At 52.8% G+C, this 138,426-nt stretch overlaps 5 protein-coding genes and 1 long non-coding RNA gene across 10 annotated transcripts; 4 read left to right on the forward strand and 2 right to left on the reverse strand.

The window, feature by feature from the left end:
• Positions 1 to 541: 541 nt before the first annotated feature.
• On the forward strand, positions 542 to 22,931 carry PSAP (prosaposin). Of its 2 annotated transcripts, XM_063164242.1 has the most exons (14): positions 544 to 644; positions 9,208 to 9,341; positions 10,797 to 10,871; positions 11,580 to 11,705; positions 11,954 to 12,151; positions 12,876 to 13,019; positions 13,531 to 13,587; positions 16,160 to 16,273; positions 17,058 to 17,159; positions 17,353 to 17,539; positions 17,690 to 17,841; positions 19,407 to 19,487; positions 20,006 to 20,113; positions 20,635 to 22,931. In XM_063164242.1, the coding sequence occupies exons 1-14, from the start codon at positions 590 to 592 to the stop codon at positions 20,668 to 20,670; spliced, it is 1,569 nt and encodes a 522-aa protein (XP_063020312.1). In that variant the 5' UTR covers positions 544 to 589; the 3' UTR covers positions 20,671 to 22,931. The 2 variants fall into 2 exon arrangements, with proteins under 2 accessions (XP_063020311.1, XP_063020312.1); XM_063164241.1 differs by lacking the exons at positions 19,407 to 19,487; positions 20,006 to 20,113; positions 20,635 to 22,931 and adding exons at positions 15,633 to 15,701; positions 17,956 to 18,261 and having other exon boundaries at positions 542 to 644.
• Positions 22,932 to 23,518: 587 nt separating this feature from the next.
• Positions 23,519 to 36,570, forward strand: LOC134422254 (prosaposin-like). Its single transcript, XM_063164243.1, has 14 exons — positions 23,519 to 23,668; positions 27,348 to 27,472; positions 28,350 to 28,424; positions 28,511 to 28,636; positions 29,396 to 29,593; positions 30,574 to 30,717; positions 33,700 to 33,756; positions 34,069 to 34,176; positions 34,781 to 34,867; positions 34,947 to 35,130; positions 35,201 to 35,370; positions 35,448 to 35,528; positions 35,644 to 35,751; positions 35,873 to 36,570. The coding sequence occupies exons 1-14, from the start codon at positions 23,608 to 23,610 to the stop codon at positions 35,906 to 35,908; spliced, it is 1,560 nt and encodes a 519-aa protein (XP_063020313.1). The 5' UTR covers positions 23,519 to 23,607; the 3' UTR covers positions 35,909 to 36,570.
• A 226-nt stretch (positions 36,571 to 36,796) lies between these two features.
• Positions 36,797 to 55,699, reverse strand: CDH23 (cadherin related 23). The gene is made up of 29 exons (XM_063164240.1): positions 55,414 to 55,699; positions 54,437 to 54,570; positions 54,017 to 54,226; positions 52,766 to 52,873; positions 52,298 to 52,400; positions 51,336 to 51,461; positions 51,045 to 51,248; positions 50,371 to 50,829; positions 49,471 to 49,587; positions 48,639 to 48,863; positions 48,386 to 48,555; positions 47,067 to 47,204; positions 46,792 to 46,911; positions 46,199 to 46,376; positions 45,359 to 45,570; positions 44,214 to 44,408; positions 43,814 to 43,924; positions 43,460 to 43,589; positions 43,043 to 43,306; positions 42,759 to 42,920; positions 41,996 to 42,252; positions 41,642 to 41,739; positions 41,436 to 41,556; positions 41,202 to 41,281; positions 40,868 to 40,908; positions 40,542 to 40,602; positions 39,588 to 39,717; positions 39,391 to 39,513; positions 36,797 to 37,882 (listed from the first exon to the last, which is right to left on the reverse strand). Exons 3-29 carry the CDS (start codon positions 54,224 to 54,226, stop codon positions 37,556 to 37,558), a joined length of 4,470 nt encoding a protein of 1,489 aa, XP_063020310.1. The 5' UTR covers positions 54,437 to 54,570; positions 55,414 to 55,699; the 3' UTR covers positions 36,797 to 37,555.
• A 3,927-nt stretch (positions 55,700 to 59,626) lies between these two features.
• Positions 59,627 to 72,104, forward strand: VSIR (V-set immunoregulatory receptor). 3 transcript variants are annotated; one of them, XM_063164246.1, is made up of 7 exons: positions 59,627 to 59,732; positions 64,841 to 65,290; positions 66,192 to 66,239; positions 67,385 to 67,492; positions 68,758 to 68,785; positions 69,816 to 70,003; positions 71,420 to 72,104. In XM_063164246.1, exons 1-7 carry the CDS (start codon positions 59,669 to 59,671, stop codon positions 71,455 to 71,457), a joined length of 924 nt encoding a protein of 307 aa, XP_063020316.1. In that variant the 5' UTR covers positions 59,627 to 59,668; the 3' UTR covers positions 71,458 to 72,104. The 3 variants fall into 3 exon arrangements, with proteins under 3 accessions (XP_063020316.1, XP_063020314.1, XP_063020315.1); XM_063164244.1 differs by lacking the exon at positions 59,627 to 59,732 and adding an exon at positions 60,458 to 62,849; XM_063164245.1 differs by lacking the exon at positions 59,627 to 59,732 and adding an exon at positions 60,458 to 62,849 and having other exon boundaries at positions 69,819 to 70,003.
• Positions 72,105 to 83,309: 11,205 nt separating this feature from the next.
• LOC134422257 (uncharacterized) lies at positions 83,310 to 86,542 on the reverse strand. The gene is made up of 3 exons (XR_010028759.1): positions 86,488 to 86,542; positions 85,511 to 85,659; positions 83,310 to 83,431 (listed from the first exon to the last, which is right to left on the reverse strand). It is a non-coding gene; the product is annotated as an uncharacterized LOC134422257 (long non-coding RNA).
• A 2,654-nt stretch (positions 86,543 to 89,196) lies between these two features.
• Positions 89,197 to 94,681, forward strand: C9H10orf105 (chromosome 9 C10orf105 homolog). 2 transcript variants are annotated; one of them, XM_063164247.1, is made up of 2 exons: positions 89,197 to 89,402; positions 93,254 to 94,681. In XM_063164247.1, the coding sequence occupies exon 2, from the start codon at positions 93,259 to 93,261 to the stop codon at positions 93,652 to 93,654; it is 396 nt and encodes a 131-aa protein (XP_063020317.1). In that variant the 5' UTR covers positions 89,197 to 89,402; positions 93,254 to 93,258; the 3' UTR covers positions 93,655 to 94,681. The 2 variants fall into 2 exon arrangements, with proteins under 2 accessions (XP_063020317.1, XP_063020318.1); XM_063164248.1 differs by having other exon boundaries at positions 89,370 to 89,402; positions 93,061 to 94,681.
• The last annotated feature ends 43,745 nt before the right edge of the window (positions 94,682 to 138,426 follow it).

A 138,426-nucleotide genomic window follows, 5' to 3' on the forward strand; every position in this document is an offset into this window, starting at 1 on the left:
ATTTAGGTTGGATATCAGGAGGAAACGTTTATTACTGGGAGGGGGTTGAGGCACTGGCACACGCTGGCACAGGGAGGTTTGTGGATGCACGATCATGGAGCTGTTCAAAGCCAGGTGGGAGACAGTGGGAAGTGCATGGTATTGGATCGGAAAAGGCGCATTCCAACCCCTTAACTCTGTGTCTCCATGCTGGTGCGTGCCTCAATCAGGCGCTGCCAGCCTGGCTGGTCTGTGGGGGGAACTCCCGCCTTTGGGAATCCCACTGCCTCAGGGCAGCAGCGGCAAAAATCGCCTTGAAGGCCTTACTTCTTCCCGGCTAGACACCGCTGTTAGCACCGGCGGGGGCCGCAGGCGGCTTGGGGAGCAGCAAGGGGCTTGGGGAGCCGCAGCTCCGGCCTCCCAGCGCAAACGCCCGGCCGCCATTTTCCGTTCCCTCAGCGGCCCCGGCCCCTCACGCCCCCCGGTCCCGCCACTGCGCGTGCGCGGGGGGCGGGGCAGCGCGCGCGCGTGCGCGCCCCGCCCCTATATAAGGGCGGGCGCGGGCGGTGCCGGCGGCGCCGCATTGCAGACGGGCACGGAGGGGGCAGCGATGGCGCGGCCGCTGATCCTCGGGCTGCTCAGCCTCCTCGGGCTCCTGGCCGCGGGTAAGCGCTGCCCTCCGCCTGCCGAGCCCCTTCCCCATCCAGCTGAGCCTCGGTGGGCTCGGGGAGGGCGCCCAGCGTGCTCGGGACGAGGGGCGAAGGCCGGTCCTGAGGCTGTTTATAAGGGAGCAGCGATGAGGGAGCGTGAGGGCAGTGCGGGTTTCTAGGGCGCCTTCGGGGTGGCTGTGATGGAAAAACTGTGTTTGGAGGGGGCAGAGTCGCCCAAAATTAGCCCCAGGGCAGGGAGAGGGGGGAGTCCCCGTGAGGATCCGGCCGTTCCCGCTGCTGGTGGGGAAATAAATGCTTTCCCCATGGAAGCGCTCTGGTTGTGCCCCCTCGTCCCACAGAGCCCAGGCTGCTGGGGACATCGGGAGGGATTTTGTTGTTTCCCTGCCAGCAGCGCTGTTTATCTCCGCCGCTTCGGGGATAGATGGCTGCTAATCCTCTTGCGGATGGCGGGAGGCTGCCTTGGCTGTGCTGTTTCTGCGTTGGGATCTCCTGCTCCCCATGGAAAATTCCGCTGGTTTTGCTGCTCGCCGTCTCGTTACCTGTTGTTGCTGAGGGTGAAAGTGATGGGGGATGGATTATGGTCTCCCTTTAGCTGTAGGATTCGAGGTTACAACATTGCAGAAGCTTGACAGAAATGATTCATAGTCTGGGGAGCAATAATACGCCTTTAGGCTGTGGGATGCGATAGCTAGAAAGCCCAAAATGTAAGGATTTTTGCAGCGATGTCCACATTTACTTGCAGAATTTTCTTCTAAATTAGAACATTTAATATTAAAGCTTATTTGCTCACGAGCTTAACCTGCACCATTTCAAAAGTAAAAAAAAAAAGAAGCCCAACTGGCTGTTTAAAGGCCGTAGGAGTAACCAGCTGGCACAGTACAGTAAATAATCCTGTGAAATTTTTCATGATTGTACGTGAGTTTTGCCCTTTATTGTAGTTGTAATGTTATAAAATCGTAGGATGGCCTGCTTTGCAAGGGACCTTAAAGGTCATTTAGTTCCAACCCTCTGCCTAGGACAAGGGACACTTTCCCCTAGATATACTGATAATATTTAATATGCTGATATGTGGACAGTTTAATGGGTTACCTCAGAATTTTCAGGCAGGAAGCAAGAGAGCAGCTCTCAGCTTTCCCTCTGCGTGTTTATGTGCTTTCACAGTGTCCTCCGAGTCTGCCCCGCGCTGAATTAGCTGCCATCACCTGCCACTCCTTCTGGGACTGCTTCCAGGTGGCTGAAACCATTGCAGTTTCTTGGACTCTGAAAGTGAAAAGGCTTCACCTTGAAGTACCCACCAGCTTTCCCATTAGTGTGCGCAGGGAAATTGTAATGAGAAACCAGTTCAGCAGTGAGGGTTGGCTTGGCCTACCTGCCAAAGGCATGTCGTGCAGCTGAGGGCAGCAGCAGCAGACCAGTCAGGCCTGTTTGTCCTCAGAAGCCACTGTTTTTACACAAATAAACAGCTGTCTTTTCTCACCAGGGCTCTGGGCGCCCATTGCCTCACCTGCCGTGCAGATTTCCCCGAAGATTTTGCTGCAAACACCGTTCTGTCTGCCCAGCTGGCTGATCAGCTGTGCAAACATCCAGCCACCCTTGTCAGATCCTAATGGAGTCGCTTGGCTGCCTGACGGGCCGTGAGGGTTTTTGGTTGACCTACTTACAGGGCCTCTGTGCATCTTCCCTTGAAGGGAGGCATTAAAGCAGGGTGTACAGGTCCTGGCATCTCCGGACTACTGATGTGCACTCTGATTGTTTCTTGTCTTTGAGGCCAGGCAGGGTGTGCTCTTAAAGCAGGACTCAGTTTCTCTTTGAGCATTTCCTCCCCTACCCTTTTTGCTAAATTAAAAGTTAAGCTGGGAGTGGAAAGTAAAAACTTGGAGGATATGATTTTTTTTCCTGTCCCTCCTCCCCTAAAATAGTAGACTTAAAACCTTGTAAGGAAGGCAGATCCAAGTTAATGTGTAATTCCTCTAGGAAACGCTGGTCAGATTATATGGGGGGGCAGGAAATTTGTGAGCTGAATTAGCCTGGCTTGAAATTTTCTTGAGGATATGGATGAAGCAGGTAACTGGGCTGCTCTGTAGTTTGCAGGCTTGTTCTGCTGTGAATGTGGTTTCTAACAAAAAAAAAAAAAAGCAGCCCCCCCCCCCCCCCAAAGGTGCAGATTAAATTAGGAGAAGAGGGGAAGGTGTCTTGTGCCCACTGCGGGAAGGACACTGAGGTGCTGGGGCACATCCAGAGAAGGGAATGGAGCTGAGGAAGGGTCTGGAGGGTAAGTCCAGGTTGGGAATCAGGAGAAATTCCTTCTCAGAAAGGGCTGCCCCGGGAGAGGCAGTGGAGTCACCACCCCGGGGGTGTTCAGGAAATGTCAGCTCTGGTCTGGATGGCAGCGTGGCGATTGGTCACAGCTTGGGCTCGGTGATCTTGGAGGCGTTTTCCTGACCCAAATGCTGCTGTGATAATACACAAATAAAGTCAGTGTTTTCCTGGAGGAGTAGCTGGCTCCGAGGCACGGTCAGGCTGTCGCCCTGATAGCGCAGCGGTCATGTGCCCTGTGCAAACCTGCCCTTGCACAATCCATGCCCCGCCTGCTTGCCGGGCAGGTATAAATAGAAAGGGCTGTTGGCTGTGTCTCGGGAGCCGAGCCAGCCCCGGGCAGCCTTTCTGCAGCCCCCAGCACCGAGAGGATGGAGGGAGGAGCTGGGGAGATGGGGCTTGTCAGCAGCACTGGATGTGTCACCTGATGGCTGCTGAGCTATTTCAGGGAAGGCTTTTCTGCTGTAAAATGCAGGCACATCTTGGTTCTGTATCTGTTCCTGGGGTTTGTTCCAGTATCTCCTGTTCATCTCATTCTTCAAAGCAGCTTGGGGCCTTAGAACTCTGACATGAAAAGAGACTTTGTTTTTTCTTTCTTTGTTTTTCCTGATTGCTTTTTTTTTAATGGAGCAGCTTTTAAATGCGATTTGTTTGCTGCTGCTAAAGTGTCAGAGTTCCTGTTGCAGTTAAAAAGGCCACATTGAAGTGCGTGTGTGTATTTTAGGGCAGTGCTTCTCTGTGTTTGGTCATGAGGCAATGTTTAGTTTCAGATGCCTGACAGCAGATTTTCCCAGTCTTTGTGCCGTGGATATATTTGTCTAGTGGAAAAGGAATGATAAATACAGGATTGCTGCAGAGACTCCCATGAAATCTGTGCCCTGCATCCCCCCCCAAAAAAAACCCTCAGAACAAACCCAGAAAGAATGAAGATGGACCACAAGTATGCCCCAAACATTTTAGAGTATTTTTACAGGCATCTGCTGCAGGGAAAAATGCTGCTCATAACTTTTTGGGAATTATCTTAGCATAGTGTATGGGGCCACTTACTCCTGATGACTACCAGGTGCCCTGGAACATCCACTTATGTCCAGAATCTTCTGGTTCTGCCGCAGGAAAATCTCAAGCAGCACCTGGCCAACTTGGACATTATTCTTTTGCAACCTTTGCAGTTACCTGGGACAATTTTCTGGGCCAGTAGAGGTGTTTTTACTGTCCCAGCTCATCCAGTTCTCTGCTCTCTTTAATTTTATTGAGATTGCTTGTACCCACACACACTGCTTCTCTTCTAGGGAAGAGTACACCTAGGAACACCTGAGGCAGAGGCGGTGTGCCGAAGTTAGAATGAGTTCCCAGCTTTGAGGAAGAGCCTGCTTGTGGTGTTAGCTCCAAGCTCATTTCTTGCCCTTCGTGCTAGTTAGAAATGTTTCAGTTTAGTTTTCCCTCAGTAGATATTGGACAGGATATTTTTAACTGGAAGGCTGGTAACAGCATTCTTCCACTTTTTCTTCAAATTGCCTGTAATCCCTCAAATGTTATGGTCACTTTACTGCCTCATTGATCCAGAGGCCCTTCAAGAGTCACTGGTGTGTGATGTGGTTACAACTTTTGAAGTTTTTCTCATTAACTGACCACAGAAGCTGTGGAATATTGAGCCTTTCAGATAACTTCAGGTTGGGGTCACTCCTCCTTCACTTCTTGGCACTTTGTAAACTTTGGTGAAGAGAAGTTGATCCCTCTTGACTTCTTTAGCTTGAACACACTTTGTTTCTGCAAGTGTCAAAGGACATGAGGAAAAGTCAGTAACTGGCAGAGCAAGATGGCACAGGCTGATGCCTTTGCTTGCTCTGTGGTGTCTCTGGGAGATAATGAATTTTTAATGTTTTTTAGCATTGCAAGTAGGACAGCCTGGGAATGACAGCCTTCCTGATGAATAGGTTAGTACCTATTGGACACACAAAAAGCAAGAGAGTTGACAAGCAAACTAAATGATCTTCACATTTGACTTCAATCCATTGAGTTGAACAGCAGCTCAGCACTTTCCTTGGGTTTCTTTTTTTTTTTTTTTTTTTTTCAAATTACAGGTTAATTTGTCTGTAACCAAGGGTTTTTCTAGCAGTTGGGTTTGGAGGAGGCTGGAGTGTTCAGGTTGAATTTCTTTGTGTTCTGGGTGGTTCATCCTTTGGCTCTTTAGGGAGTCTGGTCTGGCCCCTCAGAATCCCTTTTCCTTATATAAGGTGTTAAATTTTAAGTGTCATTTGTAGCTTCAGTGCAGCCTTGGAGGGGATTTCTTAAGGTGTTTTTCTGAGAATCTGGGGGACAAAATCCAGACTGGCTGTCTGTGGAAGGAGAGTGAGACACAAATGCCTGAGGGAAGGGGAGGTGTTTTCCAAGACAGGTAATTGCCTGGCAGTTTTCCTGTCGCTGTCCTTGCAGAATGGTAATCCAGCCATTACGAGCTTCCTTCCTTTGAGCTTCCTGTTTCCTGGGTGAAGAACTGGGCTGTGCTTGCACACACAGGGCTCTGTAAGCCAAGTGGAAAAGGTGATATTTTCTGAGGGAGCCATCCCCTCTGCTTCCCCAGTTTGTGTCTGCGTGTTACAGCAAACTTGGTAAAGCAAAGACTCTTTTTCTCTTCTGTTGAAGGAGCCACATCTGAAGTGCTTCAGGCAGGGAGAAACCAGTGAAGAGGACGAGTAAAGGAACACATTGGCCTTCACAGATAAACTTGTTTGGTGCTCTAAAAACAGTGAACTTGTTCCTCAAGAACTTGAGGAAATAGGGTGAGCATGATATGTGACTTGAGAGCTGATCTGCAGAGAAAGGAGAAATCCATTAAAAATGGATGACCTTAGGTAAAGAACAATATATGAAATAGAGAGATGCCAAAGATAACAATCCAGGTAATTCCCTTGGGTTTATCTTTATTTGTTTACTCTGGGGATGTGAAATACCATGTTAAGGTGTTGCTCTTTTTGTAGCAAAGGCTGTTTGGAGAGGAGAGTTAAAACTATTTATTCTGAGACAGCACAAGGTCTTAACACACTTCACTGGCATGTTTATTTTTGTTGCAATATAAGTTAATATACAAGGGAAAATTCTTTTTATAGTGTAATAGGAGAGCAAGCTAAAAGAGTAGAGATTTTCCAGTTAATCTTTTCTGAACCTGCAGGATCTGAATAAATCCAGAGTTTTTTAGCTTTGTTTCTATTTTTCCCAGGATGTTCAGAAAGGGAAGGTGGATACTGTTGCAATGGAGGTGTATCCTTTCATATTAGATACGATACTTCAAACAAATTTCCCAGAGTACAGAACAAACTCGTAAGAATTTAACTATGTTTGAAGTCACTGTGGGAGGTGTCAGAAAGGAAGCCACGATGAGTGTGTGTGTTATCTTTGTTCTGTAGCTGCTCTAAAATGTGCCAGCCATGTGCGGCCTTAACAAACAAAACTGCTTACTCACTGCCTGACTGGAAAGATCTGTACTGAAAACATTAAAATTTAGAGTTGTCTTGACACACAGCCAGCGAAGCTGATAGCTGAAAATAATTCTGAAACATGGTATTTTTGTCAATCACTTAATAGTGATCTATTGTTAAGGCTGTGAGGAAGAAGGAGCAGGACGTTGTGCTGAAGCTGGTTCAGATCTGAAAAGTCATACAGTGACAGGATCTCAAAATAATCAAACAAACCCTGAAAGCTCACTAAGAGCCTGATCAAGCAATGCAAGTTACAGCATGAATGCCTCCATTTGCCTTTAAAACACTCTCCTAAATCAGGAGTTGGAGAGACTGCTTGGAATGACTGTTCTGGGAGTTGTATAGCTCAGTTTTGTAGTTTACAGTGTGCTTCAATGGAGGAGGAGTAATTGTCTTTTGATAAAGGCATAGGTTAAAAGTTGGGAATCCTTGATTCCACTGTTTATTTAAACTCCAGCTCTTGACTAACTTCATTCAGAGCCTGACTCTGCCTTCCAGAGCCTTCCCACCACTGTTCAGTGCCAGAATCTGAAAGGGAAGAATAACTTTCCCTCAACCAAGTGTATTCTTGTTTATTGTCACCCTGCCAGAGCTGACAGCTCTTTGGCTGGCCACTCTGGCTTTGAAAATTAACTATTCTTAGGGCTTGCAGATCAATAATGCTGGAGTTTGGAATAGGCTGTAAATATTTTGCTAACCATACATTATTGGAGGCTTTGAAGCCTTACTGCTGCACTCTCCCTGCTCAAGGATAATATGCAATGAAGCTTTTTACTGGGAGAGACGGCGACAAGCTTCAAGCTCTTGTGTGACAAAAATCAGGCGTGCAAAGCACGTTTTTCTTAAAATAAATGGGTCATTCCTCTGAAGCCCAGTGCAAACAGGCTTTACAAATCAACAGCTGAGCAGGCTGCAGAGTGCCACCTATAAAGCAGTGTTTATCTGGCTGTTTGGTGAGTGGTGCCCGTGTACCTTGTAGATGCACTGGTGATTCAGCTTGAAATCGATCCTCTAATGGCCCACAGCAAGGCATGAGAAATGGGAAAGTGATTGTTCATCTGCTGTAACATTGCCACAAGCTTCATAGGAATGGAACGCCTGAACTCCTGCCTCGTGACTGACAGAGCAATTTTACAGGGTTTTGTGAAGTGCAAACAGCATTGATGTAGAGGCAACACCTGTCCAGCTAATAGGTTTGAGCAGGTTGGGTTTATGTTTTGTTTTATTTTGTGTTTTTTTCGTTTCTGTGAAGTTTGGCAGCAGTGCCTTGTAGGCTTGGACTACTGTGGTGGATTTCAGGAGTCATCTCTTGATTGGTTACTGCAATGTGGGGCATCGTCTCCTGAGGAAACTTACTGACACATAGGATGGATTTAGAGACTGGGAGAAGTTGTAAAGTGCAAACAGGTCCAGACAGCACAATTAAAAAAATTGAAAGCTTGGAAAGTCAGTGAAAACATGCATTTGATTCACTCGTCCTACTGATTGCTCACAGTGCAGATACTTTACATTTCTTCACCAACACTGTCCTGAGAAGATATTCTGGATCTTACTTGAAAGCTCTGTAGTTTGCATGGCAGTCCCACATGGGATGGGAGGTAACGTCCAAAAAAGGACTGGTAGATTTTTCACCCCCACAGATTTTTCTGTATGCAGTTGAAGACCTAACCAAGAGAGAAAAAAGGAAGTCTAAATAGATTTAGTGGGTTTCAAAAGTACGCTAGAACATTCCTTAAGAACATTCTTCAAGCTTTCTGTTTATGGTCAGTGTTTTGGTCTGTACCTGCTCTTCAGTCTTGCATGCAATGTGTGCATTGTTGTGGCTCCTAATCTCGAATCTGTCCTCCCTCTCTCAGTGGCTGTGTGAGAACAGGATGCTTCATGTGGGAGGAGGAATGCAGGCAGCAATCACAGGCTGGCTCAGAGCTGAAGTGCCAGTAGGGCAGGAGAACAGGGAGCTTGCAGCTTTGGGAATCAGCTGTCTGTAGGGTAATTTCCGTAATGAGCAGCTTTTCTGATTTAATTAATCTGGTGGTTCTTGTGTGCTAAGCAAAGTGAGGTTTTGTGTGGCCGTGTTCACAGGGGTCTGAGGATGAGGGAAGAGATGTGGATCTGACTCCATGTTTCAGAAGGCTGATTTATTATTTTATGATATATATTATATTGAAACTATACTAAAAGAATAGAAGAAAGAATTTCATCAGAAGGCTAGCTAAGAATAGAATCAGAAAGAATGATAACAGAGGTTTGTGTCTCGGACAGAGAGCCCAAGCCAGCTGACTGTGATTGGCCATTAATTAGAAACAACCACATGAGACCAATCCCAGATGCACCTGTTGCATTCCACAGCAGCAGATAATCATTGTGTACATTTTGTTCCTGAGGCCTGTCAGCTTCTCAGGAGGAAAAATCCTAAGGAAAGGATTTTTCATAAAAGATGTCTGTGACATAGCTGTATGTAGGGTAAATTTCTGTAATGAGCAGCTTTGGTGTTTCAAATCATCTGGTAGTTCTTGTGTGCTAAGCAAAGTGAGGTTTGGTATTTTGGGATTTTAATATTTTTTTACAAAGGTGGATGATGGGGGAGCAGACTCCTGAGGTGCTGAGGCTCGGGAAGTTCAACCTTTACACCTTTTCCAGTTTGTTTTTTTCTTTGATTCTGTAACCTGGTTTTGGGCCAGGCCAGAAGTTTCTGGATTGCAGTGAATAAAGAGGTGGTTACTGAGGCCCCTGGGAAGGCTGACTGAGTTTGCTCTCTCCGGCAGCCGTGGCCAGCCCTGTGCTGTGGCAGAAGGAGTGTGCCAAGGGGCCCGAGGTGTGGTGCCAGAGCATTCGCACGGCGTCGCAGTGCGGGGCGCTCAAACACTGCCAGCAGAACGTCTGGAGCAAGCCTGCCGTGGTAAGTGCCGGCCTCCGAGAGCCCCCAGCCCCACCTGGGCTCAGGTGGCTGCTGCCCACACGCTCAGGGAGGCTTCCCCAGTCTCTGATGGGAGCTAAGTGCTGCATCAGGCTCTGCTGAGCTTGCTGCGCCTTAATTTGGGTGCTGGATGGAGGTTGCTTTTCACTGCTCTGCCTTGCACAACTTGTCTGCTGACTTCTCCCGTGACCTGTTGCACAACCACCCAGCAATGTATGGAATGGAGCTAGTGGATTTCACTTGTTCCTCTGCGTTATTACTGACTCCTCATTCAGAGGAGTCTTTTCTGAACTTGAGCAATTATTATGAAAAGGCTGTGTGCTTGTTTTGGTCTTTCTCAAAGGTTAAAATTCCCAGAAAGATGCACCATTTGCTAAATTATGGAAGGCATGACAGAAAATAATAGTGCAAATGTTACATTTAGTAACACCCCTTGATGCCCCATACATATTCTTTAACTTTTGCAAGTTTAAAGAAAGGCTTGGAAATACCAACCAGGCACAGTGGAAAGCAGTTGCCTGAGCTTGCAGATGACTGAAATGCAGCTTTGGAATATGCAGCAGGCTTCCCAGGCAAGGCACTCAGTGCAGTGGTGCGGGGGAGTACAAGGTTCTCAGGAGCAGTTCAAGCCTGTATCTTGTAATGCATGGCCCTGCTGTCTCCAAGGTGTCCCTAAAATGACATTTCATTTACTGCAGCGCACTCTACTAGATTGTTACTGAGGCAGCAGCTACATGACCTGTATGGAGATGGGAGAATTACTTGAACTTGAGTACATTTTTCCAATAGATAATGGATTTGATTAATGTGGCCCCTTCATCTTCCCGTTGAGTGGAATGTCCATCTGCAGATCACTGTCTGCTAAGTTCTTACATTGCCACCTATCATGCAGTGCATACACACATCATTTTCTCATTACCTTACTAGATGCAGCTGTAGTTTGGGTATTGTTTCACAGTTTCCTAGGGGAGAAAAAGGTGTTTTACTTACAGATGCATTCAGTCCACATTGGCTATATCTGTGCAGAGATACTTCAGTTTCAGGAAAAGCAGGGGAAGGGAGGAATGTCAGAGTACAGCTACAATGGTTGAAGCAGCCTGAAATGTTCTGAGATTTCTAGCAAGTGTGAACTCTGAAGGAAAAGGTAAAAGGAGAAGGTGTCTTGGGGCAATCAACTTTGTATTTCAAGGGACTGGGAGGAGGTGAAATGAACAAGTGCTAGCATGCCAGCTTTCATCCAGCGTTGGTTTACTGACGAAACTGTAGCTGGACATGCCTGAAATAGCCTCACTCTGTTTAAAAATACCTCTCCCCACCCTGGCCTCACCTTTCTTCCTTAATTCCAGATGCAATGTTTGCCGTTTGTGCTGTTGTTCACACTCTGCTCTTAGAGGCACTCAATTCTTTCTCCAAGTAACTCTCTGCTTCTCTCTCCAGAGCAGTATTCCCTGTGACTTGTGTAAGGAGCTTGTGACAGTTGCTGGCAAAATCATAAAGGATAATGGCACTGAGGTAAGCAAAGCTCCTTTTCTCCTCATCCCAAAACACTGTTTGGTTTCAAGGTCTCGTGGTGAGGGGGTGGAAGAATAATCTGTGGTGTTTTCCTAGCATAAGCAGCAGATGTTGAAAGGGACTAGAGTGCATGTGGAAGGGCTTTTAAACAGCCTCTGCTGGTTTAGAAATTAGTAAATTCTAGAGCCTCCCATGCCTTAACACTTAACACTTAACACATCCCTGATTGACCGTAGATACTTAATAAAGCTGTTCTTGTACCAGCGGGGCACCAATATTAAAAGGTGGGGTACTGCAGTCTCCAGCAGTGGGTGGTTACAACAGCTGCCCATTGTTTTGGTTTGTGGGCACTGCTTCCCTTTTTCTTTTGTCAGCCTGTGGGTACTTTGTATAAGCAAGTCACTGTCCCATGAGCCCAGAAGTTCACTTTCTCCTCTTAATGGTAAATGTTCTGTTCTGGCAGGGCTGGGCTGTGCAGGCCACACGAGCAGTGTGACATGTTTGTGCTGTGGCAGGGTCCCATCGAAGCTCCAGAGCTGGGGAAAATGTGTCTCTGTAGTGTGGAACTCATTCTAGTTCTGCTTGTTGCCACCTGGACCTACCTGGGTCTGAGGAGCTTGTTTCAGGCTTTGTATTGTGCATTCTGGGAATGGAAGGAGCATTTGAGAGAGAGATATAATCCATCTCTGCTCACCTCATCTTTGATAGGATGAGATCCGCTCCTACCTGGAAAAGACCTGCGAGTTTCTTCCTGACCCAGGCCTCGTCTCTGAGTGCAAAGAAATTGTGGATTCCTACCTACCAGTTATCATGGATATGCTCAAGGAGGAGCTTGTAAGTAGATAACAATTTTCAGCTGTTGATCTTAAAAGTTGTGCTCCCCTCGATGCCAGAATTTCTCTTCTGCCTCGGATTGTGCATATGAATCCTTTGTGGATCACTGGCACTGTTAGTTTGAAGACTCCTTCCTTGCTATGAAACATTTTTCCTGTCTTACCGTGTTTCAGCTGAATGGCTCTCTACTCTGAACTTTAAAAGTGACATCAGTTTGGAGCTTTGTGTGTGTATCTTGTCTCCCCCAGGACAAACCCGAGGTCGTGTGCAGTGCCCTTGCTCTGTGCCACTCCCTGCAGAAGCACCTTGCATCCATGAAGCTCCAGAAGCAGCTGCAGACCAACAGGATCCCAGAGCTGGATTTCTCTGAGCTGGCATCCCCGTTCATGGCTAACGTGCCTCTTCTCCTCTACCCTCAGGAGGAGAAGCCCAAGCAGAAGCCTAAGGTAAGCCTAGGACTAAGGGCTGTTCTAGTGTGGACCATTTGTATAATCTTGGATTAAGTTCTGCAGTCTGCAGAGGCAAGTCTTGTGCTGTGCTGTTGCCATCCAGGACTGTGATAATCAAGCAGATTTTGCTGGAAACAATTTCTTCTGAGAGAAAGCTTGGGTTCAAAGGTTCACAGGAAGAACAGCTCTTCCCATATGGTGAGCAACCTGCTAGCTGTGCCCCTCAGGGGATGCATTTGTCTCTGAATGTAAGGGTGACAGACTGGATTGGAAAAGAACAAATAGATGACAAAGGGGAATAGATGTGGCAATGAACTTGGTGCACAGGCTGTGTGTTGACAGCAAGCCAGGCTGTGGGAGTTGAGCAGTGAGTGGGCTGAGAGCAAGCTGCTGTGGGTGGAGCAGGTAAGGTCAATGCCAGATTTAGAAACTTCCCCTCTGTGGTCTGTAACAAAACCAAAAGATTTGAAGATTGGGTATCTTAACTATTATCTTGGCTTTGGAGCCAAGTAGGTACCTAATCTCCATCTAGTGGCTGCTGCACACACAGCAGTGGCTTGTCTGTCTCCCTACTAGCTGAGGCTTCAAAGTGTTCTCCAGAGTATTTATTAAGGTTTGTACATAGCTCAGAATGGTTTGTGAAACTTGGTAGTAACAGGAGCTTCTGAAACATGTCATGTGAAGTTGTGTCAGCTTGAGTTTCCTTTCTCTCTTTGTCCAGGCCAGTGGGGATGTGTGCCAGGATTGCATTCAGCTGGTCACTGATGTTCAGGAGGCTGTGAAGACAAACTCTTCTTTTGTGAAATCCTTGGTTGCTCATGCCAAGGAGGAGTGTGACCGTTTGGGACCTGGCATGTCTGATATGGTAAACTGTCCCTTTTGATTGGAAAATTCTGGTCCTGCAAGCAAACATAAAACAGTTTGTTCAGTGCCTTAATCCGTGATCATATTCTCTATTTAGTATCACAAAGGAGATTCTGCAGCACGTGTTAACGCAGTGTAACAATACCGCCACTGAAATTGTAAACTTTGTGGTCAGGAAAGTTAGGTGGGGTATGTGGGACTGGGGAGCAGGAGAAGGACTCCAGATTGCTTCTAGCCTTTTCCACAAACATGGTCTGGGTGGGTAATGGGGTTGTATCAATAGGGGCTGGGCCTTTTTGTCCTGAGAGGAAGAGAAAAGGTTAAGCAGCTACCTGTGCAGCAGTTTTGTAACCTGAAATACCATCTTGTATTTGGGCCAAGCTCTAAAAGACCTGTTGTTATGCAGTAGAGCAGGTAAATTAATACCTTGAGATGTATTAGAAAATTCTAGATGGACTCTACAGCACAAGGGGTTTTGTAGTCATGAGGCTTTCTCTTCCCACTTTCTGCAGTGCAAGAGCTACATCTCTGAGTATTCTGACCTGGCCATCCAGATGATGATGCACATGGTAAGATCAGCAGAGTGCAGTATTTGCTCTCAGTTCATTTTTCTGGCTTGTGTAGCTAACTTCCTTGGAAACAGGAAACGTGCACTGCAGTAAAACTTTGGGGAGGGCCCTTGCTCTCTAAGTCTTGGTGTTAATGCTTTGAACTTTGTGTTTTTTCGATAGCAGTTTCAGGATGCTTTCTTTAGCACATTTCCTTCCATTTTATAATCACTTTTGCAGTGCAAAAGGCACTCTAATCCTTTGAAATATGAAGATACATTACACATGTTCCTTTATGTTCTTTAATCTCAGTCCTGTGCTTACACCATTTTCCCCCTTCCCCAAATACTGTGTTAAGGACATAAGAGTTGGCTTTGTCACAGTATTGCAAAATTAGTTTCATTAATTAATAACCTCTTTGTCCAGAGAGCTGAGGGACTTCAAAAAACATGGCTAAGCCTTTCCTGAGTGCAGCCTGTGGATGCCACAGGTGACAGAACAAGCTACAGGTGAATACCTGGCTGACTTGAATCTGAATTGGGCAACATAGTGGCCTTTCCTTGTTTCCAGCTGCCACAGGCTCTTAGAAGCTCATCCTATTCTTAAACATTTGAGGGGGAAGTCAATGTTTGCTCCAATAGCACTTAGTTTCTCATTCTCAGCATTGCAATGCAGTGTGTTGGTAATGGCTGAAATTGGAATATGACCACACCTTGTGTGCATCTGAGTGTTGGCCAGACTCTCTGGAGGTAGTCTTGCCCAGGATGCCTTCATAACTGCAGATGAATAATGCTGGTTAGCACTGTGCAATTAAATGCGAGTTGCTGGAGCTGAGGATCTTTGGGGTGGGGACTGTGTCATATTCCATTGTCTTTGTGCAAAGAATATATGCAGTTCCAAGTGCTTGATGTGTTTTTTTCTCTTAACTGTTATCTTCAATTTCTCCTTTCTTCCTCTGTCTCCAATCTCCCCTGCCAACAGAAGGATCAGGTAGGTGAGCAACTTGCCTGTGGTGATAGCCTGCTTGTAGTTCACCCTTTGCTCTTAAAGGCCTTGTAGTTCACTTCTGGCTCTCTTAGCTGTACACTTGGTGTGACTGTGCTCAGTGCTGACAGATACAAGGGATATTTATGTGATTAAAACAGAGACTAAAGGCTTCCTCCAGTGCATCACTCCTACTTCAGCTCCAGATACCACTTTGTGCTACCAAGATCTCAACTTGACTATGCTTTGGTCAGTAGAGCAGAAAATATCCTCCCTCCTACAGAAGAAGGATAGATGTGCAACAAGCATGCCAGTGGCTCCTGGCAGCTGCTGGTTTAAACTCTGGGCTCCAAAGGGCTTGAGCAAAGCTGTCCCCAGCTCTTTCCTTGGTTAACCTTTAAATCTAGGACAATGGTATAGATGTTTGAAGTATATAAACTGAAAAGGTGAAAGCTTCCTAGGGCAATTTGGGCTCTTAACTGAAGCTGTCCTGTAGGACCTTGTGTCTGTCACCCCTCTGTGAGGGAACCTGTGTGTATGTGGGTATTGCTGTAACATTAATACCTGGAACTGCTTCTTACAGTGCATGAACCAAAGGGCTTGACTTAAAGGTGCTGCCTGGAGTGGTCTGAAGCAGCACAGTGTCTCTGAGGTGCTGCTTCTGCCTGTGCATGAGATTGTGGCATGATGTGTTAATATTAACTCTGGGATAAGCCTCTGCTGTAGGAAGCTTGGAGCAGGGTGAGATGTGATCTTCTAACTACCTGGAGGACCAAGGGTGTCTTTTTCTAGCTTTAGGTGAGAAGATGCAAGATCTGTGTCTCACTCTGTACAGCCTATCTCATTTTGGGTGTCCTCCTCAGAACAGTTTGCCTCATGTCTGGCATTTCTTTGTGCATTTAGTAATGTATGTTCCAAAAAAGAAATGCATGAAGAGAGTATTTCTTTGAGAAAGGAAACCTTTTTACAGACTTGGTTCCTGTTTGCTGTTTTCTCTTACTGTGAGAACACTGCAAGTTCAATTGTTGCAGTACAAATGGTTGGCCTTGGGTTTTAACAAGCTCAACTTTTGTTTCTTGTAGGCTGTGTTCAGTAATGAGAGAAATTGTTTCTGTTTGCAGAACATGATGTTTCTGGCAGCTTTAAAGAAGGTAGCTTGTGGATGAGGAAAGAGGTTCTTCTAGGCATTTCTCTCAGCTTCTGGGTGAACTCTGAAGTCAGGATAATTGGCCTTTCCTGTGATTACTTGAAGCTGGGGAGCAGCTTTGTGGATGCAGCTCTGATGTGATGCTGCTGGTGGCTTGTTCTGGTGTTGGTAGCTCTTAAGTCAACTCCTTTTGAAGGGCTTGCAAAGTGTGGGCTCATGGGTTTTTTTTTTTTTTTAATGGGGTTTTTAACCTCTTCCTCTTTAACAGGAACTGCTAAATTCCATCCAGTAGCTGTCCTGCCTATAACCTTACCAAATGCTTTGGCAATACTTGAAGTAGAAGTAGTCATGAAACTTTGTGTTGGAGCCTATCAAAATTTTGCTCTCTGTGCCTGCTCACAGGCTCTGTAGAAAGGGCAGAGACTTCTAGTCTTTAAAAATTGCTTCCACATCTCTTTCCAGCAACCCAAGGACATTTGTGCCATGGTTGGGTTCTGTCCTTCTGTGAAGTCTGTTCCCCTTCAGCCTCTGGTGCCAGCTCAGGTGGTTCATGAGGTGAAAATGGAAACTGTGGAGGTAAGATGGGCTTTTTGTACTGTGCTTTCCTTTCCTTTTTGCTTTAGTGTAACAAACCAGGTGAAAAAGATGAGCTTTCATGCACAGAATAGTCTAAGTTTCCCTGCATATAAATTCCTGGCCTTTTCTTGTTTCTGATGCTGATTTGTGAAGTAGGAAAGCTGATTGATTTGTTTGAACAGCAGAGCCTGCACTGAACCAGAGCAACAAGGTAATGCTTTAGGACTGAAAGGAGAGCTCTTGTTCCAGCAGTTCTGAATGACACCTTAAATGTAAATTTTCAGTTTGAGTTTTGCTCTTTGTTTGGAGTAATGCTGTGATCCCTTTTAAAAATGGGGCAGCACTCTGCATGTGCAGGTGAGGGATCAGAGTCAGAATGCTGAAGCTCTGAGTTTGAAGAAGCACCTTGGCTTCTCCAAAGGGTATTTTTGCAAACAGGAGGGTGCTCTCAATTCTAGGAAGTGTTGTCCTCCATTAATGTATTTTAAAAACCACTATATATTTCCCTTGACTTCTGTCTCTGTGGGATTGTTTATTGCTTTGTGTCTGCTGAGTTCAACTCTTTGTACAGCCTGGGGTTGTAGTCTTAAAATTAGTCATAAAAAATGCCTGTTCATTCAGACAGGCTTTTTACTGAGTCCTTTGAGGCTGGTTTTGGGTTCTGTGTGACCTTTTGAATACAGCCCAAAGCGAGCAGCTAGGTAAATGCTGTTAGGAGTTGTCCCTGTCAAATGTGGTACAGTGATGATTTATTGTGTGTGTTTTTCTTCTTCTGTGTACTCAGAAGGCCACAGTTCAAGAGAAGGAGAAGACTTTTTCCTTGTGTGAAATCTGTGAGACGATGGTGAAGGAAGTGACTGGCCTCTTGGAGAGCAACAAGACAGAGGTGTGTGAGGGGTGGGCACTGTACCCTTCCAGCTTTGGCTGGGACAGGGCTGCACTGAAGGGGGAAGGAAAATCAGTTCTATTGCCTGTTTTCACTACAGCAACATTTCTGTGCTGGGTGGGACACAAGAGGTGTGCTTATAAACTGAGTCAGACCTCTGTCCCTCGTTTTGTCCCCCTGGCCTGTGCTTCAGGAGGAGATTGTGCATGAGATGGAGGTGGTGTGCCGCCTGTTCCCGGGCAGTGTCAAGGACCAGTGCAAGGACTTCATCGAGGTCTATGGCCAGGCTGTGATTGACATGCTCTTGGAGGCAACAAATCCTGAAGCTGTGTGTGCCATGCTGAAATGCTGTGCAGCCAGCAAGCTCCCCCAGCAGCCAGGTGGGTGAGGAGGGGTCTGTGGTGTTTAAAATGAGCTGCTTCACCTGTGATGAGATCTCTTTTGAGGACACTGCTGATGCTGCCTCCTTCCTTCGCTTTCTCTTTACCCAAGCACTGATGTTTGCTTTGGTTTTTTATTTCCCTTCTCAGTTGTGGTGAAACCTGCAGGTGGCTTCTGTGATATCTGCAAGATGGTGGTGGCTTATGCAGACAAAGAGCTAGAGAAGAATGCCACGACAGCTGAAATTGAAGCTTTGCTGGAAAAAGTCTGTCACTTCCTGCCAGAGTCTGTCAGTGAGCAGGTAAGGTGTTTGTGCCACGGTCTTGGTGTTTACATTGGTCCTAACACTGACAGTTAAGCTCAACCTCATTTTCTGAGTGTTTCATCTGACATTTTGTCTATATGCTAATTTTAGGTCCGTCTCTCAAGTGTCTCTGCTTCTGCTATAAATGTCCAGGTACTCCTCACAGAGGTCTCTGTGTTTGGCCAAATGCCTTGTCTCTGGCTGGAGACAAACTGTCCACAGGTGCAGCTGGGACTGGCTTGTGTCCAGCAACCTGATCCTTCTCAGGTTTTTCCCTGTACTAATTAGCATCAAAGCACAGCAGCTTCTCCTGTCCAGTAGAGCAAACAAAAAAAGGGAGGAAAGGCTTGATCTGGGGCAGTTGAATGACCTTGCTGTGTGGCAGCCTGCCTTCCAGTCAGGGCAGGGCAGATGGAGATGAACAGAAGGATGAAACACAGAATCCTGGGATGCTTTGGGTTGGAAAGGACCTTAAATCTGTCTAATTCCACCCCCTTGCCATAGGCAGGGACATCTTGCAGAGTGTTTGGGAAAACTAGAGAGCACTTCTCTTGCTGGTTTTTGTAACAGCATTCTCTGCTGAAGGCTGGGAGGAGTTTGGGGTGCAGGGGATTAGCTTTGCTCAGTTCCCATCCTTGGAGCTGGCAGGCCCTTGAATAGATGTCTGCTTTAAGGCTCTGAATTGACTGCCTGGATTGTTGCACTAATTTGCAGTCAGGAAAGGTTTGCCTGGAAATCCTCTGAGAACAGTGGCTGGGAACACTTGAAGGTTTTATTTTTTTTTCTCAACACTGATCCTGCTCAGGGGATTAATGAAGTAATTGAAGGTAGGCTGGTGTAATTCCAGTGGGACACCTGTTACACCACTGATATCAAGATTTACCTGAAAATCTTATTAGGTGGCTGCTGAGTGTCAGCAAGTGGCAACTGCTTGTGAGTTTACTGGGGATAGAGTAGAGGCTTAAAGCAGCTGTGGAACAGCTCTTCCTGCTGTGAGGCTGTTTAATAGCTGTGGTTGGTTTATTAATTGGTGCTGTTTGTCTCTGCTGAGAGCAGCAGCATCTTCCCCAGCTCTGGAGCCAGCTCTCCACTAGAGGGAGAGAGGCTGTTGTGGCAGCCCGTGCTCCTGCTGCAGCCTTGTCTGAGGGAATAACTCGAGTCCCAGTGCCTGGGAGTCCTTGCTGCTGTCCTGCTCAGGGAGTTTGTCTCCAGCTGGTTCTGTGTGCTTCCCTCTTGAGACAGGCGTGATCTCCACGATCAGAGATGAAGCTTTGCAGTCAAAGCTTCCTCTGCTTGGTTCTTTTCCCAGAGCCTGTCCTGTTTGGTTCTTTTCCTTGTGACCCTTTATCTCCTCATAGTGTGTCTGCAGGCAGGTGTGAGCTGGCAGAAACAATGCTGTAGTTGTGTGATTAGTGCCTGACTCCTGTGCAGAGCTCGGGCCTCTGCTTTACCCTTGTGGAGTGTGGTGTTGGGGTGGCACACAGGCCTGCTGCTGCAGCCCACACATTCCTCTGCTTTCAGGGGCTCCACAGGAGAATCTCTCACCCTGTGTTTTGTTACAGTGTGTGCAGTTTGTGGAGCAGTATGAACCCGTGGTTGTGCAACTCTTGGCAGAGGTGATGGATCCCACTTTTGTTTGCACTGTGAGTATTGAGTTTGGTTTTATTGAGGGCAGGCTCTGATACAGTCCTGGGTGCCTTTCAGTGCCCAGCAAGCTGAAACTCTGCTGGAATCAAAATCAGCACGCTGAATGCTTGGAGCAGGCCCCTTGTGCAAGGGCTGGGGCTGCCTGAATGGCCAGCTGTGTGACTGCCAGCCCAGCAGCAGAAAGGCAGCAGGACAGACTGCCAGGAGTTATCCACTGCTGGGGTTCAGTGACCGGCTGGGATGTGCCCTCCAAGTGACATTTCCTGAGAAAGGTCCCCCTCCAGAAGATCTGTTTTTCCAAACTTGATACGAAGGAGTTCCATAACTGAGCCCTGCCCTGGCTCCGGTTGCCTGGCTGCTGGTTCAGCTGCAGGTGTGAGCTCAGTGGGAGCTGCTGCAGCTGCCTCAGGGCAGCTTCCACACTCCCTCAGGGGCAAGCTCAGCCATGAGGCTAGACTGGAGATCTCTCGGTGCACTTGGGAAGGTGCTGACTGTGCTGCTGCTCTTTTCCCAGAAACTTGGAGTGTGTGAGTCAGCTAAAGAGCCTCTCCTGGGGAATGATGCCTGTGTCTGGGGTCCAGGCTACTGGTGTAAGAACATGGACACTGCTGCTCAGTGCAATGTAAGTAAAGCTGCCTTGTGCCTCCAGTTTCCTTCTGAGCCAGTTTTGGCTTCTACTCTACTTCAAAGTGGATGAACTCCAGTTCAAAAGGGTACTAGTTTGATTAGAGGGTGTTTCATAGCTCTTAGCTTTCTCAAAGCTGACTTTCCTCTCCTTTTTGTGTCCCACACCTGTCTGCCAGTATTTCAGAATCTATAGTAAGGTACAGTGTCAGCTTTATATTTAGTCAGTGTTCCTGCAGCCAGCAGACCATGTCACAATCTCTCAGCAGGCTCTAAAAATTGGCTTCCAGTGTTGCTTTTTGTGCCAGGCCTTAATGGCTAAGGGTCATCAGCCTTCTTTCCTAAAGCTCCTTCCTGGCTGCTGAGGCTCAGGATGTTATTTATTCTAGTCCTCTTTGAAATCACTTACTTTAAGAAAAACAGATTTGCTCCCAAGATCTTGGCTCAGGATGAGGTGTTGAACTGCTTGTTTGCAGACTGGCTTTTTTCCACTAATATCAGCTATTTCTCCCCCTTTAGGCTGTTGATCACTGCAAACGTCATGTGTGGAACTAAAAGAAGAATTTCCAGTTCTGAAAGTTTGCCATGGCTCTTAGGAAATGTGGGCCGAGGTTGGCAGAGAGCTGTATCTCACCTGTCCCTCCTCTCTGCCTCATTAACAATTTGACCTTCAAGTTCCTTTGTTGTAACTCTTCTGTAGCAGTGCTGCTGTTGAAGGATCAGATTTTCATTGTTGACTTAACAAAGATACTTCTGATTGTACAGTTTAACCCATTATGCTCCTAAAAATAGTCAGTGTGTTGTAGATTTTTTTTTTTTTAATTGGTAGGCTGAAGTGTTTATGTGCTGGGAAGAATGACAGAGATTGTGAAATGAGACAAGGCTCTTATCTTTTAATTTTTAAAAAAAGAGCAAGATAGCAGCTAAACTTTCAAATGTCTTTCTGTAGGCAGCATTGGGAAGGTTTTACGTGCTTTGCATTTTTAACATCTGGCTGGAATGTTTATTTTCTGTGTATGGGAACTCTAAGGGATAATGTTGAATCTGGGAATCCTTTTGGCTGGAATTTTCAAAGCTCCGCAGATGCAGAGGAGTGGGCTTTGTGTGCCCTGCTACCTTTCCAAGTCACTGATAATTAAAAAGATGCATTTGAATGATCAGCCTTTTGCATTTGAGTGACCACGCTTGTGGCTGGTGGCGTTGTTCTAGCTAAGGAAAGCCCTCCCCCAGCCTTTGATCACATCCTTCTGATTTCCTTGGGCTGCTCAGCCCCAGCACGGGTGTTCTGCTGCCAAGCCCAGTCCCGTGGGATGTCAGTTTCCTGAAGCATGCTGGTGCACCTGAGGCATGACTCCCTTTTTCCTTATCCTGGTTGCTCAATCCTGCTTGGTCTTGGAGCTTCCCACAGGCAGCCAGCTGGGTGCTGAGGACGTAGCATGAGCTGGCACTGGCAGATGGAGGAGGATCAAGCCAGCAGGAGCTGGGAGTATGTCAGAGGGAGCTCAGCACCGAGGGTGGAATTTGTGGAAAAACGGGTTTCATTGTAACCTGTTTGTCCCCTGCTCTGCTTTTCCTCTCACAGCATATTTCAGTCATCTAAAGCTTGAGAGGTGCTGTGAGGCCTGGGGGCACCTCCCACTGCTGCCCACCCACTGTCCCTGACGCCCTGCTGAGTAACTGCAGGTATGGATTGTTACCCAGAGCTCCCATTCCTGCTGGGAAATGCAGCAAGCACAGACGGCAGGTGCTAGGAGCACTAGAGGAGACATTTAAAGCTCTGCTGGCACACTTGACAGCCTGCCTTTCACACCTCTCTGAAATTCCACTGAAATGGCCTAAAATCCCCAAAAAAAGCCTTCAAGGCAGGCTTGCTACCCTGGGAGCATGGCGGGCTTTGGGGTGAGGATCCTGCCTGTGCTGCTTGGGCCAGACGTTGCATTGGGTGTGCATTTCTGATCAGGTAAATCCCCAGAGCAGGGGCACTGAGGTAGCTCTGAGCAGACCTTTGGGAAGGAGCAGCTGGGCAGATGTGGAGCTTTGAAAATTCCAGCCCTGTTCAGAAAGATTCTGGTAGCTCCTGCTGTTCCTGTGGTGTGTGGGGCGTGCAGGAGCTCCAGTAACAATGCTGTAGCAGCAAGTAGAGTATTTGTCATTGGAAAACCACTGGACTGCAGGTCTTTAGTTGATCTGTGTGCATAGTAGAAGCCTGGGCAGTGCTGGCAGATGGCAACAGAGGTTGTTCTCCCTGTCTCCTGAACGCTGAAGCACTCATGGCTTTATAGAAGAGGAAAAAAAGGAAAATTTCCCCTAAAGACATAAAATACCTACAGCTTTCTGTCCTGGCAGGCTTGTGCAGTGGTTTGGTGGTGTATCCCAGATGGAGCAGATGGCAGATGGGCTCTGTCCCTCGGGCAGTGCTGCCCTGGAGGGACAGGCTGTGTGACACCAGGGCACGGAGTGTGGCATTTGGTGTTTTAAACTGGATGGTGTGGGTCTTTCCTGGGGGAGGTGGGCCTGCACTGACAGCCTGGCAGGGTCGTGGGAAGGTTTTATTTTCCTGGGTTTTTAGTAGGATTCATGCTGGGCGAGGTGAGCCAGGGGAAGTCCTGTGCTGCTGCTGCTGGGAGTCCCTTTAGTTTTCTCCCTTCCTGTGGACTGTGGCACCCGACCTGCTTGAGTCATGCTGGGGGGACACTGTGCAGTTGCTTTCTAAAGAACATGGTCTTGATTTTTTTGGTCTTTTTTTTGGTCTTTTTTTTGGTTTTTTTGCACAAAAGCTTCCTTAATGAACAATAAAAACTTCTGTAAACCGATAAGTTGCCGTGTTTCATTTTTCTCCGCGGCAGAGTTTCTTGTCGAGGTTCCCCTTGGCTGCAGGGCCAGGAGAAGGCCCATCCCAAGGAATCTGGGGCTGAGTGGATTCAGTTCCCATTATGCTGCGTGTCCCATCAAGCCTTTGTTCTGCAGGTGGAAGAGGCTTGCCTGGGATTGCTGCCTCCTTTCCCTGGACAAACACAACGCCTGGTGTGAGGCAAGAGCCCCGTGTTGCAATCCTGCCTCGCAGAGGGACTCTTGATACCGGCCTTGCCTGCTGACTCGCGCTCAATGTGGCTTCCCCTGTGTCCTCATTCCCTGCTCAGCTCCAAATAAAATGTAAAAATGTCAGTCAAAGGCAGAGAAATAAAGCATAAAAGTGTCATTCAAAGGTGCTGTCACGTGGCCCCGGGGCAGTTCTCCCCGTGTGTGCCCACCCTCTGCAGCCAGGTTAGCGCTGAGCAGCTGCTTCTGACCTGCTGGGAGTACCTGCCTGCCTCTGGTCCCTCCCTCCCTGCCTCCCTGGTGATGATTTTATAATCAAGGCATAAAGTGAGGGGTGTGGTAATTGCCCTGCGTAGGTGTGGATTCTCACTGCTTCTCCCAGCCCATCCAAGATTCCTCAGTCTGGGAGCAGCACAGGAGAGGAACCAGCCACTGAGGACTCTTAGGAACGGCATGGAGAGCAAATGGAGTGGCTTGGTGCTGATCCTTTCTCTGTGCCTGGGCTCCTACCAAGGTAAGGCCAGGCCTGGAGGTAGGTAGGATGTGGACAGCCCAGAAAACCCTGCTGAATCCCAAAACTGCTGCCAGCTTTGGTGTCTAAGCTCCATAATGCGCTTCCTCTGGTGCTGGAGTTGGGCAGAGGAGCGCTGGGGAAGGTGGCACCAGGTGGCTGCCTGTGCTGCCCACCTGGAGGTGAGAGCTGGAACTTCTGCCTTTGAGGGTGATCTCAGGGCAAAAGGGGATTGTTCCCTCCCTTCCTTGGGATTCAGGCACCGCTGGTGGTGTGCTGGGATGTGGAAGGAGGGAAGCTGTGACAGAGTGGGGAGAGAGAGGGGCTGCTCTCCCTATGCCCTTGGTTTGGGGCCTGGCTGCCGCTGTGTGAGCTGGGGAAGCCACTTGGCTGTCACAGCAGTGTGACCGTGGAGCTGCCCTCGTCCTGAGGGTCCTCACAGGAGCTGCAGGAGGCAGGAAGCCGGCTCTGCTGGCAGATTGCTGAGCTTTGGGAAGGGCGATGGGGTGATATTCTCTGCTCACCTCAGGAGCCCTCCCAGCGTCGGCACTCGGGTGTCCGTGAGCGAACCCTCCTGCAGGCAAACCTCTGCTGCCGTCCTTAGTCATCCATCCCCTGCCCAGGCTGGGGAAGGCCTGCTCCCAACCCCTGCTCCTTGCTTGAGGGCAGATCGCTGCTTCCCGCGGGAATCTCCCCCGGGATTGGTGAGCCTTGCTGTGGCAAGCAAACCCCCTCGCACCCCGGTTACCCCAGGCTTGGCTCACTGGGCTCCCCCAGCGTGACGTGCCCGGGTTTGTGGGTGCACACACATGACCCGGCCGGGGGGGACGTGTCTGGCTGTTCCAGCCGGCAACAGGCGGAGCAGGAAAGTTCACCTGCGCTCGGCACGTCCGACCCTGCGGTGCCGCCCGCCCGGGAGCCGCCGGGGCTCGGCGCAGAGGGCACCGGGGCCCCTGCGAGCCTCGGGGAGACAGAGGGGTTTGCCAGCTGGGAAAAGCGAATTTATGGCTCTTGGTGCAACAGGGGCGTGCGCCAGGCCGGGAATTGGGGCGCCGGGGCCCACGCTGCCACCCACCCCCGGCGTTTACATCACAACCGGCTCGCCAGGCTCTGCCGGCTCGGCCGGGGCGCTCCGGGGCTCCCAGGAATGCCGGCACAGCCCTGCCACGACTGGGGCTCGGAGCTGGATCCCCCCTGAGCAAAGCCCACCCCATCCCCCGGGCCGGGCACTTGTGCCTGACCTGGAACTGGAGCATCCCTGCCTTGCTCTTTTGCCCAAAACGGCATCATTTAATAACGCTGTGCCTGTGTGCCTGGCAGCATGAGGAGGCTCCAGCAGGGCTTTGGGACGTGCAGGAGAGCTCACGGGACATCTGCTGCCCCGGTTGCTTGCCCCGTGGCAGTGCTTTCCACCCGGGGAAGCTCCCCCTGCTCTCAGCTGCTGGGTGTTTTGATTAGCCCTAATTACTTTGTGGCCCAGAACTTGCTGCTTGACCTTCAGCTCGAGCAGGGTGAGCAGTGAGTGCTGAGCTGAGGATCTCTGCGAGCCAGGAAAGTGCAGGACCAAACCACCCGTGTCTGTTAGACCCTCCCGACCTCACTGCGGGCTGCGGGCTCCAACACAGCTCTGTGAGAGATGCTGAGGGAGGACCAGCTCAGAAAAAAGCTGTGGGCTTGCTGTGTCTCCCGCCTCCTTGGTTTTGGTGCTGCCCCTTAATGCCTCCGCTGACTTGCCATTCCTGTTTGCCCTGATGCTGGGCTGAAAAACATAAATATATCCCTCTGAGCTGATGGGGCGAGCGCGGCACGGGTGTGTGGGAAGCCTGGGAACCCGGGGGGACTCGCCCTGCCCCGGGGCCCGCCTGCCCCGATGGGGAAATCGGGGCTGAAACAGCTTCTGGGGCAGTGGGAATGGTGTGTGGGGCTTGGACTCCTCTCCCCACAACCCCCAGCCCCAGGACTTTGCAGGGTGGGCACCTCACGCTGCTGTTTCATGGATGAGCTGGAGGCATTGCCAAAATCTAGCATGCAGGGAAAGTGGCTGCTGGGGAGAAACCAGGGTTGGGTGGAAGGAGCAGCTTCTGCCTTTGGCTTTATTCCTGCTGTGCAAAATCGCAGACAGGGCTGGGGGATTAAAGCTGGATGCAAATGCTTGGAGCAGGGAGGGTTGTGCTTTGCTTAAAGCTCTGCAAGCAGGGTCTGTCTGTCTGTCCCTCTGCCCCCAAATTCCCGGAGCAGCTCCTGGCCAAGGCAAGGCTGTGAAGGGCTTGGCTTGTGCCTTCTCCCCAGCCGCATCCTGGGTGGGCACAGTTCCCGGTGCAAACAAACCCTCGCCCCGTGCAGGATGAGCCCTGACACACCAAGGTGACAATTAGAGCGCTGCTCTTGCGCCACGCCGAGCATTTACAGCCAGCAGAAAATGCTGTCGTGGGGAGGAAATCAAACCAAAGGAACCCCACCAAAAGTGGGGTTGCTCAATCGTTGCCGGGAGCCGTGGCGTGACTATCCGGCTGCCGTGCGGGGCTGAGCGCCGGCGCCCCGGGTTTGCCCGTTTTGCAAGATTTATTGCTGCTTTTATCAGCAGCCGCCTCCTCAGCGTGTCAGAGGGTGCTGAGAGGCTGAGGATGAGCCCCAAATTCCCTTTGCTTCTGACCCTGTGACAGACATCCCATTGGAAAAGGTGGCAGCCTGGCTGTCTTGGTTTGGAAAGACGGGAGCGTGCTAAGGAAGGCAGGAGCCTCCCCTGAAATGGAGAATGTAAACCCTCCCCAGCCCTCCCAATTGCTATGAATTTTAAATTAAGGGGCTCTCAGGCAAAAATATGGGAGCGGGAAATAACAGTTCTTTAATAGGGAAGGAAAATAAAAGGATAAAATAAACAATGCAGTAAGCTAGAACAACACTGCCAGAGTCAGAAGCCAACCTGACACCCTGTGGGTCAGGGTGTTGGTGGCAGTGCCATTGGAAATGTGGCTGCAGCCCTCCTGCAGTGTCAGGGGTGGTTCTGTTGGAGCAGGGATCCTGTAGAGAAGGATGTATTCTTCCTCTGAAGATCCAGGGGAAGGAGAGACAGCTGCTGTTCCTCTGGGGAATCCCATGGAGAAAGCCGTGCTGGTGTCTCAAAACCTCTGGATTATATCTGGGTAGCAATGCTTGGCTGCTCCCCCTGGATTATATCTGGGTAGCAATGCTTGGCTCCTCCCCCTGGATTATATCTGGGTAGCAATGCTTGGCTCCTCCCTCTGGATTATATCTGGGTAGCAATGCTTGGCTCCTCCCTCTAGATTATATCTGGGTAGCAATGCTTGGCTCCTCCCCCTGGATTATATCTGGGTAGCAATGCTTGGCTCCTCCCCCTGGATTATATCTGGGTAGCAATGCTTGGCTCCTCCCCCTGGGCGGAGCATCTCCCAATGGGATGTTATAGTTCTTATCAGCCACGCAGTGACATTCAATAGTCTGTTATCAGCAATGTCCCCTCCCGAGGGAGGTGTGATTGTGGTCACTCAAAGAGAGAGATAAGGCAAACTGCCCACTTGACAAAGGTAATCTGCCATACAGATGGTAATGGAAAACATCCTGCATTGCAATCTTTAACACTGGAACAACCGACCTTAAAAAATCATTTATAAATTAAATGATGGTGCCCTGAGGGCTGACAGTGCTCTCTCCCCCTCCACAGCCGGGGCCAGCCCCCTCCACGAGTGCAGCGAGCGGCCGGAGGATTGGTGCCGGGACGCGGCCACCGCGGCCAAGTGCGGGGCGCTGGAGCTGTGCCGGCTCACGGCGTGGGACCGGGCTCTGGGGGTAACCGGGATGGGAGCAGGGGATGTGGAGGGCTGTGGGAGAGGTGCCCATCTGCCCCAAACACGGAGATGGAAAGAGAATCCCAGCCTGCCCACCCCAGCATGCGTGTCTACAGCAGTGCTGTGATGGCCCCGACCAGGGGAGAGAATGATGCATCTGACTCCATGGAGAGCAGAAGGCTGATTTATTATACTGCATTATTCCATACATCTACATTTTATTATACTATATTATTCTATACGACACTACTCTATACATTAATTATTTTATTATACTATATTATTCTATACATCTACATTTTATTACACTATATTATTCTATACGACTCTACTCTATACATTAATTACTTTATTATACTGTATTATTCTATACATCTACATTTTATTATACTGTATTATTCTATACAACACTACTCTATACATAAATTATTCTATTATACTATATTGTTCTATACATCTAAAACTGAACCTGCCAAGCACTCAACCCTGCACACACTGCACTGAATCTTGTGACTGTCATCCAACAGTCCCAACACACACACTTGGCTCTGACGTGCCAAGGAACGAAAACACCATCACTTTGACAAAAAAAAAATCTCCATATTGCATTCTCCTTTTACACAAATACAGTCACAGCAATTGGTTAGAATTGTGCTTTCCCTTTCTCTGATGTTCAGAAGAATGTGAAACCCAGAGATATTCTTGGGAAGAATTGTGCCTTGCTTTTCCCTGTGAAGAGAAATGTGGCTACATGTGTCTGCAGAGCAAATGGCAGAAGCCAGTGGGTGCCCCGGGGTGGTTTTGGGGTGGAGGACTGGGATCTGGAGAGGGTTTGGGTGCTGTGGCAGCATCCTGACGTGTCCCCTCTCTCTCGGCAGAAGGGGATCCCCTGTCACCTATGCCAGGTGGCAGTGTCTGTGGTGGGCAAGATCCTGCAGGACAACCGCACAGAGGTGAGTCTCAGTGGGAAGGGACAGTGGGGCTGGTGCTCCTCCCCTCCAACCCCACTGAGGCCCTGACCTCTCTCTTTGTGTCCCAGGAGAAGCTGAGGCTGTTCTTGGATAAGAGATGCCAGTACCTGCCCTTCCAGGACTGGTCTGTCAAGTGCAAGAGGATGGTGGACACGGGCATCCTCGTCCTTGTCCAGCTGGGCAAGCAAGTGCTGGTAGGGCAGGGGGAGCCCCAGGTTTGGGTTTTTCCACAGTTTGGGATGTCCTGGGGGCTTGCAGAGCAAAGGATGCTCCTGGGGGCTGGGACAAACCATCTGAAGCACGAGATGGAGAGGGAAATTATCGTCGGTCGGGGCTGTGTACAACTCACAAATGGGATGGGGCTGCTGTGGAACATGCCTTGAGCTGTTTGATTTTCCAGCATCACCCTCATTCCGTGGTTATGACAATGGGAAGATGCCACCAGCTCACATCCCAGGCAGCAGACACAGAACTCAACGTTACAACTCACTTTAAAAGTTTTTAGACCAATCACACAAAGCAAAAGCACATTGACAGTAGTTCTATCCAACCACCATAAGCACACGTACCTTTGGTTAAACAATGCTTGCTTATTTCAAATACAATACCTGCTTATGAGCCTTAAAACACAACGCACAGAGCTCCATTATTAACCTTAGGACTTCCTAATATCTTGCTAGATAAACTTTTCTGTAGCTTAGGGAGTTATTCTAGACAAGCGTTAATACACAGACCATTGTTCCGTTTGTGCTTTTCTACCGTTTAAATAATTTTTCTGCTGACCAATCTCGTGGCCGCTGCTTAGCTCCAATCACAGTTCTGCGGCTTTCCCAAAACCCTCTGATTTTGTGGATTCCCACAGGAAATGACCCTGGATGGGGGCGGGGGGGGGGCTGGGTGTGATGGAGAAGGGGCAGCCCAAGCCCCATCCCATCCCACCCTCTGCTCCGCAGTCGGAGCCCAAGGTGGTGTGTGGGACCATCCGGCTGTGCCAGCGCCGGGACGGAGCCACCACGGGCACGCCGAGGTTCCAGCAGCCCCCAGCAGCTGCCACGGGCCCCAGCCAGGACTTTGCTGACCTCATTGCCCCCTTCATGGCCAACGTGCCCCTGCTGCTCCATCCCCAGGATGTGCCGCACGGCGAGGCCCAGGTACTGCGCACAGGCAGGGCTGGTGCTGCTCGTGGGACCCTGGAATGGTTTGGGTGGGAAGAGACCTTGCAGATCATCTCGTCCCAAACCCCTGCCATGGGCAGGGAATGTGTCCAGGCTGCTCCAAGCTGGCCTTGGACACTCCCAGGAATGGTGTAGCCACAGCCTCTCTGGACACTTGGTGCCAGCATTCTAACGCTGCTCAGGGATGAGAATCCCCTTTCAAGTATCACCTACTTAACAACAATTAGAGAAAGCCCCTAAAAAAAAACAATTAGAGAAAAGCCCCTAAAACAACAATTAGAGAAATTTCTGCAGAGCTGAAATTATTCTGGCCGGCACTGTTGCCAGTTTGGGGGGATATTTCAGGATGCAGGAGGGAAGTGAGAGGTGCAGGTCAGAGTGCTGCCCCAAACTGCAGCCAGTGTTTAAATGCCAGCCCTGCAAATGCAGGTTGGGCGCGGGGGGATTGGTTTTATTTCGTGGGCTACAGTGATAGTTGCCTCCTCAAGCCAGGTCTCACAAGCTCTTGGAGATCTGTTTCACACCCAAGGTAACTCAGCTGCCTTTGGAGGCTTAAAATCAGCAGGGTGGCTGAATTTTCTCGGTAAGGAGTTTGTTATTTCGCCTTTTATTAAAACCTGTCTGGAAACAAAAACGTTTTAATAAAAGGCAAAATAACAAACTCCTTACCGAGAAAAACTGAGCCAGGTATGAGAGGTTCTTGCTCCTGGTAAAACACCTCACAAAAGCCATTAGTTTCTTTGCTCTCTTCTATTTCTAGCAAATTGCCCAGGTGGGATTTTTTGGCTCCTGTCCAATTGGCTCTCCTTAAGTTTGAGGTGAAGCCCCCCAGGTCCTATGAGGTGGCTTTTTACCTGATTGAGGAGAGAAACTTCTGGGCTTCTTTCCTTCTTGAGGGGACAGAGGAGAGATTTGTCACTCCTCGACAAGGTGTCCCTGTGCCTGTCACCCCGCAGGAGATGGAGGCGGTGTGCGGGGACTGCCTGCAGCTGGCCAGGGCCGTGCGGGAGGCGCTGGGCACCGACTCTGCCTTCAGCTGGGCGCTGGTGGCACACGCCAAGCGGCTGTGCCAGGCCCTGCCACCCATCCTGGCACTGCAGGTGAGCCCAGCAGGGAATGACACTGGGATTGGGATGGGAGGGCACCGTGGGCACTGCAGGTGAGCCCAGCAGGGAATGACACCAGGATTGGACCGGGAGGGCACCGTGGGCATGGCAGGTGAGCCCAGCTGGGAATTACACTGGGGGATTGGGCCGGGAGGGCACTGTGGGCACTGCAGGTGAGCCCAGCAGGGAATGACACCGGGATGGGGCACCGTGGGCACGGCAGGTGAGCCCAGCAGGGAATGACACCGGGATGGGGCACCGTGGGCATGGCAGGTGAGCCCAGCAGGGAATGACACTGGGATTGGGCACTGTGGGCACGGCAAGTGAGCCCAGCTGGGAATTACACCGGGATGGGGCACCGTGGGCACGGCAGGTGAGCCCAGCAGGGAATGACACCGGGATGGGGCACCGTGGGCATGGCAGGTGAGCCCAGCAGGGAATTACACCAGGATGGGGCACCGTGGGCATGGCAGGTGAGCCCAGCAGGGAATGACACCAGGATGGGGCACCGTGGGCACGGCAGGTGAGCCCAGCAGGGAATGACACCGGGATTGGGCACTGTGGGCACGGCAGGTGAGCCCAGCAGGGAATGACACCGGGATGGGGCACCGTGGGCACGGCAGGTGAGCCCAGCAGGGAATTACACCAGGATGGGGCACCGTGGGCACGGCAGGTGAGCCCAGCAGGGAATTACACCAGGATGGGGCACCGTGGGCATGGCAGGTGAGCCCAGCAGGGAATTACACCAGGATGGGGCACCGTGGGCACGGCAGGTGAGCCCAGCAGGGAATGACACCGGGATGGGGCACCGTGGGCATGGCAGGTGAGCCCAGCAGGGAATTACACCAGGATTGGGCCGGGAGGGCACCGTGGGCACTGCAGGTGAGCCCAGCAGGGAATGACACCGGGATTGGGCACCGTGGGCACGGACACATCCCGCTCTGCCAGGCTGCTCCATGCCCTGTCCTAAGGAGGGGCTGACAGCTGGGCTGCAAGCAAAGTTGAGCGAGTAGAAAAAATAACAATGGCGATTTTCAAGCATCCATAGCAAGGAAGAAGACAAGGCCGTCAGCACAGAAACAGATTAGATAAAATGCATGAAAATTTTTATAACCTAGACTACGTGCATAACTAGATGTGTATATGTGGCCTTATTAAATTTCTGTAAAACTATTACCAACTATATTGGCTTTGCACCAATGAATATAATAAGTTATTGTGATGTAGTTACTGACTCAAGATCATGCTTTGTTAAGAATATATAAGCTGGAAAACACGCAGAATAAAATACTTTGCTCTTGTTGGAAAAAACAAGTTTTTTATTCTGCATGTTATATATATATAGTTTTATATGTAGTTATTACAGGCAATAAGTTAAAATCACATTTTATTAAGAATATATGAAAATATAAAAATATATATATTCCTTATATATAATCTTTATAATATATATTTATATATATAAATATATACATTTATATATCAATATATGAATATATATGTGTTCTTTATTAAGAATATATAAATAATATATATTCTTATATATATAATAATATTCTTATATAGATAACAACATATATATATATAAAGTTTATATATTAAGAATATATAAACTTTATCAAGAATAAATAAAGGACATGCAGAATAAAAAACTTGAAAAAAAAGTTTTTTGTTCAACAGGTTTACATATATAGTTATATATGTAGTTAATACAGTTGATAACTTAAAATAACGCTTTATTAAGAATATATAAAAATATATATTCTTTATTAAGAATATATAAAGAATATATATTCATATATATAAAATTCTTATATATATGAGAATATTACTATATATAAGACATAAATATATAAAAATTTATATATAAACATATAAATATATAAATATATAAATATATTTATATATATATAAAATATATATATATATTAAGAATATATAAAGATATATATTCTTATATATATAAGAATATTTTTACACCAACATATAAGAATATATATAAGAATATATATAATATATAAAATATATATAAGAATATATATTATATATATAATATATATATAAGAATATTCTTATATGTATAAAAATATATATAAAAAGATACAAATATATTTATATATATGTCAAATATATAAAGTTTATATATAAAGACTATATAAACTTTATTAACAATATATAAAGAACATGCAGAATAAAACCTTTTTTCTTCTGGGAAAAAAGTGTTTCTTATTCTGCATGCTATACATGCGGCTAATACAGTTAATAACTTAAAATCATGCTTTATTATAGAATATATAAAAATATATATTCTTTTAAGAATATGTAGGAATATGTATTCTTATATGTATAATATTATTTTATATACATAAGAATATTCATATATATATATGAATATATATAAATAAATAGAAAAAATATATAACGTTTATATATTAAGCATATATAAACTTTATTAAGAATATGTAAAGAATACGCAGAACAAAAAACTTTTTTCTTCTCGGAGAAAATTCTTTTTTATTCTACATATTATATATATATATATATAGCTATATATATAGTTAATACAGTTGATACCTTAAAATCACGCTTTATTAAGAATCTATAAAAATATATATTCTTTATTAAGAATCTATAAAAATATATATTCTTTATTAAGAATCTATAAAGAATATATATAATATTCTTATATATATGAGTATTCTTATATATATAAGAATATATATAAATATATATATATTCTTATATATATAAGAATATATATAAATATATATAATACATATATTATATATACATATTATATTTATAAATATATTTTTATATAAAAATATAAATATAGTCTATGTAATAATATGTAAGTATATATTATTGCTATATAAATTTATATATTTTTAATATGAAGTATATGCAGTTTATATATTAAGAATATATATATTAAAATATGAAGAATATATAAGGAACATGTGCCTCCTCCTGCAGTGCCAGCGCTCCCTGGCCGAGTACACGGACACGGCTGCCCAGCTCCTGCACTACCTGGTAAGAGGCTGAGGGCTCCCCGGAGTGCCAGGGGTCTCTGGGTGCCAGCTGGTACCCGGCGACCATCATCAGCAAATTGTCTCTTTTTTTTGTTAAACTCACCGCTTAATATTCCTACGAAATATTAATTTTTTTCTCCCTCCTCTCTGCCTTGCAATTGCTGCAATTGCATTTTGTTTTCGTTTATTTCTTGCCGTTTTCTGGCCGCTGCACCGGCAGCAGGCTGAGGTAAGTGAGATCCGTGCCCCGATGTGCTGAAATTCCCTTCCCAGGGGCCAAAGCCCCCCTGATTTGGGACGTCTCTCTCCCCAGGACCCGTCGGAGCTGTGTGGCCAGCTGGGACTCTGCGCCTCCAGCTCGGCCCTGCCCCTGCACACGCTGCTCGCCGAGAGGCTGATGCAGCTCCTGAGCCTGCTGGGGGTGAGTGGGGACCCCCCCATGCCGCTGGGCTCCTTGGAATCCAAACGCCCCAAAGGAGGAACCTGATTTTGGGTTTTATTCCCTCAAGCACCTCTGTTTATCCGAGGTGGGGGATGCCTTACGTGGGGAATGCCCTGTGTGGGGGGTGATGGTGGGACAGGATGAGGGCGGCTCTGGGGTGTGACGATGTTCACAGGGGTCTGAGGATGAGGGAAGAGATGAGGATCTGACTCCATATTTCTGAAGGCTCGATTTATTATTTTATGATTTATATTCTATTAAAACTATACTAAAAGATTAGAAGAAAGGATTTCATCAGAAGGCTGGCTAAGAATAGAAAAAGAAAGAATGATAACAAAGGTTTGTGTGTCGGACAGAGAGTCTGAGCCAGCTGACTGTGATTGGCCATTAATTAGAAACAACCACATGAGCCAATCCCAGATGCACCTGTTGCATTCCACAGCAGCAGATAATCATTGTGTACATTTTGTTCCTGAGGCCTGTCAGCTTCTCAGGAGGAAAAATCCTAAGGAAAGGATTTTTCAGCCACATGTCTGTGGCACTGGGGGGGTTCAGCATGCATCCCACCCCTTTGTCCCCCCAGGACAGGGTGGGGAGCACTCCGCTGTGCGACGTGTGCCAGTTCACCGTGAAGACAGTGGAGAGCCTGCTGGAGAACAACGTGACAGAGGTGAGTCCCAGCACTGGGGGCTGGCACAGGGGGCCAAGGGGCAGCGAGGATCTCCCCCTCTTCTGCCTTGTGCCGGCAGGAGCAGCTGGTGGACGACATGGAGAAGGTGTGCTACATGCTGCCCCACGGCGTCATCGGGCAGTGCAAGGACTTCGTCAACTCCTACGGCAAGGCTGTGGTGACCATGCTGCTGCAGGCCACCGACCCCGCGGCCGTGTGCGCGCTGATGCGCTGCTGCCCCCGCCTCGGGGACACCCGGCACGGTGAGCTGGCTCCCCGAGCCCGGGCAGGGGGCCGTGCCCTCCTCTGGGTGCTCACGGCCGTGTCCTGCAGGGGCCGAATCCCTGGAGCAGCTGGCGGTGAGCGCCGGTGCCTTCTGCAACGTCTGCCAGATCGTCATCACCTACTTGGACAACGAGCTGCTCAAGAACGAGACGCTGGAGGAGCTGGGCGAGGTGCTGGAGAAGGGCTGTGCCATGCTGCCCATGCCGCTGACCAGCAAGGTGAGCTGAGGGGGCACAACCAAGCCAGCCAAACCTCCCTGAGCCCCCTGCCAGGCTCACCCCTCTCTCCCCCCCAGTGCCAGGCGATGGTGTTGCAGTACGAGCCGGCGGCCGTGCGGCTCTTCGTGCAGATGATGGACCCCACCTTTGTCTGCACTGTAAGTGCCCTCACCCCTGGGGCAACCAAGATGGGCCTCCTTTGTCCCAGAGGGTCAGAGGCTGCTCATGGGGGTTTCCTTCCTCTCCCTCCCACCCTTTTCCTTCGCAATGCAGAAAATCAGAGCCTGTGACTCAGGCAAGGAGGATCTCCTGGGCTCGGCGCCCTGCGTCTGGGGCCCGCAGTACTGGTGCAAGAACATGGCCACGGCGGTGGAGTGCAATGTAAGTGCCAGCTGTGTCCCCTGCCCGTGTCCCAGGGTGCCGTGCTGGCTGTCCCCGTGTCCCAGGGTGCCGTGCCACCGTCCCTGTACCCCATTGCCATCCCATCCCCGTCCCTCCGCAGGCCGTCGCGCACTGCCGGCGCCACGTGTGGAACTAGGAGCCCTCTCCCCAGCTGGCTGGACTTGCTCTGCCGTGTGTCTGGGGACCCCGGCTCCCTTCCCCGGGACGTGCCCACGCTCACAGACGGCAATGGCAGGAGCCACCGGGCCTCGCCGCGCCGGCGGGGCTGCGGGGAACCTCGGCCGCTTCCTCTTCCACTCCTGGGGCTTGGATTTCCAAATCAGGTTAAGGGACTCGTTGATATTTTCAGCACTAGGGATTCAGCCTTGACATCTCTCAGGGCCACTGCAAAATCCCCAAGCTCTATTCCCACCTCTGTCTCCATCCCCGATCCCTTCTCCATCTCTCCATCCCACCCTGAGCCACTTGTATGGCCCAGATCCCGCAACGTGGATCTGTCCCCGTGGGCTGGGCTGGGTTCTGCTGCCCAAACGCTGGCCCCTCACTGCTGGCTGGCAGCAGCCTCACCTGAACATAAAATGAATGAGTTTGGGTGCCAGGATTTCCTGTGGCACCCCCATCCCTGCTGGGAGCCCTGCGCTGCCCCAGCCGTGGGGTGAGGGCAGTGGGGTGCTGGGGGGGATGCTGGGGGGATGCCTGCACTGCCTCATCCTGGGCGTGCATGGGAGCATCCCACCACAAACAAACTCTTCCCTGCGTGCATGGGAGCATCCCACCACAAATAAACTCTTCCCGTGAGCCTGGCTGGTTGTGTCCTTCCTCCTCGTGCTGAGGGCTGCAGTGGGAGTGCGGGAGAACATTTAATGCTTCCCCCAAAACCCAAGGTGCAGCAACACCCAGGGCGGCGTCCCGTGCAGATGATGGATTGAGGGGTGAGTTAAAAGAGGGAATTCAGTTCCCAAAGGGGGCTTGGGCCTGATGGATGTGGGCAGGAAGGACGACAGACAGGTTACCCAAAGCCATAGACAGTGTATTTCTGAGTCCCGTAACAGACCGTGCCCGAAACTCTCCACAAGGTCACGACTGGAAACAAACCCCCGAACAAACAAACCCAAATGCAAGAGAGAAGGGGAAAGAAAAGGGCAACAAAAGACACGCACGAGCACTCGACATCCAGAAGCCCCAGTTAGCCTCTCTCTGTTTTTCGACATTGCAACAAGTTTTGGTAAAGCCAGCAAAATGGAGGAATGTCTTTGGGTTTGGGATTTTTTTTTTTCTTTTTAATTTTTTGGGTCTTTCCTTACTGGAAAGGTGACGTTAATGCCAAAAGGATTTGGTCTCTCCCCACGCTTCCCTGGCCCTCCCCATGCTCGTGGTCGAGGTGTGACAGCTGCTTGTCCCCAGCCTGTGCCCGGGGATGCTGCGGCAGCACATCATCTGTATCCTCACTGCACCTTCCTCCCCCCTGTCCAGTCTGGACTCATCAGATTCATTTAGCTTTTCTTTTCTCCCTCTTTTTTTTTTTAGAAAAAAAACCCTTTTTTTTTTTTTAATAAGAAAAATAAAAAAAATTTAATGGTTTCATGGATAAATGACAGGCGAGTAAAAGCATTCCGGTCCTGAGAGCCCTCTGCCGGGGCCAAGCTCTCCAAGGAGCGATGCGCACCGGCCAGCCCGGACTCCTGCGGGGGGGAGCGGGGGCCGAGCAGCGCCCTGGCCCCCAGCACGGCCCCCTGCTCTGGGCTTCATCCCCGGCTGGCCTGGAGGAGCAGAGCAGCGCTCGTCATAACTCGGTGATCTCCAGAGGGCTCTCCATGATCACCTCCCGCATCTTGTGCAAGGGCGTGGACTTGGCCGACTCGGTGCGCGCGTTGTGGTCGCTGTAGCCCCCGCAGTCGGCGGTCAGAGTCTCCAGCGAGCGGCCCAGCACCTTCTGGTCGTCCTCGGGCAGGCTGTTGAGGTCGGAGGCGAGCAGGGTGCCCGTGCTGCCGTGCACGACGTGGATGCCGTCCGGACCCTTGAGCTCCACCGGCTGCTTGTGCCGGAAGCGCAGGCTGCCCTGGCTGGGGCTGCGCTCCTCCTCCTCGTCCTCCAGCTCCTTCTGGATCAGCTGCAAGAGAGCCGTGACGGAGGGAGAATCACCAGGGCAGCTCCCGGCTTCCCGGAGGGAAGGGCCCTCCTCTTGTGAAGCACCCTCAGAGCACGGTGATGGGGATCACCAGGAGATGACCTCCAGATGGGTCTCTCCATCCCCGGGCAGATGCCCCAGCTCAGGCACTGCTCCATCCCTGGGCAGATGCCCCACTTTGGGCACTGCTCCATCCCTGGGCAGATGCCCCAGCTCAGGCACTGCTCCATCCCTGGGCAGATGCCCCAGCTCAGGCACTGCTCCATCCCTGGGCAGATGCCCCAGCTCAGGCACTGCTCCATCCCTGGGCAGATGCCCCAGCTCAGGCACTGCTCCATCCCCGGGCAGATGCCCCAGCTCAGGCACTGCTCCATCCCCGGGCAGATGCCCCAGCTCAGGCACTGCTCCATCCCTGGGCAGATGCCCCACTTTGGGCACTGCTCCATTCCTGGGCAGATGCCCCATTTTGGGCACTGCTCCATCCCTGGGCAGATGCCCCAGCTCAGGCACCAGCTGCCCCCAGAGTGGCCAAGAAGGAGTTTGGACCTGGGTTGGAATCTGGGCTTGTATGAAAGTGGAAGGACAGGAGGCAGACAGGGAAAGAAGATGAAGGAAGGCTGGATGGGGCTGAAGGGGAATAGGGGCATGGATAGAGGAGGGCAGAAGGGCTGAAAGGCATCTCCCACCCCACTGCTGTCCTCTGCTCTCTTCTCCCCTCCTTTTGCACCCCCATGAAGGGCAGAAGGCCACAGGAGGAATTTCTTCTCCCCAAACCAGCCCTTCTGCACCAACACTCTCCATCCCAGCATTTTTGCCTCAGAACCCTGTGTTTTTGAGGCAAAAACCAGAGAAGCAGGAGGAAGGGAAGATGATCCCCCACAGCTTTGGCCAGCCTTGGCAGAAATGGGAGCTGATGGACAGAGCCCAGTCTGCAAAGAGGGGCGTCCTCTCCTGGGCTCGGAGAGACCGAGGGAGAAGGTGGTGTGTGCTGATCAGAGGAAACACAGGCAGCCACTGTGGGGAACCAGCATCCTGGAAAACCAGTGAAAAAACAGCAGTGAGAACCAGTGGAAAACCACTATCTGGCTTGTTTTGACCGAGCAGAGAGTGGGGGCAGCACTGGTGACAGCGACCAGAGCCTGCGGGGCCAGGAGGACACACTGCATCCCAGAGGGCACGGCAAGCCTGTCCCCAGAGCCACGCACACCCCTCTACCTCCGAGACCGAGGAGCGGTCGCCCTGGCTGGCGGTGGCCTTATGCACCATCCGCTGGGCAAAGAGCTTTTTCAGGCGCATGTAATCATCCAGCACCACCTTCAGGAGCGTGCCCTGGCCGGGGGGGAGAGACCGTGCGTTATCCGGGGCGGGCGGCTCGCTCAGAGGGAGCCCGGCCTCGTCCCAGCGCGTTTTGGAGCGGCACCACCCTGCGGCGCGGAGAACCTGGAAGGTGCAGAGGGGACTCCTGGGCGCAGGACACCCTAAACGCTCACCTTGATGGGTCCCTCCCGCATGATCTGCCCCAGCTTGGCGATGTTGTCGTACTCCTGGATGGCGGCGCGCAGGTAGCGGTCATCCTCGGGCTTGGCGGCCGAGGGCTCCCGGCCGAAGGTGCCCTGCGGGGACACGGGCGGCTCAGCGCGGCGGCACCGAGGGCACCCAGGGGTCCCGCGGCGGGGCCGGGTCTCACGTGGGTGCGCGCCGGGCTGTTCCACAGGTCCGTGATCTCGCTCAGGTTCTCCGGCAGGTCGTCCTCGTGCTCCGCCTGCGCCGCCAGCTCCATGTTCCTGCAGAAGGGGTCCAGCCACACCGGGTTGGCCCTGCGTCATCAACAGTAAAAGGTTTTAAGATCATGAAATTCCGGGGAATGAGAAAGAAACTAGACTTAGAGGGGCCCTGGAAAAATGTTAAAAATGGATGCTGAAAATGTTAGGCTTTGTGTTTGCCAGGTCATGTGAAACTGCACCTGCGTAAGGAGTATGTGATAAATGATATAATTGGTAGATGTGATGATTGTTTAGTAATTAAATATAATTATTGTCTAATCGTAAGAAGAATCGTGAGGAACTATGTTAGAAGTTTGAGGGGGACCACGAGGGGCCTATGCTTGGATGAAATCTATGTATACAACAGAACAATATAAGTTTAATAATTAACATGAAAGCTATATAACGATAGAATATAAAAACATGTTCATCCCGAACCCATGTTGGGGTCAGATTTGGGTTTGTACCCCTGACGCCCAGAGCTCTTCAATAAAAGCACCTGCACATAAATCATTCTGGTAATTATGTGTTCCTGAACATTAACATTATCCCTAACCCTGTCCCGAGCCTGATGCTGAGGCTGCACTGCCTCCTCCTGCCCTGTGCAGGTATGAATTTGGCTGCTCCGGATCCAGATGTGTGTCAAACCCTGCCCACTATCTCTGCTTACCCCAAACCTGGCCAGGATTGGCAGAGATGGAGCCACAGAAGAAATAATAATATTTTTTAGCTTATAAAGCTCTCAGAGCGAGCGCGTGTCCCAGGATCAGTAATGCACCACGCAGGGCAGAGCAGACATCGTGTCTCTACCTCCTGGCTCCAAAACACAGGCATGCCTCTCTTGGGAGCAGCCTCCAGCCCCAGGAGGTGGCACTCACCCATCAAAGGAGTACTTGTTGGTGTTTGGCATGTCCATGATGTCCATGAAGCCTCTGTTCCCTGCAACAGGCAGGGGTGAGAGTTACAGGGCAGCAAACCATGGGGTGACACTTCTTTGTCAGGGAGGGATAAAGAGGAACCAAAAAGGCAGTGAGAAACACGGTGGGGTGTGGCAAGTAAAACAGAGCTTGATGCTGAGAAAAGCCTCCCAGCATGACACCTTGCTGGGCAGGATCACCTCTGATATACACGCCATGATGTCCCCCATGTGTCCCTGCGACACCCCACTCTGCCATGCAGCTGGGACACCCCAAACACTGCTCACCAGTGGAGCCAGCCACGATGGCTTTCAGTTTCCTTTTGTGCCTGCAAAAGAAACACAGCCAGTTGGGGTAGAAAGTAAGGAAGATGCTGGAAAGGAGGAGGACACACAGATTTGCAATAACCCTTCATAACAGGGTGTGCAATCAATAATAAATGTTAAATAAGGCAGGGGAGCTTTGAGGGGAGATGTACTAACACCATTAAAACCATGCATTTTGGAGGAAGCTGACGCCCTCCTCTGCTTGCTGGCATTTCCAGGCCCAGGAGAAGCCACGCTGGTCCCCCTGGTCTAAGGGGACATGGCAGGGGCTGGGCAGAGCCCAGGGGTCACTCACACTGTCCGGTAGTACCAGTTCATGAGGATGAAGAGCATGGCAGCCAGGAAGAGCAGGACAGCCAGCACGATGATTGCCATCTAGGAGAGACAGAGGCGTGGGGGAACCTCCAGGGGCCACACGCCCCAAGTTATCCGGGTGGAACAGCTCTCCAGCACTGAGCAGTGCCCGTGGGAAGGGACACCTCCCCCAGAGGGCTGCGGGCAGCCCCTCCCAGCCCAGCTGGACCCGTACCTGCAGAGCCGAGAGGTCGTCGGGCGCCCGGGCAGTGATGGCAGGCTGCACGTCCAGCACGTTGTAGTTCCTGAAGAGATTCCTCAGCTGCTCCTTGTTCTCGTCTATCATCTGAATGACCCTGGGAAGAGAAGGGTTGCTTGGGCCCCCTGACGTGACGCGGGGTGCCCGGGGAGCCAGGCTGGGCGGGGGGACGGGGGATGTACCGCTCCACGTCCAGGATGCGGTTGGTCTCCCTGTTCACCACGTGGATCAGCAGCTCCGTCTGGGCAAAGTTCACCCGGCCCTTCTTGTCAACGTGGAACTGGAGAGAGAAAGCGAGGTCTGCAGGGTGGGACAGGAGTCTCCTCCTGAGCATCCTCGAGGTGTGCTCATGTGGCAGGACACCCTCAAGCGTCATCTGGACCCCCACAGTACACTCCAACCTGGGATGTTTCCATCACCTTCAGAACTCAGGGGTGTCTGTGGTTATCCAGGCAGGACTCCCACGAAGGAGACCTCCCAAACAGCATGTGGAAGATCATCTACCCCCCAAAGCAAGCTCCAAGGCGGATGGTTACCTGCACATCATCCGTGTTGACGATGGCGCCGGTGATGTTGGAGAGCAGGCTGATGAACTCCTCCTCGAACTGCCTGACCCTGTCAGGGATCTCGTTGATGATGATCTTGACCCGCTGGTCGTCCCGCAGGATGTAAATCCCCACGATGGCCGTGTCGTTGTGGCCCACCAGGTCAGAGGCCATAATGTCCACCACAAAGTAGCCGGGGTTGTAGGCAGTGAAGAGGTCGAAGGTTCGCAGGATGCCATCAAGGGTTCCTGTGGAATGAACGGTGACAAGCCCGGGATTGTCACAGGCATCTTTTATGGAAAATCCTTTCCTTAGGATTTTTTCTCCTGAGAAGCTGAGGGGCCTCAGGAACAAAATGTAAACAATGATTATCTGCTGCTGAGGAATGCAACAGGTGCATCTGTGATTGGTCTCATGTGGTTGTTTCTAATTAATGGCCAATCACAGTCAGCTGGCTCGGACTCTCTGTCTGAGACAAAGCCTTTGTTATCATTCTTTCCTATTCTATTCTTAGCCAGCCTTCTGATGAAATCCTTTCTTCTATTCTTTTAGTATAGTTTTAATACAATATATATCATAAAATAATAAATCAAGCCTTCAGAAACATGGAGTCAGGTCCACGTCTCTTCCCTCATCCTCAGACCCCTGTGAACACTGTCACATGGGATCAGTGACCCCAGCCACAGGGACACCTTTGGCCACAGGGATGCCTCTGCCCAAGGCCCCATGCTCCTGCAGCAGGCTGGGCACCCACCAATGCTGAAGATGTTGGCCACCTCCTCGGAGTCGTTGGAGTGCTGCTTGATGTAGCGGATGCCCAGGATGTGGTACAGGACCAGGCTGTTGTTGCCCACGTCGGCGTCCACTGCCAGCACTCGGATCAGCTCCGACCCCACCTTGGCATCGGTGGCAACCCCTTTGAGGGAGAGATGGGAAAGGGACCTGGGGCCAGGCTGGCTCTCACTGCCCCTTTACCCTGCTGGATTTTCCTGGATTACCTCTGGCTCCAGGTGCCCCCCAGCCCCTGGCACCTCTTACCCGCCGTGTACTCTGACTTGGTGAACTGGGGGGCCTGGTCATTGATGTCATCCAGGAAGATCCGCACCTCCTGCAGGGTCAGGTCCTCGCTGAGGTCCCAGAACTGGGCCCTGGCTGCCTGCTGGCCCCGGGGAGGAGCCCAGTTCCTCTGGCTGGATGCCTTGACGATGATGGAGTGGTATGGCTCCTTCTCCCGGTCCAGGTCCCGCAGGACCTTCAGCTTCCCCTCCCGGCTCAGCTGGAAGTTGCTCTCCTCGTTCCCAGCTGGGTGCAGAAAGGCATCCCCAGTCAGTCCTCTTCCAAAACGCCACCTCGGCCATCGAGCAGGGCAGAGGGGCAGCAAGGAGAGGATGGAAATCCTGGGTGAGTGAGGGGAGTGTGTGGGGAGGGACACAGAGCTGCCATCTCCACACCCACCTGCTATGAAGTAGTAGACGATGGCGTTGGAGCCCTCATCCGCGTCCACCGCGCCGGTGACATTCCCCACCACGGTGCCTGGCGGCGAGTGCTCGGGGACAGAGAGTGCCTGGAACTGGGGACTGTCCCTCTGCCAGAGACCCCAGGGAAAGGAACGTCATGAGCACTTAAATTAAATGTTGGGGTTGTTTTAAACCAAAGCAGACAAATCCCACCGGTGCTCCCCACCATGGCGACGCCCAGGTGTGCACGCTTCATCACACGTGATCACTGGCATCCCCACCCCTGCATCCCCTGCATTCCCTGCATCCCCTGCATCCCCTGCGCCCCACCCCCTTTGCCCTGGTGCCTTACAGGTGGCCTGAGGAAGATGGGTTCATTGTCATCGATGTCATCGAGCTCTACCTGCAGGGGCTGCATGGTCTCGTAGGGTGGCTGGCCCTGGTCGGAGGCCACGATGATCAGCTGGGGAGAGAGGCAAAAGGGCTGTCCTGGGCAAAACCAGGCTGGGAGACATCACTGAGGCAGGGACAGAGAGAGGACAGCTGGATGCTGGAGAATTTTGGGGGGACTTAACAGGGAATTGGGTGCTGGCCCACCAGGATGCAACCCCCCTAAGACACTTGATAACCACCCAGTTCCTGCTAAGGTGTGACACCTCCACCACCGTGTCATCATGATGCCATCCCCACCACATCCCGTGCATCCCACCAGCCCCGCAGGGACCCACGGCCCCAGGGCCTGGCTGGCTCACGTTGTACACTGCCTGCTGCTCCCTGTCCAGCCGCATGGCTGTCTGGATCAGCCCGCTGACCGAGTCGATGGTGAAATACTCCCAGTCCTTGTTCCCTGCCCCTGTCTTCAGCAGGCTGTAGAGCACCTCTCCGTTGAGACCCTCGTCTTTGTCCGTGGCATACACCTCGTAGACATTGGACCGCAGGGGGATCTCCTGCGTGCCCACACACAGCCTGTCACCATGGCATTTTCTGGAAAACCCTCTTTGCCCAGGATTTTCTCCTGAGAAACTAAGAGGCCTCAGAAAAGAATGAAAACATAACTATCTGATTGCTTGGGAATGTGGAGATCGTTTACTAACAGGTGCATCTTTGATGGGTTCCATGTGAATTGTTTTTAATTAATGAGCAGTCGCCATCAGCTGTGTCGGACTCTGAGGAGTCAGTCACGAGCTTTCACTATCATTCTTGTTTAGCCTTCTGATGTATCCTTTCTCTTTCTTTAGAATAGTTTTAGTATATCATTAATATCATATCATATCATATCATATCATATCATATCATATCATATCAATCAGCCTTCTGGGAACATGGAGTCAAATTGTCATCTCTCACCTCATCCTGGGGACCTCACACCACCACAACAGCCCTTCAGCCTTGGCACTGCATGCAAACCCCCTGCTCCCCCTGCCCCTCCAGGCCCCCTTGGTCCAAAATCCCTTGGTTTGGAGGTCAGCAAGCTCCCCCCACCCGAAACCCAGCAGGGGGATGGCAACACAGAGCCATGATCCCCTCTGGGCTGGTGGCTGGGGACTGGCTGAGACGTGCACTGGGGGCTGGCTGAGTCAAGCCTGGCTTCCCAGAAAGCAGAAGCATCTCCAGTGTCAGCATTTCCAGCCCATGTTTATAAACACGGTCTGCACGCACCGGCTGTTTACTAATTCCCAGTGCTGCTGGGGTTTCTGTTCCCCAAATCCGCCCCACCACCCTGCTCACACGTTTTGGAACGTCCACCCCCATGACCCAAACCCTCTTGCCACATCCTAAATCAAGGTCTGGTTGCATCCCCAGCGGAGATGGAGTTTGGATTTTGCTGTTACGGGCAGGAGAGCCCCTGAACTCACTCCCAACATGCCATGGCCCTGCTCCTTCCCAAGGGATTCACCTCCTTGATGTGCAGGATGGTGCCGTTGGGCGGGCGCACGAAGACGGGGCGGTTGTCATTGATGTCGATGACCTCGATGTGGAGCATGGTGGTGCCCCAGAGAGGGGGATGCCCCTTGTCCGTGGCCACCACAGTCAGGTTGAACCTCTCGTAGGACTGCAGGCGCCGCCGGGATGTGACCAGCCCGGAGTCCTTATTGATCTTGAAAGCCTCTGGGGAGAGAGAAAAGCCCCACACCTCTGGCTCAGGATGCTTTGCACCAGATAAATGGTGACTGGAAATGGGTATAACCAGCTGGAATGCACCCCCACAGCAGGCCAGGGGTGTGGGTGGTGTCAGGGCTTTCAGAGCATGCCAGCCCATTGCCACATCCTTGTCTCTGGGACCTGCTCCCTGGTCAGCCCCGTCTGTGCTTCACTCCTGCCCAGGCTGGCACAGTGGAGCTTTTGGCTGATTTCTGCAATTTCTCAGTGTGCAGATATCCTGGATTTCAGGCACTATCACTATCCACCCACACCTCTTTGCCCCTCAAAGCCTTCACCTGAAGCAGGCAGTGAGTCTGCTCCAAGACACACTGGGTCTAACAGAAAGTTCTGCTGGGGTGAGGAAGACAAGAGCATAAGCCAAGGCTGGCTGTAGGACAAAGGCAGGCAAAGCCCTAACATCCCACACCATGAGATGAGAACTGGAAACTGCAGACAAATGGAGAAAGCTCCCACTTTCAGTATCGCTCCCAGGAGTCCAGAGCAGCCACAGGAGATGGGGTGTGGGCTTGGTGCCCATGACTCCTTCCTCCTCATAACCCTCCTCCCTGGGAAGAGCCCCTGCCCCAGCACCCACCTGCTCCAGGACCCTCGATGCTGTAGGTCACCACGCCGTTGTCCCCCTCGTCCAGGTCGGTGGCACTCATGGTGATCACTGATGTCCCTGCCGGCTCATTCTCGTACACGCTGGTGCTGAACTGGCTCTTGCTGAACTGGGGCCTGACGTCGTTGATGTCCAGCACCGTGATCAGCACCTTTGGCAAAGCACAGCCAAAGGTGTGAGGCTGGGGAAGGCTGGGCAGCCCCTGGGGCCGTACCCCTGCTGTGACCTGCAGCTCTGCTGCTGCAGAGAGGTGCCCTTCCTGCTATTTGTTTAACTCCACCAGCTGAATTCCTGCCTCCAACAATGGGGGCCGCCGTGGCTGGGGCAGCCATTCATGCCACAGCACTGCAGACAATAGTGTCACCCTTGCCTGCCCCTCCTGTCGACGTGCTGTCCCCGCAGCACAAAGTGCCCTGCAGCATCCACCCCACGGCTCCCGGCGTCACCCGCTCTTCCTTCTGCCCAATTCCCCCCAGTCCAGCCCCTGGGAGGAAAGGTGGGGCTTTAACACCTTCTTGCTGGTGGCCAGCACCCAAGGGGTGACGGGAGGAGGAGGAGGGCCCTACCTGCACAGAGTTCTCCCGACGGTTGCTGGAGACATCCCCAGGGTTGTCCCTGGCCACGGCCGTCAGAGTGTAGTGATCCTTCTTTTCCCGGTCCAGGGCTGACAGGATGTAGATGTCACCCTGCAGCACACAGAGACCTTCAGGTGGACCTCGTCTGGCAGAGCTGGTACTCAAGAAGGGGCACAAGGTGAGGTGTGGGAGCAAGGCACAAGCTGGGACCATTTCAGCCTCCCCTCCCTTCCCCTGCTCTGTTCCAGCCTCGGTTGGCTCCTTACCGTGTTGGGATTTATCCCAAACTTGCCCTCTCCGTCGCTCAGGCTGTACTGGATGAGAGCGAACTGCCCGGAATCCGCATCGGTGGCCGTGACGCTCAGGATGACCGTGCCCAAGGGCACGTCCTCAAACACAGCTTTCTGCAACAGAGGCAGCAAGGCAGGACTGGCTCAGCCCCTGCTGTCGCAGCGGGCAGCAACCGAGGGCACAGCTGGCACAGCTGGCACCCAGCACTGGTGCTCCAGATTGCAATGCAAGATGTTTTCCATTACCATCTGTATGGCAGATTACCTTTGTCAAGTGGGCAGCTTGCCTTATCTCTCTCTCTGAGTGACCACAATCACACCTCCCTCAGGAGGGGACATTGCTGATAACAGACTATTGAATGTCACTGCGTGGCTGATAAGAACTATAACATCCCATTGGGAGATGCTCCGCCCAGGGGGAGGAGCCAAGCATTGCTACCCAGATATAATCCAGGGGGAGGAGCCAAGCATTGCTACCCAGATATAATCCAGAGGGAGGAGCCAAGCATTGCTACCCAGATATAATCCAGAGGGAGGAGCCAAGCATTGCTACCCAGATATAATCCAGAGGGAGGAGCCAAGCATTGCTACCCAGATATAATCCAGGGGGAGGAGCCAAGCATTGCTACCCAGATATAATCCAGAGGGAGGAGCCAAGCATTGCTACCCAGATATAATCCAGAGGTTTTGAGACACCAGCACGGCTTTCTCCATGGGATTCCCCAGAGGAACATCAGCTGCCTCTCCTTCCCCTGGATCTTCAGAGGAAGAATACATCCTTCTCTACAGGATCCCTGCTCCAACAGAACCACCCCTGACACTGCAGGAGGGCTGAGCCACATTTCCAATGGCACTGCCACCAACACCCTGACCCACAGGGTGTCAGTTTGGCTTCTGGCTCTTTCAGTGTTGTTCTGCATTGTTTATTTTATCCTTTTTATTTTCCTTCCCTATTAAAGAACTGTTATTTCCTGCTCCCATATTTTTTGCCTGAGAGCCCCTTAATTTAAAATTCAGAGCAATTGGGAGGGCTGGGGAGGGTTTACATTCTTCATTTTCAGGGGAGGCTCCTGCCTTCCTCAGCAGACTCCTGTCTTTCCAAACCAAGACAACTGGGCACAGCCAGACTCCCAGCAAGGTGTTGGCACAAAGCACAAAGCGCGTGCCAGCGTTGGCCATTTTCTCCAAATGGCTCAAGCACAGGCAGAGGGAAGAGAAGGTGTCCTTGGAGAACCCCCAGCTCTGTGCCTGTCCTCAGCAGCCCAACACACCCCCAGTTTGACAGGAGTGCTCACCTGGTAGGAGGGTTGGCTGAAAACAGGGTTGTTGTCATTGATGTCCACGATCTGCAGGTATACGGGGATCTCAGCGGATCGGCGGGGAGAGCCGTTGTCGGAGGCACGGACGGTGAAGTTCAGCCACTGCACCTCCTCATAGTCCACCGTCCTGTTGGCCACAACCTTCCCTAGAGGATGGCAGACCCCGGAATGAGAAACCTGACCCAGGTCACCCACCTGCCCCAGAGTCCCACGTCCCCAGGCCACCAACCTGCCGAAGGGTCTTCCAGACAGGCGTAACCTTCCGGAGAGAGGTTCAGCAGCTCGTAGGTGATCTGCCCATTGGCACCTTTGTCTGGGTCCACTGCTGAGATGGAGATGAGTGTGGTGCCCTGCGTGGCTCCCTCCAGGATCCGCTCAGTGAAGTAGGTGACCCCAAAGGGGCGGAAGCGGGGCGTGTTGTCATTGACGTCCAAGACGTTGACTGTCAGCTTGGCTGTGGCCATGGCGGAGACCACAGAGGGAGAGAAGAGAAGAACCAATGAGAAAGAGAAGGGAAGGAAGGTTGGGTTGAAGGAGGGTTGTAAAGGCACAAATGTGAAAGTCCAGGAGAGCCAGCAGGTGCTGGTTCATCAAGAAAAAAATTAGTATGCCCCAAAGACACTATGCCCTGAGCACGCTATGGGTGCTCCTATGCTGCAGTGGGACACCTGCTCCTGAGCTTTGTGTCTTCTCACATGAGCCTGAATTTACCCATAGTGGGGTGGCGAGATACCATAGGAATGGTAATGAAGAGATGAGTGTCTCCCATGGAAGGGTTATGGGCACACAGTCCTTTCCTCCCATTATAAGATTATGGGCACACAGTCCTTTCCTCCCATGGTAAGGTTATGGGCACAAAGTCCTTCCCACACCCACTGCAGCCCTGGGATTTCTGGGACATTCTCTAAAGGAGTCCTCAGGGGAGAACCTGAACCTGACGGGACTGGTCCCACTGGAAATGCTGCTGGTCAGGATGGAGAGGAAGGTGGGAGAGCTGCTGGTTATCCAGAAGCTTCACTGGTGCCTGGGAAGGCTGTGCCAGTCCCTGTGCCCTCCCTTACCATTGGGCACGCTGACCGAGCGGTCGATGACTTCGCTGGCGTTGTCATGGACAGAGATGGTGACCTCGTAGGTGGCCACTAGTTCACGGTTGAGGGGAGTTTTGATCTTCACAGCTCCTGGGAACCCCAAAAAGATGGATGTCTCAGGCTGTGCCTGTGCCCCTGCCTGGGCAGGGGGGTGTGTACCAGCCCACCGCTGCATCCTGCACCATGCTTGTTCTCCTGTCCCTCCAAAGGGTGAATGAGGAAAACACTCGAGAGCTACAGGAAGAGACAACTGTTCTCCCCCTGGTCTCCATGTCCTTCCTACCTGTCTGTTCCACACAGCCTCAGGTGGTTCTTGTTGTGTATCTAAAAGTGGTTTGGGAGCAGCTGTTGCTGCTCCCCTGCACAACCCCATCCACCTGAGCTCAGCATCTTTAACAACTTTGTCCTGTATCTTTTCCAACAAGGTAATTTTTCTGTCTGGATCAGCTTTGTGCTTCCAAAAGAGATGTGAGGAGCTCCTGGCCCTCCTTCCCCAAAGGAGCCCACCACCTGCCCTGGAGTGGCCCTTGCTCCCCCAGGGAGGGGGCTTGGGTGCAGTCTGCTAAGGCTGAGCAGCCCCCGGCCCGCAACGGAGGCCAACTCTGCCGGTGGAGATGGGTGAGATGGAGGAGACCACGGTGGCACGGAGACAGGAATGAGCACAGACACAGAGACAAAACTGAGAGCAGGAAAAGAAAGCAAAGTTAAGTCAGTTAGACAGGAAAGAGAAGGGTGAGACAGTGGGGAGGCAGGAGAGGAGCACCACCGCCCCATACCTTGGACACCTACCTCCAGGCAGAGAAGAAGAAGAAGTAGAAGCAGAAACGAGGAGAGGGGTCCACACTGCCCACTCCTCCCTTCCCGCTCTCCTACCTGTCCTGAAATCCACCGTGAAGGCTCCCTGCTGGTCGGGCACCAGCGCGTCCGTGTCGTCGCGGGCCACGATGCCCAGCAGGTAGTACTCCAGGCGGGGGTGCAGGTCCCTGTCGATGGCCGTCACCTCGGCCACCACGGTGCCCGGGGGAGCAGACTCGGGGATGCTGACGCTCTGGATGGGGTTGATGAACTCGGGCCGGCAGTCGTTGACGTCGTCGATGAGGATGCTGACGGTGGCCGTGCCCGACAGCGGCGGCGTGCCCTGGTCCACGGCCACCACCACCAGGCGGTAGGCGTCGCGCTCCTCGCGGTCGATGGTGATGTTGGCCACGCGGATCACCCCCGTGCTGGCATCGATCAGGAACCTGTCCTGGCCACCACCCTCAATGCGGTAGTCCAGCTGTTGGTTGAGGCCACTGTCAGCGTCCGTGGCTGTCACCTGGAGGACGGAGAAGCCTGGAAAGGTGGGACACAGCCCTCTCAAGAGAGGGTTGGAGGGCAGCAGCAACAAGCCCTTGGTCCCAAGGCAAATACCATCAAGAGACATAGGCAGCCTCAATTCCCAGATTTTGACCCCATCCTGGCCAATGGTGTCACTGGGAGCAGGATTTTCACAGTCCCAAGGGGACACGTGGGTCACCCCGTTTCCCACCCTGACATCCAGTGCTGACCTGGAGGGCTGTTCTCCAACAGCCGCACTGTGATGGATGCTGGCTGGAAGACAGGGCGGTTGTCATTGTCATCCAGGACGGTCACTGCCAGGCTGGCCGTGCTGTTCAGCCCCCCCACATCACGAGCCATCAGTGTGAATTCCAGGTGAGGGTCCAGCAAAGCCTCTCGGTCGATCACACCACCAGGCTTCACCGAAACCACACCTGGAGAAAAAGGGGAAAAGCCTGGTGGCAGACCACATGGAGACCTGGTGGCCCTGGGCTGGGGACAGACCAGCTGAGCCACCTCACCTGTCCTGTTGTTGATAACAAAGAGGTCCGGGGATGCCTTCAGGAGCTCGTAGGTCACCACGGCATTGCTGCCCTGGTCAGCATCCAGAGCTAGGATGGGGCCATTGAGCATTGTGACAGGAGTCCCTGGACGAGATGACAAAAGCATTAGGGAGGGTGGCAGTCCCCTGGAGGGCCCCCCTGTCCCCCTCCCACCCCAGTGACACATGAGGGACAGCAATGAATGGATGGAGGAGGTGACAGAGCCGGGCCTCAAGGGGTGTGAGGCACTGGGGGGTGGCTGCTGCAGCCTTGCAGACCGACTCGCGAGGCCCAGGAGAGGTGGTGGGACATCCAGCTAAAAGCAAACAGACAGACACATCCATCAGAGGGGTGGCAGCAGCGCCCTACCACCAAGAGTGTCACCTGGAGGCACCCAAACCCTTTGCTTGAGATGTTTCTCAAGGGTGGGACAGGATACCTGAAGTCTTGGAGCAGGGAGCAATTTAAATGGCAGGAAGACAACACAAAATAGTAAGAATAGTGTTTCTAGCTCTTTGTCTGGGAAACGTCCATCTGGACAGGCTGAGCTCTTTAAAAATCTCTAACCCCTGGAGCAAGGCAGTTCCAGCTGATGGAGAGATGGCAGCCCATCCTCTTCAGGGCATAGGGCAGATGTGTGCCCTCAAGTCTGCCCCCAGGGCTCTGCTCATCCCACGGGCACCTGCTGCAGCTGAGCAAATCCCAAATGGTGCCCATTTTGTGCCAGGAAAGGTTTCCACATGCAGCATGAATCAAAGCTGTGGTCTCCTCAAGGCTCATCAAGGCACAAGCTCCTCAAACTCAGCATCCCTGTCCCAGTGAGCTGCAGCCCTGCCCTGCCCATCATCCTTTCTCCTCCACCACGGCAGGGAGACATCTCCCCTCATCCAGTCCTGAAGGGAGTCTCCAGGAGCCACATAAGGGAGTGAAGAGAGACCTACCAGGGGGCGAGTTCTCCATCACCTCAGCCTGGTAGGAGCTCTGGGTGAAGAGGGGGCGGTTGTCGTTCTCATCCGCTATGGAAATGACCAGCAGGTCGAAATCCTAAAGGAAAGTTGGGACAAGAGGGCGATGACCACAGTGTCCTTTCCTTGAGCCCACCTTCCCCCTCTGGGGCAGTCAAAGGATGCTCCACTATCATTGTGGTTGTCCAGCTCTCCAGCCCAACACTGTCCCACCTTCCATGACATCTGCTGTTGCATGGAGTCAACAAATGACTTTGGACTCGCCCTAGATCCTACTGCTCCTGTTCCCTGCTGGGAATGGGGTTGTAGCCCCCTCCCTGTGATCCCCAGACGCTCTCTGGCGATGGGGCTGCTATCAGAAACACCGTGGGTAAAGGCAGTGCTTGGTTTTGGCCATTTTTCCCCCCCTGCCCCGCCGGAGGCCCCGGCAGTGTCCGTAATTACCCGCCTGGCATTGCGGATGTTCTCGGGGTTGTCCTTCACCGTCACCGTCAGCCTGTACTCGGCCACCCGCTCCCTGTCCAGCGGGCGGTTCACGTACACAACGCCACTCTGCCGGGGAAACGAGGGAGGAAACACCACAAAATGCCACTTTAGTGGGGGAAACAAGGGAGGAAGCACCACAATGTCACTTTAGTGGCACCACAGTGCCACTCTGCCGGGAGAAACAAGGGAGAAAACACCACAAAATGTCACTTTAGTGGGGAAAACAAGGGAGAAAGCACCACAATGTCACTTTAGTGGGGAAAACACCACAACGCCACTCTACCAGGAAAAACAAGGGAGAAAACACCACAATGCCACTCTGCTGGGAGAAACAAGGGACAAAACACCACAATGCCACTTTAGTGGGGAAAACACCATAATGCCACTCTACCAGGAAAAACAAGGGAGAAAACACCACAATGTCACTTCAGCGGGGAAAACAATGGAGGAAACACCACAATGTCACTTTAGTGGCACCACAATGCCGCTCTGCCAGAAGAAACAATGGAGGAAACACCACAATGTCACTTTAGTGGGGAAAACAACGGAGGAAACACCACAATGTCACTTTAGTGGCACCACAGTGCCACTCTGCCGGGAGAAACAAGGGAGAAAACACCACAATGCCACTTTAGTGGGGAAAACACCATAGTGCCACTCTACCAGGAAAAACAGGGGAGAAAACACCACAGTGCCACTCTTCCAGGGAAAACAAGGGACAAAACACCACAAAATGTCACTTTAGTGGGGAAAACAAGGGACAAAGCACCACAATGCCACTCTGCCGGGAAAAACAAGGGAGAAAACACCACAATGCCACTCTGCCAGGGAAAACAAGGGAGGAAACCAAACAATGCCACACTGCCAGGGAAAACAAGGGAAAAAACACCACAATGCCACTCTACTGGGGAAACAAAGGAGAAAACGCCACAATGCCACTCTGCTGGGGAAAACAAGGGAGAAAACACCACAATGCCACTCTAACAAGGGAGAAAACACCACAATGCCACTCTGCCGGGGAAAAGAAGGGACAAAACACCACAATGCCACTCTAACAAGGGAGAAAACACCAGTGGGATGCAAGGAATGCTTCCCCTAGGGCATTTCCTGCCAGAACAAGGATGCCAGACTGCACAGCTGGGTTCCCACCCCCATTATCCCAGCATCCCACCCCCTCATCCCAGCATCCCATCCCCTCCCGGGCCGTACGGTGCTGTTGATGTAGAAGGCATTCTCCGTGTTCCCCGCTGTAATGTCGAAGGTCAGCAGCGCGTTGGGGCCCTGGTCGGCGTCATGGGCGAGCACGCGGGTGACGAAGCTGGAGACGGCAGCGCTCTCGCTCAGCGTGATGTTCATGGGCAGGTTCAGCAGCACGGGGTCGTTGTCGTTGATGTCCAGCACGCGGACACCCACCACCATCTGCCAGGGAGAGAAGCAGGGCAGGCATGTGGCGCGCCTTTCCAGGCCGCCCATCCTTTTCTTGCACTGCCCAGGCAAGAGGCCCAGGATGGAGAGGCCTCTGGACACGAAGAAGGAGGTGGAGGGGAGGAGAATGAAGCCAGAGACCAAAAGGGAAGGATCTAAGCATGGGGACAGCTCAGAGCCCCCCGTGCCAGCGTGGGGACTCACGGTGGAGCTGAGGGGAGGCACGCCCCGGTCGCGGGCGGCGATGGTGAGGTTGTAGAAGGGGATGTTCTCGCGGTCCAGCTCGGCGTCCTTCCGCACCCGCAGCTCTCCTTCCACCGGCGAGATGACAAATTCCCCTGCCGGAGACAGCGGGGCCCTGGCTCTCACCAGGCTTTGGCTCCCCAGGGAGGGGCTTGTCTGTGAGTTGGGGCAGCACGGCAGGTTTGGGGACAAGCCCATGCCCCGTTACTGCAGGTACAGGAGGACTGACAGCCGGGGACTGTGCAGGGTGCACCCCCAGGCAGCACCAGGAGCAGGGGATGGGGTGAATGGCCAAACAAGAGGAGCCTGTCCCCATTTTCTGGGCCTTTCTGAAGATGCCAACAGCCCCTCTGTGCCCTGGGATGGCCAGAGCAGGGTGGGCCATCCCAGCACTGGACCTCCACAGCACTGACCCTCCACGAGCCAAAGGCCTTGTCCTGCTTGTTGTGGAAAAGCTTTGGGCTTCCAGATTCTGCCTTCCAGATTCTCTGGAGCAGTCACCACTCCCTTCACCAAGGGAAATCCAGATGTCTCCATGGTTAGGGATGCCCCCAGCTCCTCTGCCATCTGCACCATGCTGCTGGTGGAGCTGTGAGTGCTGGAGAGCAACTCAGTCCCCCAACACCCTGCAAACCCCACAGGGACTTGGGGACAAGGCTCAGTTTTTGCACTTTTTTTTTATGGCCTTTTTAACTTCTTTTTGCCCTTATTGCTCAGCAGTTTTCCCCCTTCCCTCCACCAGCCCCAGGCACCCCCTGCCCGGGCACGAACAGGTTAAGTTTCCTGTTGCTCAAACAGGATTTCCTGGTGTCGACAGGCCGAGCCGGGAGGGAGGATGGCGTTTCTGAAGCGCTTCCTCCCCGCGCTCCTGCGAGCCAGGCTCCTCCATGGGGCAGCCAGGGGGACAGGGGACACCCCGTGCGTGTGTCCCCACTCACCCAGGGGGTCCCCGGCGATGATGCTGTATTCCACTTGTCCACTGGGCCCCGAGTCGCCGTCGTGGGCCAGGAAAGTCCAGACACGAGGGCCGGGCTGGCCCTCGGTGACATCGAAGGGCCCCTCGTAGGGCCGCGGGAAGGTGGGACAGTTGTCGTTGATGTCATTGAGGTTCACCAGCACCTGCGGCCACGGGCAGAGGCACGAGGGTTGTGAGAGGAGAGGGTGGAGGGGAAGGGAAGAGCACCCTGCTGGCCACGAGCATGGGAAGCTGTGGAAGGCACAACACCTCCTGTATTTCTGGTTTTCTGGGCGCACCAGACATCCAGCTCACCGCTCAGAGAGTCAAACTCGGTTATTCCTGATCGTGCCCGCCCTACACGCACACTGCAGGACTCCAGCTGCACACTGCCAAACCTCTGGGCCACACGCCATGGGGGAACTCAACCCAAAAGCCCAACGTCCTCCACATCGACGTCCAAGGAGGACAAAACCACAGAGATGAGTCTGGAGACACGCGATCTCTGCGGCCAGCTGCACACCGGCTCACTCCTCTGCCTCCAACAAATACTTAATTCCTAATGCTGGGCAAACATTAAAAAATGGACCTGTTGCATCCTTGTCCCAACAAAGCCACCACCACTGGTGGCACAGGTGGTTATGAGAAAGGCACTGGAAATGAGGAGTTTTCTGACCTCCTGGTTGAAGAACAGTGAAACCCACCAGATGGGCATTTGTTGCTGATTAAATCTAATCTTTATAGAGAGTACATCCAAGATTCTTCTCCGTTTCCTAGCAGTGGAGAAAACAAACACTGTCATGCCTTATCAGGGTCCCATCACTGGGGATCTCAAATAATCCCTAAACCTCCTCCTAAAAGCTGTGTTTTTCATACACTGCTGGCACAAACTCCTGGAGCAGTGGAGGGAGGGTGTTTCCATCCTTCCTGGCTTTGGTGCTTGTTGCTGAAGGGGTTTCCAAGTTCGTGTCTCTGCTTGAGCCAAGTGCAGCGGAAGATCTGCCCTCGCCTGCAGTGCATGGCTGCTGTGCCTTCGCTGCCTGCAGTTAAACCCTGGCTCTGTCCTGGGCCAGGAAGCCATCCCCAGCACCATCAGATGCCCAAATCTGAAGGCTTTCCCTTTGTCCAAGCACAGACTCCCACTGCCAGGCTTGTGTGGACAGATTTTATCCATAGAAATTTCCTACACCGGTACCTCCCATTTAGTTTTTCTTTTTTTTTTTTTTTTTTCCCTTCACACACAAGAATTTATCTCCTCTTGGGGGATTACAAAACCTGTGGCTCAATATCAGGGTGAGGTACAACGGTCCATGGCAATCAAGACAGAAGGTTTAACCCATCCCTGCCACCTGCTGACCACCAAATCAATCTGGGCATGCTGTAGAATTTGTCAAATTTTGGTTTTGGTCACAAAAACAATTGGTGCACTCTATTCCTGCAAAATATTTGCTTTGGAGCTGCTCGCCTGCCCTCCCCAGTCTTTGAGCAGTGCACTGAGTTCAGGTCACCATGGCCCAGGGAAAATAGAGCTACAGAGAAAAGCAACATAAAAATGACTAGAGGCTTTAAATAACCTCCTTACAAGGGAAAAGGGAATTTTCAAAGCACATAAATAGCAAGAAGAGATAAAGATGAAGCTGAAATTAATGTTATAGCAATGCTTCACTTCCTGCTGTCCCTTCAAGGACCAAGAGGACATTTCAAGAAAACATAGGAGGAGGAGCTCCAGGAGTTTCTTTGCGTCCTTGCAGGACCAAATAACCGGGTTAACAAACCCAGAAACACCTCTTGTGCATGACCCTGTTTTGAAACACCCTTGAGGGAGAGCAAGGCGACAGCAACTGGGCAAACCGGCCACATCTGGCTGAAGCAACCGGTGGCCACTGGGAAGGAGATGTGAAACTGCTCTCCAAGTGGGAACTCCCTGACCCCGGAGAGGCCGGGGTGTCGCAAGCCCCCCGCCAGCTCCTCACCGTGGCTGTGGACGTCAGCCGGCGCGAGACGATGGGGCACTGGTCGGTGGCGGTGACCACCAGGGTGTAGCGCCCGTGGCTGATCTCGTAGTCCAGCTCCTTGACCGTGCGGATCTCGCCCTGCAAGGACAGGGCAGTGAAGGGACAGGCGCGGGGACGCGCGCGCGGCGGGGCCGGCGGCCGCACTGACCGTGGCGCTGTCGATGTGGAAGGCACCCAAGATGTTGCCCTCGGTGATGGCGTAGGCCACCGTGCCGTTGGGTCCCTCGTCCTGGTCCAGGGCCTGCACGGTGACCAGGCTGGCGTTGAGGCTGGAGGGGCCCTCGTCCAGGGTCACCTCGTAGAGCTGCTGCCGGAAGGCGGGAGCGTTGTCGTTCTCGTCCAGGATGGTGACGTACACCGTGGTGGTGGCCTGTGGGACACGGGACACCGTGGTAAGCACAGTGGAGGCATTTGCTGGGCAGTCAAGGCTGGATCTGTCAAGGTCAGTGACCAACAATGGCTCAACACTGCCAAGAGACACAGAAAGCATTCAGGGCTCCAAGTGAAATGAGCCGTGTCTTCAGATGCGCTTGCAGGTGATGGCTGTGTACAGAGATAAATCAGAGATTAAATCAGACATTAAATCACACCCTCATTCCCAAGCAAAGTGCTCTGTGGGACACAAATCCCAGAGATGATGCTGCCACGGCTCAGGGAAGGAACAAAACCGAGCATCTGGGACCACTGGACTGACCACCCATGGTCCCTGTCGTAGACATCTTTTATGAAAAATCCTTTCCTTAGGATTTTTCCTCCTGAGAAGCTGGGAGGCCTCAGGAACAAAATGTAAACAACGGTTATCTGCTGCTGTGGAATGCAACAGGTGCATCTGTGATTGGCCCGTGTTGGGTGTTTGTAATTAATGGCCAATCACAGTCAGCTGGCTCGGACAGAGAGTCCAAGTCAGAGCCTTTGTTATCATTCCTTCCTATTCTATTCTTAGCTAGCCTTCTGATGAAATCCTTTCTTCTATTCTTTTAGTATAGTTTTAATGTAATATATATCATAAAATAATAAATCAGCCTTCTGAAACATGGAGTCAGATCCTCGTCTCTTCCCTCAACCTGAGACCCCTGTGGTCACCATCACAGTCCCACCACCTCCCTGCTGACCACAACCTCACTGCTGGCCAGGCTCAGCTGGATCAGAGCCTCTTCCAGTGGTCCCTGGCCCTGCACAGGCACCTGGATGTCCTGTCTGTCTCACAGGGGTGTCACCCCACCTGGGATGGGCTGGTGTTTATTGTTTATTGCACAGAGCGGGGGGCTTGGAACAATAAACCATTTCCTTGGCGTGTCTGGGCTTCATGCCCACACCTTCCCCCAGCAACAAATTTCTCCCAGCCAGCCAAGGGTTACGTTTTTGGCAGGAGCATCAGAGCCGTGTTTGCTGTAAAAACCACAATGCCACACCGTAATTAGGTACTTTTCTATTTCCCTGCACACTCCAGGTTCAGAGCAGGCGGGCAGCAAAGTTTCCTGCGGGTTGCACAACTCCAAGTTCTCTGGGCTTCACTTTCCAGGGAAAGCTGACTGGAAATGAGGCAGCTCTCAGCTGCAGCCAGAGGCTTTGTTGATGCCTTTGGAATTTGGAGAGCAGCTCCAGGAGGAGTTATGTGTCAGAGCACGGGGCTGCTTTGCTCTTTCAGGGCAAAGTGCAAACGGGCTGTAGGAGGGGGAAGATGGGGCTTTGCTCCCATTGTTTTTTTGGGAAAGCTCCGTTTCCTTTTCCAAGTGGGCACTGCTCTGAGTAACCCCTCCCTGTACCTGCTGCCCGTTCATCCCAGGACTGCAGGGATCCATCCCAGGAGGTTCTGCCTCCTCAATCCTCACAAACAAGGCACAAACAGTAATTGAGAGCAAAGTTACAAGCCGGCCCAAGGAATCAGCTCCTTCTGGGAAGAGGGACGGAGACCATCACCCGCAAGTCCCTTGGCACGGCGAGCACCCTCCTTAGCACCCCAAAACCGCTCTGAGTGAGGCTGTAAGGGGAGGAACGCAGCCGAGGCACCCTTCATGAGGAGGAGGAGGGCTCCGAAGGCATCCCCACCCCGGGCGCTCCCTGCAGCCTCTCACCTCCGGGGGGTGCTCGCCCTTCTCGGCAGCGCTGCGCTGCGAACCGCGATGAAATTTCCTGTGTGTCCCAGTCCGGCTGCGGCTGCGGGGCTGCTCGGAGCGTGCGGGGGCTCTGCCGAGGCCGCCCCAGCCCGGCCACCCCTGCGCCATGGGCACGGCGCGCCCCCGGCCCGGGCTGCTCCTGGCTGCGCTCTGCCTGCTCGCCTGCCACGGTAAGCCCGGCTCGCTTCGCTCTCCTCCGTGCCCGCAGAAACTCTCCCCTCCGGGGCTGCGCTCCGGCACGAGCAATCCCGAGTGCTCGGGGCATTATTCGCTCTCTCCCCCCATGGTTTTGGTGCGTGTGGGATCGAGCCAGCCTTTCACACGGCGCTGGGGTGAAGGGGCTGCAGGGGAGCTGCTGCTCTAAAACTCTGAGAGTGTTTTTCGCTTTCTTCCTCTGCTTTGATCTAACATGCGGGGAAGGCAAGCAGCCCCCTGTCCCCGCCAGCCTCCCGGGCTGGAAAAGCCGCTCCGTTCCCTCACTTTTCCCTGGCACGTGGGGGTCCCACGGTGAGAAGAGACCCCTCCAGCAGCGCAGGGGGAGCTGAAGAGGTCTTTTCGAGAGAGAGAGAGAGAGAGGGGATTTGTGCCCGCGGGGTTGGGATACCCTCTCTGAGGATGCCGCCGGGTGGGCAGCCGGGGCCACCGAGCTGTCCTGGCCCGGAGTGAGCGATTCCCGGGGCTGGGAGCGTTCCCCGGCCCGCTGGCTGCTCTCAGCGGGATGGATGCTGCGGGAGGGGGATGCTCTACTCCTGAGCCCGCAGAGCAGCGTTCCCCAGCCCGCTGGCTGCTCTCAGCGGGATGGATGCTGCGGGAGGGGGATGCTTCACGCCTGAGCCCGCAGCAGCCCCGGCAGAGCAGCGCTCCGTGCGGGGCTCCGGGCCAGGCAGGCAGCGGGGCCGGTGGCGTTAACAACGCGGTCCCACCCTGGACGGAGGCTCGGAGAGGGAAGCTGGGAAGGATCGTGGTCCCTCCTCCCGGCCCTGCGCAGGCGGGGGTGAGCATCGGGCTTGGCTTCACCCTCCCTCCCGGGACAGAGCGGCTGCCACCACGGTTTCTCCGGGAAAAGATCCCCAAAGGTGCCCCAATGGGGCCAGAGGTGCCTTCTCCTCTCCTGTGTGACAGCAAGGCTGCTGTGGACTGGACCACGTTTTGCTTCTCATCCGAGCCATCAGGGAGCAATTCCCAGCATGTCCACGGGGATTTGGATGATTTCATTTATGCATCTGGGGCGCTGGGACTGAACTTCAGGCCTCCTGCAGTGCAACGAGCTGGGATGCTGATGCTCGGCGTGAGGCTGGTGCCAGAGGAACTGAGCTTTGCGCAGACCCAAAACTTCCCGAGCCCCTGGCTAATTTTAGCAGGGATTGATGGAGAAGCGGCCCTTGGAGACATCCAGCCTGGGGATGCTGGCAGCAAGGTGGATGGGGAAGTGGCTCCTCTTCCCCTACAGCACGGCAGCTGAGCTGGGCTTCCCAAAATCACATCCCAAGCGCCGTCCCTGAGCCAGGGGTGTGCTGGAGGAGGAGCAAGGCAGGACCCCCGAGGCTGCTCCCTTCCCTGCCTGGATGATGGGAACCCCACTGCTGGGAAGCCATTTGGCCCCTGGGGTGCAGGAGATGGGGGCTGTTAGCACGTCTCAGGCATCTCCAGCAAGTGTTTTTGTCTCCTCTTTCCTTCGTGCTCGAGGTATTTCTGCACATCTCACCCGGCTGATAACTGTGAGGCACAATCACAGCACAGTGATGATGGGGCTCCGGGCACTTTGATGTGAGCCTGCTACGAGAACTCCCAGAAGAGGAAGCAAAGCAAGCAGAGCTCCTTGCCCCATCTCTGTCTCCCTCCTCTGCAGCAGGTGAGCCCCTCCAAAGGCTCCATGCCCTGATCCCTGCAGGATCAGGAAAAGAGTGGAAATCCCTTCTGCCAAGCACAGGAGGGCAGCTCAAACACCTGCTTGCCAGGGCCAGGGACCAAACATAGGAGAAGCAGCCAGGAGAGGCTTTTGGTCGCTGACCCAGAATAAAACCCTGATTTATTTGAGCTGCTGGTCAGCCAAGCAGCACAGGTTTCTGCACTTTTTGTGTTTCCCTTTTGTCTGAAAGCAGAGTTCCCAGGTGTCAAGAGAGTGATGCCAGCACTGCACTGGGCTCTGTGCAACACCACACCACTGGCTGCAGACAAAGTTACTGAGGAGCCAAGGAGGAAAAGGGATGCTCCTGGCACCTGCTTGAGACCCCCTCTGCCTTTACCAGATGGTGACAAGACAACAGCTCTCAGCTCAGCCTCTGACTTCAAAGGGAACGGCTTGGCAGGGGTGTGGAAGCACCAGGCCTGGGCTCTGGGCATGGAAGAAGCCCAGGAGATTAGGGATCCGTGGGCTTTGGCATAAAGACACCACCAGAAGACATCTCCTCTGGGCTCCATCTGGCATCCAGCGCGTGTTTGAAGCCTCGGTGCCTCTTGGGGAGGGAGCACCAAGTGCCCTGGCCCTGCTCTGGGCTGCACTGTGCCTTGCCAGCTGCTTTCCCCTCCACTGCAGGGCTCTGAGAGCCTTCCCCTGCTGAGGAGAAGGAAGGGGAGCCTGCAATGCTGAGGGTTGCACACATGGTAACCTCTGCCCCTCCCCGAAAGCGTGGGCTGAGCTGACTTTCCATCCAGACGGTTCCCATCAAGCCCTGGAGGTGGAGGCTGGATGGCTCAGCAAGGCAGAGCCTCAGAAAACATACAAGGATGAGCCCTCCTTCATCCGAGGGGGTGTGTGGAAAACAAAAGGCTCCTGCAGGCACTTTTGGAAGGTGTTGGAAGTGTGGCTTCCTCCAATAGAGCCCTGGCTTCCCTTCCTGCGGCTCCCAGGAGAGCCCCGATGTGAATGGGGCACTTCCCCTTGCAGCAGGTATCAGGAGCACATCTGAAGCGCCTTTTGTGCTCAGAACCCCTCCAGCCTGGCTGTGCACCGTGGCCCCAGCAGCAGCCCAGCAGAAGGAGAAGTCAGGGCCTGAAAACGAGACTGAAAGAGGCAGCACTGAGCTCAGGCCGCACAAACCTCAGCGCAGAGCGGCTCCAGGCCGTGCCCTGCGCGTGCTGTGGGGAGCAGGAAGCAATTACCCAGCGTGGTCAGGCAAAGGTCACAGCAGCCCTGCCTCTGGGGGCTCCAGAGCAGGGATGCAATGGGGCTGATCCCCTGCCAAAGCCTCCCTGTCCCTGCAGAGCATCCCTGCAGAGCATCCCTGCAGAGCATCCTCAGGCAGCGACTCAGCGGCTGCTTCTGCACCATCCCCCGAGAGTCACAGGTAACCACCAGCGGTGGGAGGCACGATTTTGGTTTCATCTGGTGACACAGTGCTCTCTGGGTGGCCCAGCAGTGGGAGCCCTGGGCTGGCTGGCTCGTCACACCCAGCCTGTGACTACTGACGCCCTCGGTATAGCAAGCGAGAAACCTCAAAGCAAAACGTGGCACAACAGGATGTTACCAAAATAAAAGAGAAACATCTCGTCCTTGCAGCATCTTCTCTGCTGCAAACCAGCCCCAGAAATCTCTTTTCCACTGTAATTTGAAGTAAATAAACCCAGAATCTGCTTTTCCTCCTGCTTTCAAAGCGATGTTAGCACTTCTGCAAACGTGAAGGAGTGGCAGGAGCAGCAAAACCTCTCCTGGCTTTGCACTTTTCCATCCCCTCAAGCACAGCTCCCCTCACCCAGCAGAACCCCCCACCCACGTGCTGGGGAAAGACCAGCAGTGCCTGCTGCTCCCACTCTGCTGCCACGCCTTCTGCCCACATTCCAGAATTTCTTTCTGAAAATTGTTTTCATTTCCCAGCAGCTCCTGGCTGTCAGCATCAGCCGGTTCCCCCTTTTCCTCCCTGGGGGCTGAGAAACAAGGAGGGTGGGACCTGCTCCCCGCCTCATCTGGGGCAGAGGGAGGGGCACTGCTCCTCCCAGCACTTTTCTGCTTGTTTTCGCTCCTGTTTGTTATTTTTCTGCAGCTGGCCCAGCTGTGCCGGTGTTTCCTCCCTCACAAGCCATAACCCCGCTGCCTTGCTCCTCCTCTGCCTCCCTGCCCCACACCTCTGCTGGCCCCAGGGAGCTCCTGCCTCCCTGCTGCAGGTGCTAAACCCCGTTTAAAGCATTTCTCTCATGCAGAGCTGATTTCTAGGGTAAGTTGTGCTCCCAGCCCCACTACAAAATCCTGCAAGGTTTGGGCTAGAAGGGAGTTAAAGATCGTGCAGTTTCAACATCTTCCCCTATCCCAGGTTGTTCAGAGCACCATCCAACCTGGCCTTGGGCACTTCTAGGGATGGGACAGCCACAGCACTTGTGGGCAAACCCTGCCAGGGCCTCTCCACCCTTTGCCAGCATCGGTGGTGGGTTTGCAGTGCTTTTTTGGCCAGTTTTGCTACAAAAAGTTGTTCTACTATCAGAACCCAGGACATTGCTCTGGCTGCCCTGGGTGAATGGAGACCCTGGTAAGAGGCTCAGAGACCTTGGCACGGAGTCAAAGACACCTGTGCCTTTGATTTTAGCCCATGGAAACAATTACCAACTTTGTGTGAGGAGTTACAAGCCACAAGGGTTTGAGTGGAATGATAGTGAATTCATCACAGGGTGGAAAAGTAGAATTTTTGGGGTTCAGTTTATGGGGTTAGAATGGGGGTTCAAGAGGGTTCAGTTTCTGGGGTTAGAATGGGGGTTCAAGAAGGTCAATTTTTAGGGTTAGAATGGGGGGTTCAAGAGGGTTCAATTTTTTGAGTTAGAATGGGGGTTCAATTTTTGGGGTTAGAATGGGGGTTCAAGAGGGTTCAGTTTTTGGGGTTAGAATGGGGGTTCAAGAAAGTTCAGTTTTTGGGGTTAGAATGGAGGGTTCAAGACGCAAGATGGAGGAATCTGGGTGTGTCCTGTCTTTCTTCTTCTTTTTGTTTGCCTCCCCTTTCTGCTATGATGGTGGCACTTCTGGATTGGTTTAGAGTAGAGACAGACTGTCTAACATAGCTGATGGGTATTGGAAAATTTTTGTGAATAAAGCACACATGGTTTTTAGTATAAAAACTAACACCATCCAAAGGGTGTGCTGCGAACCGACCTGCTGGACAGATCTCAGCAGGTCAGAGAAAGGATGTGATAGATAAGAGATAATAAACAACCCTGAAAAGCAGAGCTGAGGAATCTCGACTTTTTCTTTGGTCACAGGGGTGGGAAAAAGACTTTTTAATGCCTTGGGAGCCATTTCAGCACCGCAAAACCCAGGGTAAGCGCAGGCTGTGACGCGGTACCTTGTCCTCGGCAGGAGGAGCAGCAGCGTTCCTGATCAGCACCCCGTACTCGCTGTGCGTGTGCCCCGAGGGCCAGAACGTGACCCTGAGCTGCCGTGTCAGCGGCGCCCTGGCCGAGCGGCACGACCTGCTCTACAAGACCTGGTACTTCAGCAGCACGGGTGACCAGGGCTGCTCCGACAAGCGCCACGTCCGCAACGTCACCGACAGGGAGCTGCACCACGACCTGGCCAGGCACCACAACGCCTCCCAGAAACCCTCCTCCCCGGGCAGGCCGAGCGGCCACCGCGGCGTGGAGCTCGTCCTTGACCACCACGGCGCCTTCCACATCGTGGTGACCAACGTGACGCCGCAGGACAGCGGGAATTACTGCTGCTACGCCGTGGAGGTCAGCAGGGAAGGGCACGGCAAGCCCCACACCCTGCAGGTGGCCCACGGCTTCGTGGAGCTGCAGGTCCAGAGAGGTGAGGCTGTCCTGACAGGGGAAGGGTATGGGGGATGCAGCAATGGGGATGGGGAGGTCATGGTGAGCCCCACACCCTGCAGGTGGCCCATGGCTTTGTGGAGCTGCAGAACTGGAGGGGTAAGGCTGCCCTGAAAGCCCTGCCAGGGAAAAGGCTGGTGGGGGATGAAGTTCTGGGGATGGGAAGATTGTGGCAAGCCCTGCACTCTGCAGGTGGCTCATGGCTTCATGGAACGGCAGATCCAGAGAGCTGAGGCTGCCCTGCCAGCCCTGCCAGGGCACAGTGCCAGGTGGGGGATGCAGCACTGGGGATGGGGAGGCAGCTGCGCTGATGCTGGAAGTGCAGGGCACTTCTGGATGCAGTTCCAGAAGTCAAAGTTGAAGGTTTCACTCTCAAGCAGTGAAACATTAAAAAAAAAAAAAGGAAAAAATCTTGAAAACTCGAGAGGCTGGAATGCAGTAAAATCCATGGTACATAGTTTCAGTGATCTTCAACCTCCTTCTGGCAGAGAGGAGAACAAGGCTCAGCTTGAAAGGAGCTGGCTGGTGGTGCAAGCCAGGCTGAGGGCTCACAGATAACCTTGGGACAGCAGCCCAGTGGGAGAGGCAGGAGGGAGGGGAAGGCATCTCCTGGCCTTGATTTGCAGCGTTAGCTTTTCTTTTAGACTAAAAAAAAAAAAAATTAAATATTGTCTGCACGGTCAGGGATGGGCCCTGTTGCCTTGGACAAAGGGGGTCTGGCAGCAGGGATCTCAGGGAACACTTTTCAGGATTAAACTCCTGCTTTGGGCTGCTCTGGGATGATGTTCTCAATACCAGGCAGAAAAGGCAAGGACAAGCCAGCAGGTCGGGAGTTCTGTGGGACCGGAGCGAATCCTGAGCTTCTCTGTTCTCTTCCGCAGGCAAAGGAGGCCTTCAAAACTGCACATTTCACACTGCCACCGGCAAAGGTAAAGGGCAAAACCCCTCTCTGCTGGCCATCCTGGCCCAAGCATTCACTAGGGATCAGTGCCCACACACAGCCTTACACCCTGGGGTTGGGAGGGTTCTTTCCAGTGCTGTTCCAACAGGGAGTGCATGTTTAGAACAACTGTTCTGTTGTTTTAAAGCCCCTGAGCCCCCTCCCGCAGCAGGGGTTTAGTGGCTGCTGCCCCAAGCACACGGGAAGGGACAGAAAGGCAAAGAGTTGCAGGAGCCTCTCGCTGCACCCCGAGCCTGGGCCACCTCTGCCTGAGCAGGGGAAACCCAAACCTTGCTTGCGTGCTCAGACAGCACGGGGCTCCCCCAGAGCTGTGTCTAGACATGGAGATGCCCCCACTTCACTGTGCAGCTGTGTCGCTCTGCCTGTCCCCCTTTGCTGGCTCCTAAATGGGCAGATTGGACTAAAATTATGTTGCAGCATGCCCAGACAAGGCAAGCAGCTCCTGCTCCCCATGAGCTGTGCTTTCCTGTCCCTAACCTTCAGTCTCAAGTGTTGGGACACCCTGCCCTGTCAGGAAAGAAGAGAAAAATGTCCCCTCCTAAAACACAGGCACACAGGGAAAGAAGCTGCTTCCTCACAGGGATGCACAGGAGAGGAACTGAACCTGCCCCTGATTTAAGCAGCCCTCAGCCTCACCACAAGCCATCCCACAAGGACCTCGATGGCCACAGATGTGCCTGCAGGCTGCCAGGCTTTTGGGGAGCCCCTGGGGGTGGCATTCTCAGGGGCACATTCATTCGCAGAGGGTGACAAGCCCTTTGATGCCTGAGCACTTTGAGGCTGGCACTGGGTCAGAGTCAGTGCCCCAAAGCTGCTGGGAGCCTTTATCAGGTTTCTCTCCTAGAAGATCAAAAACCTTGGGATGTCCTGCAGCAACGAAGGGGTTCGGCTGGGGTTCTGACAGGATGCTTCAGAGCTTATCGCCACAGCTGGCAGAGCATCCTGGTGGTGTGGGACCACACTGCCTCAGCTCTGAGGCAACACAGGGCTGCCCTGTGCTGGATTTAATGCTCTTTAAGGTCTCTTCAATCCTAATCAATCTGTGATTTTGGCCTGGGGAACCCAAGGGAGGGAAGGCGGATGGTCGGGCTGATCTCTGCTCTTGTGTTGCAGACATCACGGCGGCCGCGCTGGCCACGGGCGCCTGCATCGTGGGCATCCTCTGCCTGCCCCTCATCCTGCTCCTCATCTACAAGCAGAGACAAGCTGCCAGCAGCAGACGTACGTGCCAGGGCCCGCTCTCCCCTCCTGGGCCGGCTGGGGTGTGCTCCACTGGGACCAGGTCCCATGGATGTGGTGTGAGGTGCCCTGCCAGGATTCTCCTGGAGCTCTCCTGGGAAGCACCAGGCGTTCCTGCAGGCTGCTGTGGGACAGGAGGGGACACCAGCAGCCTGCTGGAGGCTCTGACACTGTGAGGATGATCCCTGCTGAGCTCTTCCCCCACACCTGCAGTGAGAGCCGTCTCATGTTCTCATCCCTCCCTCCACTGCACACCCGAAACAGAAGCTTTGCCTCCTAAGTGACTGAAGAGCATTATCTGCACTTTTTGTCACCTTCCCCTTTAGAAAGGCCCTGGCATGTCTGTGGCCATAGCACAGGTGTCCCCTGTGCTGCCCCAGCCCTGGCTGTGCTGAGGCAGAGCCCCTGCCCCTGCCTGGCTCCCCAGGATTTCAGAAATGAAGCGGAAAGGGGCACCACCTTTAACTGGCAGAGCCATTTCATCACCCTTGGGCAAGAGGGGCCCTGTGGTTTTCCTCTCCCAGCTCGGTGGGGGCTGTGGGGCTCCGAGGAGCCCTTTGGAGAAGTGGTTTGTGCAGCAGCAGGAGGGCACAGTGCCAGCAGTGCCAGCCACCAGAACGGGAACTGTGCTTTGCACAGCCACACCCTGCAGCCGCCCCTTTGGCTCCCACCTCCGTCTGCAGAGCATCACCTGGATGCTGCTTCACCCCAGAGGGCAGGCAAAATCCAGGGGGGTTTGTCTCTCAGGTGTCCTGGACCAGGTTATTCCCATCCAGCACCTTTCTTTGGCACAGTTTGGGCCAAAACTCGAGCATCTCAGCCAGGCAGAGCCCAGTAACGGGGGCTGTGGGAAGGAGGGAATGCCTGACCCGGTGCTGCCCAGCCAAACAGGGGCAGCCAGGTGCCAGGTGGTGTTTGCAGAGCCCCAGGTGGGTGCTGAGTGCATCTGGGCACAAATGGAGCTGGGCTGCAGCTGCACCTCGCTTCACCCCACTGCAGGAGTGTCCCTTCCCCTTCCTTGGAGCCTGGGGTGTCCATCTGGGGAGTGGACAAGTGGGAGAGGGCAGGGGTGCAGAGGAGGAGGTTTTAGGGCTAAAGAAGCAGGTGAGGGAGGGAGGGAGGAATGCAAAGGGAGAGGAGGAATTGGAGGGGGATAAGACACCAGAGCCCAGCCCTGGCAGTGGGTCCGGGCCTGATGCTGGGCCCTGTGCTGCCAGCACTCACCCCACACATTTTGCCTTTGGCAGGTGCCCACGAGCTTGTCAGGATGGATAGGTAAGGAACCCAGGAGCTCCCAGCTCCTCACACACCCTGCAGCCTGCATCCCAGACCCTGCTCAGGGCTTGTCCTCTCCTCCTGCCCCTTGGATCTGGCACAAATCCCCAGCCCAGCAGAATGGAAGGGCTGCTGGCGTCACCCCGCCTTGACTCCTTTCCCTTTCTGGGAAATCACTGTTTCTCTTCCTTCTCTCCATGTGGAAAGTGCCTCCTTCCCTTTTTCAAGGGCCTGCCTCTCCCTGCACCCCAGGAAGATCTGAAACCACTTGGGCTGAGCTTTCCCCCTGCTCTGGGCTCCCTGTTTGCTCTCAGCTGAGATGCCATGACCTGAAATCACTTTACCCCTGCCCTGGGCTCCCCATTTTCTCTGCGATCCCACAGCCTGAAACCACTTGGGCTGAGCTTTCCCCCCTGAATTGGGCTCCCTATTTGTTCTTAACTGAGATCCCACAGCCTGAAACCACTTGGCTGAGCTTTCCCCCTGAATTGGGCTCCCCGTTTGCTCTCAGCTGAGATGCCATGACCTGAAATCACTTTACCCCTGCCCTGGGCTCCCCATTTTCTCTGAGATGCCACAGCCTGAAACCACTTGGGCTGAGCTTTCCCCCCTGAATTGGGCTCCCCGTTTGCTCTCAGCTGAGATGCCATGACCTGAAATCACTTTTCCCCTGCCCTGGGCTCTCCATTTGCTCTCAACTGAGATTTCACTGCCTGAAACCATTGGGGCTGAACTTTCCCCCCTGAACTGGGTTTCCTATTTGCTCTCAGATGAGATGCCACTTTCCCCCCTGAACTGAGCTCCCTGTTTGCTCTCAGCTGAGATGCCATTGCCTGAAACCACTTGGGCTGAGCTTTCACCCTGCCCTGGGCTCCCCATTTGCTCTCTCAGCCGAGACCCCACCACCTGAACATGCTCCCTGCCCTGCTTGCCTGTTCCCAACGCTCAGCCAAAAAAAAAGCTTTATTTGCCCCCCGGGGATACAAAACCCGAGCTGAAACAAGGACGCCAACGCCTGTGTGTCCCTCAGCAGGGCGCAGGGCATCGAGAACCCGGTGTTCGAGGCGGGCCCGGCGGGCAGCGCGGAGCCCCGGGCCCGGGCCCCGCTGCACTACGCGGCCGGCAGGCTGCCCTCCGAGTCCGGCCGGCACCTGCTGTCGGAGCCCAGCACGCCCCTGTCCCCGCCCGGGCCCGGGGACTGCTTCTTCCCCACGCTGGGTGAGTGCCGGCAGGGCTCGGCGCCTCCGAGAGGCTGGGGAGGGAAGGGGAAAGCGGGGGTTGGATATCAGCCGGAAAATTGGTGTTGGTTGTTGGGGAGATGGAACAGGGAAGCCTTGTAAATATGATTGTCTGGCAAAAGATTTTGAGAATGTGGGAACTGTAAGGGAGATTGAAATGAAGGCAAGCTTTGAGATACCTCAGTTACTGAACAATGTGAAAACAGTGGTGTGGCCAGCTGAAAGCAATCCCCTTTTGATGGAACAACACCCTCTGCTTGCAGACAGGCCCAAGGGTCAGAGCAGACCCTACAGCTTGGCAGAAGGGGCCCAAAGAGGAGTTTTTAGGAGTTTTTAAAATGTAGCACAGTGTGGTAATGTAATGATTCTTATAGGCTGTATGGAAATGCTATAGGATTTGTATCTTGTACTAGATTGGTTAGTGAGAATCAGAATATTCTACACAGAAGGTGATTTATTGGATTGTAATGGGAACTTTGCTCTCTTAGCTCCTGCCTCTTACCCCGTTTATTCTCTTACCCCTTTTACTCTCTTTCCTTTTACTCTCTCATCCTCTCATCCTCTCTGCCCCTCTCTTCTCTGGGGCCTGCTCTGGGCTGTGTCTGGCAGCTCCCAGCAGGGCCCTGCACCCAGGCCCTCTGCAATAAACCCCAAGTTCCACAACCAGAAGAAGATTTATTGTATTGTAACGGGAACCTCGCTCTCTCATTCTCTTTCCCACTCTCTTTACCCCTCTTTCTCTCTCTGGGGCCTGCTCTGAGCTGTGTCTGGCAGCTCCCAGCAGGGCCCTGCACCCAGGCCCTTTGCAATAAACCCCAAATCCCAGCAGGGCCCTGCACCCAGGCCCTGTGCAATAAACCCCAAATCCCAGCAGGGCCCTGCACCCAGGCCCTGTGCAATGAACCCCAAATCCCAGCAGGGCCCTGCACCCAGGCCCTCTGCAATAAACCCCAAATCCCAGCAGGGCCCTGCACCCAGGCCCTCTGCAATAAACCCCAAATCCCAGCAGGGCCCTGCACCCAGGCCCTCTGCAATAAACCCCAAATCCCAGCAGGGTCCTGCACCCAGGCCCTCTGCAATAAACCCCAAATCCCAGCAGGGTCCTGCACCCAGGCCCTGTGCAATGAACCCCAAATCCCAGCAGGGCCCTGCACCCAGGCCCTCTGCAATAAACCCCAAATTCCACAACCTGGCTGCAGAGATCTCTGGTCTCCGTCCGTCCTGACTGTCCTACCCCCTTCATCCTACAGCTGGTGACATCAAAAACTTGGTGGCTTGAAAGATGGGAGGGACCTAAGCCCTCTGTTTTCCACACAAAACCAGAGTTTGCTCACTTCCTGGAATGATATCCCCTCAGCTGCGAGCTGGACTAACACCCCTGCTCTGCCTTTTCCAGATCCTGTTCCTGACTCACCAAATTCCTTGAAAGCCTGAGGAGCCCGGAGGAAACCACATCCTGCAGAGCAGACCATGCTCACCCAGACAACAGCCCCAGGAGTGCCTTAAGAAACGAAGCTGTGTGCAGGATCCCTGCCCTTGCCTCCCACCCTGCCACTGCCCTGGGACTGGAAGTGAACCTGTCTCGCTCAGATTTTGATTTTTAACTACCTGTTTCCATGGAGAAGTGCTCTGTACTGCCCACATTCTACAGACTAGCTGGAAATTGAGGATGTGGGGATGGGAGGATGTCCTGCACCTGCAGACTTCCCTGAGGATTAACTTATTGCCAGGCTCTCAGCTCTGCAACATCAACACGTTTCTGGATCCTTGACTGAACATCCTCTCTGCGAGTGGATGGTAAAATACTTTATTCAGCATGGAACAAAACAGGATCACCAGCCAACCTTGTACTACCTTTTTCTTTGCAAAACAGGAAGGGGAGAGGCTCCCTGCTGCCACCAGAGCCCTCTTTCCTCACCAGCCTTTTGAAATGGCCATGGACTTGTGATGCTGCTGCCTTTCAGCAGAACACATGTTGGGAGGAGCCTCATTTCTGCTGCACTTTTATCCTTGGCTTGGGATCAGGGCAATTTATCTTTCTGTTTGTTTCATTATCAGTGCTGATTAAAAGGAAAAAAGGATGTTTATGGTTTTCATTTGGTTTCTTTTTTTCTTTTCTGTTTTTTTCCTAATGGCTGTCAGTTAGGAAGTTCATCTGGAGGGTGTTGCAGGATATTCCTGTGAGGAGAGCCCCTGTGGAGAGGTGGAGGGATGGGGACACAGTGGGAAATGCTGTGGATGGCTTCCCCTTGCTCTCCTGGGGCCAGCAGGGCCAGAGCAGCCAGAGAGGACTCTGTGATTCTCTGGGGCACGTGGGTGAGCACAGCAGCGTCTGAACAACAACATCTGGCACTGATTATCCAAAAGAAACTACGGCTCCAGCGTGACTCAGCCCTGGTGATGATATCAAACCTTGTGGCCGACACTGTTACTCAGTGTTTGTTTTTTCTTTTTTCCTTTTGTTTCCCTTTTTGATGTTAGGTGAGTAAAAAACTGGCCACAAGACAAACATAAACATTACTCATAGCAAAACAGAGTCAGACCTGAGCAACAGTTGCACCAGGCAGTGTGGCCAGGCTGAGCATCCCTGGCAGCACACAAATTTCCACACTGTGGGGCTGGAAGAAACAGTGTCTGCATGATTTGATTAGTCCAGCATTGGCTTCAGCAGAAGCACCCACGAGGTGGTTCAGGGGTGAAGGAGAAGCCAGCACCCACGAGGTGGATAAGGAAAGAAGGAGAAGCCAGCACCCTCAGGGTGGTTCACGGATGAAGGAGAACCCACAAGGTAGTTGAAGGATGAAGGAGAAGCCAGCACCCACAAGGGGGTTCAGGGATGAAGAAGACAGCACCCACAAGGTGGTTCAGGGATGAAGGAGACAGCACCCACATGGTTCAGGGAGGAAGGAGAACCCACGGAGGGGTTCAGGGATGAAGGAGAAGCCAGCACCCACAAGGTGGTTCAGGGATGAAGGAGAACCCACAGAGGGGTTCAGGGATGAAGGAGAAGCCAGCATCCACACCCCCATGTACCACGGATGGAAGTTCCTGAGCTTGGGCTTGTGCTTCATTGCCACCCACAGCTCAGCCCCTTCCTGGCTCTGCAGGGCAATCCAGCAGCTGGCTGCTGCCTCCAGCAGTTCCTTCTCCCTGTCTCAGCAGCTCCAGCTGGAATCACGCCGGGGTTTTGCCTGCCTGCAGGTCCTAACGGCTTTGCAACCCTCTCCAAGTGGCTGTGCTCCCCAAGGAATGCACTGCCTGATGACAGAACCAAGCTTTGCTGGAAACAGGTTTGGCTCTGTGTGGCAGGAACCCTCTTTTTTGAGATCCCTGGTGCTGCAGGCTGAGCTGAGCTCTGCCAGAGGCTCTGGTGGGGCATGTTGGGGCACTGAGTGGCATCAGATTTCCCTCCAGAAGGAAAACTAAAGTTTCTGGGAGAGAGAAACAGCTTCCCAGGCTTCCATGCATGCTGGAGCAAGAGTCCTGGCACAGGGGTGCTGGTCCTCCACCTCAGCCCCCAGTTCCATGGAGAAGATGACACATGCTCATGGTAAAGGTGACCCAGCTGCAAGACAACTTCTGGGCAGTGAGGATCCACCCTGCCTTGCAGTGCCTGGGGCTGTGGGTGCCACAGGATCCTGTCCCAGTGCTCAGGGCTGCTGCACCTTCCTTGGGCAGAGATTTTCCTGCAGGAAGCATCCTGACCACTCTGGGGCAGGGCCAGCCCTTGGGGAGGTGCCCCAGGGTCAGACAGTGCCCAGGTGGCTCCTGCAATTCCCACTCACCTTCCAGCTGCAGCTCACCAGCTTGCGAAGGTGTTTTTCCTCCCGCAATGCTTTTTTAAATGAAAATATTTTATCCTTTTGTTCCCACATTTCCAGCTCCCAAGAGATTCCTCTTGGCCAGTCTTCCCTGCTCCCTTGCTGTCCTGGGCATCCCAGATCACCATTTCCAAGTGAGGACTTCCCAGTCCTCTCCCAGCTCTGTCTCCTCTGCCTCTCCCACGCAGACAAGGCCAAACTTTGGGTGGATGGATGGATGGATGGATGGATGGATGGATGGATGGATGGATGGATGGATGGATGGATGGATGGATGTACAAATTACAAACAATCTCCCCCTTTTGTGCTGTCCTGGGCATCCCAGATCATCTCTCCCAAGTGAGGACTTCCCAGTCCTCTCCCAGCTCTGTCTCCTCTGCCTCTCCCTTGCAGACAAGGCCAAACCTTGGATGGATGGACGGATGGATGTACAAATTACAGACAATCACCCCCTTTTGTGCATTGTTGCACCAGCCTGGAGATCCCTGTGAAAGCCCCAGTTTCTGGCAGGCAGCAAGGCCCTGACAGACATCGTTTCCCCAGGCAGGCATGAGGCCAGCAGGCACCCAGCAACACGCCTTTGACAAGAGCTGAGTGTCCCTGAGCCCTGAGAGGGGCCACAACTCCTCTCCCCACTCAGGAATTGGGTCACTGGGCACTTTGTGTGGCTGGCTTTGGATTGCTGCTGCTGGCAGAACGTGTGCTCGTGACATGGGGGGCACACAGCAGAGCCTGTGGGGACACTGCCTGGGCAGCAGGGAGGGATGAGCTGTGCCACTTGTCCCTGCTGGCACCAGGAAGGGGAGCAGCCATTGCTATGGCAATGGGATTTGCCAGCTCAGCACTCCAGGAGCAGTGTCCCGCATCCTCGGTGACAGGGACAAGGAGGAGCTGGTGGCACGGTGTGCTGCAGCCACAGCACAGCCCTCTCTCTCTCTGGGGAAGTGACTTAGCTGGGTTTGAGCCTCAGTGACAGTGCAACTCATGGAAAAGAGGGTGGTGCAGAGGCTGGAGTGCGAACCAAGCGGGAGGGAGGAGCTGAGAGTGCAAAGCCTGAGGTGAGAATCACAGCCACAGTTTGCACTGCTGGCTGCCACCTGATTCATCAGAATGTAGAGCAGGGCTCTGCAGGCACAGCTCTGTAGGCAGAGCAGAGATGGTGAGAGATAGCAGGTGGAGGTGGGGACAGGAAGGATGGCAGAGTGTCACACGAGGCGTCAGCTCCTCTCACCATTTGTGCCCGCGGGTGCTCGCTCACCTCTCCACAGAGACCTGGGGTTGGAAGGGACTCAGTGCTGGAAAATGCCCAGCATGGTGTTTGCTCTTTTGACTTTTTGAGCCATCCTCAGAGGCACAAACAGGGACCCAAGCAAAACAGTCACTTCCCCAGACCATGGGATGATGGGTGTGGTCTCATATCATCCCCCTCTCAGTCTGAATCCATTCCCCCTTGTCCTGGCACTCCAGGCCCTCATCAAAATCACCAGAGCTCTTCTCATTCCCAAGGCCCTCAGCAGACATGCACAGCAATGGTGAATGGAGCTGAGGCTGGGCTGCTGCTCCAGCCACTCCAGCACACCTCCCCACAGGGATGCTCACACTTTTTGCGTTTGGAGATGGAGATGAGGCCTGCTGAACGACTGTGAGGGAAGGTCCTGCACAACCAAGCATCAAAGGAGACAAAACCAAATCTGTGCACAGCAGGTTTGGGCCCTGAGTCCCCAGAACACCACACCCTGTTCCTTCTCTCCCCTTTCACGTGCCACACTTGATGCCAAGCTCGCTCCAGTTCCCAAAACATCACACCCTGTGCCTTTTCTTCCCTTTCACACCCCATACTCAATGCTAAACTCACTCCAGTCCCCAAAACACCGCACGCTGTGCCTTTTCTCCCCTTTCACACCCCAAACTGAGTGCCAGGCTCGCTCCAGTCCCCAAACATCACACCTTGTGCCTTTTCTCCCCTTTCACAGCCCACACTCGATGCCAAGCTCACTCCAGTCCCCAAAGCATCCCACCCTGTGCCTTTTCTCCCCTTTTATGCCCCAAACTAAGTGCCAAACTCACTCCAGTCCCTGAAACACCACACGCTGTGCCTTTTCCCCCCTTTCACACCCCACACTCAATGCTAAACTCACTCCAGTCCCCAAACATCACACCCTGGGCCTTTTCTCCCCTCTCAGACCCCAAACTAAGTGCTAAACTCACTCCAGTCCCCGAAACACCACACCCTGTGCCTTTTCTCCCCTTTCACACCCCAAACTGAGTGCCAAGCTCGCTCCAGTCCCCAAAGCATCCCACCCTGTGCCTTTTCTTCCCTTTTATGCCCCAAACTAAGTGCCAAGCTCCCTCCAGTCCCTGAAACACCACACACTGTGCCTTTTCTCCCCTTTCACACCCCACACTCAATGCTAAACTCACTCCAGTCCCCAAACATCACACCCTGTGCCTTTTCTCCCCTTTCATGTGCCACACTCAACGCCAAGCTCACTCCAGTCCCCAGAAACACTGCACCCTGTGCCTTTTCTCCCCTTTCACACCCCACACTTGATGCCAATCTCGCTCCAGTCCTTAGAACATCACACCCTGTGCCTTTTCTCCCCTCTTCCCCAGCCCACACTCTTTGCCCAGCTCGCTCCCCCGGCGCTGCCCAGGCCGTCCTGCCCCAGAGCCCGTTTTGGCGTCTCACCGACAGGGAGGGCGTGCCCTCGTCCTCCACGGTGACCACGAGGCAGTAGGAGCTCTGGCGCTCGCGGTCGGGCGGCGAGGGCCGCGTGGCGATCTCGCCGGTGACGCGGTCCATGCGGAAGGTCAGGTCCTCGTTGCCGCGCGTGATGTAGTAGGAGAGGACGCTGTTGAGGCCGATGTCGCGGTCGGTGGCGCGCACCTGGGCCACGGCCGTGCCGCCGCCCACGTTCTGCGGGGATAACGCCGCGTAAACCCCACCGGCCTCGTCGCGGATAGAACGCCTCATTTGCCACGGTGCGAGTTCATGGTTTGCCTCAGAACCCTGCGTTCCTCCCCTGATTGCTCCCTCCCAGGTGTGTCAGTCATCCCTTCTTTCCACACCCTGGCCCCTACCAGCACTGTCAATCCTGGAATTCTAGGAAGGGCGTTGAGTGATTGGCCGATTCAAAGGATGCCCTCTACCCCTGGGGGGCATTGGGCCTTTTGTTCCCAAATTTCCAGCTCCCAAGAGATTCCTCTTGGCCAGTCTTCCCTGCTCCCTTGCTGTCCTGGGCATCCCAGATCACCACTCCCAAGTGAGGACTTCCCAGTCCTCTCCCAGCTCTTTTGAGTCCTTTGTCCCTTGAGACCTCCTCTCCTGTACCTGGTCGGTGGCTCCCTACCCCTTCCCACCCCCTCTGCCCCTGGTAAAAGGAACAGCAACCATGGGGTCAGGGAGTTCTGGATTTCTTCTGCTCTGGATTCAGAGCCCTGTGGGCCAGAATAAAGCTCTGGATCCAAACCCTCCAACAGAACCGACTCCTTTCCTTCACCATCGCCTTAAAGCTTCTCCACAGAGGGAAACCTGAGGAGTTATGGGGGAAAGTGCCATAACACTCTTATGGGGGAAAGCTCCATCCCAGCACCACCAGAGCTCCTGCAGGCCTGGACTTGTCCCCATGTGCCCAGCTGCAACACCCAGCCAGCCCAAAGTGTCTGTGGGGTGAAACACCACACACCCAGCCAGCCAAAAGAGTCTCTGGGGTGAAACACCACACACCCAGCTGGCCAAAAGAGTCTCTGGGGTGAAACACCACAGTGCCGCTATTTGTTTCAGCAGCAAGGTCGGGCAAGCCAAGCACGTCCCGCCTGCTATATTGGTAAATTCCAGTATTAATTAATAATGTAATTCTAATATAGAGAGGGCACTGATGTGCTTGAGGCTCCAAACTCACTGCCCCAACACCCGGCAGCTCAGCAGAAAGCTGCACTTTGGGTCTTATCTAGTCTCACACAGCCTGGAAAAGCATAAAACCCGCAGTGTGAGCAGAGGTGAAGGCCGTGTAATGGACCCAGAGCTCAGCTAATTATTTTTGGATAGTCCCATTATGGGGAAAATCAAAACAGAAATTCTGTTCTTCAGCCTGCTATGAACATGTATTAAATAGATAAGAAAACCTTAACGGGGCAATATCCTTAATGCTAAGCTATAAATCACGAGCAGCAGTTCCTCACAGCTAAGTGGCACTGGCTATTACTCATATTTCATTTTTCATCACCAAACTGAGATTTCCCCCCTGCCTCAGTCCAGGAATTAAACTGTCAGGAAATAAGTTGTCTTTTCTCATGCCTGATCGTGTTTTATTGCTTAATTATCTGGCCCTTGCTAAGCTGCTTCCTGAAAGCCATTCTTATTCCGCACAGCACCGTCTCTTGTGTCACTTTGGTGGCATTTCCATGGGCGTGTGGCCACTTCTCCTTCCGGCTGCTCCCTGCAGCCTCAGGGGCTTCAGTTGCTCACAGAGCTTTTTCCTCACCCAAAACGAGGAGGACATCACCAGTGAGGGCTTCCAAGGGGTCACCAGCCCTTATAACACCCATGGTGGGGATGGCAAGGGGTCAAAAACCTTTAAACGACCCAAGGTGACATTTGCATGGGGATGCCAACCATCAAATGGCCAAAGATGAGGTTTGCACGGGCCACTAACGCTTAAATGACCAAAGGTGAGGTTTGCAAGGGGACACCAACCATCAAATGGCCAAAGATGAGGTTTGCATGGGGTCAACAACCCGACCCAAGGTGAGGTTTGCAAGAGCATGCCAACCATCAAATGGCCAAAGTTGAGGTTTGCATGGGGTCACCAAGCCTTAAATGACCCAAGGTGATGCTTGCAAGGGACACTGCGCTGTCCCCACCTGCCCTGTGGTCAGAGCTGCCCCTGGGAGGGTGGAAGGGGAGGAGCTGTGTGCTCACCTCGCTCACGCTGACGTTGTAGCCGAAGGGGCTGTCGATGACAGGGGGGTTGTCATTGACATCCAGGATGTTCACCCGCAGAATGTGCTCCTTCCTCCGTGGGGGAACGCCGCCGTCGGACGCTTGGATCTGCAGTCAGGGGTGGATTCCCGAGGGGAAAAAGGGCTGTTTTGAAGCTGACAGCTCCAAGCAAGCAGCCTCGGTGCTCAGAGCACGGGGTGAGGGGTGGTTTGGTGCTGACCCGTAGGGTGTAGTGGTCTAGCAGCTCCCGGTCCAGCGGCCGCGCCACGAACACCTCGCCGTAGGTGCCGTTGGTGGTGCGGATCTCGAAAGCACGGCCGATATTCCCCGACGCCAGAGAGAAAGTCACCTGGAATCACCACAGGGAAACAAAACCAGGGCAGGCAGGGTGATGCCGGGGAGGAGGAAAGGGAAGGAGACCCTGCAAAAGTAAATCCAGCATCCCCCCAGCTTTTGAAAAGGTCCAATGTAGTGGGACCCACAGGTGTGCTGGGTTATTGCAGCCACCCCAAAGCAAACAGGGCCAACCCCCTGGCAGCTCCCATGCTGCCAGCAATTTCTGTTATTAAGGGTGATGGGACCTCATTAATGCTCGTCTGCAGGGTAATGAAAATAACAAATGTCAGAGAGCTTCCTGCTCAGCCTGCCAAGGGCTTTGCTGCTGGTCCCCACAGTGGGAGAGGCCACAGCTGGTTTTCAGATTGCAGGGCTCCTTTTGACACTGGTCCCACAGAGCTCTTTGCCCCAGAAAGCCCAAGGACAATGCTTTACCTCTCCTGCTGCCTTGCCTTTTTGGATAGTCCCATTATGGGGAAAATCAAAACAGAAATTCTGTTCTTCAATCTGCTCTGAACATGAATTAAATAGATAACACGGCAATATCCTTAATACTGTTGGAGTCTTGGCACTTACTGCACAACACCCCCAAAACCTGGCATTAATGGCCAGAGTTTGCTCTCACAGGGATGCAGAGGGAAGGGGTTGGCAGGGTGCTGGCAGGGGCATTTCTGTGTCAGTGAAACACCACACACAGCCTCACAGAAGCTGGAAGGGATCATTGAGAACAACTCCTGGCCCTGCACAGGAAAACCCCACATGTCTAAGAGCATCATCCAAGTGTCTCCCTCCCTACCTGGCCATTGCTGCCTGCATCTGGGTCTCGGGCCAGCACCAGGGCCACCCTCTTGCCCACGGCAATGTCCTCAGCCACGCTGACAGACGAGTCAGAGGTGATGTCGAACTGGGGGCTGTTGTCATTCTCATCCAGGACTGTGATGGTCACCTGTGAGGGGGCACGGGGCTCAGGGCATGGACAGGAGCCAGACCCCTGCCCACCCTCTGGTGTTTATCCTCCAAATAGCCAGGAACAGAGCAGCTTGGGCTGCTGCAGGGTGACTCTTTCCTGCTAAATTTTTCACTAGCAGTGATTTCATCCATGCTCACAGCAGCAGGGTCAGGCAGGATTTGCTCTAAAGCTCAACAGGCACAAAGAAGGCAGAGCTGAGTGTGTTTAACTCAACCAGGGCAAGCTGGGTGTGGAGAGACCTGAGCTCCCTCCTGGACAAAGGCCCATGAGCACGAGATGCTCGAAGGGGACCTGGCTACCTTGGCCGCAGTTAGGCAGAGGAAATGCTCTCATCGAGTTTGCAATCCAAGTGCTGCAGGGCAGCACAGAGATGAGAGAGGAAGAGCCTCTCTGTTCCCGGGGATTTATTTATGGGTGCCCCAAGTTCCCAGGTGCGGCCGGGCTGAGTGCGACAACATCCCGGGAGGAAGCTGGGGAGAGAGCTGCGAGCCCTGGGGTGATTCACTCATTGTTGCTGCTGGATTCACAACACAGAGCCAGGGGCAGGGAGAGCTCGTTCAGCCGCTGCAGCAGATCCGGCAGCTGCTGTCCCGAGCGCCGGATCAGGGAGCCGGATCAGGGATCCTGCTGGGCAGCAGCAGAGGGGCTCACGGGGCTGCCCCACGTCCTGGGGGTGGCAGAGGGGCTGGTGCTGCTGGGACATCCACCCCAGTCCCCCCTTGCAGCTCAGTGTGCACCCTGGCAGGGATTCTGGTCTCCAGCAGGCTTACCTTCTGTTGGAGGAAAGAAGAGGGAAAAACAGAGAACACAAACAGCGAGGAGTTAGTGAGGGATGAGGAAGTGTGGGTTAGCCCTGCATCCTACCACAGCAGTGCCAGGGGTCATGGGTACTCCTCTGCAGCGATTTGGAGGCTCCAGTGTTGGGGCATCCCTTTGTTTTTTCCTAGCTGAGGCTGGCACATCTGCCCCTCACCCCGGGAGAGGTTCAGACAAGGGCACGGTGCTGTGTGGAGAGCAGAGCTGTAAGCACCCATGGGCTGGCCCTGCAGCCGGCAGAGAAATGCAAATCACCCCCTGCTTGGCTGCCTGTGAAACTGTTAAATATAACCCTCTGAAACACAAACCGCTGTGGATATTTAAATGCCGCTAATTTTACCTCCTTCAAAACTGTTTTAGCAGGGTTTCTGGACTCTGGGAGCTGGAGCAGAAAGCTCAGCTAAAACAGGCTGTCCTGGGAGAGGGAGGTGGTCTGAGGAGGACAGGGGATGGTAGGGAAACTGGGAGAAGGCACTCACCACTGTGGAGTCAATCTTTGGTCCTCCATCATCGGCCACCACTGTCAAGGTGTAGAAATCCCCTTTCTCCCGGTCCACCTGGCCTTTGACCGTGATCACTCCCTGCCGAGCATGAGCAGCAGCTTTGGTTTTGCTCACCAAACCCAAAGCTCACCGTGCCCAAACAGGCCGGGAGGGACTGTGCTGTGGCTGCTCACCGTGATCCCATTGATTTTGAAGAGGGAGAGCGCCTGGGGGTTGGTGTTGGGGTCGAACTTGTAGGTGATCTGGTTGAGGTTGTCGATGGAGCGTGCCTGGACGCGGAGCACCTCGGAGCCCAGCGGGATGTTCTCCATGATCACGGCCTCGTAGCTGCTGTTGGAGAACTGCACGGCCTCGTCCAGCTCGTTCAGCAGGCTGACGTACACGCTGCAGAAGCCCTGGTTGTGGGGCGGCGCCTGGTCCGTGGCAGAGACGTTCATCAGGTAGCTGGTTTTGGTCTCGTAGTCCAGGTAGTCGATGGTGGTGATGAGCCCCGTGCTCTCGTCGATCTCGAACTTCCCCTCGGCGCCCGACACGATCCTGTAGCTCACCAGGCCCCCGGGCCCTGGGGAGGGAGCAGGAGCTGGCGGCGCTGGCTGCACCAAGCACCCCCAGGAGGCAACACCACTGATGCCTCGTCCCAGCAGAGCCCATCCCACGGGATTTCAGCCCAGCCAAGCCAGGATCTGTAGCAGACTCTATGGAATTGGCTAGGGCTCTGTGGAGGGCTGACACTTAAAGGCAGGAATTGCTGAGACATGATGAGATAGCAAAATAAGCTCCTGTCTTCTGCCTCTCGGACCCTAGCTTATCTCTGTAACCCCATAGGCCACTTTCCCCTAACCCCTACTACTGGACAAGTTTGGATCCCTCTGTACCCTATAAAAATGGGCTGTTTTAGCCCATTCAGCAGAAGAACAGCCATCGCTGGAACCCTTCTCAGATCCCCTCAATAAACCATTGCTGTGGAACCCCCAGGATGATTTCTTCTTCTCTGTCATCTGCTTCTCCTTCTAGCCCACCAGGCACCTTAGCAAGCAAGCAAAGAGCTGGGAATCCTAAGAGCTGATAATCACTAAAGAGCTGATATCCACTAAGCTTGCTTAAGGTAGCCACGGCTATGAGTGGCCTGGGTATTCGGACACTTGTTGCTGGCCGGGGGCTATTTACAAATCACAAACAGGACAGGGCTGCTGTGGAACGTGCCTTGAGCTGTTTGATTTTCCAGCATCACCCTTATTACATGGTTATGACAATGGGAAGATGCTACCAGCTCACATCCCAGGCAGCAGACCAAGAACTTAATGTTACAATTCACTTTATAAGTTTTTTGACCAGTCACACAAAGCAAAAGCACATTGACAGTAGTTCTATCCAACCACCATAAGCACATGAATCTTTGGTTAAACAATGCTTGCTTATTTCAAATAAAATACCTGCTTGTGAGCCTTAAAACACAGTGCACAGAGCACCATTATTAAGCTTAGAACTTTCTAATATCTTGCTAGATAAACTTTTCTGTAGCTTAGAGAGTTATTCTAGACAAGCATTAATACACAGACCATTGTTGTATTTGTCCTTGCTTTTCTACAGTTTAAATAATTTTTCTGCTGACCTATCTCATGGCTGCTGCTTAGCTCTAATCACTGTTCTGCTGTCTCTGAGGCCTGCCTTTTGCAGCTTTCCCAAAACCCTCTGATTTTGTGGATTCCCACACTCTGCAAAAACAGGATTTGGATACTTTGTCCCCAGGAGTGTCCTGAGCTATCCAGCCCATGCTGCCTTGCTCGGGGGCAAAGCCAGCTCTGCGGGGCTATAAGGATCTGTGCAGTGGCTGATATCTCACTGTCCTCCCCACACTGGGTGTTTCCCACCTGCCCTTCCCACCTGTGTCCCGGTCGGTGGCGCGCACCACGGCCACCGAGGTGCCGATCCCCGCCGTCTCCCGCAGCCCCAGGCGGTTGTACTGGCGCTGCGTGAACACCGGCACCTCGTCGTTGACGTCCTCCACGTACACGATCACCTGGGGAGCCCCGGAGAAACCACACGTGAACTGGGTGAGACTGGGGAATCAACCCTTCACGGTGCTCACAGAGAAACATTTCGGTGCTCAAAGCCAGGCTGGACATGGCTCAGAGCAACCTGGGCTAGTGGAGGTGTCCCTGACAATGGTAGAGGGGTTGGAACTAGGGGGTATTGACAGTCCCTTCCAACTCAACCCATTCCATGATCCTGTGATAACCTCTTGTTGAAGATTGCAATGCAAGATGTTTTCAATTACCATCTGTATGGCAGATTACCTTTGTCAAGTGGGCAGTTTGCCTTATCTCTCTCTTTGAGCGACTACAATCACACCTCCCTGATAACAGCTATTGAATGTCACTGCATGACTGATAAGAGCTATAACATCCCATTGGGAGATGCTCCGCCCAGAGGGAGGAGCCAAGCATTGCTACCCAGATATAATCCAGGGGGAGGAGCCAAGCATTGCTACCCAGATACAATCCAGGGGGAGGAGCCAAGCATTGCTACCCAGATATAATCCAGGGGGAGGAGCCAAGCATTGCTACCCAGATATAATCCAGGGGGAGGAGCCAAGCATTGCTACCCAGATATAATCCAGGGGGAGGAGCCAAGCATTGCTACCCAGATACAATCCAGGGGGAAGAGCCAAGCATTGCTACCCAGATATAATCCAGAGGGAGGAGCCAAGCATTGCTACCCAGATATAATCCAGGGGGAGGAGCCAAGCATTGCTACCCAGATATAATCCAGAGGGAGGAGCCAAGGATTGCTACCCAGATATAATCCAGGGGGAGGAGCCAAGCATTGCTACCCAGATATAACCCAGAGGGAGGAGCCAAGCATTGCTACCCAGATATAATCCAGAGGGAGGAGCCAAGCATTGCTACCCAGATATAATCCAGAGGTTTTGAGACACCAGCACGGCTTTCTCCACGGGATTCCCCAGAGGAACAACAGCTGCCTCTCCTTCCCCTGGATCTTCAGAGGAAGAATACATCCTTCTCTACAGATCCCCCTTGCTCCAACAGAACCACCCCTGACACTGCAGGAGGGCTGAGCCACATTTCCAATGGGACTGCCACCAACACCCTGACCCACAGGGTGTCAGGTTGGCTTCTGACTCTGTCAGTGTTGTTCTGCATTGCTTATTTTATCCTTTTTTTTCCTTTCTCTATTAAAGAACTGTTATTTCCTGCTCCCATATTTTTGCCTGAGAGCCCCTTAATTTAAAATTCATAGCAATTGGGAAGGGTGGGGAGGGTTTACATTTTCCATTTCAGGGGAGGCTCCTGCCTTCCTTAGCAGGCACCTGTCTTTCCAAACCAAGACACCTCTTCTACAAACACCGTGGGATGGAGAATGAACATAAAGGGTTTAACATCACAAATTTAAGCCTGTGATGTTTAAATCTGATTTAAACCTTTAGACCCTGTGGGTCAGAGTGAGTCAGCCTTTCCCTGCTGGGGAGGAGGCACCCTGGGTACATCAATCCCTCCATCCTCTGGGATCCCCTGATCAAACCCCTGGAGACCTCGCAACAGAGAGACTCGCTGGGAAATTTTTGCTCCAAGTTCAGTGCTGTTTCCCCAGGGAGCACATTTCTTTCTCCTGGTTTTCTGCTTGCTGCTGGCGCTGGGGGCACCTCACACTCATCCAGAGCCCACCCCAGCAGTCGGTCTAAGAATAGATGGAGGGCTGGGCTTGTGGGAGCCGTGGGAAGCGGCTGTGCTGCAGCTGACGACTGTCACCACTGGGTTCTGGATTATTTAAATGGTGCCTTGCCAGGACACAGGGTTTTCAGCAGGCTGAGGCTCAGCTTTTCTTCCCAGCAGCAGAGCCGCATCTCGCCGAGCGAGCAGGACTCCCTCCGAGCGACTGCCGCACGCCTCAGCAGCGTAACAGCACCAAAACACCACAGGAAAAAAGAAAAATCAAACAAACCCCCGCCAACAACCTCTTCTCTAGCCACGAGCAGCCCCCAGAGAATTCCCACGCCAGATCTTTCTAATTTCCTGTCCAGCTGCTGGGAAGGACCAAGCTCTCGAGCGTTTTGCGCAATCGGCTGTGAGCTCCTCACCCGCACGGAGCTCCTCATGGGCCCCTGCTCCGTGTTGTAGGCCTCCACCTCCAGCACGTGGGAGGAGTTCTGCTCCCTGTCCAGGTGCCGCACTCCCCGCATCACCAGCCCCGTGCTGGGGTTGATGCGGAAGTGGTTGTGCTCGTTTCCTGGAAATGGGGAAAAAACGAGAGGGATGTTGCCCACTGTGCCCACACCCGTCCTGGGGACACACTGAGCCCTCTCTGAGAGCCTCTTTGGAGGGAGATTATCGAGCAAAACTTCAGCCCCATCACCTCTGGTTACATCAGATTCAGCTGCATCAGTGTTTGGCCCTGGGTCAGGCCAGGAGGAGCTAGAGAATGGCATCAAATAAGAAAAATGTGGGTGTGTTGGAGTGAGCCCATAAGAGGCCACAAAGATGCTCTGGAGGCTGGAGCAGCTCTGCTCTGGATGCAGGCTGGGAAAGTTGTTCTGCTGTTCTCTGGGGAGACCTTTGAGCCCCTTCCAGTGCCTAAAGAGGCTCCAAAAGGGATGGAGAGGGACCTGGGACAAGGGCCTGGAGTGACAGGACCATGGGAATGGCTTCAGACTGAAAGAGGGCAGGGAAAGATGGGATATTGGAATGATATCCTTCCCTGTGAGGGTGGTGAGGCCCTGGCACAGGCTGCCCAGAGGAGTTTGGCTGCTCCATGCCTGGAAGTGTCCAAGGCCATGGAGCACACTGGGGTAGTGGAAGGTGTCCCTGCCCATGGCAGGGGGCTGGAATGAGGTGAACTTTAAGGTCCCTTCCCACCCAAACCATTCTGTGATTTTAGGATTCTATCTAGCTGTCCATCCATGACAAATCATTGTCCAGCAATGAGCCCTAAAGCTGAATTTTGCTTAGGGCTGGGAGAAATGGTTCTGTGGGCTCCAAGGTGCAAAAGGATGGCGAGCTCAGCCTCCTAGGCTGGGTAGACAAACTCCCTGATGCAGAAAGGGGCACCTGGACTCACCCTTGACAATCCTGTACCACACTCTCCCGTTAATGCCTTCATCTGCGTCCGTGGCTTTCACCTTCAGGAGAAAAGCAGAGGAGTAGAGGTCAAGGGCAGAGAATTCTGGACTGGGACGAGTCCTCCTACCCTGCCAAAGCTGGACATCCTTCTCCTCCACCCGAGCTGGGGAGCTTACCAAATACAGAGCAAAGTTAAGTTACTCTGCCCTCAGCACTGGGCAGCAGGGACAGTGGGCTCAGGAGCCCCTGGCTGCTGGATTGAGGTGGGAGCTGAGCCTCAGGACCACCCCACAAATCCCATGGGTCTGTGTGCTGGAGGAGGAGCCTCCCTCAACCCTACCCTGCATCCCAATGTTTGTCCCAGTGGTGCTGCCACCAGGGATGGAGCCTGGCTGGAATGAGCTGCTCCTGTGCCTGGTGGGCACGCAGCCCACGGCATCCCGGAGAGTCACCCAAGCGGCAGCACACAGAAAAACTGCCAAAGGAAATGTGAAAGCAGCCAGCCCTGAGCGTCCCTGTGAGCCCCTGAGCAGGGGGGAGCAGCCCCAGGCTCTGGTGCACGGCAGGGACCGGCTCTGCCGTTCGCCCTGGGAAAACCAAGGCAGGGCTCCCCTCTGGTGTCGCTGAACCAGACTGCAGTGCCCTCACCCAACCCCAGCCAGCAGCTGGGAAGCGGGGCCTGGCAGTGACCAGCAGGGCCAGGGCTCCCAGCCCAGCTGGCACCGAGCCCCTGCATCTTTTCTTGGCAAAACCCACTCCCCACAGAGCACCCACAGCTCAGCCACAGTGTGGCTGCTCACAAATCACCAGGGCGAGGATGCAGGGAATGCCTGAGCCTTCATTCTCTCCCTGCTTCCCTCTGCCAGGCATCTTCTGCCTATTGCCACAATACTACCCAGCAGTTTCTTTTTCCCAGGAAGGTTTGCACCCAGATTTATGCAGGGAAGAGGAAGGGTTGCTGCAAAGGATGCACATGCAGGGGGAACAGTGAGGACATTCACCCCCAGCCCCTCACAGCTTGCAGGAGTCAGAGATGCTCCTCTGTAATGTGGTTTTGAGGTACCTTGAACTGCTCTTGCTCCCTTCCCCCTGTGTCAGCAGAAAACTTGGAAAATACTGACCTCTATCCGGATTTCTCATCCCTATGTCCACACGTTGTGAAAAATGCATGTATTTTATGATTGGCTTTTTGCAAACATTAAAATGAATATTATATATGTTGTGTTAGAAAGTAATGCTGTATTAGTTCTCTTAAGCAGTGTGTTAAATACTGTTTTAGGTTATAAAAAATGTTAAAATAGAAACTGTGCTATGTAGGATACTTTTTTTAAAGAAAGGACTTGCAGTGAGATAGCAGCCCCGGGACACCTGAATCTTTCAGAGAAAGAGAATTTATTGCCCTCTTATCAGGAGAAACGAACTTCTTCCTGCCTCGAAGGCACTGTTAAGATTCAGAGGAAGAAGCTGACAGTGCCCAGACAGAATCTGTGTTTGAATGGAATTTATGCACCATGTTTGAGGTGTATGAATATGCAACAGGCTGCTGCTTTTAAGGGTTAATCCTTTGTTAGCATGGGTCCTTTCTGGGGCTCGGGCTGCCCAGAAAAGGTACCTGGACTGTCCGTAAATCTTTGTCTTTATTGTCTCATATTGTCCTAATTGAATTTGTCCAAATTATTATTACTACAATTGTATTACTATTTTTATAACCATTTTATTACTATTAGGCTTTTAAAATTTTAAAAACAAGTGATTGGCGTTTTTCACACACATGAAAAACCATGGGATGAGATGGCATGGGATGGGATGGAATCAATGGGATGGGATGGGATCAATGGGATGGGATGGGATGGGATCAATGGGGTGGGATAGGATGGGATCAATGGGATGGGATCAATGGGATGGGATGGGATGGGATGGGATGGGATGGGATGGGATGGGATGGGATGGGATGGGATGGGATGGGATGGGATGGGATCAATGGGATGGGATCAATGGGATGGGATCAATGGGATGGGATGGGATGGGATGGGATAGGATGGGATGGGATGGGATGGGATGGGATGGGATGGGATGGGATGGGATGGGATGGGATCAATGGGATGGGATCAATGGGATGGGATGGGATGGGATGGGATCAGTGGGATGGGATGGGATGGGATGGGATGGGATGGGATGGGATGGGATGGGATGGGATGGGATGGGATCAATGGGATGGGATCAATGGGATGGGATGGGATGGGATGGGATGGGATGGGATGGGATGGGATGGGATGGGATGGGATGGGATGGGATGGGATGGGATGGGATGGGATGGGATGGGATGGGATGCAGCCTGAGGAAATCTTGGCTGCTGCTGCTTTGACCTGCTGAGGTCCCAAAGGAAAGGTGGCACTTTAACGAACTGCCCCAAACTTGGGAAAACAGTGGCACAGCAGGGCAGGCAGTGGGAGAAAAGCTCTTTTCTGTGGTGCTAAAGGTGGAAAGCACCTGGTGCAGCCAAGCTGAGCTCCAACCTGTTTTATCCCTCTGCTGCAGGGCACAGCCAGCCTGTCACAGCCCTGGGGGGAAAGGCGACACAAAAGGATGAGGAGGGGCAATAAAACAATGGGAAAAAAGTCGATTTTCTGGGAAAATGAGGGGCAGGCATGAGGAGGGGAGGCTCAGCCCACGACTGCACCATTCACTCATCCTACAGGGACAAATCCCGAGGAGATGCATCCCGGGGGGCTCGACCCCATCAGGACACAGCTGCGGGGCACTGCAGCGCCCTGGCTCGGCCGGCTCAGGCTGTCCCCCGCCGGCTGCCACCTCTGTCCCACCCTCCCCAGCGGGAGGAGGGGGCTGGCAGCGGCGGAGCGCGGTGGGAGAGGCGGCGAGGCACCGGAGCGCGGGAGGCAGCGCTGCTGAGAGGTAGGGAGCGCAAATCCCCGCGGCAAAGCCGCTGCCGGCTCCCTAGGCCACCCCCAGGGCTGAGACAGACCCCTGGCTGCGGAGATAATGCCCTGGAAAAGAGCTGGAAGTGGGTGGCGATGGAAAATTTGGGGTGGGAATGGGGTCAGGCATCCCTCCTTCTGGGGAAAGAGGTGAAATGAACCACTTTATCCCGGGGAAAGCGCTGGAAATGCGTGGGGATGCAAAGTTTGGGGTGGAAATGGGATCAGGCATCCCTCCTCCTGGGGAAAGAGCTGGAAATGCGTGGGGATGCAAAGTTTGGGGTAGGAATGGGGTTGGGCATCCCTCCTCCTAGGGAAAGAGCTGAAAATGGGTGGGGATGCAAAGTTTGGGGTGGGCATGGAGTCAGGCATCCCTGCTCCTGAGGAAAGCACTGAAAATGAGTGGGAATGGAAAATTTGGTGTGGGCACGAGGTTAGGCACCTCTTGTCCTGGGGAAAGAGCTGAAAATGGGTGGGGATGCAAAGTTTGGGGTGGGCATGGGGTCAGGCATCCCTCCTTATGGGGAAAGAGCTGAAAATGGGTGGGGATGCAATTTTGGGGTGGGCATGGGGCCAGGCATCCCTGCTCCTGGGGAAAACGCTGGAAATGAGTGGGAATGGAAAATTTGGGGTGGGCCCGAGGTCAGGCATCCCTCCTTCTGGGGAAAGAGCTGAAAATGGGTGGGAATGGAAAATTTGGGATGGGCTTGGGGTCAGGCATCCCTCCTTCGAAGAAAGAGCTGAAAATGGTTGGGGATGCAAAGTTTGGGGTGGGCATGGGGTCAGGCATCCCCGCTCCTGGGGAAAGAACTGGAAATGGGTGGGGATGGAGTCAGGCATCCCTGCTCCTGGGGAAAACGCTGGAAATGGGTGGAGAATGCAAAATTTGGGGTGGAAATGGGGTCAGGCATCCTTCCTCCCTTCCCAGCCCTGGTGATGGGAGAGGGAGAAGGTCCTGGGGATGCAGCTGTGCCGTTTACCAGCAGGGCTGATGGGGAGCAGCATCACTCGCACCCTGGGAACAGAACCAGGAGGGTCAGGCTGGTCCTGCCCAGCATCACCTCCTCCTGCCAGCCCGTGGAAATATTCAGGGCACTGGGAAAAGCTGGGGAGCTCCAGGAAAAGTGTTGCTAGGCAAGCTGGGGAAGGGAATGAGAGCTGCTTTTCATGGGAGCTGTGCCTGAGAACAGGCTTTTCTTTGCAGGACTTTGAGGAAAGGGAGGGAGAGCAGATGGAAAAACTGCCAAACCAGGCAGCTGGGCCAGGCCAGGGAGCAGTGCCTGGTGCTGGGCAGAAGAACCTGCTCTGCTGCTCAGGCATGAGAATCATTCCTTTTTCCTACCTTTCCACCTTTCTTGGGGGCATTTTACCTTTTGCAATTTCTCTTTTTTTCCCCTCTGATCCTCATCTGCCTCGTGCTCACGGGGATGTGTCACATTTGGAGCTGATCAGGGAGGGATGAACCCCTGGGCAGGATTTCCAGGGCAGGAAAATCTCTTTTAACCCAGCAGGGTGAAGAATATGGAGCTTGGGTGGGACAGTGATGCTGGGAAGGGGCAATGCCATGAGAGCTCTGCCAGCTGGGCTGGGTGTAAAGAGAGAACCATGGCATGGCTTTTTTTCTGGTTTTTCCCAGAAAAAGCCTGGGAAAACACCAGTGTGATCCCTCCTGATGGGTTTCTATGGAACGCTGTCAAGTGAATTTAAAAGACAAACTCTGCAGCCATGAGCAGGAGAGCAAACCCAGCCCGAAGGAATGAAAGAGCCTGAAGGAATTGCCCACGCCTCCAGGCTGGCTCTCCAGGAACAATGCAAGGTCACCACATGCATTTGGGTAAATGGCAGCTTGAAGGTAGCCCTGGAAACCCTGACTGAGGCTGCCTGTGGAGTGGGACACCCTGCAGCCCTGCCTTGGCAGCACAGAGGAGCTGTCCCTGCAGCAGGGGGACCTCAGCAGTGCTGCTCTGTTCCCAAAGCTGAGGGGAAGGAACAGGGCTGGTTATGGACAAAAAAAATACATTTGGGGTGGAAACATCGGTGTTGAGGAGGTGAGCAGAGCTCCTTCCCTGGGACTGCCTACAACACACACAGGGGTTCACCCTCTCAAACCCTGACCCACTGGTTTCTGCATTTCCCATTTTCCAGGCACAGACCTGGCCCTGACCCATTGGTTTCTGCATTTCCCATTTTCCAGGCACAGACCTGGCTCTGACCCATTGGATTTTGCATTTCCCATTTTCCAGGGACAGACCTGGCCCTGAACCATTGGATTCTGCATTTCCCATTTTCCAGGCACAGACCTGGTCCAGACCCATTGGTTTCAGCAATTCCCATTTTCCAGGCACAGACCTGACTCTGACCCATTGGTTTCTGCATTTCCCATTTTCCAGGCACAGACCTGGCCCTGACATATTGGATTCTGCAATTCCCATTTTCCAGGCACAGTCCTGTTCCTGACACATTGGTTTCTGCATTTCCCATTTTCCAGGCACAGTCCTGGCCCTGACCCATTGGATTCTGCATTTCCCATTTTCCAGGCACAGACCTGGCCCTGACCCATTGGATTCTGCATTTCCCATTTTCCAGGCACAGACCTGGCCCTGACCCATTGGATTCTGCATTTCCCATTTTCCAGGCACAGACCTGGCCCTGACCCATTGGTTTCTGCATTTCCCATTTTCCAGGCACAGACCTGGCCCTGAACCATTGGATTTTGCATTTCCCATTTTCCAGGCACAGTCCTGGCCCTGACATATTGGATTCTGCAATTCCCATTTTCCAGGCACAGTCCTGTTCCTGACACATTGGTTTCTGCATTTCCCATTTTCCAGGCACAGTCCTGGCCCTGACATATTGGATTCTGCATTTCCCATTTTCCAGGCACAAACCTGGCTCTGACCCATTGGTTTCTGCATTTCCCATTTTCCAGGCACAGTCCTGGCCCTGACATATTGGATTCTGCATTTCCCATTTGCCAGGCACAGACCTGGCCCTGACCCATTGGATTCTGCATTTCCCATTTTCCAGGCACAGTCCCGTTCCTGACACATTGGTTTCTGCATTTCCCATTTTCCAGGCACAGTCCTGGCCCTGACCCATTGGATTCTGCATTTCCCATTTTCCAGGCACAGACCTGGCCCTGACCCATTGGATTCTGCATTTCCCATTTTCCAGGCACAGACCTGGCCCTGACCCATTGGTTTCTGCATTTCCCATTTTCCAGGCACAGACCTGGCTCTGACACATTGGTTTCTGCATTTCCCATTTTCCAGGCACAGTCCTGGCCCTGAACCATTGGATTTTGCATTTCCCATTTTCCAGGCACAGTCCTGGCCCTGAACCATTGGATTTTGCACATACCACAGCTTGATGGGGACTTATCAGGGCACAGGCTCAACCAACTGTCCAATTTCTTTGGAAGTATAATCACAAAACCCCCAAATGACAGCCAATTCAACAAACCTGCATTTCTGGGGAACAGAGGAAAACCAAACCTCAGCAGCCTGGGGGTAGGATTTTGAGCTTTCTGTGGTACATAGATATTTATCTCTTCTAGAAAATCTTCGTGCAGTGTGTGTGTGCTCCCTGGAAGTCTCCTCCCAGAGGCCAGAAATAATGGTGGATTTCTTTTCCAGGTGGTTTTGCACTTCAGTTCAGGGTGGTGCTTTGCAAGTGTGGGATGGACTACCCCTGTCCCCCCTGTGCCACTGAAAACATGGCTGGGACAATCCTGGACATCTTGGCATGACAAGAACCCATCAGTTTAACCAGAGGGTGGCTGTCTGTCCATCTGCCATGTGCTAATCGCCTCTCTGTGTCACCTTGCAGGGAAGATGAGCTCTGGCAACGGGACCTCTCCCACCCCTCCTGTCCTTGGGCTCCTGGAGCCGGTGCCACCCAGTGCCAGCTCCCCTGAGGGCACAGACTGGCTGCCCACCATTGTGGGGCTCGTCTGCATCTTCCTGGTGCTGGCCACCCTGCTGACCCTTGTCACCCTCTGCCACCTTCGGGCGCTGGGCCGCTCCCCCTGGGGTCCCCACGAGTGGCTGCCCCAGCAGGCCGTGGATGCCAGCCAGCCCCAGCTGAGGCTCTGGAAGCGCCTGGGCTCCCTGAGGGGCTCCATCAGCAGCTTCAGGAGGAGCCAGATGGTGTTTCAGAGCACCCTGGCCTGTCCCAGGAGCTTCTCCAGCAGCCAGGACGGGGACATCATGGAGTCCACCAAAATGTGATCATGCCCTGCTCCTCCTTCCCAAGCTTTGGCTCCCTTCTCAAGCATCCTGAGTAGAGAACCTCTGAGCAGCTCATTTCCAGGCTCTGTGACAGGAGATTTTGCAATGTCAGGTACCCAAATGCTTTCCAGATTACTGCTTCCTGCCAGGGAAGGTGGAGGCATCCAACTACACCCACACACAGTTACCACCGGGCAGTCCAAAAAAATCCTGCTGCTTCATTTCTTTTGGAAAATGTTGTTGAAGATTGCAATGCAAGATGTTTGCAGTTACCATCTGTACGGCAGATTACCTTTGTCAAGTGGGCAGCTTGCCTTATCTCTGTCTCTGAGTGACCACAATCACACCTCCCTGGGAGGGGACATTGCTGATAACAGACTATTGAATGTCACTGCATGGCTGATAAGAACTATAACATCCCATTGGGAGATGCTCCGCCCAGGGGGAGGAGCCAAGCATTGCTACCCAGATATAATCCAGGGGGAGGAGCCAAGCATTGCTACCCAGATATAATCCAGGGGGAGCAGCCAAGCATTGCTGCCCAGATACAATCCAGGGGGAGGAGCCAAGCATTGCTACCCAGATATAATCCAGAGGGAGGAGCCAAGCATTGCTGCCCAGATATAATCCAGGGGGAGGAGCCAAGCATTGCTACCCAGATATAATCCAGGGGGAGGAGCCAAGCATTGCTACCCAGATACAATCCAGAGGTTTTTGAGACACCAGCACGGCTTTCTCCACTGGATTTCCCAGAGGAACAGCAGCTGCTTCTTCTTCCACTGGATCTTCAGAGGAAGAATACATCCTTCTCTACAGATCCCCCTGCTCCAACAGAACCACCCCTGACACTGCAGGAGGGCTGAGCCACATTTCCAATGGGACTGCCACCAACACCCTGACCCACAGGGTGTCAGATTGGGTTCTGACTCTGGCAGTGTTGTTCTACTGTACTGCATTGTTTATTTTATCCTTTTTCTTTTTTTTTTTCTTTTTCCCTATTAAAGAACTGTTATTTCCTGCTCCTATATTTTTTGCCTGAAAGCCCCTTAATTTAAAATTCATAGCAATTGGGAGGGGTGGGGAGGGTTTACATTCTCCATTTCAGGGGAGACTCCTGCCTTCCTTAGCAGATTCCTGTCTTTCCAAACCAAGACAATTGTGCAAGTTGTGCTGCACCTGAACAAACAGCCTGCAAGAGACTGGGAGCAACCGGGCTACCTGAAGAGAGGCAGCCCAGGGCAAGCCTGCTCCACAGAAAGCAATTCCCAGTGGAGTTATCCTCTGGAGCAGGTGGAGGGATGCTCGTGCCCCCATGTGCTGCCTGTTCCCTGTCACCCCCCTCCATGCTGAGTGAGCTCTGGGTTGCTGTGGTCAATGTGTTCCCATTCCTCCTCTCTGGCCCTGCTCTGCCTGGTTCTGGGAGAAAGGGATGGGGAAACATTGAGAAACTCTCTCCTGCTGCCCTGGGAATGTGGGGATGCACTGAAGGGAGAGACCTTCTGTACAAATGGTTCGTGCTGAAGGTGCAAATTAAGGTGAAGCTGGGAGATGGCTCATTTCTGTTTCTCTTCCATTCTGTTCTGTGGAAAAACAACTTCCCCCACTTTTGCCATGGACTTCCAAGGTCATCCCCCTCTTTTGGGAGGCGGGTTCTAAGAACAGGCACTTTGCTGCCAGTCAGACTCGAGTTCCCTCCCTTCCTCCAATTTGCCAAACCGGCTCAGTTTTTGGGTTCCTGTGCAGGGACACACCTCCATCCTGGGATTGCTGATCCCAGAGCATCAGGTACACCTTGCCATGGCACAGCAGGTGCTGAGGAGCCACAGGATCCCTTGGGCATTGCTGCCTGGAGCAGACACAGGGCTCCCAGCAAACCTTTTGTGGCAGGAGGCAAAAGGCTCCTTTCTTCTCTGCCGGTGACTCACACAGCCAGGGACAAAGCTGTCCCTTTGCCCGTGCCTGCAGAGGTATTGAAGGCAGCAGGAGCCTTCCCAGGGCCCTCTGCAAAGAGCCTTTGGTGCCTGCTCCAGAAGAGCCGCGGGTTTGAAGGGATGCTGTGAATGCCCGCATTCATCCCGTGCTCACTGAGCCATTCAGCTCTGCCCACCGCTCCCTTAAAAGAGCCACAAACATGAAAGCAAAGTCCAAATGCTTCTTTCCCTCTCTGAGGGTTTCCCCCCCTCTCTGAGCATCTCTTTGCAGGCACTCTGCTCCCTCCCCATGGTGATCTCTGCTTGGGAGGAGGGAGAAAGCAGGGGTGTAGCCAAAGTGGCCTCACCAGCACAGAGCTTGGCTCTTCTCCTCTCACCCCCTGCAGAAATGGGGTGAGCTCCTTAATTTCTCCTTGCTCTTTGCTGCCTCCTCCCCGGCACTCGCAGCCTGGGCTGGCAGAGGAGTGGATGAGCCAGAACACATCTCGCCCTACCCGAGGGGACAGACAGGGAGGGAAAACCCCTGCCCTGTGCTTCCAGTGGGGCACGGTGAGTGGGGGACCCCCAGCTCCCAGCCCGGGGTCCCAGGGGAAGAGGCACGTGCCTGCACGATGCTGCTGGCCGCTGGGATGTCCTCGGGGACGCTGACTTCATAGCTGCTCTGCAGGAAGATGGGCCTGTTGTCGTTGACATCCAGCACGGTCACGTACACGGTGGCGGTGCCGGTGCGCCGGTTCCCGGTGGGGCCATTGTCTGCAGGGACACAAAGGGGAAGGAGGGAGGGAGGTTCAGCCACCTCCTCCGTGCACAGGAGGTGCTCAGCCCAAGGCTGCTGAAATAACAGGATCGAGATTTCCAAACTAAAACATTTCATCTTTTCGCAGCTTTTAAATCCCACATGAGTTTTTAGGTTTTTTTTCCTCCCCCTTTCTATTTTGCAAAGCCACCCTGCTGTTCTGCAAGAAAAAGGAAAAGCCAAGCCACCCCCAAGCTCTGCCATGGAGCCCAGTGAGGCCAGAAATGCAACTGATCATTAGAGAGGATTTGCAGCTCCATGCACCAAGTGAAGGGACTGCTGGAGCCAGGGATTTGGGAGGTGGAGGCAGCCTGGTGGATTTTCCACAGCTGCAGCTCAGCTCACAGCCAAGGAGCACCAGGATGGGTTGATGTTCAGTAGGCAAGGACATGGCAGCACAGCTGTTGGGTTTGCCAGGAAGAATGAGGCACGGGGCAGCATGGATTGGGGTTGGATTTTTCAACATGCCTGATCTGCAGGAGTGCTAAACCCTCCAGCTGTGAGCCTGTGGGATCTGGGAAAGCACAGGCAGTGTGATCCCCATGGGAGGGGCACAGCAGACCCTTTGCCCCTTGGGATCCAGTCCTGTGCGCCCAGGCAGTGCAGCATACCTGCTGCAGCCCCCAACAGTGTTGTGCCCCCAACAATTTCTGTCCAGGCCACTCACTTCTCCTCTCCAAAGGGACATCCAAGTCATCTGTGAACAGGCACATCATTATAGAGCTCTGGGGATGACAGCCAAGCTGAGTTTGGCACGGGGACCCTCTGCCCGTGCCAGGTGGCTCAGGGTTAATCAGCAGCCCCAGAGCCAGGGGCTGGCATGGCAGGAGGGGAACGATGCTGTGGAGTTGGCATTTTTGGGCAGAGGGATGCACTGGACAGTGTGGAGCCTCCCAGGAACAGGGAGCCTGCCTTCCCAGGTGAAAGGGAGAGCCCTGGGGCTGGGCAAACCTGAGAGGACAATAGACCCTCTGCAAAAGTCATGATGGAAGTGGGACACATTAATTCACACGTGCAGTGTTAGCACCAGGCACAGGCTCCGGTTTGGAGAGCTCCTTCAGAGGTTGCTGCCCCTCTGACACACCTGCAAGGGAGCTCCACACGTGCATGGCCACCACCTGTGGCTGTGTGGCAGTGGGATCCCTGGGAAATCCTTACCAATGGCCTCCAGGATCAGCGTGTAGGATGCCACGGTCTCCCTGTCCAGACTCACGACCGTCCTCACCACCCCGTCCCTGAAGCCGACGCTGAATTTGCCGTCCTGGTTCCCACCTGCAGCAAAGCACAAGCAGAACAGAAACATGGAATGGGCTGGGTTGGGCTGAGAGGGACCTGGAGCAAAGCACAAGCAGAACAGAAACATGGAATGGGCTGGGTTGGGCTGAGAGGGACCTGGAGCAAAGCACAAGCAGAATAGAGACTTGGAATGGGCTGGGTTGCGAGGCACCTTAGAGATAATTTTGTTCCAACACCTCACCGTGGGCAGGGACGCCTCCTAGACCAGGCTGCTCCAAGCCCTGTCCAACCTGACCTTTAACACCTCCAGGGATCCAGAAGCATCCACTGCTTCCTTGGACAGCCTGTCCCAACGCCTGGATACCCTTTCAGTGAAGAAATTTCTCCTGATATCTAATCTGAACCTTCCCTGGTGCAACTTGAGGCCATTTGCTTGGGTTCTGTGGCCTGGGCACGGGGTCAGCCCAGCTGTGCAAGGATGGTTTGGTGCCTTGTCCCTGGCAGAGCACTTTGCCTCACAGCACAGGAACAATCCAAGGGCTGTAGGGAAAGCTGGGTCATTTCCTGAGTGCTTTGAGGCAATTGGGGTGACTGTGCACGTGAGCTGTGGTACCTGTGGGACAGCACACCCCGATTCACCTGCAGAGGAGAGGCCAGAGGGGCTGGACACGCAACAGCAGGCTGCTACTGTGGGAAAAGTGGCTCTCTGGTGGCACTTCTGTTTTTGCCCTCTTCCTGAGGGCTCGGTGTGCAGTTTGCAAGTCAAACCGTGGCCAGGGGATTCCCCAGCCTCCTGCTGCAGGTGCTGCAGCCGTGGGGCAAGCCGAGCGCTGCTGCCCACCAACCCCACCTGCCCAAAAATGCCCCAAAATTCCATTTACGCCTCCCAACCATAAACACCGAAGGAAGCCCCCCCCAGGCCTCGCTCCCTAGCCGTGCCCTGCCCATGCTGATGCTTTTCCAGGGTCAGCAGGGTGGTCAGCGTGGCCGGGAGCCGAGCGGGGCTGTTCAGCAGAGGGCGATGCCGGACAAGGATTGAGGGGCTGGCAAAGGCAGAGCCGGAGCGCGGAGCACCCCGGCCGAGGTCTGGGGCAGCCTGTGCCCTGCTGCGAGCCCAGCTCCCCTCGTGGCACGGCGCTCCCACCTGTGATGAAGTAGCTGAGCTCGGCGTTGAGCCCGATGTCGGCGTCCGTGCAGTTGAGCCGCACCACTTTGAAATCGCGGGCCACGTCCTCGGGCAGGGACACGTTGTAGACAGCAGGGAAGAAGGTGGGGTCCTCGTCATTCACATCCAGAACTGCAAAGGGAGAGCAGAGCTGAGTGTGCTGCCCCTGCTGCAGACGCCAGGCTGGGCTCCCAATGCTCCTCTCAGCATCCCAGGGATGCTCTGCCTGACCCTCCCTGCCATTGGGGCACTGGGGGGCCTGCAGAGTGGCTGTGGGCTCTATTTGGTTGCCCCTGGTACACACAGATCACCCTCCTCACAGCCCAAAAACCCGCTGCATCACTGAAATTCAAGTCACTATTTTCACCAAGCCCGTTTCCATCCCTGTTCAAAGGAAAATCTGGGGCTTAAATATAAGCTCAGCATTTCCTGGGGCATGGCAGGGACCTGGAGCTTCTTTCCCAAACTCGGGCCTGAGGACAGTGCAGGGTCAGTTTATTTCCAGATGATGCTTATCCTTTTTCAGCACCAGGCTTCCACGGAGCCAGCAAACAGCAAGGCACTAAATTAAAGGCAGGCCTTGCAATAAGGCTCCAGCTCTGAGCTGGGATTGCGTGGGCTGTCCAGGCACGCAGCTGATGGGAATCACATGCTGAACCAAAAGAGAAAAGCAACACTGGGGATGGGGGAATGGAGAAAAAAATAAAGATAATTTGGGGGCCCTGCCAGAAACACCATGTTTTCCCCATCTCTGCAGTGTGTTGATAGCAGACATGGAGCCTGTGGGGATGGAGCCATCCCTATGCACAAAGCCAGACCTGACCCTGTTTCCAGGCTGTGAAAAGTGCATATTATATGGCTCTATGCATATATATATATATATAAAAACATATTTATTATATGCATTTTGTTGTATTGATTAGTACCGCTGTATAAGGAATGAGGCACTTGCACCAGACAGCAGCCACAGGACACCTGGATCTTTCAGAGAAAGAGAATTTATTGCTCCATTATCAGGAGAAATGAACTTCTTTCCACCTTGCTCAGCCCTGAAGACTCAGTCAGGATTCAGAAGAAGAAGAAGCTGACACTGCCCAGACAGAATCCTGTGTTTGAATGGAATTTATGCATCATGGATGAGGTTTAGGAATATGCAACAGGCTGTTGCTTTTAAGGGTTAATCCTTTGTTAACGGGTGTCCTTTTTTGGACTTATTTTGCCCAGAAAAGGTACCTGGACTGTCTGTAACTCTTTGTTTTTATTACCTCATATTGTCCTCATCCCAATTGTCCAAATTTAATTATATTGCTACTTTTATAACCATTTTATTATCATAAAACTTTTAAAATTAAAAAAAAACCACCAACAAGTGATTGGCATTTTTCACACATGGGCCTCAGTGAGTCTCCTGCAGAACCTGCATTTCCCCCAGGGACGTTTGCCACCACCGCGCGCTCTCGCTGCGCCCACCTTTGACAGTGAGGGTGCTGGTGGAGCTCTTGGCGGGCGTGCCAGCGTCGCTGGCCACCACCCTGAGCAGGTACTCGGGGATCCTCTCCCTGTCCAGCACGGCCGTGGAGGTGACCAGCCCGCTGGTGCTGTTGATGAGGAAATCCATGCGGGGCATGCCCACCTGCATGCGGTACGACACCTGCCCGTTGGGGCCCTCGTCCAGGTCGATGGCCACCACCTGGTGGGGACAGGGAAACAGGAGCTTCTCATCAGCTCTTGGAGGTCTTATGACAGCTCAGCTACCTTAGAAGGCATAAAATTAGCAGGATTTTCTGTGGCAGCGCTGGAAACAAAAAGGTTTTAATAAAAGGCAAAACAATGAACTCCTTACAGAGAAAAAGCGACTTAGGTGCAAGAGGTTCTTGCTCTTGGTAAAACACCTCACAAAAGTGATTGGTTTCTTTGTTCTCCTCTTTTATAGTAAATTGCCCAGGTGAGACTTTTTGGCTGCTGTCCAATTGGCTCTCCTTAAGTTTGAGTGAAGCCCCCCAGGTCCTATGAGGTGTCATTTCATTTAACCAAGGAGAGAAACTTCTGGGCTTGTTTCCTTTTGTCACTCCATCAACAGGAGGGCACATTCCTACAGGAGAGCACCCTGATCATCATCTCCTGGCCATGGAAGCCGTGGTACAGAAATCCCAAGTGCCTTTGGCCCTGGGTATGCAGGGATGAAATGGCCTTGGAGGATCCTCCCTACCAGGAGTAAGCCCATGGAGTAAAGATGCACAACCCTATCTGCAATCCCCTTGTTCCACTGTTAGGGATGGCAAAGAGAAGGAGATGGAGAGGACAGAGGAGATGGAGAAGATGCAGAGAAGGGAGAGGATGCATTGCCAGCCTGCAGAAGCCATGGCAGCAGCTCCCAGCGTGAGGAATGGCAGCATGCTCACCTGGAAGACAGAGGTGCCCGCGGGGAGCCCCTCGGCGATCTCAGCAACAAAGGGCAGGTTTTGGAAAGTGGGGTCGTTGTCGTTCAGGTCCAGCAGGTTGACAAAAACTGTGGCACTGCTGGTGGCTCTCAGGGGTGGCCTCCCACCTGTGGAGGCCAGGAATGGGGTCTCAAGGTTAACACTTGAGCTGCTTCCACCCCTTTCCCCTAAAAATAAGCTCTCACTCACTATGCAGACAGCAGTGCAGGATGGGGGGATGGCCCTGGTTTGTCATGGGTGATCTGCCACCAACAGACAATTAGAATTCCAGAATGGTTTGGGTTGGAAGGGACCTTACAGATAATCCAATTCCAACCCTCTGGGACACCTTCCACTATCCCAGGTTGCCCCAAGCCCCTTCCAATCTGTCCTGGGACACTTTCAGGGTTAGAGCAGACACAGCTTCTCTGGGCAGCCTGTTCCACCACCTTCTTAGTAAAGAATTTCCTCCTAACATCTAATCTCCATCTCCCCTCTTTTGGTTTAAAACCATTCCCCTTTGTCCTGAAAAGAAAGGATTATCTTTGTATATCTATCTTTCTTCCTATGAAAAGTTTCCCCATGGCAATATTTCCAGAGAAAAACCCATCAGCTCTGCTTCCCTCACCTGCTCAATTGATTTTCTGGGATGCCAATGGAGCAGGGCTGAGGGGGAGGGAGAGTTCCTGCCTCTCAGGCTCTTTCTCAGGGCTGCTACATGAATTACTCACTCACATTCTGAGCTTGTTTTAACAGCAGGCTTAAAGCTACTCCCATTTTTTTCACCTCAGAAACACTCGCGTTCAAAGCAGGAGAGAAGAAAACAGAAGACACTTTGCCATAAGGGCAAAATCAGGCTGGGGAAGTGTTGAAGGTTGCAATGCAAGATGTTTTCAATTACCAGCTGTGTGGCAGTTGTCTTTTGTCAAGTGGGCAGTTTGCCTTATCTCTCTCTCTGAGTGACCACAATCACACTTCCCTCGGGAGGGGACATTGCTGATAACAGACCATTGAATGTCACTGCATGGCTGATAAGAACTATAACATCCCATTGGGAGATGCTCCGCCCAGGGGGAGGAGCCAAGCATTGCTACCCAGATATAATCCAGAGGGAGGAGCCAAGCATTGTTACCCAGATATAATCCAGAGGGAGGAGCCAAGCATTGCTACCCAGATATAATCCAGAGGGAGGAGCCAAGCATTGCTACCCAGATATAATCCAGAGGGAGGAGCCAAGCATTGCTACCCAGATATAATCCAGAGGGAGGAGCCAAGCATTGCTACCCAGATATAATCCAGAGGGAGGAGCCAAGCATTGCTACCCAGATATAATCCAGGGGGAGGAGCCAAGCATTGCTACCCAGATATAATCCAGAGGGAGGAGCCAAGCATTGCTACCCAGATATAATCCAGAGGTTTTGAGACACCAGCACGGTTTCTCCATGGGATTCCCCAGAGGAACAGCAGCTGCCTCTCCTTCCCCTGGATCTTCAGAGGAAGAATACATCCTTCTCTACAGATCCCCCTTGCTCCAGCAGAACCACCCCTGACACTGCAGGAGGGCTGAGCCACATTTCCAATGGGACTGCCACCAACACCCTGACCCACAGGGTGTCAGGTTGGGTTCTGACTCTGGCAGTGTTGTACTGCATTGTTTATTTTATCCATTTTTTTTCCTTTTTCCCTGTTAAAGAACTGTTATTTCCTGCTCCCATATTTTTGCCTGAGAGCCCCTTAATTTAAAATTCATAGCAATTGGGAAGGGTGGGGAGGGTTTACATGCTCCATTTCAGGGGAGGCTCCTGCCTTCCTTAGCACACTCCTGCCTTTCCAAACCAAGCCAGGCAGGTTCAGCTGAGCAGTGAGCACACCCAGGGTGGGATGGAGGCTTACAGTCAGTGACAGACACCACGATCCTGCGCATCAGCTGTGCCTCCTGGGCGTTGGGGTTCTCCCTGTCCAGCAGCACGCCCGAGGTGCGGATCTTGCCCGTGGTGCTGTTGATGGTGTAGAACTTGTTGGGAGGCCGGATGCTGTACACCACCGTGCCATTCTCCCCCAGGTCCGGGTCCACAGCCACCACCTGCCGTGGGGGAGCAGCACAAAATTACAGGAGAGCGCTGGGAATTCACTCCCCACGGAGGTTTGCTGCTGCCCCTGCACCAGCAGCACAAAGGAACCCATCCTCCATCCAGCTCTGTGTTTTTGTGACATTTGCAGGGATTTTGCACCCTCGAGACCTCTGCTGTGGTGTTAAATGTCCCCAAAATTGGCCTGTGAGCACAGAAGGTAATGGCATGACAAGATACAAAAGCGCAGCAATCAAACTGGATTTTTCCTCCTTTGGAATAAAACCAGCTGAAAAACGAGGACCCTTTGGAAAAATAAAATAAATGGGACAAAGAGGCACGCTGAGGAACTTGTGCTGCCACATCAGGAATAATTCCTTGGTGGAGTTCTCCTCCACGCCAGATATTTTATGCTTTATTGCTCTCCCTGTGACCTTTCTAATTACAGGGGACATTTACATTAACAAACACCCCAATTTCACTGCCCTCATAACTTCCCCAGCTCCTGCTGCTCATCCTGCAGCTGAATTTACATCGGATCGGTGACAAAATAATTATTTTCCCAGCAACTAATTGGGTTGTCAAAGGCAAGATGACTTCAAGCTGGCACTGAGCAGCAGGGCTGAAGGAGAGAAAACCACTGTGCTCTGGCTCAAGCAGCACTGCCAGACCCTTCTCCCCCTTCAAAAAATCCTTTTTTTTTTTTTTTCCTTTTCGCAGCCTTCCTTCTTATATGATTTTGTGGATTCTCTTCACTTTTCTCTCATTTATTTTCCATTTTGTTCCCGTCATTTTTCTCTCAGTTTGATGGAATAGAAGCCTCCCCCTCTTCTCCTCTTTTATTTCACCAGAGGGACTTGAAAGGCTGTAAATCAAAGTCTCTCAGAGAGGTCCTTGAAGGAGGTTGCAGGCGAGGCTAAGAAAAGGAGGATTTGGCCAAAATCCACACAATTTGGAGAGGGGAAAAAAAAATATCCCAGGGGAGAGAGAAGAAACACAGGGGATGGTCAGCAGCGGGGAGGAGGCTCAGGAGTAAGGTTTTAAATGGAATTAAAGATGGTGCTGGACTGAAGGTGACACTGGTGGCACTGGTTTGGTGGTGTCCCCAAACCAACCCATCACCCTGTCTGGCACATACCGTGGTGACATCCGAGTTGGGGGGAGTCATTTCCACCAGGTTGATGAAGTATGGCTCGTCCTTCCAGGTGGGGTAGTTGTCATTGATGTCCAGCAGCGTGATGTTCACCTGTGGGAGAGCAAGGAAGCACAGCTGCTGCAGGAGGCACGGGTTCCTGAGGCATGGAGTGTCCCCTGGATGTGCCCAACATGTGTTTCTGGCTGTGGCAGGGTCACCATCCCTCAGGCACTTGGGGACATGGGTTAGTGCAGGCTGGACCTGATCCTCTTAGAGACCTTTTTCCTGAATTACTCTATGGTTTTGTGATGCTGTGTTCACCCTCTGGAGGGAAAACCTGCAAAAAAACATCAACATCCTGCAATTTTGCAGCCCTTGGGCAGAGCTGAGCTGGGTTTTGTTTGTATTGATCACGGTTAAGAACAACCACAGGACACAAGGTGTGTCTTCAAACAGCTCCTTCACTGGAAGGGGGATGAAAATCAGTGGGAGAGAGGATGCAGTGGGAATGTGGCAGGAAAGGAAGGAAAAATCTGAGTGGCTGGTAAAAAGCAACAGAAAAAAACCCAGAATAAATGAGAAATCAGAAGAGGGTACAGTACACAGGGGTGGGAGGTGCGAAGACAAGAGCAGGGGCGAGGATGGTGCCCTGAAGTGTTGCCTGCCTTCATTTTCCCTGTGACAAATGGCATCCCAGTGACAGCAGCGAGCCTGTGGGATGCGTCTGGCTGCCTGGGGGTCTCTCACTTCCCCACAGCACTCATTTCTCCACAGGTGTCTGAGAGAAAGGGCTGCAGCTCCAGGGCAGCATCCACCCCTCATCAGGTGCTGGTGGAGCTTTTCCTGGGATCCCCCGTGCTCCCACTCCTCTGTGTCCCGCTGTCACACCAGGCTGAGCTGCTGGTGCCACCCCGTGGCAGAAGAGGCCACTCTGGACGCCACAGCCTCCAGGGACCAGCCAAAGCACCACGGTGGATCCTATACCCACGGGGAAGATTCCTGATCCATCCTACTCCAGGCAGCTCGTGCGATTTACATCACCTGGGGACATTGCAAGGCCCCTGAATGGACCTTTATTCCTGGTCAAAAATTATTATTTAATAATAATATCCCAGCAGAAGATTTACTCTGCTGCCCTAGTCTCGCTGAGTTGTAATATTCTTTTTTTTTTTTTTTTTTTTTTAGGCACCTTTCTCCCCCTTTTTTTGCCTTTTAACAAGGCTGTTAGGAGAACACAATCCCATCTGGAGCCCCAGAGGAGATCTCAGCACTCCACACTCAGTGCTGGTGCCCAGCCAAGGCCACCACATGTCTCTGGGAGGTTCCATAGGGAGCTTCCAGCCTGCTGCCACAGACCTCCTGATGGACAATTATTGTAGGACCATTCCTCAGCACAATCACAAATGTTTCTGCATCCCTCTGTGTTGTGTGGGACATCCTCCTGCAACCCAAACGAGCAGGAGCATCCAAATGAATGAAATGCCCAAAGAAATGTGATGCCATGAGCAGTGAGAGAGAGAATTATGGAATAGCTAAGGCTGGAAAAGAGCTTTAAGGTCATCAAGGCTGGATCCTTGGCTTTTGATGTCTGGGTATTTCCTGTTGGCTTGGCCAACAATGGGGTTCCCTGGGGCCTGAGAAGGGCAAGGCCAAGCACAGGGCTTCAATGTGCAGCTCCACCAGGACCTTCCCAGACTGGCTGGGAACCCTGGATCCATGTGAACAGACCAAGGAATAATCACGTGTAGCTGCAGGCTCTCCGAGTGAGCCCCTTCTGGAGAGGAACAAAGGGAGCCGAACAAAGGGAGAGTTCTGCAGGTGAAATAGGACTCATTACCACATCCACAGGCTCTGGGAAGTCAAGTGCCTCCTATGTGAGTGGTTTTCCAGGAAAGCAAGCTGATTTCAAGGTCTGCACCACTTGGACAGTCATTTTGGGAGCCGCAGCAGGGGTGGCGCGGAGGGCAGGAACCATTGTGTGCTCTTCCCACAGCAAAAATGAAACACTGCAGCTCTCCACAGCCCCAGGTGGGCACCAGCGCCTCAGGGAGATGGGAATTCTTCCCCCACTCACCATTGCAATGCCTGTCTTCTGGTGGTGCCCCACGCCTCCATCCACTGCCCGCACAATGAGGATGTACTCGGATTTGGCCTCCCGGTCCAGCAGAGAGGTTGTGGTGATTTCCCCTGCAGCCACAGGAGATGACAAGGTTAAACAGTCAAAACCAAGGTCAGGATAGTCCACAAATGGGCCCTTTTTTTTGGATCCAAATAGATGGAGCTTGACAGCTCCTGATCTAACAGGAACCTTCCCAGCCAAGCCTTTCCTCAGGGTGAGGAGCTGAGTTTGCACAGATGCCTCTGCTGAAGCTCTCAGGGTGACTGAGCAAATGGAGGTGCCTGAAATCTGGTGAATCCCTCAAATTGTGGGACTCCTAAGCAGGCTGACTGAGGGAGAGGAGGGAAGGGTGGGTGTGACCGTGCTCACAGGGGTCTGAGGATGAGGGAAGAGACGAGGATCTGACTCCATGTTTCAGAAGGCTTGATTTATTATTTTATCATATATATTATATTAAAACTATACAAAAAGAATAGAAGAAAGGATTTCATCAGAAGGCTAGCTGAGAACAGAATAGGAAAGAATGATAACAAAGGCTTGTATGTCGGACAGAGAGTCTGAGCCAGCTGACTGTGATTGGCCATTAATTAGAAACAACCACATGAGCCAATCCCAGATGCACCTCTTGCATTCCACAGCAGCAGATAACCATTGTTTGCATTTTGTTCCTGAGGCCTCCCAGCTTCTCAGGAGGAAAGATCCTAAGGAAAGGATTTTCCCTAGAAGATGTCAGTGACAGGTGGGGGTGAAAGAGGGAACTGAGAGGAAAGGGCAGAGCAGGTGCAGCGCTCACCTGAGCGAGCGTTGATGCGGAAATGCGAGGAGCCCTCCAGGGAGTAGATGATTGACTCCTGCCCGTACTCCCGGGACCGGTCCATGTCCGTGGCGTTGAGAAACAGCACTGTGGCTCCTGGGGGAGGCAGAAATGAGGGCTGCCATGAGCCAGAACCGCCCCACACTGCTCCTGCAGCCACCCAGACAAGGGGTCCCTTCTCCTGCACGTGCACAAAGCTGCCAAACCCCCAGGCCCCACAGCTATGAGACTTTGCCTCCCCAAAAGGCATCTCCCACCCCATTCAGGGCCCTCCTGGGAGCCCAGAGAAGGAGCAGGGGTGTACTCTGTACCTGCCATAATGTCCTCCATGACGGTTATCACGTAGGAGGGCTTGCTGAACGTGGGGGGATTGTCGTTTTCATCCTGAAGCAAAGAGAAGGTCGAGAGGCTGGTTGGGAAAAAGGCAAAATGGTCAAGCAGCTGCAAGAGCCTGGTGTGGGGATGCTCCTGGGTGGCTGCATCTCAAGGTGAGGCCAGGACATTAAAACACTGTTTGGACCTCTCCACTTCCCTGGAGCTGCCCTGGAGACTGATTTCTACCTGGAGACCACGGATGGACCTGCAGGTTCAGCTGCTCCTGCTGCCACCCAACCTGAGATTTGAAGCAATTTCACGTGCCAACGATGCCCATCGTGCTGCAATTAAATTGCCAACCCCTGCTTTAGTGTCTGCAAGCAGGTGGTCTTTAATCAGCCTTTGAGTCACTCAGCTTTGCTGGCGCCTCCTCTGAGGGTAATGAGGAGCTTGTTGCCTGTCCTGGTGATGTCCTCACCATCCCTCCTCCTCCTCCTCTTTCCAGGGATCAGTGGGGCTCATCCAGGAGGTCTGGGCAGGTTAAAGGCAGTGGAGAGGCTGAGTGCAGCTGGATGGGGCTGAGCTGGGGCTCCAGCTGGGTGGACAGGAGCCAGAGCAGATGCTGTGTGGTGTCATTAATGTTCCTGAGATCATCAGGCCATGCTCAGCAAGGCCACGGCCCGGCAAGCCCAGTCCCAAGGAGGCAGGGTTTGCTTCTGGCTGGCTCTCCATCTGGCCAGAGCTGGCCTGCACCTGCCTTCTGCTGGAGAAGGACATTTCCCACTTCAGCCACAGGAGGTGCAAGGCTCCCCAAGGCACCTGCAGCGACGGCAGACAGAACACACCACTCTTCCACTGCCAGAGAGGACAATATCCACCCCACCAGCCAAAACCAGCTTCTGTGTTCTCCTGATCCTCCCTGCAACCTCACGCTCAGACAGCCACTGTATCGTAGAATCTGAGAATGCATTGGGTTGGAAGGGACAGTAAAGCTCAGACTAAAACTCAGTTCCCACCCCCTGGCATAGCAGGGACACCTTCCACTGTCCCAGGTTGCTCCCAGCCCCATCCAGCCTGGCCTTGGGCACTACCAGGGACCAGACAGCCACAGCTCCTCTGTGCCAGGGCCTCCCCACTCTCACAGGGAAGAATTTCCTCCCAATGTCCAACCCAAACCTCTCCTCTGCTCCAGTGTGAAGCTGATCCCCCTTGTCCCATCACTCCAGGCCATCTCCAAGGATGCTGAGAGGGGCTGATGCTCACCCCAAGCACTCAGCCCCTCTCCTGCAGGCACAGGCACGCCGAGAGCCGCCGGCTCATCACCCTGAGGAGGGTGCCAGTGGCAGGGAGTGAGGCAGAAACTTATTAGCAGCGCCATTTCCTGGGATCCTGGCGCCGCGCGCGCTATTAGTTCTGACTCGGCGGCTCCTCCACAAAAGCGTATTGTCCCCTAATGGGAAATTTACAAGGCGAGTTTGACTTCTTTATTAAAAACCAACAACCAAAGGATGAAAAAAAATCGCCTCCCTCCCCAATCGCTCTGGTTCTGCCTTCTCGCAGCTCTTGTTCCTCAAGTGCCGTCACAAAACACTTCCCCCTCATTTTCTTCCTAGTTTTTGGCTTTTATTTCTTTTCTTTTTCCAGCTGAGAGAAATTCCCTTTGGTGGAGAGCGGGAAAAGTGACAGCTACTTAAACCCTGCCAGCGTACAGGCCCAACCCGGGGAGATGACCCACTGAAGTGCGGTCTTGAAAAAGAGGTGTTTATGCTGTCGAGAGCCCAGTGTGGGAAGGATGTATTTAACCACCACTAACTCCCTGGGCACTGCCTTGTTCCCCCTCTCTCAAGCACGGTGAGGGATCTGAAGGAGAGACACGCTCATGGGACTTCATTCCCATCTTACAGCATCGCTGGCTTTATGTCCTTCCCTTCCCCAGAGTGACGCTGCCTGGCAGAGCTCCCACAGCTGCGAGAGTGACACGTTATCAAGCAAACTGTCTCCATCACTGACACCTCCCTGCAGACACCCTCAAACCACAATGCGCCTCAAAGTGACACGCTGATCTGATCTGATCTTCCCGAGGAACGCTGCTGTGCTCGGAGCCTGCCAGCAGAAACTCCTCCTCCAGAGGGATTTCCACACTGCTCCTCACCCTGTGGTTCGCTGTGGCATGAGACACGTGTAACAGGAATGCACACATCCTCCACGGGGTGGGGCAGCCTCGATGGGTTATTGATGAGTCAATAGCACTGCCATGGGGCAATAGCAGGGAGAGCACGAGGGGGATGCACTTACAAACACCTCGATGGTGACGGGCACGGTGCTGTTGAGCGGCGGGTTGCCGGCGTCCTTGGCCATCACCGTCAGGTGGATGACCCCGTTGGCCAGCTGCTCGTAGTCCAGGGGGTGGTTCACGCTGATCACTGCAAGGATGCACAGTGTGGGGGGGTCAGGGCAGCAGGGTGGGGCAGGCTCAGGGTGCCCCTGGGGCGCCAGGACCAGCACCTACCTCCGTACCCTTCCGACACCGTGATGTCGAAGTACTCGCGGAAGGCAGACGCATGCACGATGCTGTAGGAGATCTGGTTGTTTGGAGGGGAGTCCTCATCAGATGCCTACGGTGTGAGCAGAGGGAACACATGGGAATACATGGCAGAGATGAGGGGATGGGAGGTGCAGGCTGGAAATGTGATGGAGGCAGCTGTGCCCATCAGGGGCCCTGAGGGGATCTGTAAACCAGCCTCCTCTCACCTGCTTCTCTCATGCAAGAAGGAAACTGGTTGTGGGGACCTGCTTTGGAAGGTGTCTGTTAAAGCCATCACAGGCACTGATCATTTTAAACTAACAGAGGGAGGTTTAGATTAGATGTCAGGTAAAATTTCACCCCTGTGAGGGTGGTGAGGCCTTGGCACAGAGACGATGTGGCTGCCCCATCCCTGGACGTGTCCAAGGCCAGGCTGAATGGGACTTGGAGCTACCTGGTCCAGTGTAGGATGCTCCTGGCCATGGCAGGGGGTTGGAACTGTTTGGGCTCTAAGCTCCCCTGCAACCCAAACCCTGCTGTGATTCTAACCCACTGCTGTGTCCCTGCTGCCCGTGATTCTAACCCACTGCTGTGTCCCTGCTGCCCGTGATTCTAACCCACTGCTGTGTCCCTGCTGCCCGTCCCAAGCAGAGGAGCCGCGGCAGTGCCTCACCCGGAGCCGGACCACCTGGCTGACAGAGGGCTCGTTCTCCCGCAGGGCGCCCAGGTAGGCCTCCTTCTGGAAGGTGGGCACGTTGTCGTTGACATCCAGGACGTTGATCCTGACGCGGCCCGTGGTCTCCTCGCCGCCGCCGTCGCGCGCGATGACGGTCAGCGTGTAGCGCTGCGTGCTCTCAAAGTCCAGCCGGGCCGTCAGCACGATCACACCCGTGTCCTTGTCCAGGGAGAAGCTGGGCGACAGCAAAGGAAGGGCAAAAAGCCTTGGTGACCACACACTGGAGAGGTGTATAGCTGGCAGGGGGCTATTTACAGACCGCTAACGGGCTGGGACTGCTGGGAACGGGCCTTGAGCTGTTTGATTGTCCAGCATCAGCCTCATTCATGGTTATGACAATGGGAAGATGCCACCAGCTCACATCCCAGGCAGCAGACCAAGAACTCCATGTTACAATTCACTTTATAAGTTTTTTGACCAATCACACAAAGCAAAAGCACACTGACAGTATTTATATCCGTATAGTATTCTATATTGACAGTAGTTCTATCCAATCACCATAAGCACATGTACCTTTGGTTAAGCAATGCTTGCTTATTTCAAATATAATACCTGCTTGTGAGCCTTAAAACACAATGCACAGAGCACCATTATTAAGCTTAGAACTTTCTAATATCTTGCTAGATAAACTTTTCTGCAGCTTAGAGAGTTATTCTAGACAAGCGTTAATACACAGATCATTGTTCTATTTGTCCTTGCTTTTCTATAATTTAAATTTTTCTGCTGACCTATCTCATGGGTGCTGCTTAGCTCTAATCACTGTTCTACTGTCATTGGGGCCTGCATTTTGCAGCTTTCCCCAAACCCTCTGATTTTGTAGATTCCCACGAGATGGAGAGGCAGCAGCCTGACAGAGTGAAGTTCTTTGTTCGTTTTTCTGTGGGAGGTTAGGTCCCAGAGCACCTCCAAGAGCTCCACACAGCTGAGCAGTGAGCAACCCTCAGTGCTGCCCCACAGACAGAGAAAAGGGGTGCAGAGGCCCCCAGATCTGCTCTGCTGGGCAGCCCATGTGTGCTCCCCAGCTTTCCACCACAGCTGTTGCTCCAGGGCTGACAGCTCACTGCTAAACCATTTACTGGTCTCAGGCAGCGCTGGTGGTGCCCGCAGGTCCCACCTTAGCAAAGCAAAGAAACATGCTGAGCATCAGGCATGTGCTGAGCTCACACCTCTGGGAGACAGCACACCACTGAGCATCTCACAGGCAGGACATAACCAGTGCCTTTATTTGCCCTTAGTGTGGGGTTAGAAGGGGATTTTTGGAGGATCACACTCCTGCCAGTCAGTCCCACTCACCGATCAGGGTCATCGCTGAAGAAATAACTGACTTTCCCATAAGAGCCCACGTCGTTGTCAGTTGCCTGGAAAACATAAAATGCAATTAATAAATGAAGGTATTTATGGAAATGCTACATTGGACACACCTCTGCCATAGGAGGGAGGCCATGATCTCATAGGGGAAGGACTCCTCTCCCTGAGCCAAGCAGAAGAAAACCTTTGGTGATGGACTGACCCAAACCCCCACACCCTGTCCCTGCTCTGTCAGTGGGAAGGAGGGAAGAAAAGGTGTTTTTTAAGGGCTTATTTTGCTTCTTATTATCCTCCTGTGATTTTGCTAATAATAAACTCACTTTGTACCTTTGTTTTCTCCCAGTCCTTAACTCATGAAACCTTTGTTGATTTTATTTTTCTCTCCTCTGCCCAGCTATAGCACAGGAAGGTGAGTGGCTTTTGTGGGTGTCAAACCAGGACAAGAGTAGAGGAATAAAAACCTATTGCGCTCCAGAATGGCCCCCCAGGTAAAAACACAGACCTGGAAAAGCAAGGAATAGTGATTTTGGTCTTGCTTTCCGCAAGGACAGCCCTTCTGGGGGTGCAATCTGCTGCATTCCCACGGATGGAGTGGCTTGGGATGCTGTGGGATGCATCTACTCCATGGCAGCTGCTGGAGCTGGAGCAGGCTGGTCACGGCTAAATGACCAGCACCTTCTGGGGAAGGTGTTCACAACTCACTGTGTCAGCTCTGGATGAGCAAAGCAAGATTTATTTGTGTTTCAAAGCCTTTGCTCTAATGAATTTATAAAATATGCATGAGTGGCAGCAGGAAAAAGGAGCAGAAAATTTTATTTTTAGGTGAGGAAAGCTGAATGCAATCCCCAAAATATCCTTTTTCTTCCCCAGTATATTTTCTAAATTGAGTCCTGTCTGGATTACTTCGAGACCAACAGGTCTGTGAGGAAGCAGGGTCAAAGACAAATTTTATGTCCAGATACCAGGAAAAGGTTGTATTTTAGGAGTGGCTTGGAATACAGCCTGTTCCTGAAACCTTCCTGATTTATCCCTGGCCTTGATTACCCTTGGCAGCAGAGCAGGAGCTTGAGCACAGCATTACCCCATGTGCTGCTCCCCTGCCACACCACGGGCTGACAGAGAGCACAAGGCAGGAAAACCTTTATTATTATTTAAGTTTTCCTTCCCAAACACTTTCCCAGGCTGAGAAGTGCACTCCTGCTGCTTGGTGCCAGCTGAAGGGTGCTCTGGATGATCCAGACCTACTGATTCTGCTGATTTTCCTCTCTAGTACTGCGATGCGATTTCATTTCCGTGGGCATTGGAATTGTGCTGGGTAAAATGGAACAAATCTGTGGAAATCTGCCTGGAGAGATGCCCAGAGAGAGAGCAGCACCCACTCCTGGGGGACAAAATGAGAGGCTTTCCCAAAACCCTCTAATTTTGCAGATTCCCACAGACATCCATGGAGGTGCTCCATCCCAGGCAGAGCGTGCAAACTCTTCCATGTGGAAACACTTGGAGACAAGGGGGGTCACCCTGTCATCTGCCCACACCAGCATCCTTCAGCCAACTCATTCTGGGGTTAATCCCCAACCTAACACCTGCCCCCAGCCCCTTTTTGGGTCCTCTCTCCCCAAAATCCTTGAGCTTTTCCAGCACCCTCAGCACTGCCAGCCCTCAATCTCCAGCCAGGATTTTTTCCTATCCATTACTTCTGTGCCCACAACTGCTGTGAATCCCTCAGTTCCATTCATTCCTAAGTGGCAGAGCCCAGAAAAGCATTTTCCATGCACCTGGATGGGCTGGTGATGAGATAATGATTTACAGGGGGTCTGACAGTCCCCGAAAGCACGGGCAAAATGAATTCCCTTCATTTGGCCCCACACAATTGCACTCCTAAGTGCTTATTGCAGTGACAGACAACACTGGGAAAGTGTAATTTTCTTCTGACGAGGGGAAAAAGAACAAAACAAAAAGAAAAGATAGGGAAGGAGGAAGGTTAAAAGAAGGTTAGCAAGGAGGGAATGGGAGCCCTGGGGAGAGGGTGACTGGACTACAAGCTGTGATGACATCAAAAGTGCCAGTGAGGCAAAAAGCCCCTGTGCTGAGGAGCCAGCAGGATGGGCAGCCTGGCTCTGCCCCATTCAGCGCCTCAGCAGCCAGCATAATTAATGTCCCTGACTTACACCGGGGAGGTGGAAGGTGAGGCTGCCTGGATGGCTTTCCTGGCAACTGCACATCGTGGAGATAATGCTGGGCAATGGTGCAGGTTAGTTGAGCGTGAAAGGGAACATGCTAAAAAAAAAGCCAAACCACGCACTCTCAGCATATTTAATTTGGGATCTTCACCTGTTTCTGCATTACCAAGCTTTTTCCCCTCTAAGGGTAAAAAAAAAAAAGGATGCTCAGCTGCTCAAGCCCCCGGGGAGGCAACACACACTCCCTTTGAGGGCTGTGAGGGAGCACACGCCTGCAGAGCACCCCAAACCCCAGCGAGCTGTCAGCAATCCCAGGGTGCCAGCTGTTTTCCCGTGGCTTTTCCCAATCACTGACTCGTTTTCCCCCCCAGCACGCAAGCATCCATCCCCACAGCCCGGGGAGGGAAGGCATCTGGCTGGAAGTTTCTCGGGGTTCCACCTGGAGAAGCAATCAAATGGCTTTTACGGCTCTCCTCTCCTGCCCGGAATATTAAAGCAGGATTTGCCCACTGGAGCCTGCAAAAGGGCAGGAGGAAAACGCAGGTCCACATCTGTACTTTTATGAGCTGTCACCAGCGCAGACCATTTCTAAAAAAAAAAAAAAAAAAAAAAAAAAAAAAAAAAAAAAAAATCCCACATTTGTGCAGCTAAACTCCGGGAGAGTGGCAAGAAGAGGGAGCCTGGATAACCCAAAGGATTAATTTACTGAGCTGCAGCATGGTGTGAGCACCCGGCACACAAATCACACAAAAATATCACACGAAAATATCACACAAAAATACCCATGGCCTGGCTCTCTGTCCATCTGCATCCCCCAGGCACAAATATTTGGGATGTTTTGTCCCACCAAGGGCCATCACATCCACCCTTCCCAGCCACGGGCAAGGCCAGCAGAGCAGGAGACAAAAGCGAGGAGCTGGTTCTGCTCTCGTGGGCAAATCTGCAGGAAAGGGCATGTCGTCCAATTTGTTCAGGAAACAATAGCAATGTTTGACATGTCATCAGGATTGATGGAGCAGAAATTTACATGGGAGAATTCAGTTTTAAACAGCTCCACGGAGCTTCACCCGGTAATGGTTTAGACATTCATCATCCGCCAGACCCACTCAACGACTCCTTAAACTGCCGCAGATTAACTCCGCTCACAGCAGCAGCAGCTTCAGGGAGCAGGGCAGGAGCAGCCAGCACGGGCTCAAAGAACCAAGGAGAGCCTTTGAGGTGGCTCAGATCCCCCATGGAGACCCTGGGACAGCAGTCCTCCTCCTCCCAAATCGGCCAGACAGGAATGAGCAGCTGGAAGTTGGTTGAGCAGAGCGCGTTGGAATGATGATCAGGGCTGCCACGTCCTGCTGAAGAGCCAAAACTCCCCCTTGGAACCCCTGGGATGGCAGTCCTTCTCCCAAAAGTGCCAGACAGGGATGAGCAGCTGGAAGTTGGTTGAGCAGAGCGCGTTGGAATGATGATCAGGGCTGCCATGTTCTGCCTGGCTAAAGAGCCAAAACTCCCCCATGAAACACCATGGATGGCAGTCCTTCTCCCAAAACTGCCAGACAGGGATGAAAAGCTGGAAGTTGATTGAGCAGAGCTCGTTGGAATGATGATGAGGACTGCCATGGCTGAAGAGCCAAACCCTTCCCACCTTCCCCACCAGAGCAGGCCCCAGCTCTGTTTGTTCTCCTTCGCCCTCTTTGTTTTCCCTCCCTCACATGCACAAAGCAGGAAATAAAAATTGATGGGGAACAAATTGCTTTGGCCAGGAGCTCTCTGCTTAAAAGAGTTGTGGCAGGAAAGCAATTACAGGACGTCAAAAAGCTGTCAGGCTGCTGGAGTGACCGGGCAGAGCCTCGTCCCTGCCTGCTCCAGCAAGATGCCTGTGGCTTGGGAAAGCAAACAGAAGGAGGATTCCTATCTGCTTCCTAGTTTTTCGTGGGGTTTTTTGGTTTTCTAGGAAAGATGTAGTTGCTGCTTGGGGCTGCCTGGGCAGCCACGGGCCGCTCAGACTGTGGTACAGGAATTTCAGGGTGGGAAGCCATGCCCTGGCATCCGGCTGATTTTTGGAGCCACCAAAACCTGCATGTATTAAGTAGGCAGCCATCCAAACATCCCTTCCTCGAGGCAAGCTCAGGTCCCAGGGGAGTTACAGCTACCTGCTGGTAGCCACTGGGATTGGGATTTGGTTTGTGATTCGCAGGAGACAAATGTGAAAGGCCAGGGGCTTTCGTGAGATGCAATCACCGGGCTGCGAAAGCTGAATGGAAAACCAATGGAAAACCTACTTAAAGTTATTATGGAATGACTTCAGTGGGGAAACAGCTCTTTTGTCAGCATTGCCTGGCCCGGCCGTGCTCTCTCCCTGGCTTTTACAGAGAGGCTGCCCGGTGGGAGGTGGCAATCAGAGCCAGTGGCTGGCTGGCTCTGGAGCCCAGTGGCTCCAGTGATTAGCTGGGAAGGAGGGAGTGGGGAATCAAGGCAATTCGGGGCTGCCACTGCTCCCCCAGCAGCTCCAAGGCCTGCCCAGGGCCAGCAGCTCAATCGGCGCTAATGACCCCGGAGGGCTGCGCTGAACCCGCACAGGGGGGAAAAATAGCCAATCAACCCCCCTGGGAATGGCAGAGCCTTTCCCCACCTCTCCTGCCAGCCACCAGGGAAAACAAGAGCCTTCCTGATTGTGTTTTATAACAGCAGCCCCTGCAACACCAGCTCCACACAGGCGAGGTTAACACTTGCCTGGGCAGCCGTGATTTAGCGGGCAGTGATTTACTGGAATGGCTGGAGACTGGGCTTTAAAGCACCAGGTGACAGAAGATGGCCCAAAAGTGAGATAAACAGCCTCTCCCAGCCTGGGTTTCCACTGGTGACACCCAAGACCATTTGAATGTCCACGGGTTTTACTGGAGCTGGGTGCAAGTTCTCCGCTAATGAACCGCATTGATTTCATATTCTCCTGTTGTGCACCTAAATGGCAAGTGGCACATCTCAGCGATTAAATAACCCCACAACTGCCTGGCCTGACATCTCAATCACCTCGCTGTTGGGTCTCTAATGAATTTTACAGCCCAGCAAAATGGAAGAAATTAAGGTCAGAGTCTGGTGGAGGAAATATAAATTCTCAATGATCACTAAAGTGTTTGCAAGGCTCTGGGAAGCCGATCACGCCACCACCATCTGCAGCTGCACCTCGCCCAGGTGAGAGCCCAGCAGGCACAGGGGGGCTAAAAACAAAAGAGGAGGGATGGGCTGGACAGGTCCTTGCCATGAGATGGGACATGAACACATGGCATTCCAGCCTGGAGAAAGGGAATGGCAAAACCCAAGTGATTTGCACATCTAATGGTTCCAAATGCCCAGTTCAGGAGAACCACCCTCTTCTTCACACACCAATCTCAGCATGTCAGCAGCACCAGGGGCACCTCAAGGTCATCTGTGCAGGGGTGGCACTGCCTGTGTCACAGTGTCACTCAGCTAACAGCAGCCCCTGCACACTGATTCCCATGGGAGCTCGAGGAATCACTGCTTTGGGAGAGACTGAGGGCAGCTTTGAAATCAGATTAAAACCCCAGGAGTGTTGGCTCCACAGGAACTCTCCTCTAAAAGCATGAGGAGTCTGGGAGAGGATGGATCAAGGTGAGGGCAGCGATGGCCCCAAAGGGAGTGCTGGGAGGGAGGTGTGAGGCCAGGGTGTTCACGTGGCAAAGAGCATCACCTTGGGAAAGCCTCTGCCTTGAACTCTCAGCCACATCCCAAAGCACCAGGCACAGCCAGCAGCAAAGGAGAACCACCAACCCCATCTCCTACTGGGAACAGTGGGAGCCATGGGGGGAATCCTGCTGCCTGCCTGGCTGTGCAATTTGCACAGGAGCAGGGCTGCATTTGCTCCCTGATTTTCTTTTCCCTCTCACAGGCTGAATTGTTGGGTTTTTCCTTTTTTTTTTTTTTCGGTTGGGCATGGGGAAGGGGCCAGGCTGTGATTTTGTTTTGTTTTCCCACCTCTGCTCTAGCTGTGCATTTTTCCTGACAGCTCCATCAGGACAGGGAGAGGCTGCACGAGCTGCAATAAGTGCGTCTCTCTCTCTCTCTCTCCCCTCAGCTCTCGGGTTGTCATGATTCCTATTCCACCCCATTTCGGTCTCACGGATTGATATTTAGATTAAAGAGATAAACACAGCCAAAGAGCACTGGGCCCTGACAGAAAGACGAGGGCTTCAGATCTGTCAATCATGCCTGGTAACTCCCTCCTCCCCTTCCCTTTATTTACAGAGCTGGCTTGATAAGAATATTTAATGGGAACAAGGAGTGCAAGCATATTTTTGTACTTGTAAAAACCCAAGGAGCACGCAGGAAGAAGCCAAGCCATTCATGTTTAACTTTCCAGGCAATTTGGAATCATCTGCTTTGATTATTTAACTCTTTACTGTTTTCTTGTGTTTGCAGTTTCCCTCTCCTCTTGCAGATAAAGGATTCAATTTTCTTTTAAGCGGCGGGGAAATTGGAAGAGATTTTGTTCTGTTTAAGCACAGCTGGAGATGGAGCACTGGGGAGGGGGGGGACTGAGAACAACAAGATCAATTAAGATGCTGACAGGGAGGGAGAGCTGCGTGGGCCACAGGTGGGGAGAAGGGCTGGAGGAAAGGACAAAGCCCAGGCTTGGAGGACATCAGAAATGTCCAGCTGGGAGCTCTCCAGCCCCCAGGAGCTGCTGCTGAGCCACGCTTTCATATTCCCACCAGTGCCCTCCGGATGTGCTCCTGCTTTCTTAGATCCTCTCCACACTGAGAGGATCTAAATCTGAGCCTCTGCAACACCCAGCTTGCCCTGGACGTTTGGCTGGCAGTCCCCAGTTACCACCACCCGGTCCATGCCCATTCCTCCTCTGCAGCAAGGACTCCCCAGGACATTTTCCACCCACATAAAGCAGAAGGAAAGGAGGAGGCTGGGCTGGGAGTCCTCCCGGTGTGTCCCCACACTGTGCTTCCATAACCCATGTGAGAAGGCAGAGGAGGTGCAAGGCACCCCTAAGGCAGGTGGGGCAGGAGATTCCCTGCAGAGCAGGACACAAACTCAACCCCCTGAGCAAGATGCAGGGTTGAAAAAGGTTGAGAAGCCCAGTTCTGCCCTCATGGTGGCACTCCTGCTGACCACCTCTGTTCCTAACGCTGGGAGAGCACCCCAGGTGCCACCAAAGGGACAGGGGATGGGTTATCCCACACTGATTCCTCATGTAAGATCCCTGGATGCCTTTTTACCCATCCACTGATTTGCAAGGTATTTCCCCACCTCACTCCCTGCCTTCAACTGCTGTGTCCTGGTTCCATGTGATTCCACGCAACCTTCCCAAAATTAGGAGCAGTGTAGGTTTTCTCCTGAGGCTGGTCCTCAAGTCACCATCACCATGGTGAGAGAGAAGCAGAGCTCAGGGTGAGCCCCTCACCCACCAGCACCTCAGAGCTGCAGCCTCCACTACTCCCCGACTGTTTCTGCCCCACTGAATTTATTTATTCTTCAAGAACAAGGGGAAAGAAAAGCTTTGGAGATCACCAAGAAACAACAGGCAGCAGCAGCTCCACAGGTGTTGGGGGACAGAGAGGGCCCTTGGCCACAGGGATGGTGGAAATTGGACTTTTCTGTCCAGTTACACAAAACCACCCAAACCCATGGAGAAGAAGGTGAAAAAGAATGTTGGGGAAGATGAAACAGGAAAGCCTCATAAATATGATTGCCTGGCAAAAGATTTTGAGAATATGGAAACTATAAGCGAGATTGAAATGAAAGCAAGCTTTGAGATACCTCAGTTACTGAACAACTGGAAAACAATGGTGTGGCCAGCTGAAGGTGATCCCCTTTTGATGGAACAACACCCTCTGCTTGCAGACAGGCCCAAGGATCAGAGCAGACCTTCAGCTTGGCAGAAGGGGTCTAAAGAGGAGTTTTTATGGTTTAAAATGTAACACAGTATGGTAAAGTAATGATTCTTATAGGCTGTATGTAAATGCTGCAGGATTTGTATATTCTACTAGATTGGCTAGTGAGAATCAGAATATTCAACATAGAAGATGATTTATTGTAACAGGAACTTCGCTCTCTTACCTCTTGTCTCTTACCCCTTTTACTCTCCTACCCTTTTTACTCTCTTATGCTTTTACTCTCTGCCCCTCTCTTCTCTGGGGCCTGCTCTGAGCTGTGTCTGGCAGCTCCCAGCAGGGCCCTGCACCCAGGCCCTGTGCAATAAACCCCAAATCCCAGCAGGGCCCTGCACCCAGGCCCTCTGCAATAAACCCCAAATCCCAGCAGGGTCCTGCACCCAGGCCCTGTGCAATAAACCCCAAATCCCAGCTGGGCCCTGCACCCAGGCCCTCTGCAATGAACCCCAAATCCCAGCAGGGCCCTGCACCCAGGCCCTGTGCAATAAACCCCAAATCCCAGCAGGGCCCTGCACCCAGGCCCTCTGCAATGAACCCCAAATCCCAGCTGGGCCCTGCACCCAGGCCCTCTGCAATGAACCCCAAATCCCAGCAGGGCCCTGCACCCAGGCCCTGTGCAATAAACCCCAAATCCCAGCAGGGCCCTGCACCCAGGCCCTCTGCAATGAACCCCAAATCCCAGCAGGGCCCTGCACCCAGGCCCTCTGCAATAAACCCCAAATCCCAGCAGGGCCCTGCACCCAGGCCCTCTGCAATGAACCCCAAATCCCAGCAGGGCCCTGCACCCAGGCCCTCTGCAATAAACCCCAAATCCCAGCAGGGCCCTGCACCCAGGCCCTGTGCAATAAACCCCAAATCCCAGCAGGGCCCTGCACCCAGGCCCTGTGCAATAAACCCCAAATGCCAGCAGGGCCCTGCACCCAGGCTCTTTGCAATAAACCTCAAGTTCCTGACCTGGCTGCAGAGATGTCTGCTCTCTGTCCATCCCAACTGTCCATCCCTGTTACTCCTACAGAAGAAGGACCAGCCTCTGCCCTGAAACCTCCACCTTGCTTTATATGGCCCTTGGCCACAGGGATGGAAGGATGCAGTATGGGGTGAGTCCTGAAGGGAACCAGAAGAACCCCAAAACCTCATTCCACCACATCAGGGCTTGGGGTGGGACAAACCCAGAGGGATTTAGCTCTCTGGGCATCCCACAGTGGCTCTGGGATGGCTGCAAAACAGCGTGGTGGGGTGTGGGGGCACCATGAGGGGATGCAGGAGCCCACAGACCATGGCACCATCCCTGCCAAACTCAAGGGCTGATGGCTGATTGGGGAAGTGATTTGCATCCTAAATAGCTGTTTATTGATGTCTGCAACTCTCCTGGCCAAGGTGGGGAAAGTACATTATTGCTTTCTTGTTGACTGGCGTTTACAGCTGGCTGGAAAGGAGGGGAAAGGAAATCAGGCCGGGATTGATTTTCCCATCCCCAACAGGAGGCTAAAGAGAGATGGAGGCAGCAGAAGAAAACTGACAGCTGGGTGGTAAAGGAGAGGAACTTTGCCAACCAAATTAAAGGTTGATTTAATGAGGAGAGTAATGGAAGCTTAATTAGCACATTTACTTCATTAGGTTCCTACTAATAAGGCTTCTCCCAAGGAAGTGCAGTGGCAGGGAGGGGGAAGAGGAGAATCCAGGTGAATGGATGTTCTGGGGATGATGTTCAGGGAGGGGACAACCCATGGAGGGCAGGAGGAAGGGACTACTCAGGAATGTGAACCCAGATGTGTGTGTATATATATATTGAATGCACACCCATACATAAGAATACACAGGCTAATGCATTTACCAAAAACACAGGGACACCATCTCTTCACCTCTTCCATCAAATAATCTGAAAATTTTAATCCAGATTTCATGAAAAACCAGGGAAAGCAGTGGGATTTTTTACACAGAAGACTGCCTTAGATGTTCAGGTTATCAAGCCCCGAGGGAACACAGTGCTTATTTTACCTGCCCTGCCACACATCAGAAGATACAGAGAATCATTCCTGGGCTGAAATCGATGTCTGCTGGTTGAATTGGACACCACAGTTTATAATCTGAGGTCTGCTGGAGATGCTCACACTGTTTCTGAGGGTCTCCAAAAGATAACTGAGGAAAGCCCACCAGCAGCTTGCCCAAAAGTATTTTGTGTGTTTGTGTGTGTTTGTGTGTGTGTGTGTGTGTGTGTATTTAAAGCTCTGCAAAGTCCCCACATCCATTTCAGACTCCCTGAGGGTGGTTGTCATCAGGATAAACCCAGCCCCAGCCCAGGCCAGAGGAGTTTCAGGGCTAGGAGGACACCAAGGCAAGGCAGAGCACGTAACCTCACAGGGATCTGGGAGGAGGATATCCCACAGAGAAGGAAGTCGTGAACTCAGCAAGGATTTGGGACAAATACTACACAAACCATCCTACAACCATACTACACAACCATGGTTTGCTACACAAACCATCCCAGGGAGGTGCTGATGTGGTTTCCAAAGCGTGGCTCGTCTATCTGCTCCATGCCTGACCTGGCTGGAGCCAGGAAGATCTGGCAGGAGAGGATCAGGAATAGGAGGGGCTAATGCCTGCTGGGAGATGCTTGGAGGAGAGCAAGGGCACAATTCATGCCCTGCAAGCCCCTCCATGCCTCCCTGGCCTGGACTTTTCTGTCCAATTCCACAAAACCACCCAAACCCATGGAGAAGAAGGTGAGGAAGAAGGACCAGCCTCTGCCCTAAAACCTCCATCTTCCTTTATATATATATATATTACTGTATTCTAAACCCTTAAACTCTAAGTTTTCCACCCTGTGATATCACACACTTCTATCCAAACTCCACACCCACAATCCCAGTTCTGCCATTCCATTTTGGAAGCTTCTCCACGGCCTCACATCAGACGCAGTGTTCTCCTGGGGGTCAGTGCCTGTCAGCACAGAAATCTGACATTCCCAGCATCCAGGGCTCCAGCAGGAGAGCAGGGAGGGGGTCAGCAGCTCCCCCCAGCTCTGTGCTGCTTGGCAGCCAGCTGATGGAGCCCACAGCCAGCGATCCCAGCCTGTGCAGCCAAGCCAGACCGGGGCAAATAAAGCAGAGAGGAGGGATCACGGAGCTAGGATTACTTTCCACACTTCCCTGGAGAACCATTTTTCTCCCGACACTTCAAGGCAAATCAAATGCATTGTTGTGTTAAAAACAAGTTACTCTTGGTTTGTTTGGGCTTTAATGATTTTGGTTATCAGAGCTTTTCAGGAGGACTTTGCTGCGCAGATCTGTGGAGTACGAGGAGCTTAAGGAGATCTCCCGCCCCTTAATTCCTGCCTCCTGCTGGGTTGCCTTAGCCCCCCTCCCCATTCTTCGGGTCTGGCAAATCCATCAGCAGCTGGAGCACGGCTCTGGGAGGCCCCTGGCAGCTGCTGGCAAAGCAGCAGTGTCCAAAGGCAGGTTTGGAGGGGCACTGTGCTCTCTGCTCTGCAGCTCTGCAGTGAGGCAGGACCCCGAGATGCCACAGGCTTGGTGTGACACAGGCTCACACTGTCCCTGAGCTTTCCTATCCAAGCACCACCCCAGGGACAGGAGAGGATGCTGGGCTGACTTCCCCCCTCCTCTCCCTGCTGAGGGAGCTCACTGGAAGCTGGGCTGCCTGTTGGTGACCTCAGAAGCAAGGCCATGTTTATGTAGCTTCTTCCAGCCAAGAAAACCTTGCCAGCTGAAAGCTCCCTCCTGCTCTCTCCCTGGCCAGGCTGCAGAAGAGTTCCTCAGGGGAGCTCCAGCAGAATCAAATGAGCTTTAAGGTTCCTGCCAACCTGAAGCATTCTGTCACTCTGATCATGGGCTGGGCACATTCATCCCCCCAGCATGGTCCATCCCCAGAGTGTCCCATCCCAGAGCCCCACACCCTCTGCCAGAGCAGGCCCCACACCTCACCACACCTCTCCAGGGCTCCATCCTTCCAGCCTGATCCTATCAGGAAAGGCAGCAGCCATCAAAGCCACCAGGCAGGCAGGACCTGGTGGAGGTGTCAGCTCCCCAGTTAATCCAGGGTGCAGTGTGTGCTCTCTCTGCCTCGTTCCTGGAAGGCATGAAGTTATGCTGGCTGCCTCCTTGCTCAAGAAGTGTGAAATTCCTTCCCTGACCTTTTCTGTTATGTTATTAAAAGGCTTCATGGCCAGTTGTTTCAGAAAAAAAAAATAAAAAAAATTGTATTTCAATATCTGCTGGTACTGGGGCAGAACTGGTCCATCTCTTCAGGATGAGCTCTGCTCACCTCCCTGCTTTGCTCCTGCTTCTCAGGAGGTGTTTGCTGCTGTGTGGGAGCCCCAAGCCTTTCCATGCTGCCTTTTCCTGGCACAGCAGGGTAGGGGAAAAATGAAGTTTGCACTAAGAGAGGCCCCTAACAACTGCAGAGCCCTGGACAGGCTGCTTGTCCTTCAGTGGTCACAGACAGGCAATGGACATGTAACTCCACAAACAGCCATGATTTATGTGGCCTGGAAGCTTTGGCTGGAGTAAGGAGCCCTCCACACTGCAAAACCAGGAACGTGTGGCCTAAGGGGCTTATAACATGTGTAAAGAGTCATGGAATCATTCAGGCTGGAAATGGCCCCTGAGATCATCGAGTCCAACCACGAACCCAGCACTGCCAAGCCCACCACGCACCCACAGCCAATATTTATGTGTTCTTTGAACACTTCCAAGGATGGTGACTCCAGCACTTCCCTGGGCAGCCTGTTCCAATGCCTGACCACCCTTCTCACTGAGGAAACTTCTAATATCCAATGTAAACCTCCCCTGGCACAACTTGAGGCTGTTTCCTCTTGTCCTGTCACTGGTTAAGTGGGAAGAGAGCTCGACCCCACCTGGCTGCACCCTCCTGTCAGGAGCTATGCAGAGCCAGAGGAGCCCCCTGAGCCTCCTTTTCTCCAGGCTGGACCCCTTTCCCAGGTCCAAGAGCATGGAGGCAGGAGAGAAAGCTGCCTTTGGGCACACTGTGAGCTCCCTGTACAGGGCAGGAGCTGCTCCCAAGGAGCCTGGCCTCTCCAGATGTTCTTGTGCAAGCAAATGACCACCTGAGCCTAAACCATAAATGCCTTTCAGGCACAGAATTAAACAGATGGATGGATGGACAGGGAGATGGGGGGAATGCTAAGCAGAGAGCAAACAGTCTTAGAGGTTGGACAAGGTTGTGCCGTGCTAGGGAAGGGGCTGAGGTTTGACCAGGAATCCATGGATCTGATCCCACTGCTCCCTGGGCAAAGGGAAGGAGGCAGGGAGCTCTGGGTCCCTGCAGGTCTGGCTGCCTGCACTTGGGGCTGTTTTACAGCTGATTTATAGGTGTAACAGGCAATGTTTCTCTGCTGTCACTGACATGAGGATCTGAAGTGCCGCAGAAACAAATGGCCATTTGTCACAGCAAATTAAGTCTGCTTGCTCTTTCCTTCTGCCTTTCCCTTTCAGCTGACCACGCTGAGGGCAGCCTGGAGAGGGTGGCATTGAGGAGAGCCTTTCCCCTCCTTTCCCAGCCACAGCCAAGGTGGGATAGCCAGGATGCACTCACTGGAGGATGGACAAACAAACAGCAGCTGGCACCGAGCCTCGTGCCACCCTTCAGCAACCACTCACCCAGCCCACACACTCCCCTCTTCAACCCTGCTCATCCTTTTCCTTCACTCCCCAAGCCACCTCGTTTATTTTTAGCATCCTGGACCCCACTGTCTCTCCAAACTGAGACGTTTTTGCACAAAGGAACACAAAAAGAGAGGAGCCAACAGAAGACCCCCTTAATGAGGATGTCATCCAGCAGCCACCAAAAAAGTGGGCATGGCATGTGGCTGGCCAGGCTTTCTCCAAAACCCCATCTCTAACCTGTCACAGACATCTTTTATGAAAAATCCTTTCCTTAGGATTTTTCCTCCTGAGAAGCTGAGAGGCCTCAGGAGCAAAATGCAAACATTGATTATCTGCTGCTGAGGAATGCAACAGGTGGATCTCTGATTGGTCTCATGTGGTTGTTTCTAATTAATGGCCAATCACAGTCAGCTGGCTCAGACTCTCTGTCCGACACACAAACCTTTGTTATCATTCTTTTTTTTTCTATTCTTAGCCAGCCTTCTGATGAAATCCTTTCTTCTATTCTTTTAGTATAGTTTTAATGTAATATATATCATAAAATAATAAATCAGCCTTCTGAAACATGGAGTCAGATCCTGTCTCTTCCCTCATTCTCAGACCCCTGTGAACACTGTCACACCAACCCTTGTGTGTGAATAGCCAGCAATATTCCTGAGCAAGTGGAAAAGAAGGAAGAAAAGGAGAGGAGGGATTTATTAGCCAGGAAAGCAGGCTTTTTGTCTGCAGCACGTGGGACAGGTGGAGAGCTGGGCAGCGACCAGAGGGCTGCAGCTCTAAGGCAAGCGGCCGCAGCAGGAGGAGCTGGTACTTTATGAGGGTTGTTAAAAGTTTGGGATCAGCTGGGAGGGCAATTTGGATTTCAGTGCTAATTGCATCCATTCTGATTTACCATAGAAGACTCAACTCCTGGCATTTTGTGTTCGCTCTGAAATGCTGGCATAGCTGGAAGTTAGCTGGGGAAAGAGGAGACGCAGTAACAATCTCATTGTTTAGTGTCTGACGGCCTGACTAGCTAAACATCTGCTTGAAATATTAATAACTGTCAGATGGGAACAGCTCGGGGGCTCTATACAGTTTCACACCATCTGTTTGTAAAGTAAACACACTTACACACAGGCACACGCACCCCACTCTTTTGTCCGGGCTTTTAACCTCTGAGTGGGCATTCCTGCATGGATGGGAGACCAGGGGCTGTGCCTGGGGAGAGCAGGGGAGCAAGGAGGGGGCAGGAGGGCAGCTGGAGCAAATGCATTGGAAGGGGAGCCAGGCAAACTCATTCACGACTAATGGTAGTGGCAGTACCCAAAGTGTAGCAGGGGGTTTGGTGCTCCCTGCTGTGATATTCCCCATCCCAGAGGAGCTTTGATGCCTTTTCCAGTGGTATTTCAGCACAGGGTTTTGTTGTGGCTCTTGCACCAGGAAATGTGTCTTCTGCATGAGGATTCCAACCAACCCATGGAAGAGGAAACGAGCCCCATGGAAATGCTCCCTGCTATCAGCACACCTCTGCCTGCCTCTGTTCTGCTGCCAGCCATGTGATACCATGCTCTGCTAAACAGAGCCATTCCCCTCCTTTTCCATCCTTTGCCCTCTTCATGGCACAACTGACATCAGTTGGGTTGAGGAAGATGATGCTTCCAAAGAGGGCAGTGAGAAAAGCCATACCAGGGCCGCCGTGACCACTGGGGATGGGTGTCTGCAGATGAAATGCAGTGCATTTCTCTCTTTGAATTCCTGGTGTGGCAGGAAACACACACACATCTTCCAGAGAACAGGAAAGGTCAGGACATCTGCTCCAGAAGCCCATGAGAAGTCTACACCCCACCAACCTTCCAACTTCTGGGGCAAATAAAGCGGAGAGGAGGGATCACGGAGCTGGAATTACTTTCCATGGAGAACCAGTTTTCTGCAGACACTTCAAGGCAAATCAAATGCATTGTTGCGTTAAAAATGTATGTTTTGGTTTGGCTGGGCTTTAATGATTTTGGTTATCAGAGCTTTTCAGGAAGACTTCAGGTAAGCCCCTCCACCAGCATCTCCTAATGCTCCATTCCCAGGCTCACCCTTGGTGAAGGACACCACAAAGCCAACACAGGTGCTCAGCAGAGGGAGCTGGGATGCTCCTACTCACGTGGACCTGGAGGACAGTGGTGCCCACGGTGGTGTTCTCCAGGAGGCTGACGTTGTAGAGGGCCTTGCTGAACACGGGCCGGTTGTCGTTCTCGTTGATCAGGTTGATTTTCACCCGCGCGAAGCCGACGTGGTCCGGGACGCTCTCGTTGGCAAAGAGCTGGGCAAAATGGGAAGGCGGGGTTGGAGACACTGGGAAGCTTGGGAGAGTTGCCCGTCCTTCTTGAGTGGAGTAAACAAGGCTCTCCTCAGCTCCCTCACCAGCTGAGCCAGCTCAAGGCAAGCCACCAGCAGAGCTGGGCCAGGAGGACGGGGAGGGTTTTGGCGCCTGATAGGTGCTCTTAAAACAAAGTTTTATGCTCCAAAAAGCTTTTATGGCCCCGCTCTGCTTAAGCTCTTGCAGCTGAGCCTTTGGATGCTGGAAAGAGAAAGTGCAGAGCCAATCTTTTCCCCACCTCCTTCTTTATTATAATTTCCGATTTTTTGGCTCTTTTGTAGTGCTCCACTGTTTCACAGTGGGGATTGTGATAGAATGATTTGGGTTGGGAGGAATCTTTAAAGGCCACCTAGCCCAACCTTCTGCCATGGGCAGGAATATCTTACACTAAAACCCATCCAACCTGACCCTGGATTTCCAGCAATGGGACATCCACCTCCCTGGGTATCCTGTTCCAATGTTTCACCACCCCATGGAAAAAACCTTCCTTACAGCTAATTTAAATCAACTATCCAAAGTCATCCCCGTTTGTCCTTATGGCAACAGTCCCCACTGAAATATTTGCTCCATCTTTCTCCTATGCCCTCTTCAGCTACTGGACAAGAGAGAGGAAGATGTTGAATGGCCATTTTTAGGTCAGGCTGGAAACCGTGGCTGTCCCACAGAGCCCAGGGGTGCAGCCTCACCGAGAATTCATAGCGGGGAATGGTCTCGAAGTCCAGCGGCACCGCCACGCGCACACGGATGTCCGCCTTCCCCTGGATGGAGGTGGGCGAGATGATGAAGTGGTTGGAGTTGTTGCCCACCAGGTAAACCTCAAAAACGCTGTTGGGTCCCTGGGAAAGGAAGGAGCAAGGTTGGTGTTTTATTTTGTTGAAGATTGCAATGCAAGACGTTTTCCATTACCATCTATATGGCAGATTACCTTTGTCAAGTGGGCAGCTTGCCTTATCTCTCTCTCTGAGTGACCACAATCACATCTCCCTGGGAGGGGACATTGCTGATAACAGACTATTGAATGTCACTGCATGGCTGATAAGAACTATAACATCCCATTGGGAGATGCTCTGCCCAGAGGGAGGAGCCAAGCATTGCTACCCAGATATAATCCAGGGGGAGGAGCCAAGCATTGCTACCCAGATATAATCCAGGGGGAGGAGCCAAGCATTGCTACCCAGATATAATCCAGGGGGAGGAGCCAAGCATTGCTACCCAGATATAATCCAGAGGTTTTGAGACACCAGCACGGCTTTCTCCACGGGATTCCCCAGAGGAACAGCAGCTGTCTCTTCTCCACTGGATCTTCAGAGGAAGAATACATCCTTCTCTACAGGGTCCCCCTGCTCCAACAGAACCACCCCTGACACTGCAGGAGGGCTGAGCCACATTTCCAATGGGACTGCTGCCAACACCCTGACCCACAGGGTGTCAGGTTGGGTTCTGACTCTGTCAGTGTTGTTCTACTGTACTGCATTGTTTATTTTATCCTTTTTTTTTCTTCCCTATTAAAGAACTGTTTTTTCCTGTTCCTATATTTTTGTCTGAGAGCCCCCTTAATTTAAAATTCATAGCAATTGGGAGGGGTGGGTAGGGTTTACATGCTCCATTTCAGGGGAGGCTCCTTCCTTCCTTAGCACACTCCTGCCTTTCCAAACCGAGATCTATTTACAAAATCCATGTGCATATGATGGGAGTGGGAATGCGCCTCTGGGATGAGCCCGCACAGCACACAGAGGGAAAGTTCCTTTTGAAGGTGCACACACCACACAGGGGGTCACACACTGGGATTTCACTGCCCCAGGCTGGGGGCACATCCTGGGTGCCTCTCCCACACAGAAGGCTTTTCCCAGTAAGGCAGCTCAAACTGGGAACTGGCAAAACTCCTCCTCTCCCAAGATCTGGCCAGCAAAGCAGTGAGGTCGCTGACATACTGATGCTTTTGGAGCCTTGCTCTGAGCACAGCCCCCTTCCCAGAGCACAGCCCAGCAGAGCACATGAAAAGCAAGCTCAGAAGCTGCCAGAGATGAATTTCCAATTTTCCCTGAATGACCTCCCTCCTATCAGAAAAAGTGGCCAATTAAATGCACGAAGGGGCACTAATAGCAAAAGCTGCCTAAGTGTGACCGCTGAGAGCGGGTGACATGAGCAGAATCTCTGCCTTGCCCTGCTCCTTGCACACCTCCAAGCAATCCATGGAGCTGAGGGCACACTGAGCATCTCCCAGGGGAGCCCCACAGCAGGAGCAAGCCCTGAGGACACCCACAGAACCACACAAGGGCACCCAGTGCCCCGTGAGCACAGCAGTGCTCTGCTGGAGGACAGTGGGAGCGTCTCAGGGTAGATTAGCACCTTCCACGCGCTGTTTTAGTGCTGAACGAGGAAGCGAGGGATGCTCCCAACACCCCAGACACACCCCTGGAAGGGAGGGAGGGAGCAGAGGATAGAGAGAATGGCAGAAGGAAGCATTACTTCCCAGGCAATTTCGTGCCCTACCCTCAGGATGTCAGTTTACAACAAATGGCCATTTCCCACTTCCCACCAGTGACAAAAAGCTACTCCATTGAGGAATTCCTGCCCATCTCTGCTGAGGAGCCCTCAGGATCTCCCCCAGGGCCTGCACCCTCCCTGCAGTACACGAGAGCACCTTTTGTGGCAGCGAGATGAGAGGGATTTTCTTGGAAGCCAGAGAAGAGTGAGTTTGTTGGAGGCACGAGATAAAAGTTGAAACATCAAAAGAAATCCAAGTATTTGCAGGAAGAGAGCCAGGTGGATTAATTCCCCTCTAGCTGGGGAAGGAGATCAGCTCCAGATACCCACTATCCCTAATTAGCAGCCCCTCCAGTGCCTCAGTCTCCCCACGTGAGGTCTGGAGAAGGGGAATGCAGCTGCCTCTGGGGAGGGCTGCTGTGAGTTGCCATTTATATATTTATTCAGCTATTTATTTTTTTGCCTGGGCCCCCATGCTGCTTTCCTTGCTCCTGGTTCCCAGAGCTTGCGAGCCCCCTGCGGATGCCTGAAAGCACATCTGAATATTCAAATTGTTATCAGCTGCCCAGCAGAAGGGCCTGGCTAAGCCAGGCTCACAGCAAGGACCCCCCACTCCAGCGGAAGCCACGGGGAGCTGCTTACATTTCCCTCACCCCTTTCTACCTGCTCCTGCCACCCAGAGCAAACAACAGATTTGAAACGTGGTTGGGAAGAGGAAAAACAAGCGCTGCATCCCCGGGCTCTCAAAGGTCCTGGTGCGCAGTGATCACAGCCTGCATCATCTCCTCGCAGTGCCAAGGGTGAGGATGAGGATGTTATCAGTGACCTGCTTCATGTGCTCATTCCCCTCTCCACCCCCTGACCTCCCAGCTCCCACATCGCTCGAGTTCTTCCCCACCACTGCAAACAAACCGAGCCCCTTGCCTTCCTTTAGAGCCACAAATTAGGGAGCAGCCTGCCAAAGCTCAGCAACCCTCCCACAATAAACCTGTCTCCCTCTGAAACAAATGGACCCATAAAAAGCAGGTTTTGGAAAGTTTGCTCTCTCCCAACGCCGGGGTGCAGCCGCGCGTCTTCCAGCTCCTCTCATCCCATCGGGGCCTGCCCTCGCCGTGCCTCAAGGCTGCTGCCCACTGCCTCCTTCCTGGAACTCAAATCTCCCAGGCAGCACCACAACTGAGGGAAATTTTGGGTTGATTCAAAATTTTGGGTTGATTCAGCTCAAAGGCAACTGGAGCCGCTGTTGGGTGTAATCACGGCTTTGTTCTCCTCGGAGCGCGTAACCGGAGCTGCCACACCAACCTGACACCCAAACCCTGCTTCCAAAACAGCCACCCCTGGCTGGCCACACAGCATTTCTGGACAATTTGTGACAGGCCTGGTTGGCAGCCTGAAACCCCCTCTGAAACTGCAGGGGAGAGCCCAGGGCACAGGCAGGAGGGGCTCAGGAGCTCAGGTGTGGGATGGCAGCAGGTGGGTCCAGCTGTCACCCCAGAGATCTGAAACTCCAGGTGGGACCTGCTCGTGCACCTGCTGTGATTCATGGACAGAAATCTGCTCTCCCAGCTTGCAATCCACGCTCACGTGGCAGAGTTCAGGAAACCCCTGCTCCCACCAGGAGGCTGGGGCAGCCGCATCAGCTGTTTCAGCTGGGACTGAGGATGGATCATTGTCTCTATTGCTGCTTTTTCACCCACTATCACCCGCTGGCTTCATCCATCACTGACGCTCCCACTCAGCCCCTTCCTCATGGCAGCACACCCAGAAATGCTTCAGGAATGATTCCACCTTCCAGCAGTCACAGCAAATGTTTAGCATCACTTACCAATGGGTAAACAAGAAAACAGAGTAAAAAATAAAATAAGCCAAATCCCTAGACAAGCAGACAACCTTTCCTCAACAGCACCATTCCCTGAGGCGCAGGGTTAGGCTGATTTCCTGCAATCATTTCCAGCACAAAGTGAGCTAGGCTTGGGAAAAGCAGCCTGGGAATCCACACTTTTGTCCTTTTCACGCTGCCTCAGTACAGATTTGCCTTTGGGCCCCTCAGTGCAATTTGCTTTTCCAAAATGAAGAGCCCTGCCTTCCTGAAGTGCAAAATCCAGTGCAACTCCAGCTTTCCTCCCAGTCACTTTCCAGGCACTTTCTGGGCTATTACCTGCAACAAGCTACGGAGGATTTAATATCCTTCATTCTGAATTCATTCAAATTCTGTTTGTGTTCTAATCCAAAGGAAGGAAAGAGCTGAGAGTTCAGGAGTGGAGGTGAAGCAAGGGGAAAGAAGAAGTTGGGGTTTTTTTGAAAGCAATTAGTGCCTTTTTGTAGGATAACTTAGGCCTGGCTCTAGTGGGTCAGACACAAACAGTACTTAATCCCCCCTCTGAAAACACAGGGCATGAGGGGGTTATTCCCTGCACCCATTTCAAAGCATTTAACTCAGAGCAGCCCCTCTGGGTGCTGCCCGCCTCTCTCCCAGTGCACAGCCCGCTTGGGATGCCAGCACCCCTCTCCCACCCTGTGCCAATAACCCTTTTGAGAGCTCACTGGGCACTGGCATTTGCGCCCTGCATCCCTAAGGATCTCACTGGGCTGGCAGGCAATGCAGGATGCCTGGAGCAAAAAGCTCCCCAGCCTTTCTGATCCCCCTCCCCAAGCTAGCAGCCCTATTCTCCCATCTTTTTGTCCCTCCCAAGTGTCAGCCCTTGCCTGCTCCCCCTCTCCTGGAGGAGTTTTCTCCTTCCCTGCTCTCCCCAGGTTATCTGCTGAATTCCACACACGCCTGCACAGACGGGGATCAATCCGAGGCTGCCTCGCCTTCAGCTTATCTCTGCTCCAAATGATTGATTTTCCCTCTTTAAGGGTAATTTGCTGGTGAATTCCGTGTATTGCAAAAACCCCTGTGAAATCTAATTCAGCCTGAACTGGCAGCTGGCACTTTGGGGAGAGAATACTCGTGTGCCGTCAATTCCCCTTTACAGTTCCTTGCCATGTAGATCATATTTATAGTGCTTGTGCCTGTCATATGCATATATATGCTCTGGATGAATCATATATTGCCACCTGCACACTCATGGGTACACAGGATATCCTGGTGGGGGTCTCTGGTGGAGCTCAGTGCAACAAAGGGAGCGTATTCCCACAGCCCAGATTCTCCTTATTTAAAATTCCCCATTTACCTTCCTCGATATGCTTATTTTAGAGAATTGTTTCAAAATGATTTTAAAATGTCAGGCCATCGTGGCGGTGCTTCAAACAGCTTCTGCCCTTTTCTTCCTCTTCACTCAACCATGCAGAGCTGGTTTCCCTGGCATGCCCTGGCAGAGCAGGCTGCTGCTCCCCTTAACAGGAATCCATGGAAACGGGGGGATGCCCCAAAGGATGCCCTGCTCCTTTTCCTGGATGGCCAAACCCTTGCCTTCTACCCGTGATACTGCACCAAGCCACCAGGTATGGAACACCAGCATATCAAAAGAACACCCATGTCTCCCAAATCAGCATCCATGTATCCCAAATTCCAGCCCAGCAGCAGATGAGAATAGGCAGAATAGAATAGAATGGAATGGAATGGAATGGAATGGAATGGAATGGAATAGAATAGAATAGAATAGCTTCTGCCCTTTTCTTCCTCTTCACTCAACCATGCAGAGCTGGTTTCCCTGGCATGCCCTGGCAGAGCAGGCTGCTGCTTCCCCTAACAGGAATCCATGGATCTCAGAGCCATAGGAAATGGGGGATGCCCCAAAGGATGCCCTGCTCCTTTTCCTGGATGGCCAAACCCTTGCCTTCTCCCTGTGATACTGCACCAAGTCACCAGCATATCCAAAAATGACACAACCCTGTTTCCCAAATCAGCATCCACATCTCCCAAATTCCAGCCCAGCAGCAGATGAGCCCTCTGAGTTAACCCCAACCTGTCCCAGAGCTCAGGGCCCTTGTTCTCAGCCTGGAAACAACCCTTGCTGTAAAAGCAGATAAGTCAGTGCTTTGATCTTCTGCCTCACACACAGCATTTATGTGAGCCATCCTGCTGAACCACCACAATGTGAGTGAGGAGAACCCAACCACAGCCTGGGGGTGTCCAGGCTCAGCCTGAACACTGGGAAGCCTCAATGGATTTTCCTAAGCAGCTCTCGAATGGCTTGGGAAAGCTGTTCAAGGGTCTGCTCTGTGTGTGGCAGGGAGAGAAGCTCAGCTGCACAGCAGATAGTGCTTTTTTCTTGGCTCACAGAACCCCAGAATGGTTTGGGCTGGAAGGGATCACAGACCTCAGCTCATTCCAGCCCATGGGCAGGGACACCTTCCACGAGACAGGTTGCTCAAGAAGGCTGAATCAAAAACCCTGTGCAAACCCTGTGTACTCATTTCCCTCTCAGTAAATCCTGGAGAATGCAGAAAGGAAAAGCAGCACACCTGGCTGAACACCCCAAATCCATCTGTGGGGCCACCTCAGCTCGGCTCAGCTCCTCTTGAGGAGCTCCCCATCCCACCTCACAGCCCCCAGACCATGGCTGCATTTGGGGTGAAATGTGGGGTTCTGCAGGGGCTGGGCTCTGAGGAAGGGCTTCTCCTTGGAGACACTCGCTTGGGAACCTTGTCTGAGAGGTTAATGCCAGCTGAGCTGCAGAAAGGCACTTACAGCACAGAGGGAAAGCCAGGCACAGGCTTTCAAGTGTGGTCTTGTGCGCCTCAGAAATGCATTTTTAAGTGCTTTGCTGAATGGTTTAATCTGACTCCGTCCAAAAGCCATCATTTCGGTTTGTGCAAAACACACCAGAAGAAAGAAAGGCCAAAAACCCCACGGTTAACAAAGGCTGTGTGGGCCTGGCTTTGAAAAGCCTTGTTTAACAGCCCTGGCAGCCCACACGGTGCGTGTTAAAGGCCAGACCCATGTGACAGCCCTTTCCCCAGCTCCACAAAGGCTCAATGACAGGAGAAAAACCACCCAGACCCACAGGACCCCTGCACGGGGCACAGTCCTGGCTGCTCCCTCAGCAAGCTGGAGGGCTAAAGGAGCAATGCCGGAATTTTCCAGAGGGGCTCAGGAAGTAACCCAACGTGCCAAGGGAATCTCCCAGGGCTCTGTGACATAAGGTGGGGGCAGGAGACACACTCGAGCAAAGCGATCTTCCCAAAGACTCCGGTTCTGATTTCCCGCGTCTCAACCCATCTGCTCTCATTTATTTCTCTCTCTGCTTCCCCCGGAGGTGTGTACCACTCTCTCCTGGTTTCCCTCTGCCCCTCACACAAATGAGTCGTGGCATCTGCAGCCCGGAGCCAGTGCTGCCAGAGCAGCTCCTGCCAGCCCCGTCCTCAGTGCCATCCCTGCCTGAAGTTCTTGGTCCTTGCCAACGCATCCCTGCACCCACAGAGAGAGGAGAGAGCCTGGTGCCACCTCAGCCACCTCCAATCCAGATGGTTTGCAAACCCCTCACAGCTCTCACGGGGCGCTGGAGCATCCAAAACATCTGCGCCAGGCAGCTACAGAACCTTCCTGTAGTTTGTTTCACTGAAACTTGGTGGGTCTTCAGGGCTCCACAAATACTTCCCTGGGAAGCAGTGCTGCCTGCAGGTGCAGTCCTACTTCTACCTCATGCACATCTTTTTCATAAGCTGGGCATCTTCTCCCTTTTTCCCCCCCCAAAGTGCTACCTTTGATACTGACGGTTAACTCAGTTGCAAGCATCCACGAGAGGAAATAGGGAAGATCCATCACAGGATAATGCAGGGAAAAAAGGTAACCAATTGCTTATAACTTTTCCCCCTCCAGATATTCCAAGAATCAGCTCTCCTCTGCTTCTTATCAGTGAAAATAATGCCACGGTCAAAGCAATCTGTGTTAATATGATGGTCTCTGGAGACGCGTACAGTAAAACTCCTTCAGACTCCCTCAGCACAAGAGATCCTCTCTCAGCAGTTTTGAAAATCTCAGCTAATTCTTTTGGGGAAATCTCAGGAAGTGAAAGAAATACATCAAAAGAACAGCGTGTATTTTTTGCTGGTGCGATGGGGAAGGCGAGGCTATTTTTTATTCTCCCATTTTAAAATTAGCAAGGCTGAAAAGTGAATTCTTGAATGGGAGTCACTCCAGTAAAATGAGCTTTTAACCAGAAATAATGACAGATCCTTCATCCTGGTGGCACAAACAGAAGTGTTACAATGCCCTTCAAGAATGGATCTGCTGACATCTCTCAGCAAGCACGACAGCAGCTCTATTCAGAAACTATCCTAAGCATCTGTCATATCCATATCTTCTTTATTAGCAATTGACATTTTCAAGAAAAAACAGTCTCTTTATCTGCTTAATAGCTCATCTGCACCTCTTCAGGCTGAACTCATAACTCCTGCGTGGTGACATCATGTCACCAGTAAGTTATTAGTTCTCTGTCATAATCACTTCAGATGGAAAAAAATGGGATTTCTGGGTGGCTTGACGAGACGGGGTGAGCTCCACCCAGGGCTGGGGAATGGCAAATCCATCTGCTCAGCCAGAAAATGCAACTTGAAAGATGCACATTTTAACTGACCCACCGGGATTTTGGGGGCTGGGCGGGGGGGGATGCTTTGTTTCCCACTACCTGAAGCATCAGGAACACATCCAGGTGTTGCTTTGCCACGATGCTGGGTGGAGCTCTGAGCCACCTCTCTAGTGGAAGCTGTCCCTGCCTGTGCCAGGGGGGTTGGAAGGAGCCGATCTTTCAGGTCCCTTCCAGCCCAACCCGTTTATGATGGCATTTATTGTGACAAACCCTCTGCCCTCACCTCCTGCTCAGCCCCGAGAGTTTTGGACAGCTCACCATGAGGTGTCAGCACTGCTTTGGAGCAGGCAGCGTGGCGGGGCTGGGGGGGACCAGCACACGGGAGCAGCCAGACGTGAGCTGCACAAGCCAAATAATCAGAGTAATTGAGGGCTGGGAGCCCAGGGCTGGAGCAGAGGCTGCAGCCCCAAGCACGGCACGGATCGGCGCGTGACGAACGGGAGCTCCACTGACACGTGGGAGCAGCAAGGCTCCAAAGCTCCTGCCTTGTTTGCAGTGATGAACTGGCACCCCAGTCCTCCCCACTCCCAGGGGCATCTCCCACGTCCTCCCTGACTTAGCTTGGGGCTCCTGTCCTCCCTGTCCCAGGACAACTCCTGCTTTGCTAAACCAGACTGGCAAAGCAGTGCCTGACAGAGCCCTCGGAGGCAGGCAGGGATCAGCCTCCCAGACAATCCTATTTTCTGGCTCTCAGGGGCCCTGCAGTCCTGCACACTGGGGAGGGAAACTGGGCTCTGGTACGCAGCAAACAGAGCAATGGCAGCAGTGAGAGATGGAAAAGGGGATGTTGGGACAGAACTGTGCAGTGACTTCTCCCCCGCCCACCCCGAAACCCAACCAGTGCTACCCCGCAGAGGAGGGAGAGGAAAGCTCACCTCGTCCTTGTCCTGCACCTGGATGTAGAGGGGCAGGGCGAAGCCCACCTGGGCCAGCTCTGTGATGGCCACGCTGTACTCGGAGCTGTTGAACTCGGGGGCGTTGTCGTTGACGTCGATGACCAGGATGTTGAAGGTGGTGGTGACGCTGGCGTTGGAGGGCGTGCGGTCGTCGTTCAGCTCCGTGCCCTGCAAGGACACAAAACAGGGCGGCCT

The sequence above is a fragment of the Melospiza melodia genome, chromosome 9, assembly GCF_035770615.1.
Source record: "Melospiza melodia melodia isolate bMelMel2 chromosome 9, bMelMel2.pri, whole genome shotgun sequence".
Taxonomy (NCBI): Eukaryota; Metazoa; Chordata; class Aves; order Passeriformes; family Passerellidae; genus Melospiza; species Melospiza melodia.

Excerpts from the sequence above, each read along its gene's own strand:
- VSIR (XM_063164244.1), top strand. The coding sequence starts at position 62,429 with ATGGGGCACTTCCCCTTGCAGCAGGTATCAGGAGCACATCTGAAGCGC. Across the intron at positions 62,850-64,840 it reads CCATCCCCCGAGAGTCACAG|GAGGAGCAGCAGCGTTCCTG; the intron begins GTAACCACCAGC and ends TGTCCTCGGCAG. Across the intron at positions 70,004-71,419 it reads CTGCTTCTTCCCCACGCTGG|ATCCTGTTCCTGACTCACCA; the intron begins GTGAGTGCCGGC and ends TGCCTTTTCCAG.
- PSAP (XM_063164241.1), top strand. The coding sequence starts at position 590 with ATGGCGCGGCCGCTGATCCTCGGGCTGCTCAGCCTCCTCGGGCTCCTG. Across the intron at positions 12,152-12,875 it reads AGCCCAAGCAGAAGCCTAAG|GCCAGTGGGGATGTGTGCCA; the intron begins GTAAGCCTAGGA and ends CTCTTTGTCCAG. Across the intron at positions 17,842-17,955 it reads CAGAGTCTGTCAGTGAGCAG|GTCCGTCTCTCAAGTGTCTC; the intron begins GTAAGGTGTTTG and ends TGCTAATTTTAG.
- CDH23 (XM_063164240.1), bottom strand. The coding sequence starts at position 54,226 with ATGGTGGTGGGTGTCCGCGTGCTGGACATCAACGACAACGACCCCGTG. Across the intron at positions 48,556-48,638 it reads TCTGGAAGACCCTTCGGCAG|GGAAGGTTGTGGCCAACAGG; the intron begins GTTGGTGGCCTG and ends GCCATCCTCTAG. Across the intron at positions 46,377-46,791 it reads GTCGGGAGAACTCTGTGCAG|GTGCTGATCACGGTGCTGGA; the intron begins GTAGGGCCCTCC and ends GCTTTGCCAAAG.
- C9H10orf105 (XM_063164247.1), top strand. The coding sequence starts at position 93,259 with ATGAGCTCTGGCAACGGGACCTCTCCCACCCCTCCTGTCCTTGGGCTC.
- LOC134422254 (XM_063164243.1), top strand. The coding sequence starts at position 23,608 with ATGGAGAGCAAATGGAGTGGCTTGGTGCTGATCCTTTCTCTGTGCCTG. Across the intron at positions 27,473-28,349 it reads CGTGGGACCGGGCTCTGGGG|AAGGGGATCCCCTGTCACCT; the intron begins GTAACCGGGATG and ends CTCTCTCGGCAG. Across the intron at positions 28,637-29,395 it reads AGCTGGGCAAGCAAGTGCTG|TCGGAGCCCAAGGTGGTGTG; the intron begins GTAGGGCAGGGG and ends TCTGCTCCGCAG.